This window comes from Symphalangus syndactylus, chromosome 7, assembly GCF_028878055.3.
Source record: "Symphalangus syndactylus isolate Jambi chromosome 7, NHGRI_mSymSyn1-v2.1_pri, whole genome shotgun sequence".
NCBI classification, from domain to species: domain Eukaryota; kingdom Metazoa; phylum Chordata; class Mammalia; order Primates; family Hylobatidae; genus Symphalangus; species Symphalangus syndactylus.
This window is the reverse complement of record NC_072429.2, coordinates 65,336,467-65,480,645: the sequence shown is the minus strand read 5'-3', so window position 1 is coordinate 65,480,645 and position 144,179 is coordinate 65,336,467. Positions and strand designations below refer to the sequence as shown.

Genomic DNA, 144,179 nt, shown 5'->3' with positions numbered 1-144,179 from the left:
TGAGCACACCAAGTTTAATAAATGACTTGAAGGAAAGCTCTTTTGGATTTCACACCAGGTAGGAACTGAGAAGCGCTAAGGACTAGGCCCAGCAAGGAAGAATAAAGGCAGGAGAACGGACCTTCAGTCATGGCTGTTATCAGCCTTGGGCCCGCTTCATGAGGAAATTTGAGACTAGCTCAAGCTTTGGTAAACCCTCGTATGAATTGTCCGGAGATGCCTGGGGAAAGAGAATGAAAGTGAGAGGATAAGAAACCCTGGGACAGGAACCCAGTTGGAAATTATTACAGGAGAATAATTAAAATGCCACGACAACCATCTGAAGTTGAAAGAGAACAGTGCACTGCTGTCTAAGGCTTTGTCTTTTCCCAGCTGTAATCATTGCTTTTCTGTCTCCTTCATAGACCTCAATCACGGAGATCCATGAAGGACAGTCATCACTGATACCTTGCTATTTTTTTGATTATTTTTAAAATGCTATTATACAGGTGTCTTTACTTTGCATTAACACATGATGCATCTCAGGTGAACATGTTGAGATAGTCTCCAGGTAAGTTGGTAGGGAGGGATGATGGGGAAGACACAAAAAGTGTCTGCCCCTTCTGAAATAGGATTGCCAAGGAGCTGGCTAATGAGAGAGGACAACAGTGTGCCTTCACCAGCACTCCCAAGGACATAAATAAAGGAGATAAATGAGCACCTGCTATATCCAAACAGGCAGTCTGTAGTGTGCAGAGGGAGCATGACAGGGTGCAGCTTCCCAAGAGTCTTATACCAGCCTCCATTCTGAACAGAAAAACCTAACTTCCTTCTGGAGGCTTCCAACTGCCCATCCAACTGATAAAGCAATAGCAAGAAAGAGACAATTGTGGCTGCTCACAGATTTGCAGGTGAGAAATGCAGAAAAACTCTGGTCCAGAGCAAAAATAGCTTCTCTTATGTGTCCCAATTCTTCTTCATCATCTCTACCACTGAGAACACCAGTAGGGGGCATGGTGGCTCATGCCTGCAATCCCAGTGCTTTGGGAGGCCAAGGCAGAAGGATCATGAGCCAAGGATTTTGAAACCAGCTTGGGCAACATAGTGAGACCCCATCTCTACAGAAAAAAAGGAAATAAGGAAAGAGAGCGAGAAAGAGAAAGAACGACAGAAGGAAGGAAGGAAGGAAGGAAGGAAGGAAGGAAGGAAGGAAGGAAGGAAGGAAGGAAGGAAGGGAGGGAGGGAGGGAGGGAAAAGAAAGAAAGAAAGAGAAAGAAAGGAGAAAGGAAAGAAAAGAAAAGATAGCCAAGTGTGTTGGCATGTGCTTGTTGTCCCAGCTACCCAGGAAGCTGAGGTGGAAAGACAGCTTGAATGGAGGAGTTTGAGGCTGCAGTGAGCTATGATTGTGAAAATGTACTCCAGCCTGGGTAATAGAGCAAGACCTTGTCTCAAACACGCACACACACACACGCACGCACGCACGCATATATCAGTATAATGTATATGACCAAGCATTTCTAGAGACCCTTTATAGGCATGATTGCTGTCACTTCCTCATGGAAATAGTCCTGTGAAGGTGGCAAGCTATGACTGATTTTAATTCTTGTGGCACTTTTAACTTTCTTACTAAATGAAAAGAGGGACCAGCCTATTGAACTTTTTTCAAATACAGAATGATTCCGTGCACAATGGCTCATCAGCTCTGTTACCCCGGGAAAAGTAATATGGGGTGCTGGGGACCTTAAACAGTCCTGTGCTTACACATTAGACTCTCAATCTGCCCTTCAAAAGAAGGTAGGGCTCAGAACTGGTTTGAACCTCTGGAAAAAAAAAGAATAAATCTCCCTAGCAGATGGCTTGAATAACTCCAGTAAGAAGGCTGAAGCTAATGTAAATCATATCTAAATGTTTAATACTTTTTAAAGTAGAGGATAAATGGATAATAGAAAACTTTGGCTAGCCTCAGTCTCTTATTCCTACATAATGAACACCTTGTTTGTTTTCAAAGAATCAATATTTAGTTTAGCTGAAATATTTGGGACATCATTAATTTTGACCAAAGGTTTCCAGGTATAGTATTTATTTCAAAACCAAGCTTGTGATAGTTGAATTAAAATATAAATATTACTTTTTCTCTCCACAAATAATGTCACAAAACAAACTTTTTACTCATGGTATACATCAGAATAAATTTACCATGTGTTAATGGTTCCCCATTCTAAAGTTAGAAAGTACCCACCTTTTAGGAATTTCAACGCATATTGTAATTTTTTTCTACTGTGAATTTGATATTCTAGCATAATCTGTCATCACTAGAATCATTTCCCTTAGGTCCTCTTAGGGAAGTGGCTGTAGAGTCTAGAAGAAAGATGTTGATTTGATCTGTTCATGCATAAATAAGCTTGCATGTGGCTCAGCCCCAAACAGAAAATTATATTAATGTGGAAATATTCGATTAAATGAGATTACTGGTTCCTGAACAATTCTCTTGATGGGCATAGAATTTCTTTTGTTTGTTGCAATACGTTTTTTAAAGCAAACTCTAACCTTCTTAATTTTGCTTTGATCTAACATCCATTGTAAACTGCAGCCTTGACCAGATGACTTTTGTTCTAAGAGTATTAGCTTCTATTATCAGTGCTTGTGTTAAAAAGGAGACTCAGAGGGAGATACAAGGAACAATAGGGAGGCAACAAAATGACTGCAGGAGTTGAAATTGTTTCACCAGGAGGATTTTAATAATATGTCCTTAGAAGAAAAAATACCTGAAAGATCATCTAATCCAACTTCTTATTGTATTATTGTGGAACATTGAGCCAGACGACATAAATGGCTTAACCAAAGTTAGAGGCAGGTAGAAAGCTAGAATATGTGTCAACTGAGTTTAGTTTAAGGTTCTTTCTACCTTGATGTCTCTATTCATCTATCCATCTATACATCCATCCATCTATCCATCCATCCACCCACTCTCCCACCCAACCATCTATTGATCTCTATACCAATATCTATGTAATCATGACTCTCTCTTCTGTGTGTGTGTGTGTGTAGTATTTTGTGTACAATTTTCTGAAGTATTTTTTTCTCAGAAAGTATTTAAATCTGAAAGAAAGTCTAGAACATTTCCTCCAGACTATGTGACCTTGATTCTTGAAGGAAACTCAGAATTTGAAATAATATAAATATGGCTTACTAAAGAATTTAATTGACTAATTCTGGATTGGGGATTTAAATTACATATTACTCACATTAACATTTTTTATCACCTCTATACAGCATAATTAATTTATTACTAATTTAATATATTGTTGCAAAGTCACCTAACCTGCCAAAGAAATGAGGTTGTGGCAGCGAAGCTTGACGAATATACTACTTGTAGGAAAAATGCTTCAGAAGGAAGATACACAAAAATATTTGGATTACAATAAAAAAAGATCAATAAATCTCTGCTTGGCCCATGTGTTTCTCCTGACCTAAGTAAAACTTTATTAATATATTTTTGCTTTAGATGTTGTAGATCAGAAATTTACTTCTCAGATTTAGTTCCTAATGACAATAATAATAATAAAATGTTAATAGCCAATGTGCCAAGCACTTTTTAATTACACAATCAATTATTTTAGAGATAAGAGAACCTACATTACCTCTAAGATTCTGACTCAGAGCCAAGACATTAACAAAGGTGAGGAGAGACTGATGGAGGAAGTGGTTACCTGGGAGAATCCAGATCCCTAATAATGCAGAACATCTGTTTCCTCAGTGTACAATGGCAGGAGGAAAAAGAAATATTTATTAATTAAAGAAGTAGAATATGACATTCCTCCACTACTCATCTGTGCATTATTTTCTTCACTTTGACAAAAACTGGGGACAAAAAAGTTCTACTGTTTGCCCAGAGAATGTGCTTAGCACTTTATGAAAGTTACCTCACATCAACCTTGAGAGTAAATAGAATTTTATCCTATTTCAAGAAAATGGACATCACCCAAAGTCTGTCCCTGTTAGCCAGTATGTCACTCTCCTATACCCATCTGCAGACCCACCCAGCTTGCTCTGTCTGCACCTCCCTCTTTCAGTCTCATACCCTCCTGGTTCTTATCTCTGTTTCCTTTTTATAACCCCACTCTCGTTCCTTTGTACTTTGCATTTGATCTTCCTAGCTGTCCTTGAAGCTCCTTAAGGTTTTTGCTTTATTTTTTTTCTGTGGGAAACTGGGCATGTCAGTTCTGTGTGATTCCTCTGGTCAGGATGTGAATTCTAGCAAAGACCCAAGCCTTTGGGAGGCCCAGCTAGTGGGTGGTTGACAAGACAGGATTCTTTTGGTTGAAGTGAGAGAATCCCAAATCAAATGAGCTCCCATAAGAATGGCAATTACTTGTTGAGAAGAAGGTTCTGGAAACACTGTGCCCTGACATTTCCTTTCCCCTCCATTTATCGCTGAATCATGCATCTCCTCATATCTGCGGCTGCTATCACCTGCAAAGCTCTGGGCTTGGGAGAGATCTCAGGTTCTGCTGAATGTCCCTGGGCACTTTGTTCTATGGTGATAGGCCAGGCAATTAACTCACAGGCAGCTTAGTGATAGCGACTGAAGAGCTGAAGATGCTAGGGCAATCTTGAAGGTAAGGGATCTGTGGACCCCAGGGGGAGAATATTAGTCTTGTGTGATGGGTCCCGACTGGCTGGATCTTTGAGACCAGGCAAATACAGGGACACTGGAAAGCAAGAAGTGTGGGCATGGCGAGGAACAGGAGGATAGTGTCAGTCTACTTTGCACTGAAAGTCCATAGCAAGAGTGGAGTGGAAAGAGACAGCAGGAGCCCAATTTGTCTTCCATTCCCTAATGAGCAATTGGTTCAAGGAAAGGCTGAAGAGGGGTGAGATGTCTGTAACAGATATTCCAGGAAATGAATCCTTGTTCCTAAGGGAGTGCCGTAGGAAAAAGGGGACTGTCTTCATCCTCTGTCTACATCAGCCTGAGCTGTGGGGAGTACAGGTGCTGCTCAAGAGAGTAGAGCACAGAAACGGGAGGACCCTGGAGTCTGGCTGAACTCACTGAGCCAATGAGCCAACCAGCCTCGAAGCTTCCCACATCTCTAGACACCCCATTGTGTGAGATGGCATGTGTCCTTGTTTAATCGAGTTGTAGCCAGGGTATGTTATGCGCTGCCCAATGCAACCTAACTGATGCAACTTGACAAGAGGTTACAAAGCAATTAAGTTAAATGGAATTATTTAACTACAGAAATGAAGGATGGGGGTGGAATGATAAAGAGAGGACAAGAAGAGACAGTTATATATAGAGAGAGGAGACAGAGATAGGGATAGAGAACCTACAGGTATATGTAAGGGGAAAAAAGTGTAAAGAGCAGCTGCTTAATAGAAATCATTACAAAGTATATACAGTAGTACCCTTTTATCTGTGGTTTTGCTTTTTCCGGAGTTTCAATTACTCATAGTCAACAATGGTTGGAAAATATTAAATAGAATATGCCAGAAAAAAAGTTTCAAGTTTTAAATTGCAGACCATTCTGTGTAGCATAATGAGATCTCAGGCTGTCATGCTCTGTCCTTCCGGGGATGTCGATCATCCCTTTGTCCAGCATCTCCACACTGTTCATGCTCCCCACCCAGTAACCACTTAGTAGCTGTCCCAAGCCATCAGAACAACAGATCACAAGCAGATGATATTTTGAGAGAGAGAGAGACCACATTCTCATAAATTTTATTACAGCATATTGTGATAATTGTTCTATTTTATTATTAGTTATTATTGTTAATCTCTTCCTGTGTCTAATTTATAAATTATTTATCAGAGGTAAAAATGTATGTATATAGGGCTCTGTATTATTTGTGGTTTCGGGCATCCACTGGAGGTCTTAGAATATATTCCCCAAAGAGAAGGGGGACTACCGTAATAGAACTTTGGAAAATGTGTAACACTAGACTCCAAAGTTGCAGGAATCTGACACTTCACCAAAGACAAGGAGTTAAGTTACTCCTTGAATTACCAGGGATGTTCTAATCTTTCTTTCTTTCTTTTTTTTTTTTTTTTGAGATGAGATAGAGTCTCACTCTGTTGCCCAGGTGGGAGTGCAGTGGCGTGATCTCGGCTCACTGCAACCTCCGCCTTCCAGGTTCAGGTGATTCTCCTGCCTCAGCCTCCCGAGTAGCTGGGACTACAGGCGCCTGCCACCACACCTGTCTAATTTTTGTATTTTAGTAGAGACAGGGTTTCACCACGTCAGGCAGGCTGGTCGTGAACTCCTGACCTCAAGTGATCTGCCCACCTTGGCCGCCCAGAGTGCTGGGATTACAGGCATGAGTCAGTGCGCCCGGCCTCTAATCTCAAAAAAACTCTTACATATGGCATCAATTAGTAATTTACTTAATTAAAAAATCCATTCAACATGAAGAATTGTATACTTTTAATAGTAAGGAAGTGTGATCACCCACATTTAGTATTATTATTTTAATCATTTGAAAATGTACTTCCACATTCTCACAGCAGTATTGCCAATTTATCCACCTACAGCACGAATCCCTCTCCCACCAGCAACCAGCCTTCATAAAAATGGAATTTGGAAAATCACAAAACTCCAACTCCGTAATGAGTGTTTGAGTATTTACTGAAATTTATCATATGGAGCATGTGAGAGAGAATACCATGAGTTGTAAAATGACAGAACTGTTATTTCACATTTTTAGCTAACAACAATTTTTAATGCCAGGATGGACTTTTGAAAGCTGAAACTTTTGTTTCCCACTAATTTTTAACAAGTTTATCAACTAGGTATTTTTTTTTTCTACCAAAAACTGTGTTTTTTTTATCAGGCAATTTTCCCGGATTTACTCAGAACAGGTCAAATGCTCCTTTACCTTGGATAAGAAACACTTCGTTTTTGTCTCTGAGTTTCAGACCTGCACACCAGCGCTGGTGCAGGGAAGGTAAACAGCACACGCTGACTGACTGCTTTTGTGGCTGAAACGAGCTACCTGAGCTACCCGGGAGCCCCAGTGGGGACGTTTGTCTGAGCGTCCCTCAGCTGCCCAGGGAGAAACTGCAGCTACCTAGTGTGAGCAGTTCCTCTCTTCCACACTTTTTTTGTTCTTTGTTTGTTTTGAACAAGATAGAAGAAGTAACAAGATAATTAGTTTGTCAGCCTGCTGCTTATATCTCAGTCAGGGAGGACTTCACATGACAGTCTTTAAGACTGGCTGAAAGGTTAAAATTTTTAAAAATCTAATATGGTATAAACAGAGTAAGTGATATATTTTAAAAGCATATGAGAGGCTGGGCACGGTGGCTCGTGCCTGTAATCCCAGCACTTTGGGAGGCCGAGGCAGGCAGATCACGAGGTCAGGAGTTCGAGACCAGCCTGGTCAATATGGTGAAACCCTGTCTTTACTAAAAATAAAAAAAATAGCCGGTCATGGTGGCAGGCACCTGTAGTCCCAGCTACTTGGGAGGCTGAGGCAGAAGAATTGCTTGAACCCAGGAGGCGGAGGTTTTGGTGCCACTGCACTCCAGCCTGGGCTACAGAGCAAGACTCTGTCTCAAAAACAAACAAACAAACAAACAAACAAAGTATATGAGAAAAAAAGAAAAATAAATAAAAGTTCGTTGGGGATTGTTTTAGTTTGCTAGGGCTGCCATATCAAAGTACCAAAAACTGCATAGCTTAAACAGGAAATATTTATCGTCTCACAGTTTTGTGGGCAAGAAGTTTGAGATCAAGGCATGGGCAGGGTTGGTTCCTTCTGTGGGTCCTGAAGGAAGGATTTCCTTGGCTTGTAGGTGGCTGTCTTCATGTTCACAGGGCATTCTTCCTGTATGGTCAGTGCCCTTATCTCATTTTCTTTTTTTCTTTTTCTTTTTCTTTTTTTCTTTTTTTTTTTTTTGAGACGGAGTCTCACTCTGTAACCCAAGCTGGAGTAAAGTAGTGTGATCTCTGCTCACTGCAACCTCCACCTCTGGGGCTTAAGCAATTCTCCTGCCTCAGCCTCCCGAATAGCTGGGACTACAGGTGTGCGCCACCATGCCCAGCTATTTTTTTTTTTTTTTTTGTATTTTAGTAGAGATAGGGTTTCACCGTGTTGCCCAGGGTGGTCTCGAACTCCTGAGCTCAGGCTGTCCATCTGCCTTGGCCCCCCTAAGTACTGAGATTACAGGTGTGAGCCACCGTGCCAGCCTCATTTTCTTATAAGGACACCAGTCATACTGGATTAGGACCTACCCTAATGACCGCATTTTAATTTAATTACTGCTTTAAAGATACTATCTCCAAATGCTGTAGTCACATTCTGAGGTGCTAGGGGTTAGGACTTCAACATATGAATTTTGGGGCACACAATTCAACCCATAACAGGAATAAAGTATTTTTGTTATAAGTAATTTGTATACAGAAGAGCAAAAGCAATGTGAACAGAATCACAATATGTGGACAATACCTAGGCCCCATTTCATAGATATAAATGAACTTAGATTTCATTTTAAAAATACTGCTGAAATAATCTGGATATATTTCAGACAAGATCAGGCACATTCAGAGTGGTATGGTCATACACAATCGGGATATATTTCAATGATTAAGAACTTAATGCAAAGTAACAGATGACTGTAGCAGTTTCTTACATAATTCAATACAGCAAAATTAAATACCACAATATGTTTCCACTTGAGGTGTGTGAAGGTAGTTTTCTTTCTTTCTTTTTTTTTTCTTTGAGATGGAGATTCACTTTTGTTGCCCAGGCTGCAGTGGCACAATCTTGGCTCACTGCAACCTCTGCCTCCTGGGTTCAAGTGATTCTCTCGCCCAAGCCTCCCGAGTAACGGGGATTACAGGCGTGTGCCACCACACCCAGCTAATTTTTGTATTTTTGGTAGAGATGGGGTTTCACCATGTTGGCCAGGCTGGTCTCGAACTGCTGGCCTCAGGTGATCCACCCGCCTCAGCCTTCCAAAGTGTTGGGATTACAAGCGTGAGCCACCGCGCCCAGCTGCAAAGGTGGTTTTCTAATATATTAAAGCAGAGTAGAATTGAACAAGACAGAAAAGTTGTTCTTTTATAATGATAATTGCTGACTTGAGGAAATAAACCTAAGTCAAATAATTGAATTTTAAGAGTTTCTAACAATGGTAGCAATTTATGACATCTAAGATAATTATATCTCCCAAATGATTATTAGTTTTGAAATATGGGATACAGTTTGGTACAAAGGCTCATTTTTTTTTTTTTTTTTTTTTTTTTTTGAGACGGAGTCTCGCTCTGTCGCCCAGGCTAGAGTGCAGTGGCGCAATCTCGGCTCACTGCAAGCTCCGCCTCCCGGGTTCACGCCATTCTCCTGCCTCAGCCTCTCCGAGTAGCTGGGACTACAGGCGCCCGCCACCGCGCCCGGCTAATTTTTTGTATTTTTAGTAGAGACGGGGTTTCACCGTGGTCTCGATCTCCTGACCTCGTGATCCGCCCGCCTCGGCCTCCCAAAGTGCTGGGATTACAAGCGTGAGCCACCGCGCCCAGCCCAAAGGCTCATTTTTTTTTGAACACATGAAATGTCTCTTGAATAGTAGTCAGACTTCCAAAATTTTGAACGTTATATAGTAATTTAGAAAATTAGCATATTTCCTCTGAAGAAATATTATGCCAGTGAGGCAAATCTATCAAGCAGGTTTTTTAACATCTTTCTTGAGGCTTCACTGATGTACAATAAACTGTACATATTTAAAATGTGCATTCTTTCACATTTCTGTAATGGGTGAAACCATCATCTCCATCAATGTAAGAGGGTGTACATTGCACCCTAGATTTCCTGGTCCTCCTTGGTAATCCTTCCCTCTTGCCTGTCCTTGACCTTATACTCCAAACCCAGCCAAACGCTTGACAACTTTGAACTTGACCTGAGCCCTGTGCTCCTGAAAAACGGTAATGGTGAAGAAACCCCCCTACAACCTTTTGTTTTCAAAAATCTTCCCATCATTTCCTAAAGAAAGAGCTAACCATAAACCCAAATATTCTGAGATAAGATCCTTCTCCATCTTTCCTCGTGACTCCCATTTGAAGACTCAATGAATCTCTTGTTTAGCTGCTTCCTTTTCTCGGAGATGTTCCTTATAAATGAACATTCTCCCTATGCCAATAACCTGAATAAAATCATCTCCAGAATTGTCCTGTGCTTTTGGTTTGTCACTGTGACTCCTTTGGTTTGTCACTGTGACTTGGTTTGTGCTGTGACTCCACAGGATTGGACCTCATCTGTGAAGCCCCATTCACTCTGCCCAGTAACGAGGCCTTCTTCACAGGGCCCTTTCCTGACCCACCTTCTGTGGACCAAGGGTATGTCCAACATTCGATGCTGTGCTCTGCCTCTTGTCCAAATCCTCCCCTTGTAAGATTTTGATTATGCTTCTTTTTGAGTATTCACTTGATATCTGGTGCCAGCTTCTTTTGATTTTATTGTCTAACCATTTGGGATGCTCTGTAAATGAAACGATGATTTATAGAAATCTTATGTCTGCTATGTGAAAAATGACAGAGAACCTGCTTTGTTTTTCTTTTTTTAAAATTCGAGACAGGGTCTTGCTGTGTCACCGAGGTTGGAGTGCAGTTGCACCATCATAGCTCACTGCAACCTCCCAAACTCAAATGTACCTCCTGCCTCAGCCTCCTAGGACTACAGATGGGCACCACCACACCCGGCTAATTTTTGTATTTTTTGTAGAGACAGGATTTTTCTTTTTTCCTTTTTTTTTTTTTTGAGACGAAGTCTTGCTCTTGTCCCCCAGGCTGGAGTGCGATGGCACGATCTCGGCTCACTGCAACCTCTGCCTCCTGGGTTCAGGCAATTCTCCTGCCTCAGCCTCCCAAGTAGCTGGGATTACAGGCACTTGCCACCACACCCAGCTAATTTTTGTATTTTTAGTAGAGACGGGGTTTCGCCATGTTGGCCAGGCTGGCCTCAAACTCCTGACCTCAGGTGATCCACCTGTCTCGGCCTCCCAAAGTGCTGGGATTACAGGTGTGAGCCACCGTGCCTGGCCGAGATAGGGGTTTCCTGTATTGACCAGGCTGGTCTTGAACTCCTAGGCTCAAGTGATCTGAATGCCACAACCTCCCAAAACGCTGGGATTACAGGTGTGAGCCACTTCACCTAGCCTGTTCATCTTTTCTGCTTGTCTATTTTGAGCTCAAATCAATTAAGGATTCATACTCTCTGGGAAGAGAACAGCTTGTCGATACAGCCTGGTGAGTTTTGTAATTCTGTGTTACTTTGACCCACGGCTGAAATTCTGAACTGAAGCTATAAGCTTTCTCTCTATGTCGTATTGTTTATGTTTCTATGTCTGTAATTTAGAAAGACATTTATCTCTCATTGTGTGAGTGTGTAATATTTTCCTACCTCCAGATGGTATTAATAACTTAAATTATAAAAATATTTTAAAGGGACACTACTCTGATTGACTTGCAGATAAATAAGCATTTATATCATTGAATTTTCCTAAAATTCCCAGAAATCAAGGAAATTTAACTTCCACTATTTACAGTGTTCTAAAAATTTTTATTCTTACAGAAACCAACTCAAACAAACATTTTCTCTGCTGCAATCAGCTGAAGACAATCACAAGTTCAACTGCCTGGCCCTGCCAGCCTTTTCCTCTTTTCCTTCTTCGTCTTCTGCCACAGCCCGTGCTGCCTCCACTGCCAATGTTAATGCTCGAGGAAGGTCCTAATGATCTTCAGAGGCTTTATCCAAAGAACACATTTCCATTATTATCTTATTGGACCTCTTTGCTGCATTTGATATTAATTTTCTTCCTACTTCAGAGCTTCTGCTTCCCTGAATTCCATGATACTGTCTTTTTCCCAGGGCTTCTCCATTTCTTTTTTTCTTTTCTTTTTTTTTGACAGAGTCTCACTCTGTTGCTAGGGCTGGAGTGCAGTGGTGTGATCCTGGCTCACTGCAACCTCTACCTCCCAGGATCAAGCGATTCTCTTGCCTCAGCCTCCCAAGTAGCTGGGATTACAGGCACATGCCACCATGCCTGGCTAATTTTTGTATTTTTAGTAGAGATGGCTTTTCGCTATGTTGGCCAAGCTGGTCTTGGACTCCTGACCTTGTGATCTGCCCGCCTCGGCCCCCCAAAGTGCTGGGATTACAGGCATGAGCCACCGTACCTGGCCTAGGCCTTCTACATTTCTGACTGGTACTTCTTGGTCTTTTTTTTTGGTAAGTCTCTCTCACCCACTGTAAACATCACACTCCTCACCGCTCTTCTCTTTTGTATACTCTTGTTTTAAGGCCACTGAGAGGGCAAAGACTTCCTTTGAGTGAATTACACACAGTGGTCCCCCTTATTTTTGTAGAGACGGGTCTTTCTCTCTTGCCCAGGTTGGACTCCAACTCCTGGGCTCCAGAGTTCCTCCTGCCTCAGCCTCCCAGGTAAGGAGCCCCTTTTAAGTAGATGAATTAGCAGAAGGCAGAGCCATTTCCTCTTGTGCCACAGCCTAGACCAGGACGTAAGTTTGGTTAGGACTAGATTTTACCCTCATTCATGTCTTAAAGGTACCATTGAGCCAGTGCAAAACCTATGCAGTTGTACAGGGATCTCGCTTCACGCTCGTGGTTTTTTGTTTGTTGTTTGTTTTTTGTTTTTTGGGTTCTTTTAATCCTTGCTGTTTGTGTTGTTTTGGTAAATGCAATTTAAAAAATGGCGGGGGGAGTAGGTGTAAAAATGTCTAGCTGCACCAGAGCTCTCCTACTTTAACACACCACCCCGTCATTGCACTCTGATGAATGAGACTGGCATGCATAATCAAAACAAGATTCACATCCAACTTTCATGTTTTCTGAATACAGCAGGACACACAAAAGCACCTGGTAATACGTTCTTTTCTGGATAAAATTACAGATTTTTTTCCTTCAGACTAGTTTTTCAAGAAGGTTCTTACTGACCAGGTTTTTCAACTCCTTTGTTTAATGATAAAAATTTTATAAAAATATATAGGTGTTAGGAAAATTCTTCAGGAACTATTGGAGGAAGGCAGGATAAAAAATTTGCTACAGAAGGAAATGGCTGCTGATAAAGAATGTGTATATTTAATGATTAACATTTTTAAAAACCTGTTTGTAGTATTTCTTTGTGTAATTTCTTTTCTATATTTACTTGCTAATGCACTTGCATGTCAGAGAAGAATTTGCAAGAAAAAAATGCAAACAGATATTAAATAACAGTGAAAACGATTATTGTTATTTCCACTAGAAGTCAGACAAGAGAAACATACGGAGATTTTTTTTTTCCTGAATCCTTCCTGAAATACGGTAAAGAAGAGCTGCTTGCAATATATATTAAACAGAGTCACAGACTTTGCACTCCTTTCAGCTTTTCCATTGAGGGAAAAGAGAATGAGTCTATTACTGTAAATTATATTGTTGAAATTGTAGCAATTTATTACCCTGATTTTTTTAAACAAAATGAAGAGTTTATGAACTAGTAACAAAATTGTAGGCTTTTATAATGTTATGTTATTTATCCAGCTGTTGCTAAAGTGACTCTCCTAAGGATATATTAAATTCCATATCTTTTATTAAAGGCAAACAATGTGAATCAGAGAAAGGAATTCATAATTCTATTATAATAACTAGATGGCCACACACATCTTTGTAGTGAATATATATTAGACATTATAATATGTCTTCTTTAAAAGTTACATTAAACATTAAAACAGTAAAATCTGTACATGGTACTGGGAGTTTTATTTTTCCCCCTTTGCATCCACTAATGTTGAAAGATTGAAAAGCTGGGCTTGGGGTCAGGGAGACCTGGTCTTAATTCTGGGCCAGCCTTAATCTTGGTGGCCCTGTGATCTTAGGCTAGACATCAACCTCTCTGGAGGGCACTGCTTGTGCTCATGATGGAAGACGTCTCGTGGAACAAGGCCAGCAGCTGTGACTGCTTTGAGCAGTGACCAGAAATTTTGTGGGGAAGGAATTTAGAGTGAGTGGCAACCAGAAGAACATACTCTCTCTGAAAACCCTAATATGTGTTGGAGAAGGTGCTGGAATGCCCATAGGATTTGTGATAGAGACTTGAGCTAAATCATAGTTTCCTTCAATAGCCAAATGACTCAGAAGCTAGAACTTGAGGGTGTTCCTAATACTTTTAAATAATGCTGCCCAGAGCTGTTGTTTTGTCTTGTGACAGACTGTGCACTAAAACAGACTTTACAGGTTAAATGTCCATCTTATTAGCTCACTGTACCTCACTGCTGAGTGTCACTGATATGTCACAATTCCTTATTGTAGGCCCCAGGCTTCCTCTCGTCTTCTCTCACCATTCTTTTGTGACACCTGGTTTCTTTTCCTTTATTGCCTTTACTCTAGTCAGTTTGCACCGCTCAATATTTACCTAAAAACTCCATCCTGCATGTTACATCTCTCCTCTTTTCATGCTGTTTCCTTCCCTTAGAATGCCCATCTTTTATCCTTTTTTCCAAAATTCCATTTATTCTTCAAATCCCAGCTCAAATGCTATTGCTTCCACCGGGCTTTCTTTGGTCTCATCAGAGTTACTCTTGTGTGCTCTCAGAGCATTATTTTGAGGATATTTTTTCCCTCTATCACACTGCTTGCTACATTCTGCTTTGCGATGTAGTGATGAGAAAGAAGGCTTCTTGGTGAATGGAGTGCAGTTGAGGTGCATGCTGTGTGCACCACCCAGGTCTCTAACTACCATGGTGAAGCACTGAGCTCCCAGCTGCTAGGAGTATGGGTGACTGGCCCCTGGCAGCTGAGTCCCTTTCTAGAACCGAGCTGACTTGGCCGGGTCGTATCCCCTTTCCTGGGCTGCTAGTCTAAGGAGTCATCTATCTGGGATGGGTGGGTTTACAAAGGGCAAGTCCCCTTGCCTCAAAGTGAAACAGCTCTGCAAGGCTGTCTCAGTTTCAGAGCCTCCCTTGGCTCAGCCAAGATCTTGGTGGTGACTACGTCATGGTTCAACTCTTCCTTCTGCCCTATCCTGCTTTCTTCTCACTCCTTACGACTTGATCCCAAGGGCATTCCCCATTAAGTTTCCTCCATGCAAATTTCACCTCAGCATCTCTTTCCTGGGATCCCACCTTTTCCTCATGGGCAGCACTTGGCATGTGTCTACGGAGGTACTGATACTGTGTTGATTCAGCAGAAGAGAGGTTCCTGGTCCTACCTTTTAAGCAAAGCCCAATATCAAAAAGGTATCCAGTCTAGCTCTTGTTCTCATGATGTCCTTGAGTTGTTTAAAGGACTTACCTGGGAGACTGGGTCTTTTATTCTTAGGTGAAAATGCAACAAATATTGAATTAAATTAAACCTATGTTTCCTACAGTGGGAGAAACAGTTAAAGAAAGGTAAGAAACACATCCGAGATCACAGATAAAAGAACTAGATCTGCAACTTTGTCCTTTCCACAGTAAGGACATCTTCCCATCCATATAGAGTCTGCGACTTACAGTCTCTGATAGTCTTTGTTCCAACTAAATCGTTATACAAATTAAAAAAAGAAAAGACTAAAAAGGAGTTTAGCTCTACATTGGTCTTCAAGTTTCAGGCCTAACTTTGTTGCTGAACTAAAATCCAGACATTCCTTGTCGCGCTGAAGCTTGGGCTCTTTTCTGGGTGTTCTCTAGCAATAGTTGGGAGAGTCAACTTGGACACAGAGTCATGAGTAATTCTGTATGTGCGTCCACAGTAGCTTTGCATTAAGAGCCCCCAGGTCTCCAGCAGGAATGTGCGCCCTCTGCCCTGCTAGGCGTCAACTGTCTTGGGCACCCCTTGGGGTTTCCATATCCAGCAGTGCAGTGCTGTGGTAAGGAGCTATGAGATGTTGGCAAAACTGGAGAGTGAACTGAATAGGGCTCAGGCTTCTGTCTCCAGCATTGTATCCTGTCTCAGTTCATTTGTGTTGCTATAACAGAATACCTGAGATGGGGATATTTAAAAAGAACAGAAACATATTTTCTCACAGTTCCAGAGGCTGGAAAGTCCAAGGTAAGGTGCTGACAGGTTCAGTTGTCAGTGGCAGCTGCTAAAGTCCTCAACAGCAGAAAAGCAGAAAAGCAAGCTAGCCAGCTGGTTAAATGCTGTGTGAAGCTTTTTTTAAAAAGGACCTTACTCCCATTAACTTGGTAGGAGTCTTCACCGTCTAATCACCCTTTAAAGGCCTCACCTCTTAATACTATCATATTGGCAACACCTGAATTTTGGAAGGGACACATTCAAACCGTAGCCTACCCCAAATCTATGGTTTGAATTCCTGATGGACCTGCCAAAGCCAGTAGAGTAAATGGCTGCAGCACACCCAAAGTGGGGGTTATGGGCTAAATTGTGTCCCTCCCCATTCATATGTTGGAGCCCTAACCCACAGTATCTCAGAATGTGACTGTGTTTAGAGATAGGGTCTTTAAAGAGGTAATTAAGGTAAATTGAGGTAATGAGGGTGGGCCCTAATCCCATAGGACTGGTGTCCTTATAAGAAGAAAAGATTAGGATGTAGACACACGAGAAGGAAGGCCATGTGAAGACATGGGGAAAAGATAACCATCCACAAATCTACAAGCCACGGAGAGAGACCTCAGAGTAAACCCAACCTGTTGACACCTTGATCTTGGACTTCCAGCCTCCAGACTGTGAAAAAAAGTAAATAAATTTCTGTTATTTAAGTCCCCCTGTGTGTGGTATTTGTTACGACAGCCCCAGCTGTCATACGGTGGGTTAGCGTTAGGTGTATGCCAAGGAAGTAGCTTCCTGGAACTCATCATCTGCATCTTCTTCTCTGATAAGGCAGGACCACGTGTTCTGAAGGGAGGAGGTTACATCCACTTGACAGTTTCATGGGCCAACTGTATGAGATGAGTTCTCTCTGTGGTTCTAGGTGGGAAATTACTGAGGGAAGATAATCTTTCCTTCTGGCTTTGGGGGGCTGCTCTGCAGATGACCCCTGAAAAAATTGCACACAGTGCAGTGATGTCTGCTTGGTAATCCTCGGGAGAAACAAGACATGCCACACTACAGCTATATGTTCTGCTTTTGCCTTATCACATCTTTGCATTCCATAAAGGTAATAAAAGTAAACTTAGTATGGGAATTTTTAGAAGAAGCCCAAACATTCTAGAGACAATTAAAGGACATTATAAAGAGAAATTTGTATTAATATCCACAAAATGGAAGAATGGAAATCAATAGACTATACATCTATTAACCAGGGCTTTTGAAAAATTAAATCAGAGAATATGTCAGACTAATTTTCAAACAGAATACTGCATAGGGTTGACTGAAAGAGAATTGTTAGAGCAAAAGAGATGGAAGAAGAGTTACAATGAGGTGCTAAAGGTGATGAAACAAGTTCATTGTTGTTACTGTCTGTGCAATACATGTAAATCCCCCCTTCTGATTTTAATGAATTACAATCCACACATCATATAAACCAATCCTTTCACTAAAGAGTTGAAAGTTTATTTATATGTGACATAAGCTTTCCTCCCACTCTGTGTCCTAACCAAATCAGGTGTTTGAGGAATTAGTTACAGAAACAGCCTCAAAATCATGGAAGGACATTCAGAAAAATGTTACCCACTCTGGTAGGAAATGAGTTTTAAAATTAAGAGCATCGTGGGAAATGTGTGTAATTCAGTCGTAGGAACAGGCTAAAAAAGGCTATTGAACAGCTGATTTACTCATTGTTTGGTGCCAGACCCAAATGTAATTGCAGTGGAAAAATTAGCACTAGATTATTGCATAGCAGTTTTGAAAAACTGCGTCTTGGCCAATTTGTTTTTCTAAATCAATATAACATTAGCTGACATGAGTCAGGCTGTAATATTTTTCAGGCTCTGCCTACTTAGTGCCAAAAATCTTTAGATGAGAAGTGAAAACTGTATTCATATAGATGCAGATGTTTTTGGCTCTAAGACACATATTTCGCCGAAGCACCGTACGGTTTTTGCTAATATGAATTATAGTTTTTCAGAAGTTTCGGGTGGGAACAACAACAACAACAACAACAACAACAACGATTAGCTCGCTCAGTAGGATTTTGTGAGGCTGCCTGTCCGCGCCTGGCCCTTCTGAAATCGGCCAGGCGCGGACAGGCAGCCTCAATCAAGACAACGGTCTCAAGTGGTTACCGGGAGGCGTATCCGCCAAGTGTTTGGCCACGCCCCTCCGCTGCCCCGGAGCTTCTCTCCTAACCCTTGTGGGGTCTCAGCCCGGATCCACCGGAAGTTTCTGAGACTAGGATTCTTGAGAATGTGAGAGTAGGAGGTGTTCTTAAGGAAAACTGGTCTGGGAAGAATGGTGAGGGAATGGGAATACGGACGGGCAGAGGGCCAGGCTAGGGGCTCACCCCACAGGGGAGCTCTGGGGGCCTTGTAGCTCCCGCTTCCAAGACTTGTGGGTCAGGGAGAGGGAGCTGGGGTAGAGAAGGGCATTGTTCGGGGAGCGGGTGCAAACCCCCGGGCCCTGCCACCCTGGCGACACCAGGGCAGCCTGACGGGTGCGTGCATCAGTGGGTGCATCAGTGGTGTGCACCCCAGGCAGGGGGCACACCACTGTTAAAGGAATCCAGGGCGCTGAGACCCCAAACCTCCAGGCAGGGCTGAGAGGACCTTCGCGTCCCCTTCCCGGAGCCACCTCTGCTGGGACTGCAGCTTCTTGCTCAGACTTCAGGACCGGCCCAGACCTCAGGGCCTCCTCTCCACTTCGCTCTTCTTATCCCTGATGATGTACTTGAGCTCCCAAGTCTCCATCCTCTCTGGCTTCCTTTCCTGTCCACACATGTAGATTTTCACACGATCGGGGGGTCGGGGGTGAGGAGTTTAGCGGTGGTTACTGCAAATAGGTGGGAGGGCGGCAGGGGGGGGAGACTCCCACGTGCCCCTCAGTGTGCCAGGCGAAGCATGTGTCACATTTCAAGCCTGAACTTATGTTTGAAACTATCCTGGATTATCTCCACTTTATGGTAGAAGCTGAGGCTACTTCTTAGCTCAGGGCTGCTGGGAAGTATCCGCCCAGACCGGACCCGACGGGGTGGGGGGAGTGCCTGCCAGGGCGCGGAGGGGAAGAGAGGTGGGCACAGACTTCAACCTGGGGCGAGTCCGACAGAGATAAAGGGGCAGGTTAAAGAGGCTGGGGCTGAGTGCGGTTCGGGGAGGTTCCTGGGCCGTGGGGAGGCTGCAGCCGGCTTCAGGGGGGCGCTGCAGACCGGGTGGCGGCGGCTGGGCGGCTCTGGCGTGGCCCCTGCGCTGTGTGCTCCGGGGAGAGTTGGGGCTGGGAACGCTGGAGGCCTCTCCCGGCCCTACCCAGCGAGAGGTTAAATACCTTTCTGCAGGCACCGTTGGCCAGCGGAGGGCTGGGGCTCAAACCCTATCCTTTTCAGCATACCCTGCCTAATAACTGAGTTCTCCACATTTTCTAGAACTTTATGTATTTCTGCACTTCATAGGAGAAAGAATTGGGGTCTAGACAAGTTCAGTGCTTTTTTTTTTTTTTTCCCTGAAAGATCATACGGTATTAAGAATGGTGGAGATGGAAAGAAACTCTAGAACTCGTGGTTATGTCACAGGAGTTATTGGGTAATTTTTCAGGACACCTCAAGTATTTCTAAAACTGAAAAGCAGTACTGCAGTGAAGATTAATAGTGATCGCAGTTGATATAGAGTATATGAGATAAATACTACACAACTCTACTCTTTAAAAGTTAACCCCGTGTTCTCACACCTGCTATCATTCAAGAATCTTGAGCAGAACTGGGTCATATATTATTTTACATTTGGGAAAACGGGAATAGGGAGCATCTGGTGGCCTTTTTAATGTCACCCGCTAAGTCCTTTCTTCACTGACTCATTCACTTAGTTATTCCAACTGTGTGCCGGGGCCTCTCCCCATTCTTGAAAACAGTGAGGACCAGGGTAGAGATCTCATCGTCCTGTAGCTCTTGTTTCAGCTCCACAGTCATATGCAAATTGTGAAGTGTTTGGTGTATCTGAAATCCCAAATACATGCCCATCCTGTCGGTGGGGATGTTAGGCTCAGTGGGAGTGGAACCCACTGGGATGGGTGTCCAGGAAAACTGGGCCTTTTAGCCCCTTCTAGTTGAATCAGATGGGTAAGTGCATATCAAACTTTGGGCATATTTAATCCATTAATGAGTGTCCAACAATTTCAAATGTCCATTTTTAGGAAGAAAAAAGACTGTTCACAATTTTTAAAATAATAAAACAAAAATAATACTTATAAAAATAATGAATTTTAAAATTGCAGTAAAAGGGATATCATGATTTGAAAAACTTTCATCCAATTCTACCCAGGATAAGTAAGCCACAGGTTCAAGCTCCACATGCACTTGGCTCACATCTCCTGGTGGAGAAAGTGAGATGTCTGCCCCCACATTCATTCTCTCTTCCTACTGAGGAACGGAACTCCCAACACCAATTCTTAGCTATGCACATTATTACCCAGAAGAAAAGACTTCCCTCGAGTTAGGTAAGGCCATATGACTAATTCCAGCCAATGAAATGTAAGTACAAGTGGAATATGTCATGTCTAGGGTGGCTGATTAAAGGGATCTGGCTGAGCTCTGGGGGTTCCATTTTTGCTCTTTGGTCTTTCCTCCTTCCATAGTGTAGGATGCAGGTGAAATGGCTGGAGTTCTATCAGCCATCTTAGATGAAGTGATAACTTTGAGGATCACAGGTTGATTGACTAGAAATGTAGATGAAACTAAAGCCTCATTGTATTGCTTACCAGCTGACTTCTTGTCAGAGAGAGAGAGAGAGAGAATTTCCTATTTTTTTAAAGTTACTCTTTCTGGGGCTTTAATGTTGTCCAGATGAACCAAATCTAATACAATTAAGTTTATTACTCTTTATTTCTATTAAATTGGGAAATCCTAACATAATTATAAGTCATTAAGATGATAGCAACTGTTCAGTGGTTCTGACAGAAAGTTCTGGATATTTGAATTGAAACTGGACCCAGAAATAATGCTGCAATTTCTCTCTCCTTACTAATTTCAATTCTTCAAATGTATTAAGGTGACAAACACCTCACATTCAAACACTGGGAGATTAAGTGTGGACTTGAACAATAGCTCTATGTGGAGGCCTAATTCATTCCTTGGTTGTATCTGTAGGGCTGGAAGCATTTTGGAAACTATTTGGTCTTAGTGTCATTTATAAATAAATAATCTAATAATGAGCCATTGATTTCTTTCTTCAGTGAGTGAAGAAATAATTGAGTAATCAAGTACTGTGAAACATTGAACTTCAGGTGATTGGACTGTTTGATTCATAGTTTGCTTTATTCAGGACACCCTACCATCTTGTTTCTCAACAGTAGAAATTGTGACATTTTGGCTTTAAAGTTCAGGTTGAGTGTAGGTAAGACATTGAATGTGTTTGAGATCCAAAATTGACAAAGCTCAATGAAATCTTAGAGATGGCTTTAAGTAGCATTATCAGGGTAATGAGAAAATATTTTTATCTCATTCTTTATTCAAGTTGGGGCCAGGCACAGTGCCTCACATCTGTTATTCCAGCACTTTGGGAGGCTGAGGGAAGATCTCTTGAGGTCAGGAGTTCAAGACCAGCCTGGTCAACAGAGCAAGACCCTGTCTCTACAAGTAAATGAATAACAAAAAATCTTGAATTGAACCTACACCTTCTCCTTTATTAGACAGCATACTAATATGTGAAAAAGTAAACTCACTTTCTAGTTCTTCACCAAGCATGTGCTCTCTCTCTTGATAGATAAATTTTCAGTGCCCCCTGTTTCCTCCAACACAGCATTAAGATCAAGAGACATATTGCAGTGCCAGCTGCTGTCTGTGAACGAAGCAGTTTCTGGATGGGCATTCAAGTTTAGCCAGTTTTATTCCAATATTAATGCCCTTCTTTTTTTCATACTTAGCAGATGCTCCAAATTAGTACTAACTAAGTGTAAATAATGGCTCAAAAGTAGTCATTAATTTAGCAAGAAATCTCACAGGCTTTGGGTAATAACAGCACAGGTCTCCTTCACTCACTCTGTGGCAGCATTTTATAGTGTGTGCAAGTGTGGGCTCCAGACCGACTATGGTAGAGTTAAAATCCAAGCTCTGCCGCTTAGGAGCTTTGTAATCCTATTTTAAGGAATCTCTGTGTGCCACTAAAATGTATGTGTGGAAAACCTAACCCTCAGGGCGATGATATTGGGAGGTGGGGCCTGTGGGAGGTGATCAGGTCATGAGGGTTGAGCCCTGAACTAATGAATGGGATTAGTTCCCTTACAAAAGACACCCCCGAAAATTACCTTGATTTATTCTGCTTTTTGAGGATGCAGCAAAAAGACAGCCATCTATGAGCTAGGAAGCAGGCCCTCACCTTGCCTTGATCTTGGTGTCCCCAGACTCAGAACCATGGGAAATAAATTTCTGTCATTTACAAGCCACCCAGCCTATGGCAGTTTGTTATAGCAGCTGACATGAAATAAAACCATGCCTCACTTTGCCTGTCTATCATTGGTGAGAGTGTTAGTATCTGCCTCATGGGAATATGCTGCTTTAAGTTTAAATTTTTATATTGGAATTCCCACCTCTCCTTTTCCTTCAATAAGTGTTTTGTGTGCTTGATTCATTTGCATGCATCAGAAATATAATACAACAAAACAAGACAATGAAATGAAAACATAATCAACTTAAGCAATACGGCACAAAGAATATGAAAATACACTTGCTAAGATGAACTGCACCCCATTCACTGAATGGTAGGTAGCCTGCATAAGCCAACCCAAGCCATCCTATAGCTCTTCTGTAATTCTCAAGAACCTAATGACAAATGGAATTTCTGTGAAAATGGTAATTAAATTCTCCTGAGTAGCTGGGACCACAGGTACATGCCACCATATCCAGCTAATGTTTGTAATTTTAGTAGAGATGGGGTTTCACCACATTGCCCAGGCTGGTCTTGAATTCCTGGTCTCAAGTGATCCACCTGCCTTGGCCTCCAAAAATGCTGGGATTACAGGCAAGAGCCACCATGCCCGCTCTATTCCAACTATTATGGTCATCTTGTGAGCCAGAATTTGGTTATGTAGATGGGTAATTGTTAAAAAAAAACAAAAACCAAAATGAGTAGGTTTTCAGGTTGTATCAAATCAGACACATTTGATACATTTGTGGATTTTAGAGTATGATTTAGCCACTTACTTTGTCTGATCATGTAAAAATTGTCATTCTTTTTAGATATTTTCTGTTTTGGGGTGTTTCTCCCTCACAAAAAGAGAAAAAAAATTGTGATTTCTGAGCTGTAGAAAAGATAAAAACCAGGTTATTTCCTTGGATTTTCTTTTTGAAGACCTTTTTTGTTTCTTGCAGAAAAAAAGGTAAAACAGCACTGTTTAATAGAAATTTGGTGAGAGCCACACATGTAATTATATATTTTCTAGCATTCCCTGGCATTCACACTGAAAATGAATAAAAAGAAAAGGGGAAATTCATTTTAAAACTAGACTTTATTTAACTCAATATATTCAACACCTGTTTATTTTAACTTGTGGTCTTGAGCCATAATTCAGTGCTCCACAGCTACTGTTTTAAGAAGCGCAGCCAGGCTGTGATGGAGGAGAAGCCAGTGGGGCAAGAGGCTAAGAGGAGAGATTGGAGGGATGGAGGGCAGAACTCCCTCCATGTGATGGGGAGAAGGTTCCACTCAGTGCCGAGAAGAAGACGCATACAGCCATGCCCATGCTATTGAGCCACTTTATGAATGCTTTAAAAAAATCTCCTGATTATCATAATTCATAATTTACAGAATTGTTGTGAGAACTAAATAATATGTGTAAAGCACTTGGGAAATTTCTGGTGAATATTAAATGCCTGATTAATGTTAAAACACACAAACACACCTTTATAAAAAACTTCAGGGTGACTTGCAGTGCCTGTGGGGACTTCGAACGTTTCCAAGCCCACATGTTAGTTTCTGCTGCTGCCCTTGAGGAATTTGTATTGACATTTGACTTACTTTTAAAAACCTCATGTTAGCAGGATGAATAAATTTTCTTATTTTTGTTTCTTCTGCTTTCCTCCATTCTTCCTTTCCTGATTTTGTTGATTACGTACAGTTTTCCTGCTGAGCTAGATGAATCTCTGGCGATGAAAAGGGTACATGGGAGAGATAAAAACAGTCCCTTTTTTTTTGTTCACAGAAATATCCAAGAATGTTGCTGAAAGCATTTACAGTTACACTTATAGCTTTTTGATGATTCAAAATTGAAGCATTAATGTACCTAATTACCAAAAAATCAGGGATATGGATGGGAGATATATTGTTGGGTGTATGTAGACATTACTTGGGTCTGTCAAATGCTGGCTGCCACAAAATACAACCAAAATAATCTATTGATAAAACAAAACTGAGTTTACCTTGACAGAATCTTAACAGCATGTGAGGAAAGGGGGCTAGCAAGCATAGGGTATTTATGTGATTTGAGGGGTCTGGCTTAACGAGGGCCCTTGAATGTGAGGGTGTGATTAGAATTGGGCAAGTTCACAACTTAACAATTTAGGAGAAAGATACACAGCAAAGCCAAGGTTTCAAAGTGAGTCTCAAAGAGTAAACAATCACTTGACATGAATGAGTGTCCCGAGAAGGGGTATTTATTCTGAGAGTACATTGAGTAGTTCTAGTTTTATCTGGTTCAGGTAAATGGATTGTTAGGAAGTTCTTGGAACAGGTAATGAAGATGTTTTCCATTTTTTATCCTGGGCAAGAATTTCCTGGAATAGTAAATTCATGTTAATGGAGCCAATCCCATAGCAGAGGCTTGTCCATGCAGACATTGACCCGTGGCCCAGGCACACAGCCAGCTGTGTGGGTGTGGATGTTTTTGGTCCTTGGGTCTTTGATGAGACACAGAACTTGAGCGTTCTCTCTCATATTTTTGAAATTCAAGTATACTAGTCTCAGGGATCACTATTTACAAAGATTTCTGATGGTTAAAAGTTTGATCCTTTAGGAGCATTATTAAAGTGTGTCTTCATACATTTTGTGTTGCTATAAAGGAATACGGGAGGCTGGATAATTTATGAAGACAAGAGATTTATTTGGCTCACGGCTCTGCAGGCTGTACATGAAGCCCCGTGCCGGCATCCACTCTGGTGAGGGTCTCAGGAAGCTTGCCTTCATGGGGAAAGTTGAAGGGGGTCTGGACTGTGCAGAGGTCACGTGGCGACAGAGGAAGCAGGGCGGAGTGAGGTGCCCAGCTCTCCTCAACAACCAGCTCTCTCAATGAATGGAATGATAACTCACTCACTCCCCACCCCCATAGGGGCATTAATCTATTCATGGGGAATTCATCTTCATGACCCAAACACCTCCCATTAGGCCCCACCTCCAACACTGGGGATTACATTTCCCCATAAGGTTTCTGGAGTCAAATATCCAAACCAGAGCAGCATGACATATCCCCAAAGTGCCACTCACACTTTCAAATATCTAACCCATAAATCTGACCCTGGATTTCATTTAAAACTGAACAAGGCCATCAGTTACAGAAGGAAAATGACTACATTTATATATGAGAATATACATCTGAGTGGAAAACTCTACTAAAACAGCAGCTGTTTCTGAAGAGCAGGGAACTTTACATTCTCTTTATGTTTTAAATATTTAATAGCTGGTAAAGGTCAGGACAAACTGTCTTTTTATTTATCGGAGGCCAATTCAAAACTGTCAAGCATGCACAAAGCAGCTAATGACAGAACAAAATAATTACATTGTTTTGCTCTAAAAACAATAAAAAAGGGCGATTTGCATTTTTCTTATTTTTGGCTATTTATTATAAGCAATATTAAGATTTTTCAATCCCAATTCATCAAATACATTATTAGGATGTCACATTTTGATGATATGCTTTTACAAGAAAAATACATCATAGAGTGTGGTATAAATGTGAAAATGATGCTTCTTTGAACAACTTTTACTGGAATGGGCCCTGGCATATATCTTAACTGTTTCTTGCTGAATGACTGTGCACAGAGGCTGGTAAGGTGCTGGCCAGCACAGCAAGTATGGCTAAATGCAGTCTTGGCGGCCTGCAGAAGGGACAGGAGCTTGCCTCTGGGTCAGAGTTGAGTTGAATACTGACCCTGCTACTTATCTCTGGGGCATCAAACAATGATTAGAGTTTACCCTCTCTAACCCTCGGTTGTCTCTTATTGCAATGCTGATCATAATAATTCTGTTGCAGCGTGGCCATGAAGCTTACAAGAGGGAATTCAGGGATGTACTTGTTATCATAGTGTTAAGATTGAGGAATATTGGAATATGTCTGGATCCTGGTATGTATGTATCTTAATCTTACCTCATTCTTATTTTCTTTCCTCCAGATGAAACTACATCTGACAGGTGATGAGACAGATCCTGTTGGTTAGAGCACCTAGGTTGAGAGGTCTACATGAGACTCAATTATTTCTAAATGTGTGAGTCAGTGAGTCCTGCTATTGTCCTCATTAGAGAAGGACTACCCACAATAGAATTGTTTTTGTAAAAATAGTGAGAAGGGGCTTGCCTTGCTTTAATCAAGCACATCTGGGGTGGAATCCTGGCTGCACTGTTTCCTAGTTTTACGGTCTTGAGCAAGTTACTAACTTTGCTAAACACCAGTTTCCTCATCAGTTTAATTGTGCATGGTGATATTTGCTTGATACATTTTGTGAGACGAAGTATACAAAACATCACTGATTGTGTCTGACAGCGTGGATAGTTATTAGCCAATTAAATCTGCTTACTTTATAATTATCTGCTGAATAATGAGAGGAAATAGCAGGGCACTTTTCCCAGACCACAATAAAATGAATGTAATGTGTGGAAAGAGATGTAGAAAACATTAGTTTTTACAAATATTAATAAAATATTTATGTACTATAACAAGTTAATTTTTAAAACTTTTTCTAATGGGGAAAATCAAATAATTATTCACCCCCTTCTTTTTATTCAGGTCCTTGGTTCCAGTAGAAGGGTTTTAGTCCTGTGTCTGAAGGCCCCAGGACTTTTCTTGGGATGGTAACGATAGTCTCTATACACTGGCCTGAAAATGATCACGGGAACACTCGTTACCAGTTTTTATTTGTACCATACCCCACATACACAGCACTGAACACAATTTTCTTGCCCTGATGTATGAAATGTTAATCATCTGAATTGCTGAAACAAATTATCTGCAGTGAAAATCTGATCTTGTCATTCTCTGATTTAAAATTTTTCTTTCACATGCTGAAGTCTGTGGAAATTAGAACTCTTTAGCATGCCAGTCTACTATATGACCTCCTCCTCTTCCCACTCACCTGGGCTTTGGCCTCTCATCTTCTCACTTCTCACCAATTTTTCAATGTTTTAAATACATTAGGCTGCTGCCTTGGTGATTGTCATACTTTTGCACATGCTGTTGTCACTGTCTGCAGCACCTTTTCTCAAACTTTCCCTGCTGAATCAGAAGCAGTATTCTTCCCGGAAACCCAGCTTTGTTAGGTAACCCTCACATGGTTTCCACAGGAGCCTGTGTGTACCCAAACCGAAATACCTATCACTTATTTCATTGTCTCCCACGTGGCTGAACTCTCACGGGAGTAAGGAAGTGGGCCCGGCATAAACGTGTTCCAAGTAAACATCTTTTTGATGAATGGATGACTCTTACTCACCATTTCCAGTAAGACTAGTGCTCTTCTTATGACACGTTGTTGACAGAGTTGTAGACACTACTCATTTGTATAAAATCCCAATCAGAGGCCAGGCGTGGTAGCTCACGCTTGTAATCCCAGCACTTTGGGAGGCTGAGGTGGGTGGATCACCTGAGGTCAGGAGTTCGAGACCAGCCTGACCAAGATGGTGCAACCCCATCTCTACTAAGTACAAAAAATTAGCCAGGCGTGGTGGCGCATGCCTGTAATCCCAGCTACCTGGGAGCCTGAGGCAGGAGAATTGCTTGAACCCGGGAGGTGGAGTTTGCAGTGAGCTGAGATTGTGCCATCAGACTCCAGTCCGGGCAACAAGAGCGAAACTCTATCTCAAAAAAAAATTAAAAAAATAAAGTCTCAATCAGGGCAAGATGGACATGCTTGGCTAAGGATAAGCTAAGAGCCTGACTGAGCAGATTTGCATTTTGTGATCCATTTTATGCGCATCTTCAACCCGTGAGTGTGGTGACTAAATGAAAGCTGTATTGTGCATTAATGGTTATGTTTTGGCTCCTGGTAAATGAAGGTCTCCCAAGTACAACTCTGACTTTCCTCTTTGGACCCAGACTTCCCTTCGGTCAATTTGGCTTCATTACATGGGTTAAATAGATTTTTTTTTAACCAGATCAAATGTAAGTGGAAATTTATTCTAGAGATGTATGCATCTGGGCAGAAACTGAAAAATTAAATTAGGCTAACTATTTGACATTAGATAGAAAGAACACAAAAGCAGAAGAGGTGCTATCAATAATTTATTATTATTTTTCTTTAATTCAAGTTTCTTTAATTTTAGCTTATATGAATCTAGAGATATACTCTGTATCCAAAGTAATTTTGGAATCAGGAGGGTGGGCCTTCTATCTTGCCACTTATTAGACTTGAGTAAATTTGCTGCTACTGCTAGCAAAGGTGTTCCTTATGTCAAAGCATTCCCTGTTCTGGAGGTGAATGCCACATCAAAGGCAGTGACAGCTTGTCAACTGGCTAAAAGTCCTGTCCACTTTAAGGCAAACAAACGGGCTGTCAGAACAGAAATGTCTCCGAATGACTGGCAGGCTCAAGTGCACTCTGGGGACCTCACCAGGGCTCGTTCTGGACAGTGGATTCCATGGGAAGGGGATACTAGTCTCTAGATAACAGCCTGAGAAAGATGACATCAAAACTCATTATCAATTTTTATTTCCTACCATACACCAAATGTACAGCACTGAACACAATTTTGTTGCTTTGATGTAAGAAATATTAAGTGTTCGGAGAAACAGTATACAAACAAACTACCTCAAATTAAAAAAATGCATACATCATTGCCTTTTTGTTGTTTACAAAAGACCCAATTTACAGTATTGATCATTAACATAGTTGAAAAGAAAACAAATTCAGTGCACGTTACAAAACACATCAAGTACAAAGTAGGCAAATAAATACAAACATACTTCACAAAACATCCTGCTCAAACTATGCAAACACAAATAAATTAACCTGAAGTCATAGTAAATTATAGTAATAAATATGTAGGTTGGTAAGAGATTTCTTTTAAATTAAATAAAATGTATAACAAACTTGTTAAAATATTTAGCAAATTAAACATTTGTCTTTGTAATAAGTGAGCTCATTTGTATGCATCTATGAAGTACTGTATAGCAAAATGTTTGCAAGTACATAACTGTAATAGAAAATTTTGTTTGGTGTCCCATTTATAATAGACAGTGCATATGGTAGCTCATTTTTTAAAATTGATTTTTAAATAAACACCGTTTCTACCTAAGAACAGACAGTTCATCTTCACTAAACTAAGATTCAAGAGTTCAAATGAACTCCAAACCAAAGATAAGCCCCACTGAATGCATAACAATGACCAAAGTTTCATGGGAGTGGAATTATTGTTGAGTATTGTTTTTCATTTGTGCAGGTAACAGTAATAACAGTGGAATATATCAAGCCTGTGAATGCCATCACTTTCCATCTAAATATCCATGAGGTTAATAAAAAATAAACACTTTTGTTTATAGCACAGAAAATTAAGCCCACACTAAGTTCATGTGTACATTTACACAGAGGCACGTCTGCACATGAAATGTGTGTGCACACCAAAAAGGCAGTTTAGCTGGTTGTCTATACCTTTTCCTTAAAAAAAATAAATATAAAAAAACTTTTGAAACAATGCTTAACTACTTTACAGTCCCTGAAATAGACATTGCCTTTACTATAGCAACTATGAAACTCTGATCCATTCAGAAATTCAAGATTGTGGGCTCAATTTGAAGTGTGGATGAGTCTCTGTGTGTGTGTGTGTCTGTGTGTAAGTATGCCTGTGTGTGTGAGTGTGTGTGTGTATGTTTTGTAGCACTTGAAGTTCTATGGCAAGATTTCTATCAAATTGAATGTTGTCTTGTTTCCTATGGAGGGTGAGACCCAAGTTGCCAGTGTTTGAAGTAATCATTCAGATTGGAGTAGCATTTTTTCATGTATTACTATATTTTCCATTCCTTTCCAGTCAACCCAGTAAGATAAATGCTATTTCAGGGGATATGGTATCTACAAAATTTTTCATTTGGATGTGTTTGTATTTGCTAAGTACAAATCTACACCAATATTGTCACTTGTATATTGTACCAACATATGGCAGGAAAGCCTGGCTGGTCACACCAAGTCTTATTTTTCATCTTGGGATACGAGTTGCCAACGATCTGATATGACTTGAAAAACAAACAGACAAATCTGCATCACTAAAAAAGCTTATGTTTCTTTAAAACATTTCAAATAAATAATTCATATTAACGAAAACCGTCCAGCCAAGTCGAATACTTTGCTGATTGCTATATTTAATTATTGCTAACAAATTCTGAGCAGGCTGTTTTCCAGCATCCTGTGCTTTTGTGAGTGCGGATTGCCCACTAGTGGGCGCCATTTGTCTTCTTATTCCTTCCGTGCAGCTCACCTTACCGCAAACTCATTTATAAATACAAAAACCAGTGAAAGGTGGGGGAAGAAGTGTGCAATAAAAATCAAACACAACTATAGTGCAGTCCTTAGACAAGGATTTCCTTCACCCTCTCCTGTTTCCTCATTAAAACCCAGCAAGAAAGATGACTTGAGACTAGCATTTCTATTTAAATCCTATTGGAAAATAAATTAATAAACACGCTTGTAAAAATATGGCAGACTTCAAAATGCAGTTAAAAGATAAAAAACTCTTTGATTAGTAATAAATAAATTATAAAAATGTCACATTTATTTTACATATACTTTACAAAAAAAGAGTACAATGAAGAAATAAAAGAAAAACATATGAAAATAAATAAGATCTAATAATTGACTGCATTGCTTTTAATCCAAGAAGTCTATCATAGTTTTTCTTTCCTTTTTATATCAGCTGGGGAAAACAAAATTAGTGCAATGTTGCAAATTGTAAATGCAGTACGGCAACCTCCACGCCTTAGCAGTACACGAACCTCTAACAGATCCATCTGGAGTTTACTGCTGTTGGTAATTTCTGTTGCCCAGCAGCGCTGTGATCCTACACATGGATACCCTTCACTGCCTGTTTGATACTTTCCAGTAGAGCTTTGCATTCCGGGGAATAGTCCCGTTCCAGATTGCTGTACATGTCTGTGAGTGTATTTACATATGCTTCAAAATTCTGCTCACTGATAGGTCCCTAAATGGAGACAAAACACATTGACCCAGTCACAGTGATTCAGGCTGAGGGAAAAGAAGGACCCAGTGACATTGAAGATCAGTGATCTGGGAGTCGGGAGGGAAGGCAAGGGTGCATATGGCTGCTGGAGTTGCAGGGGATGGAGAGAGACGGAGTGTGTGTGGGATTCATCTGTTCACCCTTAATTCAGGAGACGAATGTGACTGGCTTGTACAATATTTGGGGTTGATTTGGAGCACATAAAGTATATGTCTGGCTATGGACTTGGCCTCCACAAAACTTTTCTACTTCTCTTGGGAGGCAGCCTCAGCCCTGATAGCACATGCCTTGCACAACATATGCCTCCTGTTTGTGGAAGGTGAATATTTGTGAGGCTGGGAAGGAAGGGTTGCTTGTTCTAAGTGGTGCCTTTAACAGCACTGGGCAGAAACTTAAGGAATTCAAGATTTGAGCAAGTTGCTCGGTAACAGTTGTGATGGAAAATTTTCCTCCTCCATCCTCAGACCCTTTTAGCCTGTGTCTCTCCCGTGGCATCATTGTAATACACTTTTAAAAATTTCTGAGTCTCTGTAGGCAGAATATCAGTTTCACAAAGTTTAAATTTATTCATCCAGTTTTTTTTTTTTTTTTTTTTTTTTGGAGACAGAGTCTTGCTCTATTGTCCCAGCTGGAGTGCAGTGATGCAATCTCAGCTCACTGCAACTTCCACCTCCTGGGTTCAAGCGATTCTCCTGCCTCAGCCCCCCAAGTAGCTGGGATTACAGGAGTGCACCACCACTCCCAGTTAATTTTTGTATTTTTAGTAAAGATGTGATTTCACCATGTTGGCCAGGCTGGTCTCAAACACTTGACCTCAGGTGACCTACCCGCCTCCGCCTCCCAAAGTGCTGGGATTACAGGCGTGAGCCACCATGCTTGGCCTCCCTGTTCTTTTTGTATGTTTTGGTCTCTCCTTTACCCAGTGTGATGCTTCAAGGAGAGCACATGCTGGATACGTGTAAGTTTCACACAAATGTGAAACGGAATGACTGTCACAAGGGGAATGCTACTCAGTCATTTCTGTTGCCACCATTTTCCCTCCTTTTTAAAAACACGTGATATGAGACTTACTTCTCAAGGTGCTTGGAAGAAAGGACATTTAAATGGCAAAGTATTACCATTGTTGCTATTTAAGGAAACAAGCTTTCTAAATTTGAAGCTATTTGGTTGTGCTCTGCTCGGCAAAGCGCTGATCTAAATTATTAATATTGTCCAATCGTGATTCTCTGTCCCCTTCTCTTTCCTGCCTTTGCTGTGCCTTGTGTTTCTTGGAGAGTCAGGGAATTGGATGGGAACCCAGGTAGCACAGTGGATAAAGGCCACTCTGCAGGGCTGGGCCCACTTGCCTTGTGTTAGCTTTGGAAACTTGATCAAACTAAGTAAGCTCTCTGAGCCCTGATTTCCTCAACTATGGAATGGGAATACTAATGCTCGCTCTTTGGTGCTTTTGTAACATTTTGTGTGATCAGCACTAAAAATCACCACTAGAGTGCCCTGTGTGGTGAGTATACAAGGCACAAGATAACTTGTGTGGTACCTATTTTTTATGGCAGTGGTGAAGAAGAAAATACTAAGGGATGCATATTCAAAGTATGATTTATGCAACATTAATAAATAACATTACAATGATTTTTAATAATTATCTTAATCCTTACCATAGTGGTATCATTTATTTTGCTTTGCGTTCATTATTACATTATTGATTTTTTGACTGGTGGGAGTCAAGAAACATATTTGGAATTGGTTAACATAAGAACTCCATGCTAGGAACTTGGGTAAAATTAAGGGGCTTAATGTTTTAACCAAAGCCAATTATATTTCTTTATCACATTGCTGCTTCTATAAATAATTTCATACATAAAATTGGCATCTTTGGAAAAATTATTCTAAAAACTTAGGTTCTGAGGAAATTAAAAGCATTTAGCAATGTAGTCTCTCCTCCAAAGATTTGTCTGTATTTAAGAATATGTAAAAGAAGCTAATTTTCTATGAATTCCAAATACAGTCATGCAATGCATAACAACATCTCAGTTAATGGCAGACTGAATATATGATGATAGTCCCATAAGATAACAATAGCATATTTTTATGGTTTAGATATGTTTTTCCACGTTTAGATACACAAATACGAGTAATTACCTAAAGTATTCAGTACACTAACATGCTGTGCAGGTGGGTAACCTCAGAGCGGTAGGCTGTACCATATAGCCCGGGTGCACAGTAAGTAAAGTAGGGTCTGCCATCTAGGTTTGCGGAAGTTCACTGTATGATGTTCACACAACGTCAAAATTACCTAATGACACATTTCTTAGAACGTGTGCCCATTATTAAGTGATGGAGGACTATAGTTGCATACTTAAAAGACATGCTTAGATTTTGAAAATGAGGATTCCGTGTTCATTTTTTTTTTGCTTTTTATTTTATATGAGGAGAACTGAAGTAGGTTCTTCATACTTTCGTATGAAGAAAGCACCTAGTCCATTGGGAATTGAACATTTTTGGTTACAGTTCCTGATTTGGGTGGATGATGCAAATAATGGTCTCAGATTTTGTAAGACATGGAATCTTATACTTGGAAATACATTTTCACTGAGGGAGTTTTGCCCTTCAACTTTCACATGATATTATGAACCAAGCTTTAAAAAATCCTTTGTTTTTAAATGACTTTGGCCTCTAAAAACTTCTTGGCCTTAATATAATTTAAATAAATGTATCTACCACATTCCCAGAGAGGAAGATTACTCTAAGCCAGACTGTGATGAAGTGTGGTCACTCTCTGACTGCTCACAGGTCTCTTCAAAGCTCAGTCGTGGCAACCCCGTGGGTAAATGCATGATGACACTGCAAACGCTTGTAATGGAACAGCAAGGTTCTGGCCTTGAACTTACCATCTGTGGAAGCTGGATGTCGGCAAGGCTTGAAATGAGAGCTTGGCTCAGACCTGCCAGCTCTTTCAGCAGACTTTCATTGTTCTGTTCTATGAGTTTGTTCTCCTCCTCTATCGTCTTTAAGTTGCTCTCCATAGACGTGATCTACAAGAGAAATAACTTGGGAATGTGAGTAGTGGAGTTTGGAAGGAGCTCAAAAGGTTTCTCCCTGAAGGAAAACGCACCAAGTGCATCTGAACACTAAGAGACGCATGCGTGCAACTTCTCGGCATGAAGCTGCAGCCCCACTGGATTGTTTGAAGTGCTGGAATCACATCCCCAAATTTTTATCTTCAGCGCAGACTTCCTCATGAATTGTAGAACTTCTCCACATGGCTGTATGATGGATATCTCAAACTCAACATGCTTAAAGCAAACTTTGCTATTTTCCCCAAACCTGCTCCATCCACTGTCTCCCTTTTCCAGCCAGCAGCAACTGAACTGTAGTACAGATCCCCCATGGCTCTTTCTTTCATACCTCACCTCCACTGGCGCCTCCTTCAAAATATCCGGGATGGGACCACTGTCCCCTCCACACTGCTGCCCCCTGGGTGCAGCCACCAGTGTGACTGTGCTGCCTTCTCATGGGTGGCCCTGTGTTTGCCATTACCCCACCTAATCTCTTCTGGGCCTTTCCTCAACACAGCCACCAATATGAGCCTCTTAAAATGCAAGTCAGCATGTCAATCAGATGGGATTATGTTACACGTTGGCTCAAAACTGTGCTACAGTTCTGCACACATTCAGAATAAAACCCAAGGTCTTTAAAATGGCCTAAGATGCCTCATGTGAGCTGCCCTGTTGTCTCTGAGACTATTCTCCTGTGACCTGCCCCACCCACCTCACACACCTGCGGCCACACTTCCCTTTGCTAATTCTCAAATCCCCACACCTTCTCATGATGAGCACTTTTGCGCTTGCAGGGTTTCTTCTGTCTGAAACACTCCTTCTCCATACCTGTTTGGCTAACTCCCTCATTCCTCAAGTCTTTGCGATGGCTTTCTTCTCCCTGGGGGCTGGTGGTCCCATTTAGTATTGAAATACAGCCACTTGCCCAGCCTCCTGCCATTCTAGCATACAACACCATTGATCATTTATGACTTTTTTGTTTATTGTCTGCTTCCTCCTTCTAGACTCTAAGTCTCGGGAGGGCAGAGGGCTTTGTGTTTTTTGCTAATGGTTTTCTAGAGGAATTCCCATGATTTCTAGAAAAAAGTACCAATCTGTGGACCAGATGGCCATTAATTGATGATGGCAACACTGGTCACTCTGGGTAAGGAAACCAAAATTTCAGATGGTTTAAAACCCTTTGTCTTAAGCTGTTGTGTGAGGACTTCCAAGAGATCCAGTAACCATGGTGGTATAAAAAATCCTGCATTTCAGAAGAGGAGAGACGGGAAGGGGAGAAAGACAGTCCTATGCTCTGTCTCATTCTTTTGCTGCTAACTTGTTGCGAGAGTTATGATTCGTGTTTTAAAAATCTTGGACTGAACCGTTGATTTCCAGGAGATGAGGCAGACATCACAAAGAAGAATGCAGAATTGAGAAATTGCTTGGGCTTTTAGGTGAAGAATTTGCTCAAGAAAATGTTCAGTAGGATCTATTCCTAATAAATACTTACACATTCAGAGGTGTTCCAAAAACATTAAATGAAAAAGTTGCTATATTTTACTTGAATTTTGAATAAAACCAAGGATTTTTATCTTTCCATCACATTTTTTTTCTAATGTACCAGAGACTCCTTGGTTATAAGATGATCTGCCTTGTTTGCTTATGAAACCTTTGATGCGACCAGGGCAAAAACATGAGAAAGCTTGCCCACAGCTACTGAATAAATGGTAACCTGTGATGATCCACCTATTCAGAATTTTACAATAATTATGGAATCTAGAAACACTCAGCATATTGACTCTAAGATATTATATATTTTCACACAAGCTTTAAAAAGTTCAATGTTTTGTTTCCACCAAAGATTATGGTTACATTAAGGATCATGAATTACATTTTTTTTTTTTTTTTTTTTACCTGGGTCTGAAGTTTCATCATATCTGCTTCAATTTTAAGGTTGGATTCATTCAGTTCCTTTATTTCTTCATCCAAATGCCTAATTTCTTCATCACTCTCTATTCCTGTAAAGAGTAAGACTACCTTGGTTCGAAATGAAGACTGTTAACAAATGAGTCATTACATGTTTAATTTGTGATTTGCTACTTGAAAATGAGACTTTCATTTAAAGTGTTTTTACCAAAACAATACATAGCCAGGATTCTGAAAAAGTGGATAAGAGAAGTTACAGATTTAATTTATTGGTAAGAAAGAAAAGCGGGAGTAGAAAAGTGCCACCGTTGCATGTAGCTCAGTTATGTCCCCTGGTGCTGCCAGACGCATTTGTAAATATGTCTTCAATTACATCTCACCGCACCCTACAGCGGGACTCGCTCCATTATACCTTCCTCACATATGAAGACACCAAGCCCAGAGAGGTTAAATGAGGCCTCAGGAATCACTGACAGAAGTTAAATAACCTGCCCAAGTTCAAATTAAGAGGCAGAGCTGGGATTAAACATCAAAGCCCTTGCATTCTCTTATTCAAAATGCTGCAAGGACAGTTTTATGCTGAGTAATTAAATATCTGATTAGTTGAGTTAGACCTTAGGACCCATGATGGGTGGCAGAGCTGCAGGGATGCTGGCAGGTGAATTAGAGTCCAGAGACCCATTGGCAGAGTCTTCCACATGGACATGGATGAGGAAAATGTAATTTAGGGGGAAGGACATCAGCTTGGGAGTTTGACTCCTGTTCTGCAACTTGGGCAACTTACTTATCTTCTTTGTGCTTCAGTATCCTCTTCTGTAAAATAGGCATGATATCTACACTGTGAGAATGAATGCAATAAAATGTAGAGCGCTAAACATGCCACAGGCTCTCAATGAATGGGGGTTATTTCCCATGATTACTTTGTAGAAGGAGTATGACTACATTTGAAAGGTTTCAAGGACCTGGGGAAGGTAGTTAATATTAAGGGTGTGGGAAGCAGGATTGGAGGTAATTTACCTCCTAGAAGAATGAGTCTGAACAAGAGTGACAATGAAGAAGGACATGTGAACTTCCACATAGAGACTTCATAGGAGCCATTTCATGAGAGGAGGAAAAAGGGTACTTGGCCTGACAATTGGTTGGAAAGAGATCTGGGCTCTTATACTTCCCTAGGGTGACTACTTTGGGAAATAATCCATTGCCTCCTGAGGGCGGATGCTCACATTCTCTATGACCCTACAATTTCTTCCTTAGGTACACACCCAAAACAAATGGTTGTACACAGGAGGCATGCATAAGGTGTACACAGCAGTATTGCTCGCCAAAAGCACAACTTGAAAGGAAACCACATGCCCACCAAAAACAACACAGGTGACTTTTAGTAATTTAGTGCGAAGAGAAAAAAGTAAGCCGAAAGTTACATCACATACAGCATGATAAAACATCTGGCTATTCTGTGGGTACTTACTGCTTTATTAAAAGTAACTACTGAATAAAGTGAGCCATGCATGGATCAATGAAGAGAGTGTGTCATAAGATTGATATAACTCTGGGCTCTAAGATTTAATGAAAAAAGGAAAACAAACCAACATATAAGACTTAGGTACCTTAGTAGTTAGACCAGTTTGAATATGAGTCAACAGTATGACATGGCTACTAAGAAAACAACCAACAGTTACCCAGGACCATACTCATGGAACTATAGTATCTGGGACTCAGGATTCATTCTGCACTGGCCAGCTGTGTCTGGAGAATTGCACTGCATCTTGGAGCCCCATATTTTATTGGTTGGTGTGCTGGTACAGGGATCGCCTCTCAGACAATTGGTGGGTAAGAGCTGGGGCAGAAAGGACTGAAATATCTGGATTCTCAATGAAACAGGTATTTGGAGTGCTATCAGCACTTGAAATTTTTCTGATTTGAGCAATTGAAAACTTCCATTGCTATAAATTTCTTTGACATATTGTTTTTCTTTTCTGTCTTTTTACAGTAAAATTCTACCTCAAAGAATGCTATTTTCTTACATAACATCTGGTGAGGCAGACAAAAACCAAGGAGATGCTTGTAAAACATGAAGTGTTCTGAAGGAAGCACAAAGGGTTCTGGGAGGCCCTTCACTGGAGAAAATGCACTCCTTTCAAGACTTTCAAGATCGGAAGGAGGCAGGCCTGTGAAAAACCAGCCAGCAGCTGAGCATCCAAGAGGAGGGAGGAAGCCCAGAGCCCGGGCTGGGAAGGGAGTGAGTGCCCCGTGGACAGCAAGAAAGTGAATGATGGGAGCAGGCCATGGGGACATCCTAGGAGCTTAGGTTTATTCCAAGTGCAACAGGACCCAGGGAAGGGTTTTAGGTAGGGGAGCTGGGGTGATCGAGCTTAATTTTCACAAACATAATTTGGAGTTTTGAGTAGAGGATAGATTGGAGAAGAGACAGAGCAGAAGCGAGGAGACCCATGAGGAGATGATTGCTGGAGTCCTGGCTGGGTGTAGGCAAGAGAGGTCAAGAGAAGGAGACAGACTCAGGATCTAATCTGTAGGCAGAATTTGCAGGACTTGTGAGGGCTGGAGGTCGGGGGTGAGAGAAGAGAGGAATCGACCGAGAAGAGAGGAATCAACCCTGACTGCTTGTTTCTGCCAGAGCAGGTGAGTAACTGTAGAGCTGTCTCTGTGATAAGGCAGACTGGGAGGCTGAAACTTGTGGTAGGATAAGTAAAAGTTCAATTTTGGCTAAGTTATGAGTGCTTATGAGAAGACTGTTTAAGTGACAGCCTGGGTTCTTGGTTCTGAGATTTCGTTAGGATTATGTTTCGCTGAGGGCCAATGTTCCTGAAGACACCCCAGCCTCTTAATCAAGATGGGGCTGTTTAGAAGATGCCTAATAACAAAAGATGGCTGGAGCTTGTGTGGGAAGATCATAAGATGAGATCTCAAAAAAGAAACATTATCATGGGATCTAATATGTAACAGGCTCCCTATACATGCTCATAGAATTAATCAATGAAGGAACTAATGTTTTTATTATAATTTCTGGGATCTGGGGAGCTATTTTAGCCACAGGATCAAATTCCACTAATTCCTTGTAATGTTTCCTGTTAACATATCACTTTATCTGTTTCCACGGAGTCACTCATCTGCCAAACTTCTTTCCATGCACACAGTCTTTTAGAACCTTTGGATTTCACTCTGCACTTCCAAATATTAACTCGTATGATCCTCATTTAAAAACCATGAGGTAGAAACACGTATTACTTCAAAGTATGGATGGGAAACCAAGGTACAAAGTAAGTGGTACAGCGGGGATTCAAATATAAGCTCTCTGGTTCCAGAATACGTTATTTTAACCATGAAAATACTATCTTTATTCATAGATGTTTCATCTGTTTTGGAAGTATCAGTAAAAGGTGTGCCCTGATGTTTACAGACATAATTCTAGTAGAGTGTTGGAGTAGCTAGGTATTGCTGATTATCACGGAAACCACATACACTATCCACTAAATTATTATTATTATTATTATTTGAGTCAGAGTCTCACTCTGTCGCCAGGCTGCAGTGCAGTAGCGCGATCTCTGCTCACTGCAACCTCTGCCTCCCAGGTTCAAGCGATTCTCCTGCCTCAGCCTCCTTAGTAGCTGAGACTACAGGCATACGCCATCATGCCCAGCTAATTTTTTTATTTTTAGTAAAGACGGAGTTTCACCATGTTGGCCAGGACGGTCTCAATCTCTCGACCTGGTGATCCACGCGCCTTGCCTCCCAAAGTGCTGGGATTACAAGCGTGAGCCACTGTGCCTAGCCTCCGCTAAATATTTTACTTAACTGTTTAGCGACTTTGATTCTTTATATAATCCATTTATGTAAAAGCAATAGATGATGCTTTCTTTTCATTAAATAATTCTAATGTTTATTTGTTACTAATCTGTGCCTAATTTGCATATTTGGGGATTATATCATATATTATATTTTCTTTATATTCTGTATAATTATGCAAGCTATGTATATACCTGTATAGAGCAAGTATTCCCAACATATGAGGCTTTAAGTACTATAGTTATGTTTTTTCATATTATACAAATGAAGCAATTCTATTACATTTCAAACAAATTCTATTTCTTGAGTGAACTTCTATATTTATTTATTTATTTATTTTTTAGATGGAGTCTTACTCTGTCACCCAGGCTGGAGTGCAGTGGCATGATCTTGGCTCACTGCAACCTGTGCCCTCCGAATTCAAGCTGCCTCAGCCTCCTGAGTAGCTGGGATTACAGGCGCCTGCCACCACACCTAGCTAATGTTTTTTTTTTTGTATTTTTAGTAGAGACAGGGTTTCACCGTGTTGGCCAGGCTGGTCTTGAACTCCTGACCTTGTGATCCACCCTTCTCGGCCTCCCAAAGTTCTGGGATTAAGGCGTGAGCCACCGTGCCCGGCCAAACTTTTATTTTTAAATTGAGTTTACATACCAAAATTGTACTTTTTTTTTATTTAGGGGAAAATAAGTTAACGTAAATTTAGCTATTTAGTTACTAAAGGAGTGAGGAGAGTTAATATCCAGAAATAAATGATATATAACAATATTTAGGACACACTATTTTGTCACGTGAGAAGAGCTAGAAGGAGCTCCTAAATGCAAGACCATATACATAGATCAATTATCATAACTTCTGCTTGTTTCTACAAAGCACAGAAGGACGGGCATTCTTTCTTATACAGATGGCCTAATTTTATTATCAAGGGCTAGTAAAGGTCTTTAAAAATTAACGTCGCAATTTAATTATGGCAAGGATGGAGAACTAAGGATCAATTATTCTAAAATTAATGTACACATTTTTTGATATAGACCTTCCATGTTTGAAATGGTTTGTACATAATATTCCCCTAAAATATTATCTAATTCAACTAATTGCATGAATGATTTATACCTAGTTTAAATTAACATAGTATGCTAAAGGTAAAGCCATATGCACTTTGTATTTCATTGCAATTTGATTTGATGTTTTTAATGTCTGAAGGTGTGTTGGTTTACATCTACTTTAAAGATCATCCAGAAAACAATTATTGTGGCCACACTTTAAGGTAAGGGATCATGAAACACAGCATTGTTAGAGCAGACCACCAAATCACTTTAGGTCCTTCTTGGCCTTCAATGAACCACTGACCTGAATTCAGGTGGGCTTTTTCTCATGCAAAGTCATTGTAGGTTCTTAAGCTTTACAGAGCATCAGCTTCTACTTTCTTGGATTGTAAAACGTGTATTTTTCCAGTTAGTTACCTGTCCACATAGAATGACTGCACCCTGACACTTGTCAGTGGGTTCAACCCAGCTCGCTGCTGCTTTATGTTCTTTGAAAGCTCAGCTGAAGATGTTGGACATATAGGGACCCTTTGAAGTGTATGTGCTCAGCCCTGCTGCTCCTGGGTCTCTGTGCAAGTCTATTGCGGGTTCAGACAGACCACCTGCTGCTGGCCCCCTGCAAAGCTCTATCATAATTTGATGTAATGCCGCCAGATAACTGTTTTGTTTTTATCTTTCTTAGGAGTGGCCTTGTAATTTATATTCTGTTTACAGTATGGATGGTAGTGGTGTTCTCATAATGAGAACTCATAAGAAATATTTTCTTCATGCACTGGGTTCCAGAAGGAGTTTTGCTCTGAGTTTACTTACTACCATGTGATTCACATGGCGATTATAGCTTTCTTTTTTGTTGGCTTCTAAAAGGCAAGGTCAAATTTGCAATCCTTATTTACCCAGCAAGAAATGACACTTCACACACGTCTTAGTGTCCTCAGGCTTGCTCCGTCTTGCATTCTTTGACTTTCCTTTGTCTCATTTTTGAATTAATTTTTTTTTGAGACAGAGTCTCACTCAGTTGCCCAGGCTGGAGTGCAGTGGTGCTTTCTTGGCTCACTGCAACCTCTGCCTCCGGGGTTCAAGCAATTCCCTGCCTCAGCCTCCCGAGTAGCTGGGACTACAAGTGCACGCCACCACACTGGCTAATTTTTTTGTATTTTTAGTAGAGATAGGGTTTCACCATGTTGGCCAGTATGGTCTTGATCTCCTGATCTCGTGATCTGCCTGCCTCGGCCTCCCAAAGTGCTGGGATTACAGGCGTGAGCCACTGTTTCTGGCTGAATTAAATTTTTAACCAGCATTTAAAAAAAATGTCATGTAGCTTTGCAGTCCTTATCCTTTAAATACTATTTGAAATAGGGAGATAAATAAATACACATTAAATTGTCCCAATTTCACTGCATATGTACTGAGAGGTATTTAGGGAATGGGGAGTATTTCCAAGGAGCAGTCAGAACATCCAGTGAAAAGCTCTTTTACTGAGCATGTGAATGTTGGAAAGACTGGAGGAGGCAGGCCTGTCCCCAGCAGCCAGGGCTTTATTCCTCCTCTGCATGTACACTCCCCTCCTTCGGCGCTCAGGGGTGAGGACCCACGGAGGGAGAGCATCCCCCACAAGGACCGCTTTAAATAAGGCAGATGAAGGCCTCAGAAGGAAACAGTAGGAAGCTCGAGTGCTTTCCCTCCCTTGGATACTGCATATCTTCTTTTTGAAAATCACACATACAAATTAAAAAGATTGAGCAAAGCTTTCAGGGAAAGTAGCAACAGTGAAAGTCCTCAGCTCAGTTCGAGTCATGTGCCAAAGATACCATCAAATAAAGTCTCCAGAGCAAAATAATTGCTCTGTCATTGTTTCTCAAATGGTTTGGAAAGATCTTTGATGGAAAACAACACAGGCCCCAGATAATGCTCATTAGAAATCTCAAGAAAATGCATTCAAGAATCAAAGGAAAATTGGAGGATCCAAACAGAGAACTCAGAAACTGTATCTCTGAACTTGGAGAGGGGACTGACACTAAGGAAATATCTAGGGAAATGTAGACATAGGTAAAGATCTGGATGCTAAATCCAAACTTTCCAGAATCTCTATAAAAATATCATGTTGAGCACAGAAGAACACAATTGAAGGATTCAAATACAGATGCCAGAAACCGCTTCCTGAAATTTTATAGCAGATTTATACCAGAAAAACACGCACGTATACACACACACACGTACACACACACAAGAGAGAGAGAGAACACACACACGTGAGAGAGACTGAAGGACACAACTTCCACTAGTGTATCTTTGTTGTTGTTGTTTTGTTTAGAGATAGGGTTTCTTGCAGTTGCCCAGGCTGCAGTGCAGTGGCACTATCATATCTCACTACATCAGCCTCGATCCTGGGCTCCTGGTCTCTACAATCCTCCTATCTCAGCTTCCAGAGTAACTGGGACTACAGGTGTGCCCCACCACACTGGGCTAATTATTTTGTAGAGATGGGGTCTGGCTGTTTTGCCCAGGCTGGTCACAAACTCCTGACCTCAAACAATCCTCTATCCTTGGCCTCCCAAAGTGTTGGGATTACAGGCGTGAGCCAGCATGCCCTGCCAACCACAAGTGTGTCTTAATCCATCATACCCCATTGCCTGACTTTCTCTGTTGGAGATCACTCCGTATTTAAAAATAAGGAAGACACTAAAAAATTGGTTTTTAAACAAAGTTATAATTTTAGTTCAAATCTGAGGAAACCTTTCTTTTTGTACATTAAAACTGTGCTTCCCACCTAGAGAATACTTTGACACACGGAACGCTTTGGGGAGCCAGGGTCTACACCTGGAGGAGGTGGTGACAGCCAGCCCTGTGCTCTTACCCCCAGTTGCTTTGAGCTTGATGGTCATGAGTTCTTCAGAAACCTTGCCCTTTTTGATAGCTTGTGCATTGAGAGGACATCCAGATAAGCTGTGAAAATAGAAATTGTACTACTGTATGAAATGTGTATGATTTCTTATAAAAATTAAAATGTTTTATTCACAACCTACTATTTGTGTTTTTGCTGCTGATTAATTACATTATAACCCACAGTCTCTTTGTAGAGAGTAATGAATACATACCCATTAAAGCAAAGGCCAAAGGCCCTCAAATAATGTAAAATGTTTTGCTTTCTTTCCTTAAATCAAGGTACAAATAGTTACTGCTGATACACAATTATTATTTAATTTATTTTGTTAAATTGCTATTCATCTGCATTCAAGTAAGTTCTTTTGTTTAGTAGTGGTTACTTTATTTTCTGTAAATGTGAAATTGTACATATATATTATGAATAAGAATTGTTCCCAATTAGTCAAAATTCCATGAGTAATAAAGCAGAATCTAGTTCTTCCTGCCTTTACATAAAGTGTCCCTTGACCTTTATAGAATGACTCAAATTAATACAAGGCAAAATAAAGCCCTACCTCACGCCCCCCTGGCAAATTCAGTTTGGTTATGGGAATGTTTTTAATTTTTTTCTTTAACTTTTACAACATTTTTCATTAAAAAAAATTTCTACCCTGGAAGGAGAATAAGAGGAGGTGCCACAAGTGTATTCAGATGCAATCACTGCAGAGATACACCTAATGCTAAATGACGAGTTAATGGGTGCAGCACACCAACATGGCACATGTATACATATGCAAACACCATTGCAGTGGTGTTTATAACCCTTTCCATTTAGTAGTGGCACTCTTCAGCAGGGTTTCTTTCCCTTAATGTCATCTGTTTTATTTAAATTGCACCAGCATGATAAATGACAACATTGAAGAAAACTTGTTTTCACCGTTTATGATCAGATAATTTCGTTGTTCTATCCAGCCATTAATTCTTTTGCAATCTTGCTGTGTTTTCATAGAAACAATTTTTAGATCAAAATAGTGATGATCATAGTCAGTCATTTAAAGTCTTTTTTTCTGCAGAAAGTTAGTTACAACTCATCTATAAAGAAATCATTTCACCCTGAAGCTTGGGACATTTGGCAGAGTGAAAGAAAATATTTCTGAAGCAAAGCCCTTAATAAATGTGTGCTTAATTACTGTATTTTTTCAAGAATACTAATTATTCTACACTGAGTCTGTGAAATATAGAAAATAATAGACATATACTATTACATATAAAGAAAAGGTTAAGCAGGTTGCCTAATTTGATAAGCTATACATTTTTCTACACAGAAAAAGAAAATAATGAAAAGCACAAAATCAACTTGGAAACTGTGTCTTCTATTTTCAGAAGCTTCTCACTGTCAACTGTGGCCTATAAAAGTTTCATTATCAAAGACTTGGAACCAAACCAAATGTCCAGCAACGATAGACTGGATTAAGAAAATGTGGCACATATACACCATGGAATACTATGTAGCCATAAAAAATGATGAGTTCATGTCCTTTGTAGGGACATGGATGAAACTGGAAAACATCATTCTCAGTAAACTATCGCAAGGACAAAAAACCCAAACACCGCATGTTCTCACTCATAGGTGGGAATTGAACAATGGGAACACATGGACACAGGAAGGGGAACATCACACTCCGGGGACTGTTGTGGGGTGGGGGGGGGGGGAGGGATAGCATTAGGAGATACACCTAATGCTAAATGACGAGTTAATGGGTGCAGCACACCAACATGGCACATGTATACATATGTAACAAACCTGAACATTGTGCACATGTACCCTAAAACTTAAAGTACAATAAAAAAAAGTTTCATTATCTGTTTTATGGGGAGTTTGCACATCTGTCTTGTTTTATGTCACATGTTGTATTCTGAGAAAATAATCATGAATACTTATTTGGTAAACTGGATATTTAAAGGTGACCTTCAGTAAGTCCATTTGTAACATAATGGATATTAATACCTCATTAGAACTTCTCTGATCCTCACCCTTAAAGGATCTACTCTGTTCAGACACATGCCAGAAAACTTTCAGGGTGACACAGTGTTGTGGAAAAGTTAATGAAGCGTCCATCCGTAATTACATGACTTAGAAGCAAAGAATATAGTTATGACAGAGAGGCTTTGCTTCCAAAATGCCACTTGATTTTGTATCTTCCAATGTAGAGCTTTCATATCTTCCAGGATGTAAAATGAATCTTAAATTAAAAAAAAAAAAAAGGGCAGGAAAAACAGTTTAAAAGTCTTTTTTCCTTTTGAAGGCAGATTTTAAGAGGCTGAGGTATTTGGCTCCATATTGGAAAGGCAGAAAAAAACGTGGCTTATATGGTTTTGACCAAAATTACCATTCTATTATGACATATTAAAGGATTTTTTTTTTTTGAGGTAGGGTCTCACCAAGCCACCCAGGCTGAAGTGCACTGGCACAATTTGGGTCACTGCAACCTCCCCACTTCCTGGGCTCAAGAAATTCTCCTGCCTCAGCCTCCCGAGTAGCTGGGATTATAGGTGCACACCACCACATCTGGCTAATTTTTGTATTTTTGGTAGAGACGGGGTTTCACCATATTGGCCAGGCTGGACTCGAACTCCTGACAGCAAGACATCTGCCCGCCTTGGCCTCCCAAAGTGCTGGGATTACAGGCGCGATCCACAGTGCCCAGCTGCAATTTTAAATTATATCTTCATCTGCCTTCTTAAAGCAAAATGGCAGGTGATACAATGTATGTCGTGAACATAATTGCTTACAATATATTATTAATAAGTTTCAATAAAATCTCAAAGATATGGCATAGCACTAAATGAGTTCTGTCAATCACAGGATTTCTGATTTTAAAGCTACAACCATCCATAACTGTGTGTGTGTTTTAACATATCACTTGTCTTCTCAGATTGCTATCTTTTTCAAAGGGAAAATTTTGTCACATAGAGATTTAAAGCAAGGTTTGAAGGTAGTTATTATATAAATATAATACGGATATAGTGTGTGGGTCAAATTGTTCTTAAACGTCCTACAAAGTGTGTTTTGTAATTATTCCCATTTTGGTTGAGAAAAGTCTATGCACTAGCGCCTGTGACACCTCAGCTTGGTGCCTGGCCCATGGTGAGGACCCATCATTAAACCTTAGGGGAAGTGGGATGACACTGGCTCTCATGTGCCAACCTGTATTCAAAGCAATTCCATAACTTCTCTGCGCTTGTTTCATCTTCTGTCAACTGAGGATAATTATAATACCTATAGCTCACAGGGTTTTGCAAAGGTTTAAAGGAATAAATCATACAAGTTACTTATAAGGGTGCTGTCTGTGGGCAAGAACCTTGAATACGTGTCAGCTATCACCAGGTAACAAGTGATGGGAAAGAATATGAACAACCTCAGAGATTTCAGATTCAAAATACATAACATATAAAAGCCAGTTGTGAGTTATATTCCAAGTCATATAAGTCATCCTGCATATATACATATAGGCTTAATATTATCTTCACAAACAGGAAATGAGATCATCTGTGTTGAACCCCTACCGTGTGCCAGGCATAAGCGAGGCGTTTTGCCATATTATTCCATTAAATTCTACACATAGGCCGGGCACGGCGGCTCACACCTGTAATCCCAGCACTTTGGGAGGCTGAGGCGGGCAGATCATTTGAGTTCAGGGGTTTGAGAACAGCCTGACCAACATGGTGAAACCCCGTCTCTACCAAAAATACAACAAATTAGCTGGGTATGGTGGTCCCAGCTACTTGGGAGGCTGAGGCAGAAGAATCGCTTGAACCTGGGAGGCGGAGGTTGCAGTGAGCTGAGATCACACCACTGCACTCCAGCCTGGGTGACAGAGTGAGACTCCACAAAAAAAAAAAAAAAAAAAAAAAAAAAGAAATTCTACACACAGAAAAGAGAGAACATTTCACCTTAAAGAGAATACCCCACATTAAATACAGTCTCTTAAATATTTGAAATCACAAGAGAAATTCAATCCCATTAAATTCTACACATAGAAAAGAAAGAGTATTCCACCTTAAAGAGGATACCCCAAATTAAATCCAATTTCTTAAATATTTTAAATTGCAAGAGAACTTTTGAGTCAAGAATGCTGAAATCTGAATTACCTTTGTCTAAATTATTCACTGCTTTCCATCTCCTAGAAAATAATAACTTGGAGGCTGGGTGCGGTGGCTCATGCCTGTAATTCCAGCACTTTGGGAGGCCGAGGTGGGCAGAACACCTGAGGTCAGGAGTTTCAGACCAGCCTGACCAATATGGCAAAACTCTGTCTCTACTAAAAATTAGCCTGGTGTGGTGGCATGCACCTGTAGTCCCAGCCACTAAGGAGGCTGAGGCAGAAGCATCATTTGAACTGGGAAGGCAGAGGTTGCAGTGAGCCAAGATCGAGCCCACTGCACTCCAGCATGGGCAACAGAGTGAGACTCTATTGAAAGAAAGGAAAGAAAGGAAGAAAGGAAGAAAGGAAGAAAGGAAGAAAGGAAGAAAGAAAGAAAAGAAAGAAAGAAAGAAAGAAAGAAAGAAAGAAAGAAAGAAAGAAAAGAAAGAAGAAAGAAAAAGAAAGAAAAAAGAAAAAGAAAGAAAGAAAAAGAAAGAAAGAAAGAAAGAAAGAAAGAAAGAAAGAAAGAAAGAAAGAAAGAAAGAAAAAAACAGTACCTTGGCATTAATATTGCAACCTGTATTTTTGAAATCAGAATTTTCTTTTTCTTATTATGAAATACATAATATGTAAACAGGAACCTATGATGTGTATTTGCAGTTAAAAGAATATTCTTTTTTTTAGAGATGGAGTCTTGTTCTGTCACCAGGCTTGAGCGCAGTGGAGCAATCATAGTTCCTTGCAGCCTCAAACTCCCAGGCTCAAGCAATCGTCCTGCCTCAGCCTCCTGAGTAGCTGGGACCACAGGCATGTACCACCACCAATAAGCACTACTTATTTACCCACTCCACTGTTAGCGGGCACGAAGGTTGTTTCCAGTTTAGGGTTAGTAGAGCAACACTGCTCGGATGTGGTCAGACAGATCTCCGGGTTCTCATATGCAGAGATCCTCTGGGCATAAGTCTGGGTGTGTGCTGGGGCAAGTGCATTTGTTCAGTTTTCAACTTGATTCTTTAATTTGCTTCTTAAAGTGGCACTACCAGTTGCTCTGCCACCTACAGAGTATGGGAGTATCTGTTGCTCCACATCCTCACCAAGCCTTGGCACCATTTAAAACTTCTTCACAATTTTTAAAGATAACTTCATTATTGCTAACTGAGGGATGTGCTCACCACAGTACAGCATTAATATTTCATTGGCAGTATCAACATGGATATTACTGAGGTCATTACAAGGAAGTCAAGCTACTGTACAGTAAATGTGCCATTAGGCACACTTGATTTGTGACTGAAGTTCCTGAATATGAAATAATAATTCAAACTCAGAATAAAATAATGTGTGCTATTGTGGACTAGGTCTACATTTGAAAACCATCAAAAAATAAACCACTTGAAAAAGTCAAGTTTTCTCCATAAACAGGTTTTACTGAATATTTAAATATCTTTAAACAAGCATTTACTGGAAGGCTTTATTTTCCAATATCATCCATATATGTCTTTAGAACTGAGCAAAATCTCAAAAATCCCCAATTTTGCTCAATGTTTACACTGCTCATATACAAAACATCAATGGTTTCCTAAAGCTTCATTGGATTTTAAACCAGCATCATGTACAGTGGCCCAAAAGACAAGACAGGACCCCACTGATGGGAGAAATATGTAGGGAAGCTTCTAATCCTTTCCTTTAGGTGGAATGTGAACCAAAAAGCTGGACAAAGATCACTGTTGCCCAGCAAAGGGCTTGGTTGAATGCATGACACTCGGTGGTAAAGGAATTCAGTCATTGGGAAACTATAAAAGAGTTTCTAGATCTCCTGTATCCTGCTGCACACTTTGCAGTCACTGTGTCATTTTCTTTCTCGCTGCTGTGGATGAGTCACATCCTCCCAGTAGCAAAATAACTACAATTTTGCCCCCAAATTGAGCCAGTCCATAAGACAGAGGGAATGCTATAAATATGTAAAGTAAAAGTTTGCAATCACATAACACAATAGAATAGATATCACCACTTGGAACTGAAGTAAACCATTAAATGATTGAATGTTAAGAAATAGCAGCCTAAGCAATATTTTAGAATACAAATAAAACCAACTGTACATTTTCTAGAGCATTTCAAAACTGTGTAGTAATTTTAAGAAATAGAGAAAATAACATTTTTCGTTCTTCATGCTCATCCAATATCTATATAGCAAGACTTCATGTTATGACATCTCAACTGCTACAGTGAACAATCTTTAGGGGGTTGTTCACAAGCCTCTCCCCAAGGCAGCCTAGGTGACAACCGATCACAACACTACAGCAAAAAGACAGAAAACTCACGTTACCTTCGGTGGGTGACAAAAACATTATTTACATGGCCCAGCCCATTGCAGCCTGGCAAGGGACAATGTGGTAGCTCTTGCTTGTTCAGTTTCCAGGAGAGGGAGGCTCCGTTAAGAGGATTTTCCTTCTGTCTCTTGGCAGCCAGAGGACAGCCAGAAGCTGTGCGGTGTGATGTGTATTTACCTGATATGTGACCTTGGCCATCACACCCTATCACAGGACATCTAGAGAGAAAGCAGAGACGTCACCAGCTGGGAAGAAGGCAGTGATAGTCCTATGCTCTCCAGAGAACAAACCATGCAATTATAGAGTTTTAATAAAAGATAAGTTTTAATAAAAGATAACTAGCAAAACAGCATTGCATAAGCAGGCTCTGAACTACGCGATTTTCATGCATTATCTCACTTGATATTCGCTACAATCTACTGGGTAGAGAGTATTATTATCCCATTTCGTAGATGAGGAATAATGAGGCTTAGAGAGCTCAGGTAACTTGCCACCCATTTGGAGCCAAGTTCATGCCCACACTTTTTAGGTCTAGAGCCAACTACATAAGGACTATGTTATGTTGCTTCCAAAGGCCAAAGGTGTAACATGTTAACTGCCTTAACAGATGCTACATAGCACATTACTCATAGAATTGGAATTTGAGTTTCTAAATGTTTAAATATTGCATTTAGAACTGTTGTTGAGAAAACAAATTTCTACATCTATATCTGCATTTATCATCCATGACCTTTCTTAGAGGAAGGAATTCAATTTAGATATAATTTCACCTTAAGCAAAATTAAAGTTTCAGGGGAAAATGCTGCCATATTTATCATTGTATACCACTTCCACAATACTACTTTCCTTTAAAACAATTGAGAAACGTATGAAACTGTTACTTTTTAAAACAATCTTTTGCATTATCAAAGAGCTGTGGAAATGTAGCTATAGATTGGGAACTTTTCTCAAACCACCAAATAGCTTGACTCTTGCTTATATTTAATAGGGTACACCTTCCCTGAAACTCAATCCGTGTTCAATTGCATCCCGACCCAGGTCCCTCCCATTTTACCAAGAGACAGCTGACCCCCATGTCTCAACTATTGCACTTACTTCAGTTCAGGGTCTTCTTTTTCTTCCTTGGTAGGGGTCATTTTGACACCACCTTTCCTTGCACGAGGGCATCCGGACAAGCTGAAATAGGGACCCGACAAAGAACAAAACAAAATTATGTGATCTCTCTGACTGCTGCCGACAAGCTCATTTCCACATCTCAGAAATAAGATTAGTCCTACCTTCTGTGGGAAGCATAGTTTCCAGTCACGTGCCCCGAGCCATCGCAGCCTGGGGTTGGACACCTGGAAGGCACAGGAAGAGAGCATGGGCAGAGAGGTTGTAGTAGGGGGAGTGGGGGTCACACTCAAGTTATTTAGGTTCTTCGGTAATCACATTAATGTTCCAAGTCTCTGCAGTTCACATGGAGGGAGGCGTGGTCACACAGCCAAATACAACTAAAAACAATGTGCTGCTTTTGGTGTGAGACTGTTTCTGCTTAAATATAATTATCTTTTGGTTAATAATCAATTTAAATATTTTTTAAGGATATATGACTACTGAGTGACAATGGATTAGTTGTTATTTATTGTACATTCTTTATTTTTAACCTCATATAGAAGGGACTTGAAAATCAGTCCACAACCTATTGCTGGGCTTCTGTCTACATCATGCAAAGTTCTTACCTTTTATGTAAAAAGAAAAGTTTTCCAAATTATTATTATTATTGAGACAGAGTCTCGCTCTGTGGCCAGGCTGGAGTGCAATGCTGCGATCTCGGCTTACTGCAACCTCCAACTCCCGGGTTCAAGTGATTCTCCTGACTCAGCCTCCTGAGTAGCTGGGATTACAGGCACATGCCACCATGCCCAGCTAATTTTTGTATTTTTAGTAGAGGCAGGGTTTCACCATGTGGGCCAGGCTGATCTCAAACTCCTGACCTCAGGTGATCTGCCCGTCTCAGCCTCCCAAAGTGCTGGTATTACAGGCGTGGGCTACTGTGCCCCGCCTCCAAATGATTTTTATGAATAATTTATTTTCTCTGATATGCTGTGTGACTATGATAATCCATTGATTTCAGATGAACAACAGTGACATATGTGAACTGCAGAGACTTGGAACATTTATGGGATTATCAAAGAACCTCAATAATTTGCACCTGGTCTGTCCTGCTTCATGGCCCAAGTTAAACAGTCTTTGGGGGAAAATCCATCAATAACTATATCAACAATCAACCATTAAATTTGGAATGAGAAAAGTGAAAGATGACAGGGAATCCAATTTCTACTAGGAATGCTGATGAGGAATAGGTTTCAAAATATTCTTAAATATGAAAGTTTACGCAGACTTTCACCCTTTTGCTGTCTTTTTAGAAAATCCCCAGTGCAAACAAAAACTAGAGGGCATCACAAAATACTTAATTTTCTGAATGCACACTGTGGTTCAGATCAAATTTCCATTTGAGAAAAACAATAATCCAAAGAAAAATGTGTTTACTATCCCTTTCCTTAAATTCCATTCCCCTGAACTTTCACAGAATGCATTTATATTCAAGCCTGAGTCAGAAAATAGGGAACAAATGCCTTTTTTTTTTCGTTTTTCAAATGTAATATAAAATGAGCACACATCTCTTCAGGCTAACCAGAGCAACCTGCATTGAGTCTTTTATCACCATTTAAAGACATAATATGTATCTTCCATTATAAGAAAGTTTTACATGCTAGTCTTTTTCTAGTAACATTTCTTAGTAAAAAAGTGGTTTTATAGCATATTGATATGGAAATATCTGTGCTGAATAACCATTTTTGGGCATTCTCCATGAATATCTAAACAAGAGGTCAATAAAATGTCTCTTTGATTTTTCTTCCATGGAAGAAATTTTCTTGTACGGAAAAACATATCTATAGAAAAAACCAAAGACATTACTTATTAGATGGCTGTATAAAATATTAAATAATGAATATTGCTATAGGATCTCTCAATTTACATGTTTTCAGTGTATTACCAACATTTTTCTAGAAGCAAGTTTTTCAGAAAATATTTAAGAGACCCAATAGCTATAATTAAGATGTGGCAATGTAGAAGTTTACAGCAATTCAGTAAGATGTTTTGGTACATCTCACTTTTCAGTCTGTTAATTATTAGTCTCTACTTACTACTTATATTTTAGTGTAGAAAAATGCCAGTCAATAAAATGACTTCTAAAATCCACACTGACAAAGTAAATCATATTTTACACTGAAAATGAGAAAAGTGGCCAGGCACGGTGGCTCACATAATCCCAGCACTTTAGGAGGCCGAGGCGGGCAGATCACCTGGGGTCAGGAGTTTGAGACCAGCCTGGCCAACATGGTGAAACCGTGTCTCTACTAAAAATACAAAAAGTACTCGGGCATGGTGGTGCATGCCTGTAATCTCAGCTACTCAGGAGGCTGAGACAGGCAATCGCTTGAACCTGGGAGGCAGAGGTTGCAGTGAGCCGAGACTGTGCTGTTGCACTCCAGCCTGGGCACCTGGGCAACAAGACCAAAACTCCGTCTCCAAAAAAAAAAAAGAAAAAAAAAAGAAAGAAAATGAGAAAAGTATATTTCACAGTTTATTTTACTGTTTTTGGTACTAAGATTCCAAATTTTCATATCTGTCCATTATCACATCTTCTTTCATAAACTTAGTTTTTGGATAACAAAAATTTCAAACAACTTAAAAAAGTGAAAGACTAACAAAATGCTAAGAAAATATAATACGTGAAATGTTACATGTGTTTTGGACACCAAACGCTGATGCTGCTGTCTACGCATATTGTTTTACCAGTAGATGTAGTAATACTCATTTTTTCTAACACTTTATTATTTGCAAAAAAATTTAATTAGTTTTATTTAATCCTATTTCTTTATCTTTTAAAATTTGTGCCTATCATATTTTTAAGGAGGTAAAAGGTAGATTATAAATGTTTATTGTTCTATACGTAATATAATAAGACACGAAAATAAACAAATGAGAACTTTGTATTAAAAGAAGATGAGCAGGAAAAATGAAATCACAAAGTAAAAGTTAATATACATGTGACTTTGAGATCTTGTAGATGAGGCAGGAATGAGCCCAAACTGTTTTTGGCACCCAAGAGTGAAAGGCAGTTGTACGAATCAAAATACCCAGCAGGTTAAGGATTATGCATTTGTTTAAAATTAAATGGCAGGTATGCTTTGGGACTCCTTCACAGGTCTGATTTAATACATAGATTCTGAAATTTACAGAAAAAAGTATTGTGTTAACTATTACATCACTCTTTTAAAAATTATTATAAAATACAAGGCCCCCGAAGCAAGCAAATTAACTAAATTAAATTACAGTGATTTTGTTTCAGTCATCCCAGTGCTTTAGTAAGAAAGTGCCTTTGCTGTGATCCCGGCAGGCAGGACATACTGCTTGTTGCTGATCACTTGGGCAATGAATGGGCACTGAATGAGAGGGTCCTACCGTGTGGATGAAGGGCAAGCCGGCCACGCTTCCTGCACTTACTTAAGCTCCTGAGAGTTGGCAGCCATGAGGGATTTTAGAGTCTTATCTGCTAAAGGACATCCAGAAACACTAGAGAGGGATGAGGAAAAAAACACAACACAACACTGACATATACAAATCTGAGTCAAATGGCATCCTGAGTCGTGAACATACGTTAAATTATTGGTGACTGGGGATTGGGGAAAAAAAATAACTGGCTTTGAATCTGGCTTTTCTCTTCTCACCAGCCTGGGCTGGTGGCACTTCAACTATTTCTCATAGACTCAGATTTTCTGTTTATCAAATGAATGACTTTAGCCAAATGAGAACCCCCAACTCCAAAGCTCAGGGATGCAATGATCACCCCCACACAGAGTCCATTCCTGCTGCACAACCAGGTGATGGTGCTTTTCCAAAGGGAAGACAAATCCCATCAATGGAGATGGTGAGTGGAAAGATTAAAGCAACTCCTTTGCACTGTTTAATCTCTCAAATGCCTCAATTTGTTATTTGCCCAGGGTTGAGGGTATTACTTTTCCTGGGGCAAATGGTCGATTTGAGTCACTGTTGTATTTATTCCTCATTCCACATGAGTCCTCAAGCCACACAGAACCGAAGCCTGACATGAGCTCAACTTTTCACTTATAACCCAGACTACAGGATCAGAAAACCATTTTGACCAAGAATCATGATTTTTATATCACATAATTTTATTTCTGAAAAAGAAAATAAACCAAAAACCCAACCAACTCACTCTCCATTTCCTGCTTCAGATAATACATGGATAGAAAGGGTGAGAATAAGTATTTAAAATAGAACAAGACCATGAAAATCTGACTGCACATGAGGTCATTGGGTACCTGCGATGAGATGCATAGTTTCCTGTCACGTGGCCACTTCCATCACATCCTGGTGTTGGACAGCTGAGTTAACAGAAAATACATAATTAGAGTCAAGCTCATTTCTCAGGTTCATTTCCTCTGCCCAGTAGATTACGGAGGAGGTAGCTTCTCTGTGCAAGATAAGTTAACACAGTATAGGACATGCAGAAGCTAGTGTATCAAGGATTTATATTATATAAGAACCAGAGGACTACCTAAAAGAAAACTAAAAATCATAGCATGATGAGTTACTTCCTTAGGTATCTGTTTTAACATCACATTCTATTATTTGATTCCATTAATGTGGGAAAGTGATGTCCTAGTGATGTTGTGAGTTAGCAATCAAAGATGTTTTAATTCATTTGAAAAATGTATATGTTGCTGGGCATGGCGGCTCACGCCTGTAATCCCAGCACCTGGGAGGCCGAGGCAGGTGGATCACCTGAGGTCGGGAGATCGAGACCAGCCTGACCAACATGGAGAAACCCCGTCTCTTCTAAAAATACAAAATCAGCCAGGCATGGTGGTGCATGCCTGTGATCCCAGCTACTTGGAGGCTGAAGCAGGAGAATCAGCTGAACTCAGGAGGCGGACATTGTGGTGAGCCGAGATTGCGCCATTGCACTCCAGCCTGGGCAACAAGAGTAAAATTCTGTCTCCAAAAAAAAAAAAAAAGAAAAAGAAAAAGAAAAATACTTATGTTATAAAAAATAAATATTAGAAACCCAAGCTTTACTATGATAGCAGATCTTAGGAACACCAGCACCCATTATATGACATATTCCAGAAAGAAATTTTTGTAAGTTTTTAAGAGCAAGGCAACCTAGTAACTTTATAAACATTTTAGAAACCACTGAAAATCTTTGACTAAAATGTAAACTGATATTTTAGGTGGGAAAGTTGCTGATAGTATGAAGCAGGCAAGAAGTTTAGTCTGTAAAGCATTCAAGCAATTTCACCCAAAGCTTGAAGCCAGCGAAGACAATTGCTAATTCACCATTAGCCTAAGAATAGGCTCTCAGGTCATCTGCCAAGAATCTCACTGCATTAAGATGTGTGTCCCTGCATTTCATTTTGTCTCTGAACCTGGTCATGTCCTGTCCACCTTATATGTGTTGTAAAAATAATGTAATCAGCTACTTAGGAAACTGAGGCAGGAGGATTGCTTGAGCCCAGGAGTTCGAGCCTGCAGTGAGCTATGATTGTGCCACTGCACTCCAGCCTTGGTGACAAAGTGAGACCCCATCCCTAAAATAACAATAATCATGTAAGAAGGTAGTTAGTTATCCTCAGCAGTTTTCTTCCACAATTAATAGATTCCTTGGTTTCTCAGTCATTTAGTTTCCTCTGATGGTGTTTGAAAGTCACTCATTTGTAATAAGCAGGTGGACCCCAGCCTACTCAGTGTTATTTGCGGTGGTGTCAATAATCAGACGGGAACATCAACTACACCGGTCACGCATCTGATCTTTTTCTGACATCCTGCCTAAAGCGACGGCTTATCCAGATATACAGAATACATGTTTTAGCCTTTTGAAGGGACATTTTGGGATAGACTAACACTATTCCTATGTTTTCTGAGTTATCACTTTCTAAGTATTTTTCTTCCTGTGATCCACTTTCCAATCATTTTCAGGTATCTAAAGAAACTATAAGAGTTACAGCATTCCCATCTTTCAAAGGAATGTTTGATTTTCAGGGTCTGATCCAAGCTAAGTCATCTATCTCCTTTCCCCATCCCTTTTCCTGGATGAGATATCAGAAACAAAAACTATAAAAGCTATAAATATGTTAAAAAATAAAGACAAAAACCAGTTACTACATTTTGGCTGAGTTATCTTGCAAGTGCCATTCACTCACTAAACGTAAAAAAATCTTTTCTAAACGTTATACAACTGGAGTATTCAGAGTGAGAGGTGTTTCAATTGCCTGGGAATTCCCACATTAGAAATACATCGCCATCTAGTGTTAAAAACAGCATTGCATTTTATACATATATTTTATACATATAATTTTTTATTTTTTATTTTTTTTTGAGACAGAGTCTTGCTTTGTCACCCAGGCTGGAGTACAGTGGCGCGATCTCGGCTCACTGCAAACTTCACCTCCTGGGTTCAAGCGATTCTCCTGCCTCAGCCTCCTGAGTAGCTTGGATTACAGGCGTGTACCACCATGCCCGACTAATTTTTGTGTTTTTAATAGAGATGTTTCACCATGTTGGCCAGGCTGGTTTCGAACTCCTGACCTCAGGTGATCTGCCTGCTTCGGCCTCCCAAAGTGCTGGGATTACAGGCATGAGCCACCCCGCCTGGCCTATTTTTATATTATTAAATTACTCCCATTAATATTGCCAGGAGAAGCCAAGAAGTGTCAGAGGTTTTTAAACATCAGCCATAAATTACCTGTAAAATATAATAATGAAATATGCATTCAATTAGCTGATAATTTATTTTTAAGTTTGGTGGTATTAAAAGGTCAAGAAATAAAGAAAGAACTGGAGACAACATTATACAGGGGAAAGTTGCAGTTTAGAATTTTGATAGCTAGACTAAATTCCAAATCTACAGTGAAAAATTTTACATAATGACATGTGCCAGTATTAGTTGGGAGATATATTTTGGGAAGGTTTTCAGATGAAAATACAAAAATTGGAAGAAAGAAACTAGTTAGTTTTCTCAGTAAGTGGCACTGAAATCGTAAGGAAATTCTAAGATAATTAGTGACATCCAAAAAGTCCTAATCTAAACAAAGTTTTTGGTAAGCAGTCAAGGTACTGTTAGAAACACAAAGCAAAATATAATAAGGACAGGGTGACATGGAATGTAGTATGACTTTTACAGGACAAATATACCAACTCAGACACATGCAAATAAGTGATATCCATCAAAGCACTCACCCTGTCTAATATGCATGAATTAGGCTGGGCGCGGTGGCTCACGCCTGTAATTCCAGCATTTTGGGAGGCTGAGGTGGGTGGATCACCTGAGGTCAGGAGTTCGAGACCAGCCTGGCCAACATGGCGAAACCCTGTCTCTACTAAAAATACAAAAATTTGCCAGGTGTGTTGGTGGGCGCCTGTAATCCCAGCTACCTGGGAGGTTGAGGTGGGAGATTGAACATGGGAGGTGGAGCTTGCAGTGAGCCGAGAACGCACCACCGAACTCCAGCCTGGGCGACAGAGCAAGACTCCATCTCAAAATAAATAAATAAATAAATAAACAAACAAACAGACAAATAAATAGATAGATAAATAAAATGGAAGAACTATGAGGCTTCTGAGTGAGTAATTTCTTAAGAATTTTTGGAATGATTATATTCCAAAAATCATTCAGTATCTTTTTGAAATCCTTCCTTTTTTATATTTACCTTCATACCAGGGAGAAGTGCCCTTTGCAAAATAATCATGCTTCATTTTTCTGACCCAAAATGGTATTGTAGGTTAATTTTCAATCGTTTATACTACATTTAGTTTGGGATGACTTTTAGCAATTTCCAGCAATCTACCTTCAAAGGATAAAATTTTGCCATTTTTGAAGATATTAAAAATAACACATGAAAAAAATACATACAAAGATGAAAAGTTTCAAACAGCAGGTCCACTTGGGAAAAGGTGTCTGGCTGGCCTAAGTGGCTTCTAAGAAGTTTCTAAGAAGTTAGAAGTGACTTCTAAGGTCTCAAGTCACTGAACCTGAAACAGTGTTCAAGCAGATTTAAGTTCCAGCATGTTTGGAACCATCTGTTATATCGTCAACCACCAAGCCCCAGGTGGACATCAAGTTTACAAGGGAGAATGCTATTTCAGCCAGTAATGTTTGCCTACAAAATCCTTCGAGAATGCAAAGTCTAAGCTTATTTTAAAGTCACTCACATATCAATAGGGCAAACTGATGACAGACTCGGAATAATTTTTACTGAACACCTACTATGTGCAAGGCCCTGTTCTTGGCACCAGCATTTGAAATGCATTCCCTGCTCCCAAGTCACTGTCCATGTAGTTGGGGAAATAAGAGGCAGCACAGTGCATATTATGCACCAATGGTATGGACAAGGTAGAGAAGAGGAAATAAGGGGAAATAAGAGGTTGCGTAGTAAATATTATGCACCAATGATGCGGACAAGGTAGAGAGCAAAGACGGAGGAGAGAAGACCCCCCGCCCCCACTTTGTGTCCTCTGAGGCTTTGTTCTTGGTAAAGGAGGCAGAAAATAGAGAGTGGAGGGAAGTGAAGAAAAGATCTGGGAATGGGATCATCAGGGCTGAGGGTGGGGAAGCACAGTAGCCTGAAGGCCTCTCACATAAGTGATGTTTGAGAGAAAGGCTGCGCTGAGGGAGGAGAGGATGTGGGCCCTGCAGAAGCCTTGGGGACAGCATTCTGGGCAGAGGGAACAGCAACCCTAAGGCCCTGCCTCATTCCTAGAGTGCTTAGGGGAAGCAAGAAGCCCAGAGTGGGAGGCTGGGGGATGGGAGCACTCACTGCCCCTGTGGGGTGGTGGGTGGGCCTCTGGAGGTCACAGTGGGGTGGCAGCCAAGGAGTCCTCAGCAGGAGTGAGTGCAGATAGCAGGAAGGAAGGGTCCCAGGACAGAGCTCAGAGGCACCCCACTCTTTAGAGGGCTACACATGAGTCTAGAAGGGCTAGCAGTGAGATGAGGGAAGAGTCCAGAGTTGAGGCATCCTAGAGGCCAAGTGTAGACAATGGATTGTGGAGGAGGGAGATCAGCTCTGTGGCATCCTGCTGCCTGTCAAGTAGGAACAGGAGGCTCCAGGACCAAGATTCTGAGAGGGGAAGGGGATGCTGAGGGAAGGGAGGTCCCTGGAGATCTGTCTGGGAAAGATTCAGGAGGGAAACTGCATCACACAGGAGCAACAACTTTCTTGATACGTTCAGCTGGAAAAGGAAGGGGAGACAGAGAGTCCAGGTGGAAGCTGGGTCAGGAGAGGTTTTTACAGTTTTTTTTTGGAAAAGTTTAAACATATTTTTTGATAAGGGATACAGAAGAGAAGGTACAGGCCTGATTCCTAAGTGGACGCGTTACTCCTTGCTGTAAACTCTCATTAACTGGCAGCTTTAAATAGATTTATATATGAGTAGACTTGATTAATATTTAATCACTTACACATGGGAAACAGTTTCCTGCATTTGCTTCACTCATTCACCTGCTAGTACATAACTCATACTTGCTGCCTTCGGGTACCCTGCTCTTTAAACTCTTCTGGGCCTCAGAACCCCTTTGAAAATGTGAGGAAAACCAGTAACTCCCTTGCCCAAATAACAATTTGCATCAAGTGTTAGAAGGTTAGTAGAGTCCCCGAAGCCAACCCTTAGATCTGGGGGTAAACGGTTATCAGGTTAAGAAGCATTTCTAATTGTGTTATCTTATTTTGTTTTTTAATCAACAGGTTTTTAGTTCTGTTAGCATAAGATCATGTACACCCTCTTAGCTCAGGTTAGATGCGTGTTTAACGTTTAACTGCTGACTGGTAGCAATCACCCTAACATCAACTGTATAAGCCAGGATATTGTAACTCTAAGTCATGAACTTGAATCTTCATTCCAGAATCTTAGAGGGCATGGCATTGGGCACTACTTACGTGATTAGCTCCTTTTTGAGATCTCTTGCATGAAGTTTGGGTTTAGGGCTTGGTATAGAGGCCTCTCCAGGAAACTTTTTTTCCTCTAAATTTTCTAGACAGCTCACTGGGTCTTTCTGGAAAACAAACAAAAGAACAAACAAACAAAACACAGAAGCCATTAGGGAACCCTGGAAAGACAACTAGATTTAAAATCATTGAGGCCAGGTTTGAGTTTTGGTTTTGGACTTGGACTTGGCTGAAATACCTTAGAGGATTTGTATAAGAAACAAATAAGATAGGCCAGGCCAGGTGGCTGATGCCTGTAATCCTTGGCCTTTGGGAGGCCGAGGCAGGCGGATCACGAGGTCGAGAGATCGAGACCATCCTGGCCAACGTGGTGAAACCCCGTCTCTACCAAAAATACAAAAATTTGCTGGATGTGGTGGTGCGTGCCTGTAGTCCCAGCTACTCAGGAGGTTGAGGCAGGAGAATCGCTTGAACCCGGGAGGCAGGGGTTACAGTGAGCCGAGATGGCGCCATTGCACTCCAGTCTGGTGACAGAGCAAGACTCCGTCTCAAAATAAAATAAAAGAAAATAAATAAATGTGATAATAAGAATATGTCCTGGTTGTTACAGATCTTTATCCTAAGTGAAGAATGAAAAAGTGTAATTGATATAGAACACCTTTCAAAAGTTCACATTTTGGCAAATATGATTACAGAAGTAGATATTTCTTGAGCCATGTAGTTAATATTTTAGTATGTTTCAAGGTTTCTTGTATTAGGAATGCTCCCTAGAGAGCACAGGAATCGTTTATATGTCCAGCAGTCACAACAGCAGTAAAACCAAAGAAGTATTGCAAAAATGAATCACACAGACTTTTAAACAGAAAAGGGGGAAGTTTTGGTTAACTGAATGCCCCTTCTAATGTACAAATAATTAAGATCTAAATTATTTGTTTAAATATGTAATAACTGAGGCTACAGTATTTAGGCATTTAATTTGATCTTTCTGGGTAATTGCTTTTATTTTTATATTACTTCCTGTTTTTCTGAAATTACTTGTTTTGCTAAATGGGTATCTTGTAGCACTTTCCTTCCTGGATGGAATTTCTTGGTGTATATTCCTAATTTTCATGCTCTTCTCTTAAGTTTAATACCGACCTTGATTTCATAAGGAAGACTCACTAATCATTTCAAACAATTTATTTACCAAGTGATGTATTGTTTCACAGATAACAAATGATGGTTTTTCTCAATCACATAATTAGCTTACTTTCATCATTAATCTTGTATCCAGTAAATATAATACTTTCTGGATTTAATATTAAAGTCAGATGAACTAATATAAAAAACTGTCTTCTAAATCTCAAAAGTACTGATATATTTAATGTAAGTAAGCTATTTTGAATCGTTCAAAATAATTTTTTTAAATTAAATGAATATAAAAATACTATAGCAAAATATAATTTTAGTAATTCTGAGTCTATATTCAAAAGCAATGAGAAAAAAACAAAATTCCTGGATTTTCCCAGCCATAGAAAAATTCTAAATGCTGATCTCAGTCATCAAGGCAAATGTAATTTTTTTCACTAATTACTTGGCTAACAATTCGATCAATTATTTTACACAAGAGCATACTGTAGTAAATACATTGGTACACTGTCTCAAGTGACATTGTCTTCAGATTACATTAATGAAACCTGATTTAGTACAATTTATCCATATTATTGATGGTGTTAAGTGTTTCATTTTGTTTTACTGGTAAATGTTTGAAAATAGAAGCCGATAAAAAGAGGGGATTTAAAAATAAAGAGAAATGTATGCTTGATAATAATTCCACACTAGGATGCAAAGAGAGGTGCTAGTTTAATGCTGCCTCCATGGGATTCACAGCAAAATAGATGATTAACACTTACCTTTTAAAGTTTTATGCTGTAAATGGCTAAAATGAAAAAATTCCAAATTTTAAGGCCTTAAACCTGATAATTCCACCATCTACTTTATTTAGTCCTATCTGGATTTGGCCTGAGTAGTATTTTCCACTACAATTTAGAAATGTCTTGGCTTTTTGAAAGTAGATACAAATGCTAAATCCGATATTGTCTCAATGTGGAACAGCTTTTGTTTTTCTGTTTAGACGCCGATTTTTTTTTTTTAATGAAAATGGCATAAAGCAAAAAGAGCCATTTTATTATTTATGGTAAAGTTATGAACAAAGTCTTTCTAAGAAGACTTATATATTTACAGATTATTACAAGTTTCTAGCTGTTGTTTTAGGGCTGAATCTATAATTATGGAAGGCAAGAGAATGGGGAATTTTGAAAGAAATAATCCATTAAGAAAGTTTAAGTTATTTTACTAAATAATATAAACATAAAGCTTGCAGGATATATATTATTTATTTTGGTATAGTAATATGTGATAATGTTTCAACAGGATAATTTTATTGCATACGGCCTTTTAAATATTTCGTAACTTTAACACATAGACTCATATACATACAATCGTTTTATGAAATAATTGTCTTTTCCCCTTTTCTTTGCTCAACATTCTACCCTTAGAAACCTGCAGAGAGTATAAGTATTAAAATCCAGGTGGCTGTCGCTAAAATAATTAGTTTTGTTATGGAGGCATTTTATATCAAATGAATTCCTAAACAGCAGCCAGTGTAAATCAATAGCATTCGTAAAAATCTTTTTCCAAGATTTAACGTATAATTTTGAAAATAATAATTTTATTTTGTGGTTGTGTAAAAGAGGATGTGGTATATATATGTGTGTTTAGAGTGTACATGCATGGAATGAAATTCCTTTAACGTACAGATGGAAGTTTATACTGATTTCAGTAAAGACCAGGACATAATGGTAATATGAATAACAGATAATAGCATCTGGCACTCTTAACATTTTAAGCCCTGAAATCTTTGGAGAACTGACAGTTGAATGAAACTGACAGCCCTGGTTATTTCTCAACATTTTCCTTTCGAGATATTTTGAGTTTTTTCCAGATCCAGGAATTTTTTTTAGGGGGCATCTGGACAGGCTATTTCACTGAGAGAGACAGACAATATTTTCTGAAAATTACCACCAAAATTAAGCAACTGTTGTGCATATGAACTAGATAACAATGAATTAGAAATAATCACTCAATTTCTGGTTGTGTATGTGTCTTATGTGGTGGGGGGAGAGGGAAGTGGCAAAGGGAAAGATGTGGGTGGGAGCAGGGACATACCACATTCCAGTCTCCAAATGTGAACAATAGATTGTCTGGAACACACATAGCTATTCCAGGGAAGCTCACTGGAAAGTGACAAGAAAGGATAAGTCCCGGAACTGTTTTTTGTGGTCACATTGTGTGGACTTGCCCGGATCACAGGAGCTCCACTCCTGCACCCGCAGAAACACTTTAGACAACTGTTGCCACCAACACACCTTGCCACCTGCCATTTCTTCATTCTTCTCTTTTTTCTTTCTTATTAAATTTTTCTCAATATCCCCTAAGCAGTCTCCAGTTTTTGGTGATTTTTTTTTCTTTTCCTTTTTTTCCTTTTACCTTCTTCTTTTTCCTTTTTTCCTTTTCCTCATTTACCTTTTTCCTCATTTACCTTTTCCTCATTTACCTTCTTCTCTTTTTTTTCTTTGTTGTAGGGAATTGCAGGCCTATTACTTAATTTCATATGACCAGGAGCAAAACTTTACCCCCCTCACATTTCTCCTCTAAAAAATTTGACAATAATCCTGCTTTTCAAGATTGTTGGGATAATGAGACATTGTGTATAAAGGCTCCTTATCTTTATTTTATTGAATGTGGTATCCCTCTGATAGCTTGTCAATGAGCGCATTTAATACAATCTAATTTTTCAAAATAATACCTACCAAACATTACATTTTTCATTTTCAAGATCCAGAACAGGATGTGAAAAACACTGTTAGTAGATTACCTTGGCACGGATGAGGGAATAGAGAACAAGAGTGAGAAACCATATCAGGAGTTAGAGTGATTCAGAAGTACTTTTATGTGTGTGTCTCCACCAGCCTTAGCTTCCCCAACCAATGCATCACCCTGTTCAGATAGCTGGGACAATAAGCATTTAGCTTAAACAAATATTCTGTCAGCTGAAACCTAGGGCAATCGCATTGAGTCCAAGAGCTCACTTAGCATCTCCAAAGTCCTCTTTGATACTCTTAGTGACACTGAATTCCCACATAGCTTCTAAATTCCAGATGTCACAATACCTAGGTTGAAAATTGTAGCAGTCCAAGCCTGTGTTGTCAGACCTGGAGTAAGTAAGCCGTTCTGTAAAGACCATCAATCCACTCTGAAGAATCCCATTTTGTGTGTGTGAATTTGCTGGGAAATGAAACACTGTCCCAGATATATATGCATGAGATAAAAACATACTCAAGTTGAATCTATAAAGCTACCAAGATGAATCCAGATGATTTTTTGAAATTAAGCAAAAAACAAGATTAAAAAGTAACAAAATATTTCTTATGAAATCTCATTTTCTGGCTTTCTGGGTGATAAGAACTGTGGCTAAGGAAGTGATAGGAACGGGTTTCTGAAAATATGAAGAGTGCAATGTTGACATCGTTGCTGAGGGCACAAAAGTATAATCAGTGTCAAACAACGCAAGACACCCTAGATGAAGATGAGAACCTACTTGAAGCAAATGTGTTTTGTTACTACTCAGGATTGGAGGCTTATGCCTGACACTTTCTGGTGAATACATTCGCCATAATCACAAGGATGAGTGCAGAAAGCCCAAGTGCCACTCTGCATATGGCATTGAGATACTCCCAGAAATGAGAACATGTTGGGATTTTGAACCTGCATGAAGCAGTTATACTTAATTCATGAGACACTGTCCTTCCTGTAACATAAGGACTTCTACTGAACCCATACCCACACATACTGGGCCAACGGTCAGGTTTCTCTTTAGGGCTGTAGATGCATTGTGCCATGATCTGAGCAGCAGTGGCCTGGCTGGAGATTAAGCAGTCATGTGAATTGAAGCACATTCCCTTACCCAAAGCTAACTCTTATGTAGTAGGACTGCATCAACAATTTTGATCTCATCACAATTGTGCCTCTTAACCTGCCCACTTCGTGGCTTGCTGCTTACTTCCATTTCAGACAAGATGTGCAGGATACTCGAGGGATGTGAACACTGACAGACTTTTAGATGATACACATAGACAGAATTAGGTGTAACCTCTGTTTTTTGGCACAAGCCTGAGATGGCAGTGGGCACAGTGGTCGGGGGAAAGATGAACACTTGCCAGTTTGTGGTCATCATTTGAGGCAAATGAGCTTCTTATACTTTGCAGGCATCAGTTTCACATTCGTTATCATCAAATATGTATTATTTTAATAAATGATTTTTCTAAAATAGTACTATGATAGATTGGTTAAGGCTGTCCTTGGATGCTTTGGGTGAATTTTGAAAAGCCAAGCAGAACAAAATGACTAAGGCCAGTATGACAGAATCTAAACAAAACCTGCAGTGTGTTAATCCCCTCATCCTTCCATGTGATGGCTTGAGTGCTGGAGACACACAGGCTGCCTCAGATGCTGAGGGTGTCTCCCAAGGGTCCACACCCAGCCACCTGATGCAGTTAGCCATTCCTCCCTCTCCACGTTGTGTGCCTGCGCGTGCTACTCTGTTTATCAGTGTATTTGGCTATAGGTCAGTCTTCTGAGCACATGCGTGACTGTGACACACATGCATGGTGGAAGTGTGTCCTATTCATTGCTGTATCTCCAGGTCCCATGTCACTGACTGGACTTGGAGATGTTGGCAAAACTGTGCTGAAGGAAAGAAGGAAGAAAGAAAGGAAGGAAGGAAGGAAGGAAGGGAGAGGGGGAAGGAGGGGAGGGGAGGGGAGGGGAGGGAAGGGGAGGGGAGGGAAGGGGAGGGAAGGGGAGGGGAGGGAAGGGGAGGGAAGCGACGGGAAGGGAAGGGAAGGGAAGGGGGAAAGAAAAACAGCCCAATCTTGTGATCAAAACTGTGTATGTTGACATATACTTTGAGATGTTAAGCATGTGCAAAAATCAAATTAGATCAACTTCAAAAAGCTATAAAAGGCGTTGCACACTGCTGCAGAGAATGGCTATTTCAGTTCTTTACACATATCAACTGGCAAGCCCATCAACAACTGCCCTGACAAATAGCAAAATAGGATTACCTACTGTAATAATTAAGTTCACATCTGCAATTACATAGAGTCTAAACAATTGAGTGTTCTGGCTATCAGTTCTTTTGAATGACACTGAGTAGTCCATGGCTAATCAGGCCTAGTCAGGTGGCTCAAGCCATAAGGCGAAGGTTAGATGAATTCCTGCACTGTCGCACCCTCTGGCTTTCAGGGCCAAAACCACCTCCAAGATAATCAAATACACAAATAGGTATCCTTGACTTCAAGATTAATTCAATTTAGACATCCAACATTTCGATCCAATGCCTTAAACAATGAGTCTATACACAGGTATGCTAACACAGTTCCTTCACAAAACCATGGAAAGAAATTTGACATGACTCAAAGATTCTTACTTGACCCTGATTTGATTTCATCTTCAACCCTCTGGTTCAGAAAGAATTAGTAAGCTGGCATTTCAATGTTAAGCAATACATTGCCCCTTATGGCTGCTATATGAAGGGATAGATAATATAATCTCTTGTGCAGGGCACAAAATTTCAGCCTTAATAGGAATAAAATTTACTATAGTGACCTTATTTTAGGCAAGTGATAATAAAAGTTGGATTTGTTAATGAATTTCCTCTGACATTAAAAATCATCACTTTATCAAAATCTAAAACAAGGTACAGAATTATGTATTATCTGAACAGGAGTGTGAAATATAATTTAGGAGGGAAAAGCTAGTGATACCCTGCAATCATGCTGTCTTCGACTTATTGATTGACATATGGAAACAATACCTCTTTCTCCTCCTCTGTCTTCCCGTGAGTTTTGCTATAGTTGATAGGAGTGTCCCAGCCCTCTCGGTCACAAAGAGCCTGATAGAATGCTGCATTGACCAGAATGCTGCTTGTTTTGAATGGGGAAGAGGAAGGAGTTGGAATAGAAGTGTTAGAGGAAGTTAGAGGTGCAGACTTGTCCAGGATTCGATTTTTTTTCATGCTTAAGTCCAATGTGCCATTTTCATCCACTTCTATTTCGGCTCCCTGGTATACAATAGGAAACAGAAAAACATTTAAGCAGTTTGCAGTTACAGCCTAGCCATGTGGGGCTTTTAAGGGATCATTTTAAATGTAAGCTTTTATGTAAGTATATCTGCTTTTAAATCTAGCTTTCTGATTTGCGTTGGGTAATGTTCAATTCTTAGGCAGACTTTAAGAACAGCCCCATTAGTGAGCTTTGTGTTTCTGGGTTTAAACAAAGTAAGCTTAATGTAAATAAGATGCTCCAAATACTAAATATATTGGCTAAAATGGTTTTATGAAAATGTGTGTGTGTGTATATACGTATACACACATATATACACACACACACATTTACAAATTTAGCTTTAAATCTTCTTTTCTAGTTTACAGAATTATCACTCTCAATTCATCATTTAAAGCATTCACATTTGTGTTTATCAAAAGGCATGTATAACTTTCCAACCCTTCAAATCATAATATTAATCTCACATGAGAAATATGCAAAAATAACCCACTGGAAGAGAATTTTTATTGGAATATTAAACTAATATAAAAGTAACATTTTACCCTAGGCTACGTGAGCCGGAAAAGCTTTGCTAAATTGTGGGGGGCAGGGAGAGGGAGGCAGACAGTGCAAACCATGCTTCACCCTGGTGGTGGTCGGGGGGTGCTTTGGGTAGCAGCTGACAGCCTGACTGAGGTTGAAGCCCTATAGTGCAAACTTAAGAATACTATAAAACAGCTTATTTTCTCCACATTTAGTGTGAGACTTAAAACTAAATCCACCGCACAGTATTTCTTCTTGAGATACCTTCTACCTTTGCCATGTGTTATTTCTTGGTTTTGTTTTTTCTGTGTCGGGAGGAACAGTACCCCATTCTGTATTTGGTTCAAGCTCCAGCAAACTGCTCACGTGCCTTGTATGTTCTACAAGATTCTCACACTGGGATGGCTCATGTGGTGTCATGAATTGTGAACATTACTGTGCAGTCATTCTCAGAAGGTATGAGGAAGGTGCCTGTCATTTTTCTAAATAGGTCGAATAGCACCTTTCTGGTATTTTCGCCATCATCCATCAATTTAAAATTAACTTCTTGACAATTTGGCTACTCTCTTTTTTTCTCTTGGCTGGCCACTCTTCTTTGAATATTTAGCAAGATCCTTAACTCTTGTGGTAACGAGCTACTTCCCAGAGGATTTGTTTTAACTCTTCCCTTTAAACAACCCCCACTCCCAACCCCCAAACAGGCGCCACTGGGCTGCATCAGCTGGGCTTGCTGCTTGTGCCTGACTTAGAAAATAAAAGCCTTTCTTTTATTTGCTTATTTTACCTGCAAAGTTTGTATTTTCAATCTCTCAGCCTACGAGATAGATATGCTTTACTATATTTGTGGGAGGTAAATACACTTCTAATATGTTGTACTAAGATGCTTTGGCCGTATCTTTCTGTCCCTTTTTAGTAAATAGTTTAATCTCTCGTGATAGTTTTAAGCCCCGAATTTGGCAGTACAGCTTATCCGGGATAATAACTTAGTAACCACAACATCTTATGCCATCTGTATAATATCAAATACATTTTTATACCAGCATTAATAAACCTTAGTTACAAAAATCCAAGATATTAACCATATCAGTGCCACGTGTGCTCTCTCTCCATGATCTCACAATGTATTCTGCCAGGAGCGCATCAAAACAATTTTTGGCTTCTTAGCTGATATGTAAATAGCAATGAAACAGAGCTATAGTAATCAAGTTTAATGGCCAACGTAAAGTAAAATGCTAAATATTGTAGTTGCTGACATTTTTCATAAAAAAATAAAAAAAAACTTGGGTTAAGACTGCACAACCAACATTCACATAAAATTCCAGACCTCTGTGACAGATGGCTTAGGAAAAAGAAGCCATGTGACTGGGCTGCAGAGTTTTATAGTGCAAAACCCATAAATAGTGCAGATTCGATTTCTCTGAAAAATATCAACTCTTCCAAGACAAGACTAATATATATTTTAATTTTTACAGGCAAAAATTCTAAATAGTCCATTAAGACAATGATAGATTCTAGGAGTTGTTGCGATTATACATTTCGAGTCAATTACTCCTAATGTTTAAAAGAGGCGCTTTCCTACATCCTGCGCCCAGCCTGCTGCTCTGAGCACCTGACTTCACTGGGAGAGAGCGGGCGGCTCACTGGGGAGCAGGGTACAGATGGGCTTTAAGTGAGCGCACAGATGCCTTCAACAATTACATGCAGTACCAGAGAAGGGTCCCTTTCTGCCCATAGATGGGCGATCACACGTTTACAGCATGGGCTTTTATTCAGAGCAGTATCAATGTGCATCACTTCTCTCTGTGCTTGAAACTCCAAATGGCAGCACAAAAAGGAGGGAGGGGCTGGGGGAGTTGTGGCAGATATGCATCCCCCACCCCCTCAAACTTCTAATATTCTGATTTCTTCAAGTGCTATTCTGGATCTTTAGTTTAAGTATTTAAATTTAAAGTTCTCTTGGGGCTAGGTATAGAATTACTAGTATTCATGTTCTTTCTGACTTAGAGGAGACATCCCAGGCCATCGATTTCAGCCACTTTTGAGCTACTGATGCTACCCACATTTTATTTATTCATTAAGTTATTGAGAAAGCACTTCATATTTTTAAGACATTATATTCTAGGGAAAATAAAATTGGAAAATAGGTTGTTTCTGCCTTCAATAAACTTATTTTTTACGCGTATGGATTTTTAGTGAAGGTAATTTTATAAATTTAATGTAAATTATAATTAAACTGAAGGTTGAACTAATTACTCATTATAATCCTTACCTTTACTATAAAATAAGAAGTGACCTAGATGGCCACCAACAGAGAAATACTTAACGAAAATATACTACCCCTATTTAATGGCACATTATGTGGTCAGGAAAGTGATAATTATGAACACTGTTTCTACATGGAAAATACTTGTATTACTGACAGCAGAGAACAATGTGGCATTCCTACTATGTTTACAACTAGGGAAAAAAGAGAGAAATGTGTTTTCTGAAAAAGAACAAAAAGGAAAACACAAAAGCGATTTTAGGTCCTTGTATGTAGAAGGTAGGCTTGTGGCTATTTTCTTCTATTATTTTTCAGGCAAATGACAACATTATATTGTTTTAGCAATTTTAAGTGGTCACACATTCAAAGTTTGTGATGAAGTAAAAATAAAATTGGCATTTTAATTTAAATGTTATCTTGTGAAAATTATTAATTTTCCAAACATTGATAAAACAAGAAAGCACTGTTTTCCTGACTTGGCAAGCTGTCTTATGAATACAGGATGGGTCACCTGCCATCTTTTCCCTGTTGACTTGGCTGAGAGGAAGTGCAAAACTAAGTGTCCTTCTGATTAGGTTTCTGCCATAATTAGCCCCTGGCTTTCATCTAGCAGCTGATGTTTTTTATTCTTGCTTCAAGGTTTTTTGTTTTGGGCGTATCTTTTCCATACTGAAAGCTATCTTAAATATGTTTTCAAAGTAGGCAGGGTATTAACACTAAACAGATGAAATGAAAATATCTTACTAAACGGTAATTATTAAAGCTGTTTAGATTATAAATTTCTGAAATATACTCAATATAAATAGAGGAGAAATTATCAGAGGAGAAATAACTAATGTAAGGTGTAAAATTTAAGTGAAATTTAAAACAGCTTCCCCAAGATCTTTGGGATTGGAATCGTGGTCCATGCTGGTTGGCCAGCAGCTTAGCTACTCTAAGATCTTAAGAAGAGAAGTTAGACAGGCATGAGTTCAAATTTCTATTCCAACAATTACAGTTGTGCCACTCGGAGAAAGTAATTTAGTATCTCTGTACTACTGTTTCTTCATCTGCAAAATGGGATAATAATATCTGCTTTACAGAAATTCTAGAGGGATTAAAAGGGATTAATGTGAGCCACATGCTTACTTACAATACCTGGCACATAATATGTCTTCCATAAATGACAGCTGATAATCATAATCATTTGACTGAGTTTGTTTTTTCAACTTCTACTTTAGATTCAGGGGATTGGACTAGGTTTTTGAATACGAAAGGAGACATGTTCTTAGGCTACTGTGCACAGGGCTAAAAGGCCAATTATTAAATAGCTGGTTTCCTTGCACCTGTATCAACCAGTGCCTTGTGATCCCTGACCCGAGACCCTCATAACATTTCACTCAGAATGTGTGGCAAATCTGCCCTGCTCTTAAAGTTACCAGAAAAGGCGGCATCAGGGTTCTCACCGCCCAGAGGGCCACCAGACTTCCTGATACCAGGCAGCAAGAATGGCGGTGCCACATCATGTTATTTCTAGGCCTTGTTCAAGCACAAAACAGACTTTGAACTTTAAACACTTCAAGCAAGTGTCAATTTTTTGTTTTCTTTTAAGGCACACTCTGCATATGCCATTTTGTCTAAACAGGTGGGGAAAACACCAAAACAAACAACAGAATGCCTGGCAAGCAGCAGAGATGAGGATAAAGATAGACTGCAAGGACTGTTCCTACCTCTGGTGATCAGGGTGGGAGGAAGGAAGAAAACGGGAGTGCATCTGCCTGGGGCCTGTACCGGAGGAAGATGCTCAGGAGGCCCAGCAGACCCAGGACTCTCTCCCACCTGTGGCCCCGTAGCAAGACCAAAGGGGAGCTCTTTGGAGCTGTGGCCCCTTTGTGTCTTCCAAATCATATTAATTCCAAATTAAAATGAAGGACATTATATGCATCTTACAACCAAGTTCTAGAATCAGGCCGGGTACGGTGGTTCATGCCTGTAATCCTAGAATTCTGGGAGGCTGAGGCAGGAGAATCTCACTTGAGCCCAGGAGTTGAAGGCTGCAACGAGCTATGATCACACCACTGCACTCCAGCCTAGGTGACAGAGCAGATCCTCTCAAAAAAAAAAAAAAAAAGAAAAAAAAGTTTTAGAATAAAAATAAAGCTGATATTGTGGCTCACGCCTGTAATCCCAGCACTTTGGAAGGCCGAGACAGGCGGATCACCTGAGGTCAGGAGTTCAAGACCAGCCTGGCCAACATGGTGAAACCCTGTCTCTACTAGAAATACAAAAATTAGCCAGGTGTGGTGGCGCACGCCGGTAGTCCCAGCTGCTCGGGAGGCTGAGACAGGAGAATTGCTTGAACCCAGGAAGCAGAGGTTGCAGTGAGTGAAGATAACACCAATGCACTCCAGCCTGGGCGACAGAGTGAGACTCTGTCTCAAAAAAAAAAAAAAAAAATTAAATTAAATAAATAAAGGTAATACTTCAGACAAATTTACCTTTAACCATTATGTCATCCACTAAGCATTGATAGTGGTAATTGTTTTCCCTTGATTTAATTTCTCAAAGAGATACTTAAAACATATGTAGGCAATATTGGTGGTACAAATATGTTGTATATATGCTGGATTGTATTTTAACAAATAAATAATTCCTTTGAAAATCTTCTGCCTCTGGGACATAATGGGCTCTGGTTTGGGCAGTGATTGGCAATGTCACAAGCACTGGTGCCTTCAGACTGGGGTGTGATGGGAGCCTGCACTTGAGGGATGCTGGTTGAGTGAATGAACAGCAGCATGAGCCTTCTGTGTTGGGAAGGGTGGATCAGTGACATCTTCCAGTTTTGGGGGCCAAGAGACTTGCCAAGGAGGATAACATTTTGGAATGTCCATATCACCCTTCATTATATTTTTAGAGTGTGTAGGAAATCAAAGTTTTTTTGCCCCTCTGAAAACAACCTCTGCTCCTATGATCTTCTATAAGATCATTTGCAATTTTACAAAGCACCAATTCAGATTGCCCATTAAGCTTGGAGTCCGTTGTAAGATTGCATACAGACAGTTAATATGTATTAGACCCAATATATGGGCATGAAGGCAATTTCAAAGTTAGTGTTCTTTGGCTTGATGTCAAAAAGGCTGTGCCCATGGGTGACAGTAAGATCTGTAATTCATACTCCTATGGGGTGCCTTATGCAAATGAGAAATGCTCATTATGTAAAGGAAAGAACTGGATGCAAGCAGAGGGGAATTGAGAAATCAGCCCTCACCCAAGTTCTGGTCAAATTCCCTACAAAGCCACCATGCCTGCCCTGGATGAAAGGAAGCTCACCTCTTCAAGCTTAGCTCTCTACCCAGAGCCATGCGAGGCAGGGACAGCTCCCAGAAGGTCACTTCTTTTCTCCTGCTTCATTGGTAAATTCCTCAAGGGCAAAGTCTATGATTGACCCTAACCTGTGGCCGGGGCAGTCCAGCACTTAGAGACCTTTGGTTGGTTCAGCTGTGAGTCCATCTACCAGGATGTCTTGCTAATATATCCAAAGTGCTCCATCGTGAAAGTTTGGAGTAAGGAGAAGCTGTACATTTCAAGACGCTTATTTCTACACATGAAACTCAAGAGATCTATGGATTTGAGCTATGAGAACTAAGCGTACTAATTGCCTGCCGTGGTGGAAGAATCAAATAATAGTGGAGAGATAATCAGGCTAGCATTCAATGTGGAGGCAAAGTCTGTCTCTGATTAATCCTACATTAAGTAAAAGGCAGCACTGACAACAGAAAAGGCCTACATCAGGCATGGTTTCATCAGAGGCTCAGTTTCAGGGTGAATTACCTTGGCTTTCTCTCACTTTTGCTAAAATAATTATCTTGTTAATTCAGGAATAAATGAGATTCTCTTCAACATTAAGAAAATAAGGTCCAACCAGGACAGAATTCTAGAAATTGTTACAGTTGTGTGCAAATGTGTGCATGTGCATGTGTGCACGTGTGCATGTGTGTGTGTGTGCGCGTGCACTGGCAGAAGGATTCTGCACAAAGTGACAATCTAGGGCGCCATGTTTATCTCATTTTAGCAACTACTATGCAAAGGAGACGATTTTCATGGGAAAACGGTTTTTAGAACTCCCAGCATAACAAACTCCTTTGGGAAGTCAATCTGTGTGCTCTCTGTCTCTTCCACCCTCGTCACCACATCAATTGTTTGGCTCCTGCGGTTAAGACTTGGTTGGCACTGAAAGGCTGAGGCGTGTGGCGAGCTCCTGTCACCTGGGCATGCAGGATGAGCTCCGTGGAGCAGTCTGGCACGGAGCGCTCCCACCAGGAGCCCAAGAACACACACTGAAAGTCGACTATTTGATTTTTTGAAACGTGTCCATTTAGCAATTGCTTTTCTAACCAAAAATATGTTTTTAAAATAGAACACATATTGATAAGGGAAAAAGCCCTGTAATTTTAGTCATCTTTGTTTGATATGTTGCTTGGTGTCATTGTCATAGAAGATGGAGAATCTAAAGGTGAGAGGCAGAATTCTGAGGAACAGGAACACATCTACAGGCACAGATGGACAGCATTCATTCTAGAACCACTTACCGTAGTCATTTCAGTAACATCAATAATTATAATATTGGTTCCTGTATTCTCATAGGACAGCCTGAACAACCAAATGATAAGGCACTAAGAAGGAAGCGATTTTAGTATTTCTCCAAGTAGACGGCTATTTGAATATATACCTTTTAAAAGGAGGAATTTATTCAGATTAAAAAAATGAATTTAAAAATAAAGTTGCATTTAAAAATTCCCTAAATCACCTATGTAAATAATTTGTGACTAGGAATCTTTTGAATTTGGATCGCCTGGTGTACATATGTATATATTTTTTATTTTTAGAGGATGTGTTTCTCTTTGTTTAAGAACCTCATTTGTTTAAAAATTGTTTTTGAGTGGTTTTTGGCCACCAACTCTTCCTGGGGTTTACTTGGCTCAGCTTTGTCCAGAAGCTAATTCTGATTCTTCTGTCAAATGCTCGGTGGCACCGTGTTACCTGCTCTCCTGAAGGCCTGGCACAGCACAGGCAGCAGCTGACCATGCCGGGGACCGGCACACTTAAAGGGGAAAAGAGGAGCCATGGTCTTCAAGTGCCCAGGTTTCAGGGTTAGCATTTAACTCAGAAAATCTTCCACATAAAGCAGGGTAACATTTATTCTCAAGTAAGTCTGGGCAACTTATTTCAGTGGCTTCAGCCATCTAGGTAGTGAAATCGTTTCTTTGAACTGAAGCCCTTTCTGTAAATAGGAGTTTCTGCTCCAGCTGACAGCAGGGGCAAATGGCTGAGCCACTTTTACAAGCTCTGTGGATCGCTGTGACTGTGGCATCAGAAGCCCTTCGCTGTCAAAGGGCATGAAGGATCTTTGTTTTTTTGTTTTCATCAAATTACTTCTCATTGTCAATTGGGAAGGAAAGGAGAGGGTATTGGAGAAATGTGATTAATTAAATGGGCTTCAGAAATGGGGTGTTTTTAAAACTTCACAGCATGTGATTTTGTATTTGAATGCCCTGAGTTCTCAACCCTCCCTGAATCATCTCCTGTTGATTTCATGTATTCAGGTTCTACCATGTGTCTCTGGAGAATACTGTGGCAACTTAGACTATCTTATGTTACACAATAGTAACATATGCAATGACAAAATTTCATGGGTCAATTTTGCAAATGTTTTACAAGTCACCGTTTGATCACACATTTCTTACCATCTTTGATTTGCAGACACTGAAAAGCTTCCATTGTTGAGACTTATTTTAATAGCAATCCTCTTTTCTTGTGTGCCAAATTCCCCATAGCAAAAACAGCTTTGAAACGTGTAAATTCTCCCCAACCCATCTCTGTAACTCACTTCTCCTCAAACTTTGGTACCCCAACTTCAAGAGGAGCCACAGAGCAGGATGTGCACACTTTCATCCTTCTTTGACCCCACCAAGCTCATCCCTGCCTGCGTTCCTCTGAGCCTCTTCCTGAGACAGGGAGGGGATCGCTTCAGAGGTTGGGGAGCAGAGTGGTAGTGAAAGTGGTTAGGAACATGAAAGGCAGTTTATTCTCACGGTTCAGTCGCTGGCCCACCCTCCAGGCTCTTGGACTGGCCTACCTTGGCATGCAGACTCTGTGGCTTGTTGGAGAGGATGTCTGTGGCTTCCCTGCAGCGGGTGGAAAGGTTCAGGATGGCAGCAGCTGCTGCTATGTGGGTGTCTTCACTACATTGACCGTAGCTATAAGAGCTGGCACAGCCAGGGCTCTGGGTGTGGGCGCCTGCACTAGGCAGTCGATTAGGAAATTTCACTGGATTTGAAAAATGCTTTGCTGTTGAAGAGAGATTTGATTAGCAATTGCATGTACATGGTTTTAGTCATTAAATAGATTTGTTTTTTTCAAGATATAACTTCTTGCATTAAAATATGTGAAGAATAAATTAAAACACGTGCCATTATCCATGGGAACATTAAATGAAGGTTATCCAGACGGTTTTCACAGAGATTCACAGAACAAATGACATAATTGCTGGGAGGGAATGCCTATTCTCTTAATATTTTTATATTTACACTTCTTATGACAAAAACTCCATAACTAATGTTATGGGGCAGGTGCACTGGTAACATTTGTGGCAAAAATTGTAGATAAAAAAACACACTAGCAAAACCTACCAGGGACTACAGAGAGTTTAAGGCATGCCCACTGGAAAACTGCATATATGTGAGGACCAGTGATTCCAGTGGCGCAAAAAAAAAAAAAAAAAAAAAATGTGTCCTTTCAATATTTGTTTTCACAATAACAATTTCTACTTAGACATGGAATTGTATTTTTATTATTTGATACGCAGGCTTGTTTTGTCCTTAAACCAGTAGAAGTTGTTCTTTACCCAACTAGATGGAACTAAATAGATGGTGGAGTCTTTAATGAGCTGGCATTTTGCATATTTAGGGAGAGAGAGATAAATAAAGGGCAGGAAGAAAATGTTCTCAAGGTGAACAGAAAGGCAATTTAGTTATCAAGGCTGAGTTTCCATTTTATGTTTCTGTTGTGGGTACCAAGGCATTACTGAGAGAATTAAACATATTTCTCTTCATTCTTGAGTATTTGTAAACATCACTCAAGGTTATAGGAGAAACACTCAAGATTTAATGTGAGCTAATATAAAAGCATTTAGCTTTTTATTTTATATTAAATTTTTTTATTTTAAATATTTGATTCTTACTTTTCATAAAACAAAACTTAAAACACTGGCAAATGTTATATTTCTACAATTACAAGAATATGAAAATGTCACTGAATGTTTTGCACTTTTAAAAATCAATGTCCATACTCTATGAGTACATTGAATGCTCTTATTAACTAGCTTCGCTGGAATTAAACATATATGTATGTATGTATATTGTGTGTATATATAATAAAATTGTATGTCTGTATAGGCACACACCAAATTGCATGGATAGATAGATACAAAACTGTGTGTATAACTTTTCCCCTAAATCTAACAGGTTGTTAGTGGTTATTTATGTTAGTTGGAACCTATTTTTGGTAAGATTAGGTAAAATATCTTTTAGAGTGTAATGTACCTCTCCCTGATAGGCAAATTCCTTTCAAGTCTGTTTACTACTGGGTTTTACACGAAATTCTAGTTGTCTGAAAGAATTCATCAACATCACACAATGAGGTAAACATTCTGTGCTCTTAAGAGCACTCAGTTTCTGTAGCCTGGTGTAAGTTCAAAGGGATTCTATGGCTATGCAGAACGTTGTAAAAAATTCATTGTCTAGGAGAACTCAAGTGCACATTATTTAGCTCCTTCCTTTGTGGAAGTTAAGTGACCATAATGAAGAAATCATGACCTCTATTGGTTCCCAGTATTTACTTTCATACCTTTTCATTAGAATGTTTAAGGACTCCCAACAACTTGGAGAAATGTGTAAGAAGAAAAAACACCAGGTTTCATATATTATACCATATTTGAGTTATGGTCTTCTATATGGATGTGTTAGCATTAAAGAATATTAATGTATTTTAAGTGTTTCCATATTCATGCTTCAGTTTGGGAGTAAAGATTTCCACAGCCACACAATTTTTTCTATTATAGTAAAATCCTGACTTTCAAATTGTTTCTTAGACTCCTCAACTTCCCTTCCACCTTTAGTTTGAATGCTTTTGCTGAGTTAAGTAATATTTTAAACAGCATTTCAACATTTTACCTATTAGATTTCCATAATTTCAATAAAAATAAATATTACTGCATTACAACAGTCATCACATTTTTCAATATAGTAATCCAAACTCCAGCTAACTGTGAGTTAAATATTTCTTTAGAATTATTGTACTTAGATTCAACAATAGCATCATATTTGTAGAATAATTAATTCATTAACTATTCACTATATTATATGTAACTTCAGTATAAAATCAATAACATTGATCAACTTATTATTGTTTTCTTTATTGTATTTTACTCGAATATATTTTCTCTCCTGCCAGTTGTATTTAGTATATCATATATTTAAGTACAGCCCCCTGGCCCCCGATACACACATACACCCACACACAAGAAGCATTTTGGGGAAATGAGCATTAGAGCTCAAAGCTTACATTCAGGAAATGGTGGTGTTTTTTGTCCTTGCACTGTTTGTATGAGAGGGCGTTTACCAAAAACTTGGGCATCAAAACTGGCATAATCAAATGGTGCTTTTCCAAACTTCTCTTGTTCTTTTGACATTGTGGCTCTGGGAGAGGTGATGGCTTGTGACGGGAAATTGAATTCAATTTGCTTCACCAAGCTTGTCCTGGAGAGGGGGGCGAAGCAGTTCAAAAGAAATACAATGAAACTACTGGTGAGCACATTAGTGTCAGAATTTACAGTAGATACATGCGTCACTCCTGAAGGTATCCACAGAGACACTGAACAATAAGAGAGACGGGGCCACGGCAGGACAGAGGAGTGTGCTCTGGACCCATACGGGGAGATGGAAAGATGCTCTGGGCTCTACGTCACTACATGATGCTGCGTACTCTGGGTCCTAGTCCTCCCATCAGCAAATTAAGAATATGCAATCCTCCATTCATCTTATGAAGATATCATGAGCAAATATTTGATGCTTATTAGCATTTTGAGTTCTTAAAGTTCTTAAAGGTGGGTGCGGTGGCTTACGCCTATAATCCCAGCCCTTTGGGAGGCCAAGGTGGGTTGATCATCTGAGCTCAGGAGTTTGAGACCAGCCTGGCCAACATGTTGAAACCCCCGTCTCTACTAAAAATACAAAAATTAGCCAGGTGTGGTGGCACACACCTGTAATCCCAGCTACTCAGGAGGCTGAGGCAGGAAAATCACTTGAACCCAGGAGGCAGAGGTTGCAGTGAGCTGAGATCATGTCACTGCACTCCAGCCTGGGAGACAGAGCAAGACTCCATCTCAAAAAAAAAAAAAAAAAAAAGCCATGTTACCATCAGTAAATACAGGTTAAGGCACTGACAAAGTGTGCACGTTCTGCTTGTTAGAATTGTTCATTAGATTGGCAATGAATAGTCACAATTATGACCAGCAAGCAAGTGTTATCATATTCCGTTCAGAAGTGATGCGAGGCTCTGCTCAGTCCTGCAGAGCTGGCAGAAATCTGATGCCTAAGAGGGGCAGTGCAGACACCAGAGATTTGATTCCTGAATTGGGAGTTTCTTCCTGGGCTTTTCACCTTTTTTCCTTGCCTTCAGTCAGAATGTTTTTGCTGATTTAAGTAATACTTTAAATGGCACTTCAATATTTTATCAATTGAATTGCCATCATTCAATATGAATCAAAATTACTGTATTATAATATCTATCACATTTTCTACATACTTATCACAATCTAAGCTAAATGTGAATTATATATTTTAGGATTGTTGTATTTGGATTAAACAAGGGCATCATATTTGTGTAGCACTGATTCCAGTCAAATAAAACACAAATCATTTTCTGCTGTGGTCTAATGGTAAGAGAACATAAACAAATATACCTTTCAAAATTTAGCAATATTAAAAGATATATTTTTCTCTTTTTTCCACCAAAACTGTCAAACTCATCAGAATGCCAAAATTTCCAATGAGTTTTTTTTGGATTAGGTTTTACAAAAACTTTTCAGCTGCTATATAAAAATATCTGAGCAACTAGTTGATCTTATTGCCTATATAAATTGGTTTAGAGCCTTAAAGCTGCATATATATTCTAATCTAAAACAATATTAATCTTTTAAGAAATGAGCAAAATGAAATTCAATATTCTTTCTATATTTGCTAACTAACTTACTTGGGGAGAAACTAGAGTGTACAGTCATACCAACCAAGAATCTTACTTTAAGATTTCTAATTGCTACTTATTCAGTAATTCATCATTTTCACTTGACATATGTTCTTCACACATGTGATTTAAATGCCGATTTTGACTCTTTTCATCAAACCTATAGAAGCAAAATATTAAGGGAAGCCGTATCTTGAAAATGTTGAAATGTCTAATAACTGGTTTTATATTTCAGTGACTCAGTAACAATAGTTATCTGATCATCTAGCTTAATCATGAAATCATTTTCCCTACAAAAATGATTCTATGGCAATAAACATATAACTTCACATTAAATATCATCATATATACTTTAGTATTTAGATACAAGATCTTCCAAATTTCTAGATATCACCAAGAGCCTGGGAGCTACCAGGACCAATAGGAGATATTTTATTAATAGCTCTCAATCATGGAATGAATTTTTGTTTTAAGTATATTATATGTGTTTGTGGAACTGAAGGATGAATATATAACATCACATATTTAGGAAAGGCAGGAGTGACTTCTGATGGCATTTTCTCCAGGCAGAAAGGTGAAGTCAGTGATGAAGGGGTGCTCATCTGACTTGTGGGTATACCTAGTAACCCACAATTCTGATTAATGTAGGCTATGGTATATTAATTCTTTTAGATTCACCCCTATTATGTTACCTTTGCAAAGAGATGACTTTCAAGTTAAACTTCTGGAGAGTTTAGTAGTTCATTCCAGCAACGATGTCATTAACTAGACCAGCCTCTGGTCTAGTGGGGTGGGCTGCATACACAGGTCTACTGGGGCTGACAGGTGAGGTCAAGCCGCAGGGAACTGACTCATGAAGGACCAGAGGCCCCGCTGTGCAGGAGCCTGGATGAAGAGAGCACCAAGAACATCGTTGGGAGTTCATACCTGTGGGCCTGGTCAGGACACTGCCCAGTTTGGGGAGAATCAAGCTGATTTTTATCCTGGGACATTGCCAATTTTTCAGCTGCAGCAATTGGACAACCAGAAAGACTGTTTAAAAAAAGAAACACAGGAGGATTTTAGTTAAAATGATAATATGATTTGTTTTGGCATGTGCCTCACAGCACACTTGGCACACACTAAATGTTAAGTCATATTAATAGTTCACTTAGCACCACGCACACACTGAAAGATCCCAAAGGGTTTTGCAAACTACAGTGTCAACACTTGCTCCCATCCCCATCTCAGAGGTGAAAGGTAACCAACTCATTTTTAAACATAAAAACATTATGTAAGGGATAAATAACTAAAGCATTTGGAAACTTCTTAATATTGTAAGTGAATGTGCTCATTCCAATTGCAGTGTGTCCAACTCTAGAAGTTAGCATGATAACTCCTTGACTTATCTTAGCATCTTTAGAAAAATTTTAGGAACTCAGTTTTTCATCTTAGTTGAAATTCAAAGTGCAGAATGTGAAGTTTGCTGGCATAGTGCATATAAGTCAAATAGTACCTCATCGCCACATAATCGACTTGTAATATAAAATGTGAATATCAAACAATCAGCATTTTCACCCCAAATATTTATAGATACACAATACATTTTCATGTAAATGCACATATGTGTGTCTTATGCTACTTGCAATTTCAGTGAAGTGATGTCTACCCTATACCTGGTTTATAGTTACAACAATTGAAGCCCTGTTGGTACCTTTTTAATGTCTATTGGACAGGATCCAGGATAACCTAGAAGCAACTCTTTGCAATGTCAAAACAGCAACGGTGAGGTTCTGGAGCAAAAGACAGCACATTCTATTTGTATGATTATATGAATAGGTAACCCCAGCAACTCCAAATATAATATTTTTTCATTATCATAACTGGCTGCTAATATACAAATTTCTAAGAAAGGAAATGATGAGGTCCTTTCTTTTTGACAATGCACATGCTGAGAATATTTCTTCTCTATTTCAAGTGTCACATACTGGATAGTGATGCAGCAATTTTCATTACACATTGGTAACCCATCATTTTATTGGTGGAATGTTTCTAGCACATTTTTTTAAAATGCAAAATGATTATCGTCTAATGAGAATTACCTCCTGTGGGTGTTGCGGTTGCTGTTCACATGACCCCTTCCTGTGCATCCTGGCGTGGGACACTTGAGCACATTTTCATGCATGGCAAGAACTAAGCACAAAACAACACATAAAGGAAAGGATACTTTACCATAAATACAAAGCACAGTAACACATGTATCTCTCAACTTTGCATTTAAATGACTTTAGTTCCAGCATCCACCATGCTCTCTCTATTCAGACACAAACAAGTGAGCATGGAAGAACTTCAGAAATTAAATCCAGCAAGCTTGATCAAGTTTTAATTTCTCTAAACTCCACGTTATGTTTACACTAGACTTCAGTGAGATGATTCCGCTTATATTTAACGTAAACTGAAAAGCTTGTAACCTTCCCTTCACATGAATGTGATTTTCCCTGGGGGATGGATGGAGCACACCGTTTGTCATATAGTTCTATCATTTCCCTGCAGTTTGAAGTTCTGCGTATGGTCTTCTTTATTTTCTAAGTGACATTATTTTGATTCTTTGTCCATCCACCCCCTACTCCCCACACCCCATAGCCATTAGGTTACTGGGAGAAAAGTATGGTTGACCGAAGAGCCGGAGAACCAGTCTGAGGAACTGCTAATCTGGCAGGACAGCACTGAGCTGATTAGACTTAGTGACTTGCAAAATCTCACTTTTGAGAAGAGTGATGTTGAGCACTTCCATTTTTGCAATTTGTTTTGGCCCAAAAGAGTCTCAATAAGTAGGTTCACAAAGTGGAAGATGTAACAGGTCGATAATGTACAATGTAGAAGGTGGCAGCCCTCTGCTTCACTGTCAGTGGATAGCTCACCGCGGGGCTGAGGGTGGAGAGGGGGCCAAGGCTCGCTCCTACTCAGGGCCCTCCACTGCTGCAGGATGTCCTGAGACAACACCAAGGAATATGTTCCCACTGCGAGAGGAGGCCAGGAGGACAATGGTGACTGCTTTGTGATGCGTCGATGCTGACTGGTCCTGAGCTTAAGGAATCCATGCCTCCAGGTGAAACAGAACTGTGTAGTCACAGTTTCATAACCATGACTTATTTTTGTATTCTGGTGATTTAACATCTGGGGCCTTGCTAACTCTGGAGGGACTGCCCCTCCCAGGCTAGTCAATTCCCAGAGAGAATGAACAACTTTCCCACAAGCACACTTTAAAAATGCAACCCAGCCAATCTGGAACCCACAGCCCAACTACCTCCTTTACTGGGCGCTCACCCTCTGGGGCACTGTTCTTCTGCTCTGATCACTCCAGAGGCAGGTACCAGACAACTAGGGACAGCCCCTATGCCCCCGAGCCTGCTGAAATCAGTCAAACTGGCCAGTCCTAAGGCTGCTTACCCTGCCCCATCAGAAACCACCATAAAGACTCTGGCCCACTGTCTGCACTCCCTCTACCCCTGAATTCCCTGGTGCTTTCCTGTGTGGCCCTCTGTGCTGTGGCCTGGCCCTTACTCTGGGCACTGTGAGGAACTAGCTGTCTTTCCTATGGCAATTGTCTCTTGATCTGTTGGCTTTCTTGCACCTTGAATTTTCTATAAATACACTATATTTTAAAACCCACAGCTAGATGGAATTGTCTTGACATAGTTTAAAAAAGTTTGTTTCCATTCCTAATTCCAAATTGGGAGACAAAGAGGATAACATCTTGACGATCTGGCGTGCATAAGCAGAAGCTTTGAGGGACAAGCGGTACTCACTTTCCAGGGGAACCCGCACTTTGTGGGGGCACCCCGAAAGGCTGCGGTGGTGGGGGTAGAGCCCCGTCACATGTCCCGTGCCATCACACCCAGGGATCGGGCACTTGGTCTCCCTCTTTTCAGGCCTTGGTGAATCTATGTAGAAATTAAATTGAGAAATGCATTTGGTTATTCTTGCTTTTCTTCCCATTCAATAGAATGGCCTTGCAGGGTGACATTCTCACTTTATTCAGTTTTACTGTTATAAACATTCTTCTCACATTGCCTTGAATAAGACCCTCAACTAAGACCTGTGGAAATAGAAAACACGTTTTCAATTTTCTTGGTTTCCTAAGTAAAGGCTGACACAGGGCAAGGGAGTGTTAAAATATAGAGATGGTTTTAAGTTGTCATGTCACATATTGTAGTTAGAGCCTCATTATGAAAAATCAACCCTGTGCTAGGGGATGAACAGGCTCCCTAAAAGAAAAAATAGTGAGAAAGAATTTATTTAAACCAAAACCATTTCTTATTGAAAGTCTAGAAAAAGCCAGACTCAAAATGACAAAAACAAAGAAACCACCATATCTGAGAAAGACCTGTCCAGCCTTGGCCCTGCAGGTCCTTGGGCTTGGGGGTGGAGAGCAGAGCCTGCTCCCTCCAGAGCAGCTGGCAGAGTTGGACAGGGCAAGGACACTGGCTTGTGTCCTGTCTGTCCAGTGCTAGTGATTCACGGTCTCGAGATTCCAACACCCCCACGGGTTGCTACTTGGGATCAGCATGCAGTGAGTACGGGGAAGAAGCTGCTGATCTCACTCTAAATGCAGAATCCAAAAACTGAGGCAGCAGGAAGACTTGGAAGGGAAATGTTCTTGCAGGAGACTTACAGAAAATAGAAGTGCAAAGAGTGCAGGCCACTGAGCAGAGGTCCAGAGAGCACCCCCAGGAACACCAGCGTGGGTGGGGCCCACGGGAGCAGCCAGGCATGGCAAGGGACACCTGCTCACGCATTTTCTGGGAGCCTGGGGAGGGTGAGGCTCCAGACAAGCTTGCGGTTTGATTTTCTGGCACACACTTTGCCACAACTTAAAAGGTTATATAAATATATGCAATAAATGAGGACCAAACATGAATACTGGTGAGCTTAGAACTAACACAGATGAGGCCTTATTCAGAAACGTTCACATTCATGACTGAGATGGCAGATAAAGTTGAAACAGAGATGCACTCTTAGAGCCCAAACTGCCCCCCTAAATTGTGCCGGGAATAACACCAACCATAGGGAGAGCCTGTCCCACGGCACTTGGGGCACGGAGAAGAAAGAGCATGAGAAGATGCACAGGAGCCCTCAGAGAGGCGCAATGCAGGAGGAAAGGAGGCTACCGGGGTCTGCGACGTGAAGCCTCAGGAATAATGAGCACACTAGATGCTAAGAGTGGAAACAGGCAGTGTGGTCCTGCCCGAGAAGATACTGAGGATGGAACACGGGGCCTGCGTGCAAGGGTGCGGAGCCTCGTGTGCTCCTGTGCAACGGGGCACGAAGTCTGGCCACTGTCATGGGATGCGACAGATATTTCCGGGGTGCTGTATTGTGAGAGCAGACGTGCCTCTGCCATACCATGGCACCCCAGTTGCTGGATGATAAACAGTCCTGGGCAGATGGGGCACAGCAGGTTGTATGTAATGCAATTATATGGGGGCATGAATTCAGCAGAAGGAGAAGAGCCAAGGATCCTTCGAGTCGTTCTGCGCTGAGGGTCAGGGAGGTCAGAAGACAAGGCAGGAAGTCTTAAATGAGCAAGGAACAGCCAGATGATGGGGCTGCGGCCAGCAGCGGACATTTACGTTAAGGAAACACAGGACTTAAATGTGCCAGTGTCGACACTATTCTGTCTGCATTTCGTAATAGACAAATTAAGAGTTTTGCGATGCTCTATGATTTGTGGATATATGTTTTATTTAATCCAAAAATAGTGCCAAATTTCAAGTTGATGTGAAATCTGTAGACCGCTAGGTCCAAATTCTTAAAGTCTGATTAGGGGAACTGAGGGGGGCTGACACCATAGGAGAGTAAGTTAGAAAAACAGGAGAAGAGCAATAATGTGTATTTCGATGCTCTTCCTCTCTTGGACCTTGCCCAGGTAAGGTCGCGTTTCTAAACCACATTGAAAGGATTGGCGTCGCACACTTCCCCTCCTCGCCACACTGTTTGCGGGAAGCCAGAGAGGGTGCTGGAGATAAGGCAGCCTGGCTCCTGCCCAGGTGCAGCCCACTGACAGTCCACCGTGCCCCTTTGTCTGCACGTCCCTCCTCTGCTGGGCGGAACAAAGATGCAGGGAAATGCTCTGGAGGGCAGAACCTGTCTGCATGATAAGAAGCCAGAGCTTGAGCTTGGGGCGACTCTCAGGCTTGGCTCTTCCTCTATTTTCTTTGTACAATGTTGCATAATGAGGGTGACCTTATACTCTGGTGATGTTACACCTTGGTTTTCCTGGGACTGTCCTCATTCACACCTGATGTACTCATGTAATTGTTCGTAGTGTTCCCCGTTTCATAGGCAGGACAGTCAATGACATGGTGACTGTACTTACATTGCAACCTAAATCTCACTAAATGCTTAGTGGCAAGAGTCTAACCAAACTAATTTTAGAATTGCTGACTCATCTGAAAGCTGGGGTAAAATGAGATTTTAAAACTCTTGAGTTTTCTCCTTAACAGTGAAGTTGCATGGGCAAGGTGTCTGGGAGGTTAGGCTGGTATTTTGGAGAATATGGCTGTCAGTGGGGATGAGCATTGACTTAACAGCATGGAGTGCACGTCAGAGAGAAAAAACATCCTTCTTTTGCCATTGGATCCCACATCGGGAACAAGGAATAGGAAAGGGAATACTCAGTTTGGACTCTGCAGGCCTCCTCTAGACTAAGCCTATGGCTCTTCTTCAATGTGGGCTTCACCTTCTTCACCTGTTTTCCTGACTAGCCTGCCTGGTCTTGATCTTGCAGAGGCTGCCCCCATGCCTCAGGCACTAGGATATACCGCTGACTCATCCAGCCCTAGTAGGAATTCGGTAAGCCTCCAATTGGCCCAAATGTTTACAAACACAAATTATATGCCCTGAATTTTTGAAAACAAAACGTTTTAAAACCTCTATAAAATTATCCAAAGGATCATCAAATACTTTAAGATGTGGCTCAAATAATGTTCTCTAAATACTAGGCTTCATTGCCTGTAAGTTATCATCAATTGTTTAACAAAACAAAAGAAATCATCATTTTGTGTGCTACTTAGAAAGAAAAAAAATGATTGGTAATTAAACTATTGCATACTCCTCTGAGTTCAGAGATGGTAAAATGGAAAAATGATCACACCTGTAATCCCAGCACTTTGGGAGGCCGAGGCGGGTGGATCATGTTTGAGACCAGCCTGGCCAACATAGGGAAACCCCATCTCTCCTGAAAATACAAAAATTAGCTGGCTGTGGTGGGGAGCACCTGTAATCCCAGCTACTCGGGAGGCTGAGGCAGGAGAATGGAACCTGGGAGGCGGAGCTAGCAGTGAGCCGAGATGGCGCCACTGCACTCCAGCCTGGGTAACAGAGCGAAACTAAAAAATCAATCAATCAATCAATCAATCAATCAATAAAAATGGAGAAATGATATCTCTTAGGATCAATAAAATATAGTATATCAGAAATTGTGGATTTGGGGAATTTTGAGTAAATTTCATTTTTTTTCTGATTTTGTAGTTTACTTAAAAAGTTAAATATAATAAGTTGCACATTAGTGGGAGTGCACAGAGCTAGATACAGTGTCCTGCCCTGAACCAAGGCTAGTCATTAATATTCTGTCCCTACTCCAACCCTTGCAGGATGTTTGCATGGCATTATCTTGCTCATCACTACATGACACCATTTTATCCTTTTTTGTTTCCTCAGCTCTGAGATGCAAGACATTATTTGTCAAGATTACAGGAGAGTGCTAAAATGGATTTAAAATGACAAAATGTACAATTTGTTTCTGGATAACTCAGCAATCAGAACTTCTCAACCACACTAACATGTTATTCTTGTAAGCTCCTTGGGTCCACTGCCCTGATTTTTTCTAAGGTACTCCTCTCCCTAATTTCGTGGCTCTCAGGTTTCAGAGAGACCACTAATCACCTGGAAACTTAGAGAAAAAAAATGCAAATTCTGGAGCACTGATGATGATGGGATCTGAAAATACTCATCTTAAACAAGCATTCTAGGCACTAAGGACTGCTCTTGGGAAGCTCCATAAAACTGCTAGAACTAGCATCAGGCTCATCTGGTGCAAGACTCCGCAGAGAAAGAGCAGGGGGAATGCTCCAGGGAAGCAGGAACACACTTTTCTCAAGGTCTGAAGAACAGTTCTAAAGCCTCCTCAAAGCACACCTACTCTCTCATTCAAGTTTGTCCCAGAGATGTATGAGCCCCGAGTCAGAGAGCCAGTGAAAGTGTAGGCTCATAAACGCATTAACATCCAGGTTTATCCCAAAAAGGACCAGAGCATCCTACCTGGCTGGCAAGTTAAATAATCCAAGAATGAGGGTGGGAAAAAAAAATTAAGTTTCTGGAATTGATTTAATATCCAGTAAATACTGATGTACTTCCAACAATGTCAAATAAAGTTATTTCTAAAGGTATCATGCATTTTTAAAAAAACAGTTAAATTAAAAGAAATAGATTCAATGAACCTTTTTTCATGTGTGAAAATACTCCAAAACTAACACAGCTTGATTGGAGGATAATCTAGAGAGTGGGGGAAAAGAAAGAAATTGTTTATTTTATAATTATAAATTGATTTTTAAGTTGCATTGAACTGTTAAAAAGCAACCTGAAAAAAATAATCAAATCTGACTTTTTTTTCAAACCCTAAAGCACTTTTATTCCTAAAATAAATGCAAAAATGTGTCTTACGTTTATTGTTAAAGATTTGTCTTCCACCCATGTCGATAACTTTGGTTTGCCTCCTTTCCCCTGCTAGGTGCTCCAGCAGGAACCTATCCAGCTCTTTGTAGGTGTTATGGAAAACACAACCTCGCTCAGCCTGCAGAGCAATTGCCTGCTCCAGCAAACTTAAGTTCCCCTTGGCCTTTTCCAGGTCACTACACTCTTCTGTCATTACTGCCAGGCTCTCGCTATCTTCCTCCTCAACGTCAGGGAATGAGGGCTGGGCATTGCCATCCGGGGGTTCTGCGAGAGCATTCTGTGGATCTTTCCTCTCTGTTCCAGAATCACACCTGTTCTCACAAGGGATAAATTTGTCACCTTCAGTTTTTATTTCGGGAACTTCCAATAGGTCTTTTTTATGATCTGTTAAAACATACTTTGGGACTCTAGGTTGTTTGGTTTCTTCTGAGAAGTTGGAGCCACTGTCCCAGCCATTTTCTGCACTTTCAGAGTTACTTTCATTGTCATCAGAGGAGCAGAAGGGTGGCTGAGAATCATCAATCTTGTCTCTTCCATCATCAGAATGAATCAGAAAGCACTCGTCTGCTTCATCACTCTCTGCTTTTAGCGACTGGATGCCACTGTCATTTAAGTTTTCACTTATAGTCTGAACAGATACATTTTTTTCAAATTTCCCCAAGTGCATTAAAGACTTGACCACGAGCTCTTGATAACAAGAGTATCTGTCTTCCTTCCTATTGGAGTTTTCTTGTGCAGTTGGAAGAAGACTTTCATCCATAGGTTTTATCATGATTTCCTCTATGGAAGAAGAAAACCAATATTTGAAGAGCAAGAACAAAAAATATTTTAGGACAATTGCAACAAGTTATATGTATATAAACATATGCATTCACATACATGTGTACATACACATACATATATGTACACATATACATAATATGAGTAATATATCATCTCTATTAATTTTATAAACATTGGTGAGAAAAACATATATCCTCTTAAGAGAAAACTTAGACCTTAATATTCTAAGAACTGTGTTAAAAGAAATGAGCTATTATAATTTCCATCATGTTAAGGGGTAAGTACTTCTGGGGTATTGACCAAGACAAGAAGTAGATACTTAACAATAATAGTATTTACTGAATGTGAAATTATTGTTACTGTACTTATATTTCCAACTCTTAGCCAACCAGAAGAAAATCAAATATATATGAACATATACATTGTCAAGGAGATATTAATCAGTTCTTCTGTTAGCATGGCAATGCATTTTCAAAGCCATTTGGTTTATGTTCTCTACTCTCTAGTCTTTCTCAGACATACCTTCAGATTTTATGGAATGTTAGCTAAGATACAAAATACATCTTTCTGAGGCTTTCAAGACTTCCTGTTTACCTTTGTAATTGTCACCCTAAAATTCCATATTGAAGGAAACACAAACAGGGAAATTAGCATGATCAAATCGTATCTTGAATAGTAACACATTTTCTGGTCCATTACTTGCATGCACTTGTGTAAGAAGGAAATGAGACAAGGTGAGGCACTGGAGGGTGCTGAATGGTAACTAGCTGTTCTCAGTACAAGGCTGCTTTGGGTCCTGAACGTGAAGGCACCCCGTGAGGAGCCCCCCGTGCCTGTCCATCCAGGACAGTCTATGTGGTGGCTGTTGTCCCAGGCAGCCATTGTTGTCAGTGTCACCCCCTCTTGCTCTGGGAGTGGCCAGGTTGGGGTGATGGAGTGTATAGACGACAATCAGCCTACCCAAGCCTGTCCCAGTGCAAGACACAGCAAGTGAGGGTGGATTCACAGGTGACTCCAGCCCAGGCCCAGGCACGTGGGGTGTGCCCAGCGCACACCAGGCTGTGAAGTGCCTGCAACAGTGCCCAGACATCCAAAAAATAGGAGGACTGTTTCTGTGTCTCAAAGGCAGGGTGGGGGGATGGGAAGCACCCAGTAATAAGCCCCATTAAAAACTGTTAAAGACACCAAGAGCAGTGCATTCTGTGCTAATAAACATCTTTGGAGGGAAGAAAAGCACAGCCATCCGGTGTGAGCGCTGAGGGAGAGAGTGTCTGTGCGGAAGACAATGTGTCTTTTTGGTCTCATTTAATTTTTTATAAACATTGTCTCTGACAAGGACACTCAAAAATACATCTCCATCATCTTCCTTTCTGGTAATTATCTCCCTAAATCAACAGTGGACTGCCAGGATCAAGTAAATATTGCCATAGTAACTAAAAGCATTTTTGGATGAAGGGAAGAATTCAGTCACAACACTAGCCCCCGTAAATAATGCTGATTATAGGGTGCAGTCTTTTGTTGGGATCTATTCAACATAAACTGAAAAATTTAACATTTTAGTTCCTAGAAAAGAGGCTGGATAAACAGGCACATAATATTTGATAGGATGGCCTATCCTCTCCTGAATTCATATCAGAGGAACTCCTGGTTTAAATAATATATTAAACATAGTCTAAAATGCAAATGAAGTTTTTCTCAATATCACAGTTGGCTATTAAGAGAAAGTGTAAAGGGTTATGATAATTTTAAAGTATTATGAACTACAGAAAACAAATAAAAAGCATTTTCAGTGAATATGCTCAATTCATTGAACTATTCTCTCACTCCACTTAACTACCCACATGTGTACGATAATGATTTATAGACATTATACCTAATTATGCATATTTGGGCTGTGTTAGAGTGCTAACAAAAGCTCTAGAAAGCAACAATTACCTCTGTTGCTTAGCTACATAGTTTAAAATATTCCTATTAAGTGCAGATCACCAGAGAGGCGGGAGTGACAAAAATGCACATGTGCACGACAATGCATTTCACTGTGCTGCTGCCAACTGCTCGCATTTTGGGTCATTTCCAGTTTACATAATTGTTTGGTTCAACTGTTTGTTATATGCTAAAAGAAAATATTTATTAATTATTCCTCAGAAAAAGAGGAGCCCCACCGACAGAGGTGCCTGCACAGCACACACGGGTTTCTAGGGATGGTCTGCAAATCTGCAAACCAACTTTTTACATTCCACCCCGCTCCCAGGCTTTCACTGGAGTCATAAGAAAAAAGGTTGGGTTTGCTTTGGAAGCTGAGGGATCTGTGATGGGGTGCTTGTTTCTCCCAGCTTTGCAATGGGTTGCCTTCGTTTTCTCAGGCTGTGTGTGTTTATTTTCTCTGGGGGCCTGGTGGCTTATTTTGTGCCTCTGCCACTGAACCAACCTAAAAAGCCCTGTTGTTAGCATCAGGTGGACCTAGACTTGAGTTCTGATCCTGGCGCCCTCTCCTGCAAGCTCGGTGGGGCTGCATCACCTGCCTGAGCTTGGCACCACCGTTGGCACATTGAGGACAATAGTTATCACCCTGTGCACCCTGTGGAGGCCACACAGGAATACCCAATAGGTATCTAGTCAAGGGTGGCTCTCTTGCCCCTGCCCCAGCTACTATTTTAGAAGGTGGTCATGGCAGGGATTCTATGCAACGTTTATCATAAATAAGATGGGCTCATTTTTTTACCTAGGATAATTATTAACATTGACCCCCAAGGACGGGCAGGTTCCCACTATTGAGAAGGCTCAACTCAGTTCATCCCCACTCCCAGCACACTATGCCATGTTCACCAACTGCCTTTGGAAACTGTGAGTGAGTGCACGATGTGCGATGTGGAGGGAGAAACCTCTAGGGGTATGAGGTGGTGTGGCTGGCCTGGCACTACCTGCTATGTGACCTTGGACAGGCCCTTGGTTGCCTGAGACTGGGTCCTCATCTTCAAAACAAGGAAGATCCAATGATCTGATGACTGGATGAATAGTTCAAGGATCCACCCTAAGACAACAAACTGTTATGTTCCTGGCATGGTGTTCAGTTGTTTATTTCATTTAATTGTCACAATAAGCACAAGAAAGGCATTTTCTACTCCAGTTCACAGAAGGGAAACTACAATTCTACAGAGCGCCGGGCTTGCTCGAGACCACATGGCCAGCCAGTGCAAGACTGAAACACATAACCAGGGCTATGTGGCTCCCACTCCATGCTCTGCCCTCTGAAACATACTACTCCAGGTCCCACAGCCATGGAAGGCCATATGTCCTGGTTGGTGTTTTGGAAACACAGCGACCCTTAGGAGAAACAGCTAAGAACACTAGTAGCTCATTATTTTCCCAAATTCGGATATTTTCGAGAGTGAATTCATATGAAGATACTAGAATGCAATAGTCAGCTAACTTTTTTTTTTTCTGAGACGGAGTCTCCCTCTGTCGCCGAGGCTGGAGTGCAGTGGCTCAATCTCTGCTCACTGCAACCTCTGCCTCCCAGGTACAAGTGATTCTCTTGCTTCAGCATCCTGAGTAGCTGGGATTACAGGCAAGCACCACCACACCTGGTTAATTTTTTTTGTATTTTTAGTAGAGATGGAGTTTCAGCATGTTGGTCAGGCTGGTCTCGAACTCCTGACCTCATGATCTGCCTGCCTCGGCCTCCCAAAGTGCTGGGTTATAGGCGTGAGCCACCGCGCCCGGCCAACTGTCAGGTAACTTTCAATGAGAAGAATGATCATGATCAATTATAAATAAAATAAACAACACGACCAAACAAAAACTAAAAGGGATCCAACCTCAACTTTCTTAACAATAAAACTCTAATAGGTCAGAAAATTTCTAGGGTCAGCTCTTGGGAGGGCATAACCAGAGGGTTACAGCCAGCGAGCAGACTGTTCACTGGTCCAGGGTTTTCTCCATCCTGAGCGCATTCACAGTGTGGGGAGGGAGCAGGGGCTGGAGCTGGGATGCTTTTCTAGAGTAAAAAGTAAATGTTTCTGCCTGATACATACAAGTTCACAGTTGTTTATTTACTTTAACCAAGACCTCTACTGGGAGTTTTATGGTAATCCTACAGATACATACTAATGAATCCTGGCATAGATGTTGGCTGTTCCGCAACGATACAACTTTAAAACATCCTTTGAAAGTCACAACATATTTTGAGTTTGTCTCCTTTAGTAACACTGGATGTTATTATAATTGGATTTCAGATCTGTTTCTGTAACTAGCTAGGTTACTTTTATAGGTAAACTGGTTTTCCAGGCCTCTTGAATATGTACATTTTGCTGGGAATAAAAGCCTTGGAAAAATGAATTCATCTTTCAAAGTTCCAAAAGCAGAGTGGTTTATCCCTTATTTACTATTAGTTGGAAGATAATATGTGTTAAAAGTGTCCTCCCAGCCCCTAGAACTTCTATGACTGTGACACATTTCCCCATGAGCTTGTGGTTATGCTGCTAGGGACCCCACACCTGGGCTTGGTTAATCTTCCTTCCGGAGACTCTCGTTCACCCTGTCTGTGTCAGGAAAGCCTGTGCTTATCACTCTTCCTCCCTTCTCGTAGTACTTTGCAAGCTTGTCTCCTCAGGAAGGAAGAGGTAACTGCATGGTTTGTCCACGTTCTCTTCTATCCCCTTAATGGCAACCTGTATCTTTTTGAAAGACAGCAGGTTGAGGATATGGATGCAAAGTCTGTGCCATAAAGTGGAATAAAACTTTAGCATTCAAGCTCCTGACCTCAGTCTCTTCCTGAGCACTATCCCTTCTCTCATCATCTCAGCTTCCCAGCTGCAGATGATATAATTGGGCACACACCAGGCCGGGTAAATACCCTGGGGTAACTAGGGTACATGAGAGGCTGGATGAAAAGCCCTATGCTGACTTGGGCACTAACTCAGCTCTCTTTCCTCCTAGCGGGGTGGGGGGTAACTTATTCAGAGGGCTGAAGGCAAGTTAGAATCTTTGTTCTTTTGACCAGGCATGGGGCCTGCCATTACTGGAAACTGTTACTTCATGATTTGACATTGTAGGAAATTTGACCATTCTGCATTCTGAAGGTAGTAAGTGCTTGAGGACAACTGAATTACAGAGTATAGTTAGCTGGGAAATAATTGTTTTGCTTGTCCTTCCAATTGTTTCCTAATTATCTTCTTTCTAACACCTATAAGATCCATTACCTTCAGCGTCAAATCTCTTTGGTCCCCAATGATTTCATCTGTAAAACTGTGCCCATAATCACACACACTCGTGGCATTATGTGGACTAATCAATATCATTTACGTGTCTGGAATATATTAAGAACTCAAAAACAATAGTCACCACTGCTGTAATTTTAGCATATTCATTATTATTATTAGTGGTTCTAATATGAAATATAAAATAGTTAACCTATTTTTGTGAACCTGCAAATAGATGTCCATCAGTGCTTGTAACTGTGTGTTTAACTGGAGGACATCTGGACAATATATTCACCTGGTTCATATTAAACATGTACAGTGGTCAACAAACTACAATAGAAGGTGACAAGTCAGCGAGCCAGATATAGTCTGTCTTCACAACACTTACAAGAATGTGCTAATGCAAAAGCACACACATTTTCTTAAACACTTGGCTAATTAATGTTAGCTAGATGGATTATACTGCAAGTCTAACCACAAATGATTCAAAGACTTTCCCTAATACTAGATTCAACCCGCAAATTTTCATGAATCAACAAATAAAACTGAGCCAGGCACGGTGGCTCACACCTGTAATCCCAGCACTTTGGGAGGCTGAGGCAGGAGATCACTTCAGGTCAGGAGTTTAAGATCAGCTTAGCCAACATAGTGAAACCCTGTCTCTACCAAAAATACAAAAATTAGCTGGGTGTGGCTGTAATCCCAGCTACTCAGGAGGCTGAGGCAGGAGAATTGCTTGAACCTGGGAGGTGGAGGTTGCAGTGAGCTGAGATCCCACTATTGCACTCCAGCCTGGGTGACAAAGTGGCGACAAAGTGAGACTCCATCAAAAACAAAACAAAACAAAACAAAAACACCAAAACAACAACAACAACAACAAAACAAATAAAATTGATCAGTTCAAGGAAACAAGAAAAAGTCAAGGGTGATTATAATTTACAGATGAGCTATGAGGCTTTAAATCACATGCTAAATACAGAAAAGCCAAAGAATTTACTTAAATACCTTCAAATCAGAATACAACTTTGTTTTAACCACAGAACTGCAAACTCTACTTTCAAGCCAATATTCCTGGATCTAGGATGATTCTCAACTGAGATTTGTGCTCACTCTTAAGTATGCCCTTAAATCTTTTCTATTAGTTCTTATTGCTAACTATAATTCTACATGCCATTAAAATTTATTACATAAGAATCTCATTGCCTTTTGTTTGCATAATTGGTACTTATTTTTAAGTAACAAATTATTTAGTATATTTTGATTCCTTTAAAATTCATATTCAGAAAAAAAATTATGTTTAGTAGAATATACACCTAGTTTCATTTTCTACTAAGTCAAGTTTTAGATCTTAATTGTTTTCCATAATTTTTGAGAGTTTTTGCATGTCCCTCAGCTTTGCCTCATGCACAAAGTGAGAAGTGATATTCCAACTCCTAGAGGCATGTGACTACCAGGAACTAATGTGAATAACATTCAACGGCAAAAAAAGAAATCCTAAAGTTTTGAAATAGTAACTACATTTCACTTAGCACACAAAAGGTGTTTGATGAGTAAGTGAAGAAGCGAATCAATTAACTAAAATGTGCACCTAAAGGGAAACTTAAATAACTTATTTTTGAAATAATGGGCACAGTGATATCTTTTCTACAATACATCATTTTCCTTCAGTCCCCTTCTGAAGAAGACTCTAGTCTGCCAACTTGAGGTTGCTTCTATACTTGATTGCTATAAGCATTTATTCAAAAATATTAAAATTATTAAGGCCACAGACCACTTGCATTGGTTCATGTTGTTATTACCAATTATATTTTGGAGTAAAAACCATACATGTTGATAAAAAAATTAAAAAAAAATTTTAACTGTAATATATACATATATATCATAATCACTAATGAACATTATGCATGACTTGATCATTGCAAAGGTGTCTTAAAGTTTAAATATGCCCTTGAATTTAAAGGATTCTTTCAGGAATCCTTCCTATTAGGAAGAAAAAGTACTCTTCAACTCTAAGACTTAGTATCTCGTATTTTCTTCAAAAAGAGGCATAGTTCAATCATCTGCTTTTGAAAACGGATAGGGCAAGACTCTCTGTTGCTTATTTATGGACCCTCTACAGTTACTGATTAAAAACTGGGTCCTCAATAAATGAATGTCAAGTAAAATAAATGTTTGATTTTGCTTCCAAATCTGAATACACTTTTACAACCATACAAACCATACAAACCACACACTCTACATGAATTAGCACAGAGTCCTTGGAGCCAGGGAGCAGGTAAAATTTGGGCTCTCCTCCTTGCTACCTGCGGTAGAGTGATCATGTGTTTCCAAGGGGCCATCGTCCTCTGTCCTGTCACTGCGGTCTTCTTGGCAGTCTGCGTTTGGGCTGTAGTGTCGGGGCTTCATTAGCAGGGATTTCCTTTTGTTGACTGGAACCCCCAAAGCCTGATCGTCAGCTCTTCTCTTCTTTGCCATGGAGCAATCATAGGCAACACTGTAGTGATTGAGGAAAATTAAGAATATGGTAAACTAGCATTTACTGCTGTTTGGCATTTAACTTTCATGAAGTCTAACCTAAAGCCTTTGGAAACTTGGGACTACAAGTTTAGGGTTGGTTATTGGCACCAACAAAAACATCCCATCTGTGGACTCCACTGAACTGTGTGGATTCTATTTTACTGCCTATCAGAAGAGTTTTTTTTTTTTTTTTAAATCATCCTTAATCCTGAGTAAGCATATGTTAATCTGTGCTTTGCTTGGCACTACACTAAATACCCAGGGAGGGATGAAACAAGATTTGCACTGGTTTGCTAATCCTAAGAAACAGCTAATGTGAAAAATATACCAACAGATACAAAAAAAAAATGTGTCCAGTATGGATAAATCACAAGGTTTTTCAAATAGTTGTTTGCTACTGAAACTGCTTATCTCTGCCACAGTTGTGGCTTAAACTTGAAATGTCACGTATCTTGGACTTTCACTTAAAAGAAAGGAGCACAGAACAAGGGGGCTAGCTATGAACATCCTGTCTCCCATCTCCAGTCATCAAACACAAAAAAAGTAGAAAGATGCTACATGGCATTCTGCCTTCTGATTCTCACTCACTTGGCACACAGAACAAATAAAAGGAGGAGAAATAAGATTGGATTTCACAAAAATGGACAACAGTTTATCCTCACTCCTGTTCTCATATGGTTTTATTTGGAAATGCTCTTGAGGGTGGCCCTTTCAAAATAGATTTCCTACATATAGCTCACTCAGAATTAATGCAGCTCACTCTACGTGTGAAGTTAAGACAAACATTCTCTTGGCAAGATCCATGAAAATCAGAAGATTTAGCCAACTGCAAGTCTATAAGAGATATTTATTAAATGTACTTTGAAGAAAAATGTGGAGCTTTAGATGAAAAGATTCAGAGAAGAGAATCCTAGACTCAGAGTAAAAAGATATGACTTACTCCATCTCTAAAAGATGACTAAATCCTCAGGAATATTACCAAATAAAGAAAGCCCTTAAACCATTATTTTACAAACATCAACGCAAAAGATGGTGGCCTATTCATGAAAATGAATCGGTTATAGTCACACAAGAACTCTTGGCTTTAGAAGAGTAGATTCAAAAACTTCCAACGGGGGAAAAAGTGTCATTTCTTCTAAGAAAGAAGAAAAAAGATCCTGGAAGAAGAGATAATTAGAGAGCTGGAAACGTCTTTAAGAAGATTAAAAAGTACAGAATTAAAAATCATCCTGAAAGGTAAAAGAAGAGTGTAGTTTCTAAATCAAGCAATGTGCTTTCACAAAACTTCTCTGATGAACCTAAATGTAAAGTGACCATGTACAGAATATGGAGCAAAATAGAATATAACCAGATCACCGTGGGAGCAAACACCGCCGTGATAAGAAGGTGGGTCACGAAGTGAGGACCAATGGACTGCCTCTGCTCATTTGTCAAGGAAAATACAAGTCTACACCGTAGATTATGATGTAATGACAGCCAGCACAAAGAAGCGGAAACAACCTTATGCTTGCCTTCTTTGTCAAAGGAGACTGGCTTTGAGGGGCTGAACAGGGAGGCAGAAGAAACAGATCAAAGAGGCATAGAGTTCCTAGAGAAACTCTAGGAACCTCTTGAACCTCCTGAAGAGAGTATAATAACTGTGTGAGTGTAGGATGAAGAGGATAGTTAAAGTATCCTGAGTCAAATGAATTTCCACCAAAAAAATCCTTGCAAAATATAAAACTAAGATCATTAAGCCATTATCATGAGCCAAGATTTGTAGCAAATGGGAGAGGCTCCTATGTCATTCAGATATTACAGCAGGGAAAGGAAGTGGATTCTAAAAGTCACAGTAATTTAAGCATAACATTAGTATTGGGAAAACAGCTAACAAAGGGTATTAAAGTGAAGATGTTTCAGGATCCTGATTTCAATTCTTTTACATAAATACCCAGGAGTGGGGCTGCTGGATCATATGGTAGTTGTATTTTTGAGGAACATTCACCCAGTTTTCTATGTTCATTGCATTTCTATGTTCATTGCAACTATCCCCAATAGCCAAGATGTGGAAATGTCCATGAATATTTGACAAATTGATATGTGGTGCATACATACAATGAAATATTCTTCATTCTTTAAAGAGAAGGAAATATTGTAATATGCAACAACATAGATGCAGCTTGAGGACGTTATTCTCAGTAAAATAAGCCAGACAAATGAAAGACAAATGTTGTGTGACTACATTATAAGTATCTACAATAGTCAAAATTATAAAATCAGAGTGGGATTGTGGTTGCCAGGGGATGGGGGAGGGGGAAATGAGAGTTACTAATCAAACAGGTGTAAAGTTTCAGTCAAGCAAGATGAATTAGCTCTAGAGATCTGCTGTTCAACACTGTACCCAGAGTCAACAATAGTGTAATGCACACTTGAAAATGAGATCTCATGCTGCATGTTCCATAATAGAACTGAGGAAGGAGGAGAAGGAGAAAGAGGAGATTATTTGTTGGCATCAGGAAGCATTGATCAATGAGACCTTAGGTGGCAGGGATGATTAATAAAAAATTGGTCATTAAAAAAAGTCATTTCTGACTTTGACGACTGGGGTGATGAATGGGCCTGAACTCATATTACCTTTAAGATCCTTACAAACTGTATCTTGTTAATATCATCATCCAAATTTACTTATAAAAACAAGTAACATTCCCAGAATCACATTAACTGCTAATAGTGGGGCCAATATTTGAATCCAAGTCTGTAGGGCCCCAAAGCTCACGCCCTCTCCTCCATTTTACTACATCAGGACATAAATGTGGGTAATTTCTGTATGCATTTGACAATTGGTTAGAGTAGAACCTGGATGAAGCAGCAACCTCTCTAACTAGAAAAAAGGTGCCTGCCACAGGACCTTTCCCACTGATTTGAATGAGGATATACACAACAGTCCTTCAGCCTGAAGAAGTTGCTGAGTTGCAGCAATGAGAAACACCTTGCAAAATAATAAACTAAGACACTCCCAAAATGTCCATAGCCTGGGGCAGGAGAATGAACCTAATGAGATGGCAGTTGATGACTATAAAAATCAACTTCGGCCGGGCGCGGTGGCTCACGCTTGTAATCCCAGCACTTTGGGAGGCCGAGGCGGGCGGATCACGAGGTCAGGAGATCGAGACCACAGTGAAACCCCGTCTCTACTAAAAATACAAAAAATTAGCCGGGCGTGGTGGCGGGCGCCTGTAGTCCCAGCTACTCGGAGAGGCTGAGGCAGGAGAATGGCGTGAACCCGGGAGGCGGAGATTGCAGTGAGCCGAGATCACGCCATCGCACTCCAGCCTGGGTGACAGAGCGAGACTCCGTCTCAAAAAAAAAAAAAAAAAAAAAAAATCAACTTCAACATTTGGGTCCAAATAATAACTGTGTGAGTGTAGGATGCAGAGGATATGTAAGGTTTTTATCAGAACTAAAAGTTTAGCTTATAACAAACTATTGTATTTGATAATAAGAGTAGTGAAATCACTTAATACGAGCTGTGTAATCTGCAACAGATAGTTAAATTTTTGGAATATCAAATTCTTCATCTACCAAATGGAAATAATAACTTCTATATCACAGGTTTTGTGGATAAAAGAGATAACATCTGTGCTAGTAGTAATAAAAATAGGTAAAGATGGAACTGTCCTGGCTCCCAGCTCAGGGCTCTCTGGACTCCATCAACACTGGCTAATGCAGCATCACAAGCTTTCTCCCTGGCACGCTACAGAGATTTATGCATGCGTGTATGTCCATAAATGCATTCTACTTTTTAACATATTATTTATATTTACATAAATTGCATTAGATTTACACATAACATTTGCTTTAAATCTCACATTCTGTGCATTTCTCCACTGGAAAATACCCACGGCCCAGGCAGCATTTGGAGCTGAAATGAAAGGCTTTATAATAAATATTACTCTTTGTGTGTACATGGAAAATGGTCCCTTTTCCTAGTTTTCCCTGAGGGCACACTATTTTGGCTTTATTGTGACACTTCACTGTGACACTGCAATGAGGGAAAGCCATGCTTTACATGTCACTGAGAGAAATGCCACAAAATGCTAACATATCTTCTCAAGGTTGCCAGAAATCATTTCCACTGGGTTGTGTTTTCCCATCTGCGGAGCTCTGAAATGTTAAGGAAATAAATGAGCTCTATTATCTATATTTTTCTAGTAGATGAGAAAGAAAGAGAAAAAATACACTCAGCCCTGCATTTATTGTTCTATTCAATCAAACTGTTGCTTTAAACATCCAGCGTCCCGCAGGAAACTTTATCAATGTACCAAATATCTTTCAACTCTATACTTTTCAGGTTTTGACTGTATTAAAATATTTTTAAAAGATCTGTATTTTTTACCTGAAACTTTTTGATTACATATTTGAGAAATATACCTTTTACTTAGAAACTTGAATTCTCATTTGAAATGATATTCCCTTTGATACAACAGTTGAATGAAAATTTTTTTGAAAAATCATTGAAGCAAACCATAATTAGATAACACTAGTGATCAATTCTGCACTGAAAGTATGTTTAGAAGTCAAATGTGTTGACCTTTCAGGTTTCAGAAAAGATACATTAGGAAACTGTGAATCCTCCACATCTAGAGTTTTCAACTTATCTACTATAGTAATAAATTCTCAATGAAGTTTTCAGAAGGTATGTAACATATTTTTAAAATGTAGGTTCAGCAATAGATACATTCTGTGCACACATCTCCAAAAGAATAAAATACAAAAATAAACGAGATTGTGAATCTCTGAGTCCAAGGAAAACGCTTACATGCTTCAACATTTTCATGGAAAATTCATAACAGGTATTCCTACTGATTTCTTCTAATTAGACAGAACACCACAGATTCACTGAAAGGGGCCAAGAAGTATGAATCTGAATTAAGACTAAGAAGATTGACAGAAAAGAAACAAAAGTAACAAAGGTATGATGATTGAAAAAGAAAAAATTAAACTATTATTATTTGCAGAGGCATGATCGTGTTTCAGGAAAATCCAAAGGAATCTACAGATACAATTTAAAAATAAGTAAATTTAGTGAGTTCACCATTCAAAAATTCATTGTTCTTCTATAAACCAGCCACAAACAATTAGAAAATAGAAATTAAAGACATTACAATAGCATAGAAATATGAAATACCTAGGAATAAATCTAACAGATGTACAAACCTATACACAATAAAGAACATAGTGAGAAAACTAGTGAAGGCCTAAATAAATAGAGAGATACAAAGTGTTCATGAATGAAAAGACTCTGTATAGCAATTTCAACTCTCCCTTTCTTTATCTATTAGATTCAGTGCAATTCCTACCAATACCTCCAGAGGATATTTCTTAGAAGTTTACAAGTTAATTCTACAATTTCTGTGGAAATGAAAAGAAGCAAGAAGAGCAAAGACAATGTTGGAAAAGAACAACAAAGTTGGAAGCCTTACAATGTTGGATGTCAAAATTTATCATAAAACTGTGGTAGCTGAGATGAGATATTATTGGTGCAAACATAAAAAAAACAGACCAATGGAACAGCATAGATGTTCCATTTATTGGGTCCAGAAATAGACCCACACATATACGGTCAATTGATGACAAAGGCATCATTGGGCAAAGGGTTGTTTCTTCAGTGAACAGTGCTCGATTAATTGGATATCTATCTGAAAAAGAGATCCCTCTACTTGTACCTCACAGTGTATACAATAAACTCCAGAAGGATTGTGAATTCGCACTGTAAAATAATAAAACTTCTAGAAGAAAATGTAAGATATTATCTTCAAAATGTGAGATAATATCTTCACAACCTTGGGGTAGGCAAAATTTTCTCAAGCAGTTTACGAACAGCATTAATTTAAAGGAAAACGCTGACAAATCAGAACACATTAAAATGAAAAACTTTTATTTATCAGAAGTTGCCAACCAGTAAGGGGAGCCTCCTATTAACATTCCATTTCTCCATCCATTTACACAAGCACTGTCAGGTTGTGAAGAGCCATGAGCCCCACTTCTTGATATGCACACTCTTCTGTATGTATGTCATGCTATATGGTTTTCCAAAGACCATTAAGAAAGAAGCCAGCCAAAGAGTGGGAGAAGGTATTTGCAGTACCTACATCAAAAAATAACTTCTGTACAGAATATATAAAGAATTCTTCCAAATAAATAAGAAAAGACAGACTGCCAATTTTAAACCTAGGCAAAGTACACGGGCAGTCACTTCACAAAAGAACTTTTGGCTGATACACAAATGCAAATGTGCTCAGATTCTTTCTTCTCCAGGGAAATGCAAACACCTACACTTAGGTACTGCTCATGCCAACTGGGATGGCTAAAATGAAAAGACCGACAAACCCCAAATGTCGGTGAGGATCTCAGGCAACTGGAACACTCATACACTGTTGGCATAGGTGAATCGGTATGGCTGCTTTGGAAACTGCTCGGCAGTATCTACTAAAGGTGAACAGATGTCTACCCATGGCCCAGAAATTCCATTCCTAAGTGCACACCTGAAAGAGCCATGTCCAAATACGCATAAAAAGGAATGTTCAATAATATTCACAGCAGTAGTCTCTCCCAAACTGGAAACATCGCATAGTCCTTTGACTGCAGAATGAATAAAAGACGGTAGAATATTCATGCCCCTGAATATGCTACCCACGAGGAAAAGGCAACTGTTGATACAAATTACACTGATGAATCCCATACACATATGGCTGAGTCAAAGAATCTAGGCAATGAAAGTGCATACATAATGTCCAAAACTAGCACAATTAATCGATGAAGGCGGAGTCAGGGGTGATGACTTTTGTGAGGGTCACGGCTGTGGGAGGTATGAAGGAAATGGTTGGGATGCTGATAAAGTCCTGTTTCTTGTTCTGGTGGTGGTTTCATGGGTATGTTCATCTAGCGAAAACTCATAAGGCTATACATACATAAGTTGTGAATTTTTTGGATATGTGTTATACTTCAGTAGTGTTACTTAAAAAAAAAAAGAGTCTTAGCAGGTCCATTTGCAGCCTGGTATAATGTTCAGCCAATGTGAGCTGCAAATTTCTTTGATTACCAAAAGTATTTATAGACTAAAGTCAAAGGTCCTGACTTTAATTGTAGGTTCTAAACCCAGTGGAGCCAGTGATAATAGGTAAGATTTAGTGAGTACTTGCAACGTGCCAGGGAGTGCTCTAAATTATTTACATGTATCAGCCCAATGGATTCTTGCAATAATATCCTGAGGTTGGTGCTATTATATCTCTAAAGCTCAGAGAGGTTGATTTGTCAAATATAAAACAGCCATTAATGAAAGAGCCCACATTTGAACTCAGGCAGTCTGGACCGAAATCATACCTACAATTATTTAATACTGTCCTTAAAACTATCCATATAACACTGTTCAATGATTTAATGAGCAGACTTGCTCCAGTGAGTGAACACAGCCAATGATGGAAGAATATAAAAAGCTTTCCAAATTAAGAGTCTTACTTTGTAGAGGCCAATTGTTGAACTTTATTTGGTTTAGAATTACAGTCCTCAACTTTTTCTTAAAGGATAATAGATCACTTTTTTGAGATACTGACCGGGAAAATTTTCCTTGACCTAGGAAAGGACACGCATTTTTCATTTACTAAATCTAAGATGAGCTGTGATTAAAGAGAGGTGATCCTTTTTGCTTTTTGGTTGAGAGTTTGTCTTGCAGATGTTCTCAATGGTATCCGTGTGTACATTTGGCCTAATTACCCAATACATAAATTACTTAAAGAACCATGTCTGAGTTGATTTGCATTTCTATACCACATTTCTAAAACAAATGCAATCTATACTTAAAATAATGATTATTAATTAATGCAATTGATTTTTAATTCCATTTGCATACTTCTAGTTAAAACAAAACTCAACAATTATTCAGAAAATCAATGTATATGGACAGTACTATATTTGCAGCTTACATTACTTTGGAAATATTCACTTATTCAATAAATATGTAATAAGTGCTAAATAAACATTTATTTATCAATGTCCTAAGTTTTAAGGATATAGCATTGAATAAAATTGAAAAATTGTCTCTCTTCCCAGAGTTTTATTATGGAGAAAGGAGATAGAAAATCATAAAATTGAGTAAAATACATAATATGTTTGAAGATGTTTGCTTTGGAAAAAATACAGCAGAGAAGGGAAATAGGAAATATATGCTAGCAAAGGATCAGAGTTTGAGATCATGTGGTCAGGAAAAGCCCCATTGAGAAGACTGAATTTTAGTAAAGATCTGAAGGAGGTTAGATAAGGGAGAAAATGCTGAAACAGTGGGGGCACAGGATTGCAGGCAGCAGAAACAGCAGGTGCAAAGGCCCTGAGACAGCACTGTGCAAGGCACATTTGAAGGCGAACATGAAGGCTCAGGCACAGTGAAGGAGGAGGAATAATAGGAGATGAGGTCAGAGAAATAATGGATTCAGATTATGCTGAGAACTACAGACCATTTTAGGAACTTTGACTCTTAGTGAGATTTGAATACGCTGTAGTGTTTTGACAGAGTGACAGGGGCTGATTTGTATTTCAGGAGGACTATTCTGGCTTCCATGTTAAGAACAGGTTGTAGATAGAAGGTTAGAAACAAGGAGCATGGTCAGGGGTTATGGCAATAAACCAGATGAGAGATGTAAGTGATTTGGATTGTGGCTGTGCTAGCAGTGGTGGTGAGAACTGGTGAGATTCTGAATACATTTGCAAGAGAAAGCAAATGGAATTATGAGAGATTAGATGATGGATGTAAAAGAGAGTAAAGGGTCAAGAACGCCTACAAGGTTTTTCTCTTAAGAACTGGAATCAGGTAGTTACCATTTCTGAGACGGGTAGGACTTGCAGAAGCAGGGTTCGCAAGGGTTGGAGATTGGGAGTTCAAACTGGAGCACGTTAAACTTGCAATGCCTACTGCATATGGTGACAGAATCTGGATCTTTTGGTTGACACACTAAAAAATATAAAATCCTAAGAGTGCCCTGCGTCCTCTGAGACATACAATTAGTCCCCTTCTCCCTGCATCACACTGGAGATGATGAATACATACTTCCATCTCCCCTCCTTGCCCCCGAACAATAACCAACATCAACCCACCACAGCATCTGGCTTTCTAAGAGTAGAAAGGGTGCACGGGCCAAAAGGAGCTGCAGGATCTAGCTCATGTGCATGGCAGGAGCTAGAGGTGTACAGACAGGCTGGATCCTGAAGGTGCTGGATCAAAGGTATGGAATATCAACTTGGATAAGGGAAAGTTGATGGCAAGCCAACTCCTATGCTGGATTGGCATTTGAAAGCCTAGAAAAACAATGGCCCACACTAATCAGCGATTCCAGAACTGCCATTGCAAAGGATAAAGAAGGGATCAAAAGATTCAGAGAAGTGTACATTCTAGGAAAGATACCTTCCATAGGCCAGGAAACCCATCACAATGAAAATCAATGATCCTTGGCTTTTTGTCTCTGGGCCTGAAGCAGTTCTCAAACTCAGAACCCAATGATTGAAAGAGAAGAGCCACGTCCTTTCAAGGAAGTTCCCAATGGTGAAGGTCTCCCTAATCTCTTTTCTTAAGGACCTATGGTCATTTACTTGGAGAACAATTACCCTGGGGAAAAAAGACTGCACAAGCATTCAAGGACTATTGCACTTATTGTCCGAGTTGACACCTAGGGACCGAAGCTTCATCATGGCCCTTTGATAGAGTGGGAGAATATGGGGGCAGATCACAAATGAAAACCTGTCCCGGGGGTGTCCTGGCTTCACAGATCTTTCTCATGGGTGTACTACTGGTCTCTGCATGTATAATTGGTGCAGATACATATTGGCTTCTTGGCTAGTGTGGTAGGAGCTAATAAAGTGAGACCCACAAATGAAATCCTCTAAAACTTCTCCCATTCTGTTACCAGATAGTAGATTTAAACATTATATTCTAGATGGAATGGCAAACATTAGTACAGGTTGGGTATCTCAAATCCAAAGATCCGAAATGCTCCAAAATTTGAATTTTGGGGGCACTGACATGATGTCACACGTGGAAAATTCCACACCTGACCTCATGTGACAGGTGCAGTCAAAACTTTGTTTCATGCACAAAATTTTAAAAAATATTGTATGGAATTAACTTCAGCCCATGTGTAAAACATGTATATAAAACAGAAATGAATTTCTTGTGTAGACTTGGGTCCTATTCCCAAGATATCTCATTATGTATATGCAAATATTCCAAATTCTGAAAAATCCAAAATCCAATACACTTCTATGTCCCAAGCATTTCGGATAAGGGAGATTCAAGCTGCACCACCCTTAAAACTTATAGGATGCATGGCTGATGGTCCCTATCATTTTTTTTCCATTTAATTAACCAGTGTGGACCCTACAAGACTGATCCTGGGGGCTGACAGTGGACTGCCATCAAGTCAAACAAGTACTATTTCCAACTGCAGCTGCTATGCCAAAATATGAGATCTTTGCTTTTGTGGATTAACATAGACTCAAATGCATGTTTTGCAGTCCCTGACATGGTAAATGTGTTCTTTTCCATCTCTATCAGGAAGCAGAACCAAGAGAAGTTAGCATTCTAATGATGAGATCATGCAGAGCTGTGATCTTGCTGAAGGCCGTGCTAACTGCTATCCTTTGTTAGGATATAGTTGGAAGGGACCCGGAGAATCTGGATAACCCACAAACCAGCCAATTAGTAAATTTTGTTGATGATACCATGCTAAGGAGAACAGAGAAGCAAGAGGTGGCAAGTATTTTGGAGCCTTTGACAAGACATCTGTGTTTGATAGATGGAAGGTAAGTCGAACGAAGATTTGGGGCACACCGTATCAGTGAAGTGCTTAGGGGCTCAGTGGTCTGGGGCATTCTGGCATATGCCCACTTGTAACAAAGGACAAATTATTGCATCTCACACTTCCCACCACTGGGAAGGAAGCATAATATCATATTGGCTGTTTTAGGTTCTGGGGATAGCATATTCCACGCTTGGGACTGCTGCTCTGAATCACACATTGAGAGACAAGGCCAGTTTTGGCTGCATAGCAAGTCCAGGCTACAGTGTGAGACCATACAGCCTGGTAAAGCCAATGGTTTGTTGCTTGGACCATACAACCTGGTAAAGCCAATGCTTTGTTTAGAGGTATCTGTGGTCAGAAAAGAGGCCGATGGAATTCATAGCAAGGTCTAATAGACAAATCAAAATGCAGACCCACAGGGGACCAGAGCAAGGCCATGTCATGTGAGGCAGAGAATTATGCACTGCTAGAAAAACAGCCCTAGCAGAGACAAAATCTCTGACCATGATGTCAGAGCCAACCATCATGAACTGAATTCCGTCAGACTCACAAGTCATAATGTCAAGCAGGCCCAGAAACAAGCCATCATGAGATGGAAGGTCCAAGATTTGGCTGAAACAAGTCTAGTGGGAACAAGCAAGCCACATGAGCAGGCAGCCCAGACCTGTGATATCCACCACAGTGGCGGGAGTACCTCACCCTCAACTACCACATTCAGGGCATGTGCAGGCTTCTGAATAATAGCTATGAAGAAATGAAAAGGAAGAGTTAGTTTGTACATGGGTCACCTCAGCATCTGAGTGCAGTGTGAAGACGGTCAGCAGGTCACAACTTAAGGGTGAGTCTGAGAGGAGCAGAGAGAAGAAATCTTCCCAATGGGCAGAGTTTTGGGGCAGGGCTCAGGTGCAGATGGTTCTCCACTTTGTGTGGAGAGAAAAGTGGCTGAGGTAAGAAAATATGTGGACCCATGGGCAAAGCGAAGAGCTTAGCTAGTCAGGCAGGGACAAGGAGATGAATGGTTTAACTGGAATATCCAGGGAAAAGGAGGTCTGAGGAAGTGGCATGTGGGTGAACTTAGGAGACTAGGGGTGAAATGGGAAGGTCTTAATTTTGCATGACAACAGCCACTGAAGGGCATTTACCAGAGGAGGCATTAATCCACCCAGACAGAACAACCTGGCCAGGTGGAGTTGCCTAGTCTGTTTTCAAGCTTCCCAGGGCTGGCACAGTGGGGTCATTGATGGAGTAGCATTAGTGGCAGGGATTGGGGCATTGAACAGGCCCAACAGCATAGGCTGTCACTAAGACCGATGTAGCTATGCCACAGCCCAATGTCCAATCGGCCTCAAAAAGAAATCAATGCTGACAATGAATCCTCCCAACGTGGCACCATTCCTGGAAGAAACCAACCAACCACTGGACTTTTCCACCTAGAAGGGGCAGTAACTGAACTTTATTGGAACTGACACAAATTCTGGGCATGGATTTGCCTTCTCTGCCTTCAGAGCCTCAGCCAGGACCATATCTACCTGAGGTCATGCAGAGTGTCTGCTCTATCAACAGGAAATCCTCATGCATCTCCCTGGACCAAGGAACCCACTTAGGAAAATAACCGTGGAAATACAATCATAAGACTCACTGATACTATCACACACCACACAGCCCAGAAATTGCTAGCCTGATGGAGCAGGAAAATGGCCTCATGGAGGCATAGCCGAGAGGCTAGCTTGGAGGCGACACCTACCAGGTTGAGTGTCTTCCTGAGAGGCATCATGCCGAATAAAAAATCATTAGAGAATGTGATGTCTTCAACAGTTTAGATACAAGGATCCAAGAACAAAAAAGATACAGTTAGGAGGAGCTTGGTTTACCAAAATTCCCAGTGACTACTTAAAGGATTTGTACATTTATTACGCCAAATCTAGGTCCTGTGGGTCTGAGGATCTTGGTTTCCAAGGGGAGAATGCTTTCACTAGGGTACACAGCAAGAGTCCTATTCAACTTTGAGCTCAGATTCCTTCTCTGTCACCTGGGTTCTTGTGCTGGAGATAACAGGCAAGGAAAATAGATACCATCCTGGCAGGAGTCACTGACCCTGGTCACTGGAAGTTGTAGGGCTGGGGGCTTATTACATATTGGCACAGGATATATATAGCACCCAAGTGATCCACTTGGGTATCTCTTTACTGTTTCTGGCCCAAACTTGTCAGCAAGTCAACAGGTTAGCAGGCAGAGAATCTGAAGGTCATGGGGACCAAGGGCTCAAAGGATCTGAGTCGTGCAACCAAGTAAACTGTCTAGATCAGCAGAGGAACTTGGCAAGGATGAAGGGAATGGGTAGAAGTATAGGTAGATAATGAAGTTAATATACAAAGCAAGTATAAAAGGATTCAAGCTGGAAAGGTGTAGATGTTCGTGGATACCATGGTATGCACCTCCTCCTCCCTGCAGGACTAAAGTACCCATCTTCCCCACCGGCTGAAAATGTGCGGAGCTGATGGACCTTAGCTGAATTCACTTCTGAAAATTGCCCTCAACCAGAGAGCCATTTAAACCCAAAGTCATATCTCCCTGGGACAGCACATATTCACACTTGCCTCAAGGCAGGACCAACTCTGAAGAAGAACAATCTATCACCAAAGCTCTTGGCAGAGTTGGCTAAGCCTTCCATAGAAACTGCACTGCAATTCACCTTCTTTCTGCCCAGTCCCGCTTCCCTCACATCTGACAGTTACTGCTCCCTGGTAGGCTGTGCTGCAAGATACACAAACAATCTGTACATGGCTAACTGGACTGCATTTTTAGGAAATCAGGAGACAGGACCCTGGGGAAAAGTTACAGTCTTGTGCATTCATCTGAAATAGGCCTTGTGATTCCTAAGAGAGTTAACGGGCCACTGTAAATGACAAATTCACTTTTACCCAGTGAGGACTGTGAAGCTATTCCTCATTCTGTAAGGATAATCCCTGAACTTCATGAGCCAACTCTCTCACCTATGTCTTAGAAACTCTGTGACCATACTCATGTTTACAGAGCTACAGTGTGTCCAATAGTAAACCTATAATTGAAGCCTTCTCCTATTACTCATGCCATGAATTCAGCTACTAATAAGTTGTTGCTTTTTAATGATGGTTGGTTTGCTGTCATGGAACACTGATTCCATTGACAAGGTTATCTGATAATATCAGGTTTATAAAAGGGGAGAATTTTTTTTCCATAAGGCCAAAGCTAATACATGCTTTTTTTCTCATTTAGTTGGGACGACGTTTTGTAAATGACAAATTAATTGCGTGTCGTCTATCACAGAATTTTTTTCATAAAATAACCAAGCAATTAAAAGATACAATTTAATAACAATAAGAGGAGTAACAGGAAATTTCCTCTGAATCGTGAGGTAATAGTAGGTAAGTGGGGTTCCCCAGCTGCCACTTCACACTGGGTGAATAGACCTTCCTTTGTGATGTAATTCCAGTGACAGCATCACCATACATTGCTTCTATGCCAGCAAGGCATTTGGCATTCACCCTGATTATAAACCTTATCTCTCTACACTATAATCATCTTCCCCAGTTACCTGGAAACATCTACAAGAGAACAGAAACTGTTTCTTGCTCGTTTTTATATCTCCTGCATAATATACGGTCTCTGTGTTAGGAGCATGCTCAGTGAATGACCACTGAAGTTGAGCCCCACCCAGATGTGAGCATATGAAGATGAGTGTTGGTGAAAGCATGCGTCTTGCATCTGGAGAACTGCCTTCCTCCGGGAGAGCCATCAACAGCCACCCATTACTGTGCGGATGATGGGACTGACTTCCCTTATCCATGTGAGCTTCTCTGCCCAGCTCCCCGCCACTGAGGATATGTTTTGGCAAGACAGGTAAAGAAGAGACAGGAAGTAAGTCAGCAGAAGCCAGTGAGCCAAGTAACCCTAACTGGTCCACACAAAGACTGACAGAATGACCCCGACATCATGAACTGATCAGTTCCAAAGTCTACTCTTGAAGAACATGAAAAATCGTATAGTTTTAAAGATAATTTAATCCTCACATGGACCAAAGTTTTTAAAGAAACAACTATTCAATCATTGGCTAAAACACAAAATTATACACCAACATTTGAAACACCATTCAATATAAATAAATGTCTTTCAATTTATACTCAAAGACAATATGTCTTAGTTAAATGATTTGGGCACTCCCAAAGTCCTTTTAAGTGCCCAGAGATTGACTGAGCAGTTCAGCTACTGCATAGCCATGGATTAGCTACACAATATAGAAACAGGATCTGGCTTCTTCAAAAATGTAATATGATGGATCACAGGGATGTACCCGAAAGAGTAGAAGTTGAATATAATAAGATAAAATTAGAAAATTGAAGATACTAAGAGATGAACATTATGTGGATTTTAGAAGCAAGATACTGAAAGAATTCAGATACAAAGAGACATTTATTACTATTTTTGTTTGCTAGTAAATTTGGCTTCATTAAAGCCCACACTGTTATTTTAATTTGAGTAATACTTCAAAACACTTTCTTTCGAGTATATAATATAATAAAATATATGTGACTTTATATTTATTTTTCAAACAGTGTTATAAAACTTAAAAAGTATTAGGAAGAATTAAACACAAATTACCTTATTTTGATCATAAAGAAAGATAAAAATAAAATTCACTTAGTTTATGAATATTTGTCTTACCAAAATCATCACTACATTTGAGGAAGGAATATTTAAAATAATCTTAAAAAACTTTTAAAGATTATTGCAGCATCTTAATTAATCTTGGATAAGTACTGGGTTTTATTATAGATTGTATCTGCTAAAAAATATTAAATGTGGTTGAGTAACAGAAGCACCTTAATCATCTAAGGTAATCATATGACAGTTAAATGAATTTATAGAATTGAGTTCAAAGTGCCTCAATTTTACCTTAACTAACTTGGTGAATAATCTAAATTCTCTTTTTTTTTTGCTTGAAGTTTGTATTTCTAACCAAAAAATAAAGTAAAACAACAAGAGCTGTGAAATGCCACAATAATGGGGGATAAAAGTATTGTACTTTATTTGTATATATCATCTTAGCATGTGATCAGACCACATAGATTCCACATTTTGTAAATTCACAAACATCTAGTTTTAGAAGAAAATAAAATGTTCCCTCATTTAGTATTTCATCTAATTTGAAATAGCAATCACGTTACCAAGCAGAAATTTTATTAGCAGAATATGCTTGCGAAAAATGGTTAATTAAAAGCAAAAATGACTTGGGTGCTGCTTAAGCACAGAAGTAGAGGTTTGGGGGCAGAGGATAGGATTGGGAGGTGCCCTTGCGTCTCCCCTTCTTTCCTCCCACCTGCCTAGGCTGGGTCTACAAGGCTGCTCCTGGGTCAGTGGAGGAGCCAACCGTGCCAGCTCAGTTTTTCCCTGGGAGAAAGTTTGATAAGCCCTAAACCTCATACTTAAAAGAAAAAGAAACCTTAAATACAAGTATCTTCATATTCTTGTCAAATCACCCCCAGGAATGATGCAGAAGCTTCATTCACCCCACTACATAATTCACATCCTCTGTTTTTATTTGGCGAATGCCTGCATTCGTCCTGTGAGGACTGATGTCCCGTGTCTCTTCTCCCTGATTTCATACAGTAGTCCCCCCTTGCCCGTGCTTTCATTTTCCATGGTTTCAGCTGACTGTAGTCAACCGAGGTCTGAAAATAGGTGAGTATAGGACAATAGGTATTTTGAGAGAGACCTCATTCATATAACTTTTATTGCAGCGTATTTTTATAACTGTTCTATTTTATTATTAGTTACGTTGTTGATGTCTTTATGTGCCTACGTTATAAATTAAACTTTATCATAGGTATGTAGGTATAGGAAGAAACATAGTGTATATAGGGTTTGGTACTATCTGAGGTTTCAGGCAGCCACCGGGGTCTTGGAATTAACCCTCTAGGAGAAGGGAGCCAACTGTCACTCATGCATAGCACAGGTCCCAGGGCCTCCTGGCGATAAGGGCTATTTGCTATGTGTCTTCTAGGCACTGTGGAAACACCTTTTGCAGTTTGATGAGAAATGGAACCCTTGCATGCATACTTCCAAGAAAAGGAGAAACAGTTAACTTTGTCATAAAAGTTGGAGTTCAAAGTAAATTGCAGTTATTTTATAAACAAAATAAGAATTTTACATTTTAATGGAGGTTGTTGAATAGAATGCAATACCAGGAGCCAGGTCCTAGCAAAGTCCATTTCAAAATTCTACTTCGGCTCTCAGTGTTGAATGGGGACGTTGGAACATAGTAAGTGACAGTGATTGTAAAATACTTAGAAAAATATCTGCTGCACAGTTACTCTTAAACAAAAGTAACAAAGGCAATTAATATTTTATTCATGTAGCTAAACTTAAGTTCATGTGAATTATCCAGACAACTCGGGGTGTGTTGGGGAGGTTATTGTGGACAACTTAAAAAAATTATCTCTGTAGCACATCATGTCCAAATCCATCAAATACTAAGTTCCTATTTATGTTTGTGAAGCAGGCACAGCCTTACTAATGAAAACGATCTCATTTATTCACAAAGTAAACATCATTAGCTGATGACAGGGTTTGGAGCTTCTTTGTTACTCTGGGTCAGTCACCCCCAGAAGCACTCAAACCAGGGCCACATATGTAAAATTGAGTTAATTTAGGAGGGCTTTAAGTGAAGACCAGGAAACATAAAGGTCTAATTAGTACGGTAATGAATAAAGTACAGATGTCCTTCTGTTCTCTAGCACGAACACTTATAGTAGAAATCTGAAGAAGGAAAGATAAAATAAAAAGAAGGAACAGTGAGAAAGAGTGGATAAGATGGAAGAAAACAGAAGGAATGAAGGCAGGGAGGCCAGAAAGAAGGAAGGAAACTAAGTGTGAACATGTCACAGTTACATAGTCATAGGCTAGCAGAAATACAGACACAGTACAACCCTCAGAGAGACAGCCTAGAGGGCAGACACGAGAATAGAAGATAGAGACCCACAAAGGGAAAACAGCAAAACAAAACAAGCACACACGCACACACATACACACACACAAATACAGAACTTCTTCAGTAATATGAGCAATATAGTAATTTTCTGGCTTTTTAAGTTACTAAGACAAAAGGCTTTTTAAAGACCATGTGGCTGTTTTGTTTGTTTGTTTGTTTTTGAGACGGAGTCTTGCTCTGTCACCCAGGCTAGAGTGCAATGTGCAGTGGCGCGATCTCGGCTCACTGCAACCTTCGTGATTCTCCTGCCTCAGCCTCCTGAGTAGCTGGGACTACAGGCACCCACCACCACACCCGGCTAATTTTTGTATTTTCGGTAGAGATGGGGTTTCACCATACTGACCAGGCTGGTCTCGAACTCCTGACCTTGTGATCTGCCTGCCTCGACCTCCCAAAGTACTGGGATTACAGGCATGAGCCACTGCACCTGGCCGTGGCTGTTTTATAACTACTATCATACATGTCAATTTCACTTCTTGACATTTACCCAAATACAGAGGTTTGGCTCATAAATATAGGCTCCTTTTTTAGTTTTCTGCACACAAAAAACTAAAAACCTATAGATATACACAGGTTTTGCTAAATATGAATAAGACTTGTTTGATATTTGGAATGCTTCCATTTATCCTTCTCCACTTCACTGGAACATTGCATGAATCATTTAACAGAACTCGCTAACATACTGGAGTAATATTTAAAAGGAAGACTATGTGTTACAGTAGTCACTTGCATACTGAGTTAGCAGGGATCATCTACTTTGATATATTATTATAATTATGTGTATATAAATGTATGTGTAATATCTCTATGTGTGAGTGTGTATATGTATATATATGTACACATACAAATCTGTGAAATGTTTCCGCAGCCAAGTGTCCTATTGAACTACAAATAACTTGAAACAGAAATAACCTGATAGAGAAGCACTCAACTGAAAATGAAGCCTGCAAGCTCCACATATCACTTCCTGTAGCCCTAACCCCTTCCACATGTACCTGTGCCTTCCTCCACATGCAACACCAGAGCTACTGACAAATGACACTTCCCCAGGCCCACCTCCTTCCAGCCCCACCGAGGAGCTGTGGGCACCTGGTAGTCAGACAGGCTTAGCCCCAACACTGCTTTTGCCATGGCCTCATTGGTACTCATGGGGTGCCCTGATGTTTCCATTCACCAGTGGAGGTGGAAGTGGCCATTTTGCCAGTGCTTACAACCTAGTTTAAGATTCCATCACATAACCTTTTTTTTAACATTTCATATTCTCATTCAGGTTATTATACAACTGCTCTTTCTGGAGAATGCCAAAGCCACCCGTGACACGGTTCTGAGCCAGAGTCTGTTCATCTAGACAACGTGGACAGTAGCACCCACCTCCTGGTACTACAGATCAAGCAAGACAAGGCATTTAAAGGGGTCTGCACAGTTTCTGAGACACAGGCAGTACTTCAGGGCATGGAAGGGCTCAGGATGCTCAGTTTATCATTTGGCCCTCATGCTGGCTGGCTGGACTTCTGGGAGCTATCCTGCAAATGTAAATCATTACTTATAGGGCTGTTCCCGTGGTACACAGGGATTGTGGGGTTAAAAACCTGTTTGCAGCCTTGGTCTATTGTGTTGCCAAGAAATTGCCCTGCATCTGTTATAAATATAGAAATAAACAGAACATCAAAGCTTTATTCATGAAGGCAAAAATTATAAAAATTGAAGGCATTTGGATCGTGAACTATAAGCTTTATTTTGATATATGATTTTCTGTTGTTTTTAAAAGATGGGGATATCTTGTTAAACATAGGCAAGTAAAAGTAAGTTCAAAGTAATGGAGCGAACTATGCTTCATGTGTACTCAAGGAGCAGTCTCTAGTCCTATATATCCTTGCTCCTTTGACCCATGGCCACCTAAACCCATAGCAAGCCAAGAACCAGGCTTCTGGAAGCCACGCACTGTCGTTTAGCTCATTTGCAAGGAGTGCCTGCTCTGTGACAGCATAAGTTCCCTGGGCAATTTCTCTTCCTTCAAACTCAGGTCAAACCCCCATCCAGAAGGAGCTGCTCATTCCACTGTGCTCCCTTACGTAAATCTGTCATATAGGAATTACCGCAATGTGTTTTCATGACTTGTAGGCTGTTAGCTTTCAAAAACTGTGAGTTCCTGTGTCTCACTCCAGTGCCTTCTACAGTACTCAGAACACATTTATTCAGTTTTTTTTTCATTAGCTCCTATTAGCTTTGCGGGGAACAACATTCCAGACAGCGGGAACAGCATGCCAAGGCCTGAGGCTTCGGCAGGTCTGGGGGACCCAGCACGGATTCTAGTTGGGCAGGGGGCAATGAACAGGGCAGGGAGACCAGGCCAGAGTAAAGATGTGGTCTTTTCCTTTAAGAAAGGGGAAACTCATTGAAGGGCTTCTGACTGTCTCGTGGAGTGAATCTTACATGAGGAAGAACAGAGGCAGGAAAGCCTGTGAGAAGGTGCTGACAGTGATTGGAGTGAGCCGCGATGGCTTAGGGGCTTGGCGACAGCAGCAGAGGTGCTGAGAAATGGTCAGATGGTAGATTTATTTTGAAGTTAGAGCCATCAGGATATTTGGACAGATCGGACACAGAGTCTGAAGAGAAGAGTCAAGGATGCCTCCAAGACTTTTGAACGTCCCCATTTACTGACATGGGAAGCAGGTAGGTATATCAATTTATGGCAGAAGATAATGATTTTAATTTTGAATACTCCTCAGGGATCCATTTGCAGATGCTGTCTACACAGTTGGTTATATGAGTCCAAAATTCAGGAAAGAGAGGAGTGCTGGGGATGTAAAATTATGGACATACAAATGTATTGAAAGCCCCAATGAGAGCATCAAAAGATCACCCCCAAGGAGGATCAAGGATGCACTTTGGGGAATCCATGTCAGAGACTTGGGTGTTGAGAAACCAGCAAGGGACCTGAGAAGATGCCGTCTGAGAGATAGAGGAAACCAGGGAGGCTGCAGTGTTGGGAAGCCAAGTTTCTTTGACAATGGCCAGGGTTGTGTGAGCCTTCCAGCTCTTCCTTCAAGAACACAGAGCTTGCTCATCCTCCAGGACAGACTGTAGGCTCTGGGTCAGCTTCCAAAGACCAGGAGGATGGTCCTTAGGGGCTCGGGAGAATTACCTTGAGCACTTTGTGGAGTCTAGGAGTCTACTTCGCTCTATTCTCACAGGGGCAATCTGGAAGAACAGAATTTCCCCTGAGCCTCAACACTGGGGCAAAGGCAAAGAGAATGCCCCCAGGGGCATGTTCCAACATTTCCCTATGCAGGGTTCACTCCCCTGCCCTGATTTTCAGGAGTCCCTAGAAGAATATTCCCCACCCCACCTCTGAGAACCACTCCCAGGCGAGCCTCCCAGAGTAGTCCTGTAACTCAGGCAGAGAACCACAGTAAGAATCCTTAAAACAACAACAACAACAACAAAAAAAAAACTGCTGTTCAGATGCGACTCTTCGTCCCAATCTACACTGTCCATGCCTGGCTGCCCAGCCTTCAATTTCATCTAAGAGTTCCTGGGTCCTAGCAGTCACTTTGCTTTCTGGCCCTGCAGTCTGAGACCATGCCCATCCTCAGACTCCCTGGGCTGACCCCTTCCTACAAGCAGCTCAGGGATGGGCGGTGGGCTCATTGATACCAGTTTTGTTTTCTCTTCCCAACTGAAAATGACCAAATGAGACCAAGCAAGACATTGGCAGAATTAAGACCATCTCCCTTGTATGTCTGATACTTTGATAAAATATACTTATAAAGGAAGACCCTTATTGATTGTAGAAAAATGAATTAGAAACGATTAAACAGAATAGGCTGATTTGTAGTTGAGGAGCCAATGGAAACTGCTGGCTAAACAGCCTTGGTTTTAAAGGGGCCAGAACTAGATTGTTATGCGGGTAGGACTCAGGTGTTCTTACCACAATAAAATAAAATTTTCTTAAAAATACAAGTAAAGGGATAGAATTAGGGAAATAACTTAAGAACTTGGAAGGAAAGAAGTAGCAGTCACTTTAAAGACAGTTGTAGAGAATCAACATGCTAAATAGCAATGCCTTTATCATGAATTACAAGCTACATTATTTATTCTCAAAACAAACAGGGGTAGATAATGTAAAATAAAATATTTCTCTAGTAACATCATGTACGAGGCCTACACTGGTAAATAAAATAAATTTTTGTCTTCAAAAAGTAGTCAGCATATTAAAAAGGCAGAATTATATATGATAAAGTTTTCTTTTTTGAAAAAAATTATAGGTTTTTCCTTTTTTTATTGTCTCCCCAGTGAAATTGTAAAGCCAAAGGCAGAGAATCTGCTTTCTTCTTCTGAATGGGTGGACAGATGGATGAGTGAATGACAAAATAGCTACAATTCAAAGTAATAAGTGTTTTGAAACAGACAAGTAAAGAAGTGCTTGGGGAACACAATGGGAAAAAATCTTAGTCTGGGAGGTCATGGGGACACCTCATGGAGGAGGTGATGTCAGTCCTGAGCCTGAAAGAATGAGTACAAATTCCATATGTCAAAAGACAAAGGAAAGAATTATGCCAGGCATGGCCTAGAACAGAGTTGAGATGGAAAGAACGTTTTATAACATGAAAAATCAGAAGTAGCGTTAGGTGTAGGATTTTCTCAGAAAATAGGATGGCGATGATATTGATAAAACAAAATTTGTTGGTGGGAAGGGGGATAAAAGTGATTTTCTCCTACAGGGAGAAGAAACTAAACGAGAAGAAAAATTACGCAAGCAAAAAACCCAAATGAAAAGGTAGCAAAGGAGAGTATCGAAGATAAAGATGAGCTCACAAGATATAGCTGAATACTTCAAGAGGTTAAACATACAGGGGTAGATAACGTAAAATAAAATATTTCTCAAGTAACATCATGTACGAGGCCTACACTGGTAAATAAAATAGATTCCTTGTCTTCAAAAAGTAGGCAGTATATTAAAAAGTCAGAATTATGTATGATAAATTAAAAATTTTTTTAAGGTAGGTTTTGAGATGGAGGGGGTAGGGGGAACCATGACACCAGGGCTCAAAGTGCTATACGCAAAAAGTTTCATTAGTCAAGAAGGCAGCAAGGCTTGATCTTTGAACACTTTTCCAAGGTCACACAGCTAATTAGGGAAACAGCCCCGGAACACAGGGCTGCTATTAACCCAGTGTTCTTTCTACCACACAAACTCTCAGCTTTTCTGCCAACCTTTGCACCATAGAATTTGGCAAACCAGTCAAATTCTAGGCGAGGGTTTGCAGTAGAGTTTTGAGCATTTACCATTGTGAGGAAATATTGGAAACCAGAGCATATGAGATTTGGATTGAAGGGCGTCCATTTGTCAACATTATGGGACACATTTTATTTCAATTCACATTTTAAGCAGGAAAAAAATTTACAAGGTGTCAGAAACATTATGTTTGCAAGCATATAATATAATTAAAATGAGACCTCAAATAGGTATAGTTTACTTAAAAGGTAGCAAGAAAGGAAGTATTCTGCCTGATGATTAAAGTTCGTGCATTTCTTCAAGTAGGACTGGGGAGAAACGAGATATGCAGTCAAATAATTTTGTTTGCATTGGAGGTGCTGAAGAGTGCATGAGGGTGAGAAGATTTGGACCAAAGGGAGCCAACGACCGGTGCAGTGCCTGAGCAAGTCCAAAGGAGCCTTAGCAATTTAGTTCCCAAATTACCAAAGCTGCAAGGGAGCTGTGTGACAGGCATATGGAATTTGACGGAGACTTCAGATTTTGTCGGAGACATGTAATTAAATACTCTCAGAACACAATTTAGGTGGTTATAGAGTCATCTCTGGAAGCATATAAAATAGCATCTTAAAAGTTTCCTTCCTTAAACTCTCATTTCAGATACATGATGAATGTTAAAGGAAGAGCTGGTTGATTTCAAACACTTCTAAGAGGTAAAAACAAAGACTTACAGACCAAGGTTCGTGCATTTTGCCACACTACTGTCAAGATTTGGACATTTGTTCTGTATTCTGCTGCTTTACTTCAAGTAGAAATGCAAACAATGATTAACATTCCCCAAGAATTCATAGATCAAGAAAATACCAAAGAAACCCAGACTCTTGACTTTTCAGCCAACCTTCTACCACTGAATATTAGCAATGGTGAGAAGAGTTTTTTTAACTAATTAGTAAAGTCCAACCTATGGTCTCTGTGATGTGTGCCTCTCAAACTTCCAAAGGCCCGTTAATTTCTTATAAATCCTGTTAAAAGACGAGAGGGAGCCTTGGAGTCTGCATTTCTAGTGAGCCCCCAGGGGATGCCATGGTTCTGAGCCGGCGGGCTCCAGGTGCACCTCTGAGTCCCAAGCTGGACATGATCTATTCTCACCCACATCAATGCTGTTACATAATACCCTGGGTTTGTTACCGATGCTGTGAATTGAGTATCCACTGCAACATCTAATACTATGCTAGGGCACAAGAAAAAATATCAAAGGAAATATTCATCCCTCAGTCAAGAGTGGCAAATTCTGCTGTGTAAAAATATTTATATTACAAGAAAAGAAAAGCCAAATGGATGAAAAAATTATCTCTGTAGGTAAGCTCTGACAATGCAAAAGCAACAATGCAAGTCAATCCTCACATGCAGCCTGCAGTGGGGATATTTTGCCACAGTTTTAGAAGATATCTGATTTTTAGAGATGTTAGTGCCTTAGACTCTCAACTCCTGTAATCTATTGGTTGACAGAGCCCACCAATATCCTTGTGATAATATTTGAATGAAGAGAAAAACAGGCAAAGAAAATAAAGCGTGTTTTCCTGCTCTTATTTTGTTTCTGAGTCTCTTAACTCTATGGACATTTATTCATTAGCGCCGTAGTATTTTTCTAAAATACAGATACTAAGATTTAAAGTAGATCTTAGACAAGCTGGAGAGTACTCTGTCCTGTGTAATCACCATTTTGTATATACATACATATATATGTATATATATATATATATATATATACACACACACACACACACTATGCTTTATTACACTGTGTTGGTTGGTATAATCATAGTTATATATATTATGTACCATGTAACTTATATAATAATATATATATATTTTATTACATACATGCAATAAAAACTGGAAAAACATAACTATTTAGTCCTTTGTGGTTAGGGTACTATGAAGGAAGAGGATTCCACTTTTAGTCCATTTGTAAATGACTATTACAGGCCTCAGGTGTAGGTTAAATGACTCACACATCCCATACTGCAAAATCAGCCTTGGAAATACAAGGCCCTTGATAGGTCATCACTTGGGATATGGCATTTCAAAAGAAAAAACAAATAAAATGGATGTATATTTGAGTCTTTCCTAGATATTTTAACATTTGGTTAAAATCACATGATTAGCTCCTAGGAAACAATTTAGAAGGAAATGGTAGTGGTCTGTTTTTTTAAAATTTTTTTTTTAAATTTTAATTTTATTTGTATTTTATTTTTGATGGAGTCTCACTCTGTTGCCCAGGCTGCTGGAGTGCAGTGGTGCAATCTAGGCTTACTGCAACCTCCACCTTCTGGGTTCAAGCAATTCTCCTGCTTCAGCCTCCTGAGTAGATGGGATTACAGGTGCGTGCCACCACCCCGGCTAATTTTCATATTTTTAGTAGAGAAAGGGTTTCACCATGTTGGCCAAGCTGGTCTGAAACTCTAACCTCAAGTGTTCCACCTTCCTTAGCCTCCCAAAGTGCTGGGATTACAGGGATGAGCCACTACACCCGGCCAGCGGTCTCTTTATAATTGGCAGTGCAGAGAATTATGAAGATGTGGCAGGATTTGTCTGAAGGTTAGGATACTTTTCAGCTTGATTTATTAATTTATTGATAAAATATAATTAATAGTCCCCCCAAGTGTGGATGGTAAAGTGGCATGCAGCAGCCTGCAGTCGCAGCAGACAATATGGTGCAGCTGCAGGAGGTGCGGGGTCTGGACTGGAGATGGGACCTGAGTCCTGTCTCTGATTCAGTGGCTTCCCTGTCACAGGCCAGGTATAAAGCACTTAACTTCCATGAACTCAGCACATGAGTAAATGCAGGTAATGTCATTTGTCCCGACAATCTTATGGGCTTTCTCTATGGCTCCAACCAGATGCTGTGCACATTGTTCCCACAAATCACTCAGTGCGCACCTGTTGAGGCCCACTCAATACACCTTCAGTGCTAAATGCTAGAATAGGCTATGCAAATACATAAACATACAAGACCATTAGAGTTCATTGGCTTTTCTTGTTAAATTACGAAGTCTTTTTTTGTTTTTATTCTTATTGAAAGCTTCCCCAATATATTTTAAGACACTTTTCTGCCCTAGTTAGAACAGTACAGTAAACATAAAATAATCTCTGGAATGCTTCTGTTGGTGTGAGGCCTCCAGCTGAGCTCATGTTTCACACGGAGCCCCTCCATCACACAGAGGCATGGACAAGGCTGATGCTGGGGTGGCTGAACCCTACAGATGCCTCCCCCACACCTTGGAGGGACACTTCTCTTCTAAATTAATCCTTATTATCAGCTTCTTGGGTGATCAGTCTTGAGTCCCTCTCAAAGTGGTTTATAGGTAAAAAGTTTTTTTGAAGGTGTCAGTTTCTTGGATTCTAATGTTCATGTCTGGCCTATTGTTGAAAAAGATACATTGCCAACATGATATAGTAGTTATGCTACTAAATCTCTAAAACAGGCATTGAGCCCCACATTTGGAAATGATACCAACAAAAGGAAAGAAGAGAGTTTCTCCCTTCTTTTCTCTAACCTGGTGATTAAAATGATTAATTTCCTTTTACCTGGCTGATGGACTTACGGAAGACTTACTATTAGAAATCAGTATCAGTTCACTTTTTTCTTTAGTTATCACCTCCAGAAATCTTTATGTGATAAGTTCCAATAAAATCGTGACCACTAAAGGAAACTGAATTCTAAAAAAATTCCAAAATATTAAAGTATCTATTACTGATATAAAGAGTATAGTGAATGAAATAAGATAAAAGAAAAACGAGAAAGCCATCTAGATGTGTAATTCATAACAATTTTCACATACTCATGAAATGTTATTGTTAAATCTATAACTAGGCCAGGCATGGTGGCTCACACCTATAATCCAGCACTTTGGGAGGCCAAGGCAAGAAGATTGCTTGAGCTCAAGAGTTTGATGGAGACCAGTCAGAGCAACATAGTGAGAACCTCATCTGCACAGAAAATAAACAAAATTAGCTGAGTGTGGTGGCGTGTGCCTGTAGTTCCAGCTATTCCAAAGGCTGAGGTCGGAGGATTGCCTAAGCCCAGGAGGTTGAGGCTCCAGTGAGCCAAGGTCACACTACTGTACTCCAGCCTGGGTGACAGAGTGAGACCCTGTCTCAAAAAATAAATAAATAAATAAATAAATAAATAAATAAATAAATAGATAAATAAAATAAAATAAAATAAATCTGTAATTGATTAGAGAGCTCATAAAATATTTAACATTTTAAAACTTACATTAAATTGCCAAATGATAGGATTTTATATAAAGTAAGAAATTATGTAAAATAAAACAAAGAGAGAAACTTAAATTAAAACTTTCATTACCAAACTTAAGCTGACAAATTGGTACATGGCAAAAAGACCATGAACGGACAGAGAGATTTGACTCTAATATACTTAAGAGGCCTGAATTCATTTGTCTCTCTAAGTAGTCACATAGGAAAGTCATTTCAGGGGCTAGAATATATTTTCCTAATTAGAAGAAGGGGGCTGGATTGGTGTAAAACACTTTGCCAATGCAAGAGACAATTACCAATATTAGTAGATGCAATAGCATGAGGTTCAGAATCAGGATAATAGTAATAAAAGAAAAGAGCAGAGCTAATGCAATGGTCATGATTTAGAAAGACACAGGAGAGGCTTCTCCACACCACCTGTAACCTGAATTGTGTTGGAGGAAAGACTGGAAATGCTAATAAGGAATATGATTAAAGGTGGGCCTGTGGTTATAAATTGCTTTTTTAATGGTGATGATAGTAGCTGACATCGAGTATAATAAGATGAGAATGTCAGTATCAATTTTATTAGTGCCATGAACAATATACAGTATATTTAAATTAGTTTCATTTCTATTAGTATTTTTGTAAGTAGTCGCTCTAGAAGCAATAACATGTCCAATGCATTCTAAAAAGAAGAACCAAATAAAGTTGCCAGTGTTCTCTACAAAATAGCCATAACTTTTACACTGGGGAAAACAGGCCACATTTCCTAAGATACTCAGAATTTAGGCACACAGTTGTGCTGGATCACAACAAACCTGTGGAAAAAATTGGAAGAGGAATTGCAAGAAATGGACAAAAATTTAAAAGATGCTAAAAATATAAGCTTCCATATGAATCAGCACTTTTCTCCCAAGATTATATAGAATAACAATTAAGGTCTATGTCTAGGTCAACTTAAACTACTTAAGAAACAGCTTGGGCTGGGCGCAGTGGCTCACGCCTGTAATCCCAGCACTTTGGGAGGCCGAGGCGGGCTGATCACGAGGTCAGGAGATTGAGACCATCCTGGCTAACACAGTGAAACCCCGTTTCTACTAAAAATACAAAAAATTAGCCGAGCGTGGTGGTGTAGTCCCAGCTGCTCGGGAGGCTGAGGCAGGAGAATGGCGTGAACCCGGGAGGCGGAGCTTGCAGTGAGCCCAGATCGCGCCACCATACTCCAGCCTGGGAGACACAGTGAGGCTTCGCCAAACAACAACAAAAACAACAACAACAACAACAACAACAACAACAACAACAACAACAGCAACTTGGGACCTTGCCTGTCTAAGCATGGTCATTCTGTTGAACAGAAATGATTATAAAATTTCAAATGATCACTTAGTGATTTTTATAAGCTGGGTCTCATTAAAGAAAAATAGGTGGATTAATGATGTTTATAAATTTTCCCGGCAATTATCATCAGCTTTCTGAGTTACTCTAATAACAAATTAGTTAAAATGAAATATCTGACAAAAAATAATCTTTAGAGAATTAGGAAAATAGAAAACATTATTATCTTAAAGTATATTATTTGTCCAAATTTAAGAAAACTAGGTTGTTTGAAAGATAAACCATAAGAGTTAAAAATACAGACTGAGAAATCTGTTGCTTAAATCACTTTTTGGTTTCTGCTCTAAACAGTATTAATTGTGTGTGAGAGAAAGACTAGTCTGGTGGATGAGAAGTTGGTCTTTGAGTCAGAAGTCTGGATTGCCTACCAGCTGTGTAGCCTTGGGCTATTTCCATAAATTATTTATTTTCACTTTATTCATCTGAAAATTGAAATACCATAGTTTCTGCCTAATAAGGCTATCGGGAGGATTAAGTGAAATAATAGAGGTTAAGAAAGCTCAAGAGTGTCTGGCACATAGGACCCCAATAAATATTAGTTTATTGGCTGGGTGCAGTGGCTCACGCCTGTAATCCCAGCACTTTGGGAGGCCGAGGTGGGGGGATCACCTGAGATTAGGAGTTCGAGACCAGCCTGACCAACATGGAGAAACCCCGTCTCTACCAAAAATACAAAATTAGCCCAGCATGGTGGCTCACGCCTGTAATCCCAGCTACTCGAGAGGCTGAGGCAAGAGTATCACTTGAACCCAGGAGACGGAGGTTGCAGTGAACCGAGATTGTGCCATTGCACTCCAGCTTGGGCAACAAGAGTGAAACTCCATCTCAAAAAAAAAAATATATATATATATTATAATTATTAATGCTACTGACATGCTCAAATAGTAATTTCTATTTCTCCACATACAGCACAGTAAACATTTCTTCCCACAAATTTGCTTCTCTCTGCTAATACCTAACTTTTTCTCTATGAATTATATTTTTCTTAGGCCAGTGTACACACATTAATTCCTTAAAGATTCTCTTGTGTAAAAGTTGTTTTCAAGAAACGTCACTAGAATTAAGGCCTTTTTTTCTCTGAATGGCTTGATTCCTTTAAAAGACTCTGGTGTCCCTCACCAGGTAAGTGGCCTCGTGTCCATGGGCACACTGATTCTGCAACAAGAACCAAGAAACCACTCCAGGGACTGCAAACACGTCCCCCACTTGGAGCACTGGGTCATTTTAAACTTCTCTTGACCATTCTACAGGGGACATAAATAAAGCCTCCAGAAATATAAGAACTTTAAATAAGAGCAAATTTTATAGGCAATAACTTAAATGAGCAAGGTTATTCAACAGTTTAATCCTGTCCAAACGCAGGGGTATACTACATGTCTTGTTCTTATCAAAATACTTTCAAAATTAAGATTCTTAAGCCAGGTGCAGTGGCTCACTCCTGTTAATCCCAAAGCTCTGGCCGAGGTAGGAGGAACGCTTGAGCCCAGGAGTTTCAGACCGGCCTAGGCAACATAGCAAGACTCTGTCTCTACTAAAAATATAAAAATTAGCTGGGTGTGGTGGCACACACCTGTACTCCCAGCTACTCAAGAGGCTGAGGCAGGAGGATTTCCTGAGCCCAGGAGTTTGAGGCTGCAGTGAACCGTGATTGTACCACTGCACTCCAGCCTGGGAGACAGAGTGAGACCCTGTTTGAGACCATGTCTCAAAAAAAAAATAAATAAAAATAAAATAAAATTCTTAAGACAAAATTGATTACACAGGTAAGGCCATGGATTCCCTACTGACAAATTCCACAGAGAAGAGCATCTGCATGAATTCTAACAGATAATTGTTTCACTACATAAATGAACCAAGGCTATGACAGAGATCATAAGCCACATGGAAGCAACGGTGACAGCCTGTTTTAGAGGAATCACAAGCTCAGTTGCCTGGAGAAAGAACTGTGTAAATTGCATACCTTACAAAGTTCAAGTGTATTAGACACTGTTACACATCCTCCATTTTTCAAACACTTCCCTGAGGAACAAATACAGACCATGGCTGTTTCTGGAAAGGTGGACTAAATAGTGGATTTGGGACTTCCTAGGTTGTCAATAGCACATGCAGAGAAATGTACAGACCAATTATCTTGTTCCTGACAGAAAATATGTCATCTGCATGTGTTTCTTCTTAAAAAAAAGTACTTTCTTTTAACTATACCTTGACAAAGACTCTGAAAGAAAATCTAATTAGAATTTATCCTAGAAAACCTGTTAAGGTTGAATTTTCACAATATTGCCTGAGGTGTAGTAGCAACAATATCTATGATGAAAATGCATGAATCCACTAAAAAAAACTATTGGTCACATTATGTTCCCATGTTTAGGTTAAAAAGTTAGTTACCTGATGGAATCATCTAATTATTATTATTATTATTATTATTATTTTGAGATGGAGTCTCAGTCATCCAGGCTGGAGTGCAGTGGTGTGATCTCGGCTCACTGCAACCTCTGCTTCCGGGTTCAAGCAATTCTCCTGCCTCAGCCTCCTGAGTAGCTGGGACTATAGGCACACGCCACCATGGCTGGCTAATTTTTTATATTTTAGTAGATGGAGTTTCGCCGTGTTGCCCAGGCTGGTCTCGAACTCCTGAGCTCAGGAAATCTGCTCACCTCGGCCTGGAATCATCTAATTATTTAATGCTAGAAGTGGATAACTTAGGATCTGGGTTGTCCATCAGTCAGGTTCATGGATAACAGCTCAGCTCTTCCCTGACCATCAGTGTGAAATCCAACAGCATGCAAGGTGTGCACAAAGGGAGCACACGCTTGATGAAGAAAAGTGGGCTACCACTCACATCACAGCAAAACATTGTTTCGTTATTTCATTAATACAATAGATTGAGTTGTTCAGGATCAAGTATCAGTACAATCATTCTCCTCCGCCGTCTTGGTGCATACAGAGCGTCTGGATGGAAAGCCCGTTAGCCAATTCCTTCTGCTAAAAATTGTATTCTGAGGCTTGAGAAGTACAAATCATTCGAATAATCAAAGCCCATTAATGTGAAAAAAAAAAGTAACATAGGGTAAATCTTACCTGAGCTCCTGGATTAGCGAATCCATTGGCACTGTTGACAAAAAAAGAAAAAAAAAGAAGACTCAATCAGTTGATAATTTTCAAAACTGTAAAATGGAAACTTTTCACCCACCTAGAAGTAACGACCAATAAGTTTCTCACTGGGTGGGTTCACCTTTTCTTGTTCTGGTTCTTTGGAGATGAGAGGACAGATGGATATGGCCCAGAATAGACCGACTGTGGGTTTAGTACCTTGGGTGAACCTGGGGCCTGGTGATCATAGATTGGATTTTCCAGGTACCTGTCCTTAGAGATTCATTGAAAATTCACAGGAGCACAAATGACTCAGATTATTTTTAAAATACATTTTATTTTTAGTACAAAATTATTCAAAAGGAATCCCAAGATTATATCTTTATTAATATTAAGCACATATTCAAAAAAAACTGGTAAAGCTTTACTAAATAAATATGTCCCTTGCTTTTACTCATAAACTTCCTCCATATAGAAAGGGGAGGATGAGCTTCAGCCATGTTAATATCACCAACCTTTTAAAAATGAACTTACAGGAAAAACAGCTTTGATTTTTCTGACTTAAATGATGGGAACTAAAGAAGTTCATGTTTATAAATACCTGCCTACACAAGGATAAGCAGCATATTGAGAGAGACAACAGGTGGTTTTAAAGATTACTCATGCCTCACGAGAAACAGTTGTTTCATTTCTAGAAGAACATTTTGGCTCTATTAAGGGTGTTCATGCCTGTGCCAGAGGAATTTAAAGTCCAAAAGGAATTGCAAATTTTAAAAAAACCCACATTTTAAAAGTATGACAGAGTAGTGTGCTTTTAGAAGTCAAAATAAGAAATTCAAATAATCCAAATACACACTCTAGCATGCTGATATTTATAGCAGGCATAAGCTTATTCCAAATAGTGGGACAAACTGCTTTTCTTAAGCTGGTATCCTATTGAGAAGTTTGCTCCATAAAAAAGCTATTGTTTAGAAATACTACATTCCAAATATTAGGATATATAACGTGGTTACTTTAAAAGTAATATAAAATAAGACTGGAAAATAATACAGTATAAAATTTCTGTTTAGGTAGAAAAAAGTCTCATATGAGCATAGCATTATTCTGCACTTTGGTTACCATGGTTAATGATAACCATGGTTATATTGTAACTGAAAAAAAATTTTCCTTGAATTTGTTAAAAACGTTGGGATTCTGGACTTTGCTCAAACAGGAATTAACTGTCTTGACTACATATACAAATATACAGATAATGAAAGCATTCCATTTGATCAGCCGCTGTCAACTGTACATCTGAACACCCTCCTAAAGGGCTGCAGGGTCACGGCTTTGCCGCAGCTTTTCCTCTGTGCGGTGGACTCCGAGGAGGGTGGGTTGGGGTGGGTGGGGAACAGCTATCCAGAGTGTTTTCAGAGGCTGTGGTGAACCTAGAGTTTTCCACTTAGAATTAAGGGTCACAAAAATATAGCCAATTATAATAAAATTTATTTTCCTTAAGGGGTATTATTGCCAGTCAATCCTGTTTTCCAGATGTTTAGATCATCAAGGGCCTGTTTATATTTCAATATTACATTACCATCTGTTGGTTACAAAAAGAGAGGGATAACCAGCAAGTTAAACCTTCCAAACATCAGAGCTGCTGGAAATTCCCAGCAGAGACAGTCAAAAAACAAACACCATCAGTTTACTTAAACTAAGTTTAGGTTGGGAGCCACTAAACCAGATAACATAAAATTCAAAACCTGCTTTGGCAATAAACTAACAATTCTGTCTTTTCCCTTGGCCATTAAAGATCACTTCCATAATTTGAAGGTTTCCATGGAACATCCTTCACTTGCTGAACCTTATGCTGTTTTGCGTGATGTTCAAATCCACTCATGATTGCATTTTGTAAAAAGTAGCATCATATATCATTTGGACTTTTCTGAGTTCTTTAACTCCTAATTCATAATATTTTGCCTCTCTGTGCCAAGAGCCAGTGTCCTGGCTTGATTTGAAAAAAGAAGCTCCGAAGAAGTTTTAATCATTCTGACTGCACGTGAGGGACTGAGCACTGGAACTCTCATATTTCATTGTGTGGTGGGCATAGTGTCATAGAACCTGCTTGCTAACTCACCCTCGGTTCCTTTAGAGCGAGTACGCAGTGTTTTATCTTCAGCCTCTGCATCCATCTATAACATGAACACAAAGTCCTGAGGTCATTCCTTTGACATTGACCAAAATATGAAAACATGTAATTAGAAGTTCTGAAGGTCATTATGAAAAACAGTAGCCTTCCACGCTCTTGACTCACAGCCCAGCTCTATAGTACATAACTGTGACTCCCCCCACATACCACCAGCTTTGGAAATACATCTACAGTTGCTGGAAACCAGAGAGAACAGTGACAAGAGGGCAGATGTCCTTGTCCACAAGTGTTTGAAGTGACTCAAACACTTCTGGCATTACAAAGATAGAAAAAGCCTCATCTCATTAACAGTGGCTGTGAAGGAGATGAAACCTCACATGTCAAACCAAAAGATTTCAGATCAATTTACTAAAACCTAAGTCCTTTTACATTTCCAGACTCTTCCTGATACATATCTCTTTCTAAGCTTGGAAAAAAATGATTCCTTGTGTAAAAAAGCACCATGAAGACAAATCCCTGAAATGCCCCCAGAAAATACCATTAGAAATTTTGATTATCAACAATGACATATGTTTACTCTCAGAATTTCAGAATAAATATCAGTTATAATCATTCAAATGTATAAGGAAGGTGAAATTTGAGTGATATATGTGTCAGTATCAAATTCTCCAAAACATCATTACTAAATATTTTAAATGTCACCAAATCAATTATCAAAGGGATGCAAAGACTTCAAAAGCCTGTTGTTTTCAGACTCTGACCTTGATACACCCATCAATTTCACTAGAATCCGCGAATCATATCTTAGTTTAATTCACTTCTGCACATTATCAGAAGGAATTCTTAAATATAAATAAGTTGCTTTGCTTGTTGAAAATCAGAGGCAGGCAGAAGGTGCGCTCAGTTGCTCCCATCCTTAAATCCTGACACTAGCTCCGATGCAGTGTGACTGCAATGGTAATGGGAGCCGCATTTCTGCTCTCAGAGGCTGAGTTGTGATTGAAGGCACTGACCTGCCATAGACTTATAATAGGGGAGCAGGTGTGGCAATGATGGACTTTAATTTCCTTTAATAAACCTTTTATGTGCCACACTTTTACTGCCATTCGACGCTCTCCAAGGTCCTGCACATAATAGGTTCATTACTTTTGATTACTATAGTCTATTGAGACAAACAACTCCAGAACACACTATATATTATGTTCAGTTAAACCAATATAGACTATTTATCCATTGTGAATTTTTTCACCTGCAACACTACAGACAAAATTAATGACAGCTCTCATAAGCTAAAACTATTAAAACCACCAGAACTCTTTTGTCATCATTTCATAATAAACACCACACCAATCGTTGAACTGCTTTTTAAACTAGCAAACAAAAAGTGTTCACTGCCTTTGCTGAACAGCAGTTGCTATGGTCTAAATAAAATGGTCCATTGTTATGAATACTTTAAAACTACACAATAAGAGAAAACAACAATAAAACCGGGGTGATTTTTTTCCTGTCGATTTTCCTTCTTTTCAAACCACATGAGTTTATGACAGATGTGACACTGCCTAAGATGAAAATGGCTTGGTTTACTCAGGATAGTAAGCACTGTGTTGTGAAATCCCCCTCCTCCCGTGAGTATCTCTGTTGCATACAAAGTGGCTCCACTCTAGCAAAAGCCCCTCCATGTGCTAAATGAATAACTAGATTATGAGAGATCAGTAGCATGGGAGGGTGAAAATGATGAAAACCAACACATATTTCTCAGGAAGCCACTTTTATGTGTGAGCCTCCACAAAGCAACACCAACCCGTTGTTATCTTGCCACACGGATGCTATTAACTCACCCTAACCACTCTGAAGAATTGCCCAAAAGGCAAAGATGAACTCCATGAGTTTCTTTAGCAAAACTGAAACACAACCTGCAACGAGTGCCAGTGGATACAAATCAAAATTTCAGAAGCATGCTTAAGTGCAATCTTCTTTACACCGGCTTTAAGCTGAATTCTATTTTGCAATTCAGCTACCCAAGGGCCTGGTTGCCTTGTCACCACTCCAGGCAGCCGCTCCCCACTAAAGTCATTGGAAGGGATACATAAATATTCATGGACCTCCCTTTGACTGTGCTTGGAATGCTGGTCTCATAATTGTGTTCTGTTTGAGCTATTGTCCTCTTGTTGGTATAGGATATAGATATCCTATACAAACATATTTAAAAACTGAGAACTCATTCATAGAACTAAGTTTTCAAATTTAACTTGTGGGTCAAGTTGCAGGAATGAAATGGATCAAGGCCATAATATACAACTCAACTGTTTCACTTGCTTTCTCTTCTTCACATGTAGAAAACAGAAGTTACTACATTGTATCTACTCAAGTCTGGGGCTCACTGGGGAATAAGAACATAAGAAACCGAAGGCATATGTGTTTTTCAGTGTGGAGACTTTATCGTTCGTGAGATGGTTCTTTCTTCTCATAGATCTCAATTTTAAAAATAGGTTTTGGTTTCTAGAACCTTGTCTATAGGAGTAGATATTTTAAGTATTCTTCATTTGGATTATTCTCACTGACCTCAATAAATTGTCAATGGGTAGGCTTAATTTTTGTAAAATCAGTCCTCATATTCAATGAGTACCTTGTCCAAGTAATGGATCATTAGAAGTGGAAAAAGATTTCTACGTCAGTGTGTGTGTTCAGGCCCCTGGGGTGGGGTGGAGGTAGATTATCATTCTTTCAAAGTCTTCTGGAATTAGAGATGAGGCACATGATTATGGTATGATTCAAGAAATCAACCTAACTTGTACTGCAGTCTTGAAAATTACACTTCTTATTGGGAACCTTGTTTTCTTTCCCCTGGAAAAGAAGACTTGTTCGTCTTTACTGCTTAAGTCCCGAATACTATTGACAAGCTTGCAATTATGTCTGTAAAACCTAATGAGTCACTTGTTTTCTCAAAACAGAGGTTTTATTTTTTAAAAAGCTGTCCCTTTCCAGATTTCTTAGGGCATTTATATACTTCATTCTCATATACCTCATTATAGATGAAAACTGACAGAAGATATATTCTGAAATTCCTATAATGGGTTCCTCCTGGCTTTGAGAATGTACTTCTCCATAGGAGTGAAAACAGTAATGGTAAACTCTGCCACTCTTATTTTCCCTAACTTGAAACTACTTTAAGAAAAAAGTTCAGTTTAAATGATAAGTACCAACTTATTATCTATAATATTTATATAAAAAGGAGAAAAATGTGGTTCTTGCTCAGTCTGTAATTCTTAATAATGTCATGAAAAAAACTTTGAAAAGGGCTTAATGTCCCAGTTTTCTGGGGAGAGGGGTGAATGCAAGGTGAAATGGCAAGAGGAAAAGACATGTATAAAATAAAGAAGGCCAAAAAAGCAAAACTTGGAGGAAAACATGCAAGAGCTAACGATGGAAATAAGCAGGTATACAACGAGGAAGAAAAATGACCAGAAAATGAAATTGAACTCTTGGGTTGAATTTGGAAAGCTCTCATTTAATATCTTTATGTACTTACAAACCTATAAACAGATGTATACAGTGATTTCCTAGTACTTGTACTTGACGTCTTTTCTTACTGGAGCTTACATCAGGGGCAATAAGCAGGTCTCTTCCACATCGCCCCAGTGCACAGATCTGGTACCTTCTTTTAGGCTGAAGAGGAAGTCCTGGAATTGCTGTTTTGTGGGAGGGAAGAGATTCAAGGAGCAGGACACAGAATTCATAAACTCAATTTTGCTTTCATTCACACAAGCCAATTACTGACATGTGGGGAGGTTTTATTTCCCTTAGATTTTATTTTTCACTTAAAATTCTATTTTAACCTAATGGCAAATAAAACAAAAACAAAAACACAAAACAAAACCCAGCTGTCCAAGTAAAAATTTAATTACTTATGACAAAACTGAACATAAGAAATCCCTTGGTTATGTTGAGGTTTTGTTTCTATCAACAGGGCTCTAGACATTAATATATATTTATAATATACCTCAATATATATTTATAATATACATTTATAAGTAGTCTTGAGTTTCTTAATAATTGCAGAAAATGTCATGGTGACCACAATGTTTTGAGGGCACTTTCTGAAAACCCTTATAAAATTAATTGTTAACACTGTCTAGTTAGATAGATATATCATGCAGGTAGCTACTCTTTTTTTTTTTTTTTTTTTTGAGATGAGGTTTTGCTCTTGTTGCCCAGGCTGGAGTGCAATGGCATGATCTCGGCTCACTGCAACCTCACCTCTGCCTCCCGGGTTCAAGTGATTCTCCTGCCTCAGCCTCTCGAGTAGCTGGGATTAAAGGTGTGTGTCACCATGCCTGGCTAATTTTTTTTTTTTTTTTTTTTAGTAGAGACTGGGTTTCACCATGTTGGTCAGGCTGGTCTTGAACTCCTGACCTCAGGTGATCCACCCGCCTAGGCCTCCCAAAGTGCTGGGATTACAGGTGTGAGCCACTGCGCCCAGCTGCCACTCTTAATTTGAGAAGTCCATCACACACATTCAACTTGCAGTAAGCTCCCTTTTGAGCAAGATTTTGCTGTGCTCATCGCCTGAGATTTTTGACCTGGCAGTGCGGTTCTGTCGCTGTGTCACATTGCTCTTGTGAGATGTCGTTTCAGTCCTGGGGACTCACAGCATTGGTGGGAGGAAGATCTGTGGCTGCTGAGAAGAGCTGCTGGGGTCCTCTCCATGAGGAATGCTTTATCTACAGTGGACGCTTCCTTTTCAAAAATCATATTTTTAAAAAAAATGATGAAGAAAATCTGAGGAAGTTGGAAATGGCTAGGCCCAGAAAACCAAACAACTAGATGATGCCAGCATCTTGGACTGAAATTTGGCCAGATTGAAGAACAAAGAATCTTACACTGAGTGCCCTTTCTTTTGATGATTCTTGCATCACTTTGTTTTAAACATAGCTTTGGGGCAGCTCACAATGGGAGCAAAGATGTTTACCCGTCACACAAGGAGAAATCACGGGAAAAATGAGCTGCAGTACTAAAAGGATGCCAGTTGACTTGTGGAGAGGAGTACTAAGAATGTTTAAGTATGTTTTTTCTCTGTTCTTCCTTTCCTCTTATTTTTCTAGTTTTGTTTTCATACATTTATTAATAACTCAGGAAGAATAGGAGCGAATTCAGAAAGTAAACTTAAAAAAAACTAAACTCTAACAAAACCATGTCTTTTTTACACCATCTGTGACAACATATTTATAATTTCCAGAACTTTTCATCTTTTATTTGCACACTATTCTTGATTTCAATGCTCTGTTCTTGTATGCCTCTGATTGTACTGTCTTTGGCTCTATATAGAGAGCTGAAGAATCGAAGGATGTGTGCACTTTGGATTTATGATCCTTCTCCTTGTCTCCCCTAATCCCTCCTACACCTGTAAATACCAAACTCAAAGGAAAAAATAGATTCAGTCCACTGTCATTTTAAGTACAGTTTTCTGGGAAGCAGATCTTCCTAAGGGCCATGTGTAGGCACATTCCCCCCAGAAGAGATGATTTTCAAAGGAAATTTCCTAGAGCTTCTTAGAAATGCACTGCCATAAAAGAAACCTGAGACCTGAAACAAGCTTGGGTAGCATTATAAGGTGAATCATTGGTTTTGATTCTCTCTGATCTCTGAGTTGTCACTGCTGGTGTAGCCTTCATCCTGCAACTTTGTGCAACTGGCAATGCTGAATATAAATCAAAGCCATGTGTTGGTGTCTTTTTGCCAAACGACTCCAGCAAATAGTCCTATTATTCCCTTAGGTAACCAACTTGTGCCAGGGATTTCTATTAGTCACTGTACCACGGCCTCAGAGTCACAGCTTTGTGACATTAGGGGGCAATCTCCAGCTTTATGTTTTAGAAGACGGTTTGTTTTTTGATGTATATTTTTAATATGTCCAGTTTAAAGAAAACTCAGGGCAAGTAACACACTAAAAGGGCCTTTACGATTTTTTTCTTGCTGATATTTTGAGATGCATCTGTTGCAAAATATGTCAATGTTAGAAATCAAGCTCCTTCATATAGGGATAGATCATTTGAAATACATTTCTCTCAAGAATAATCCAATTATTACTTTTTAGTGTTTGCATAAATTCACTCCAGAAGTCATCCACAGTACTTTTTAAAACATTGTGCTTTTAAAATCTTGCTTATTTACTCTTAATCCATAAACAAACTAATTTCTAACACAAATGAATGTAAACTGGATTTTGAAAACCATTTTAACAATGAAACTTTCTTTAAAGGCAAACATGTGTGAACAAATAATACATACCAATCAATATGCAAAAGTGTTCGTAGGCTCAGAGGACTTGGCCTATTTAATATTTTAAAATATTAAATGGCTGTGTTTCTGACAAAAATCACAATTCTAAATTCAGCACTAACAATAAATTTGTAAGCGAATCCACAGAGAAAGAGCTGTTGTACAGGAGAGCTTTCATATAAATTCTTTGATTGAATTCATTTTCTTTCAACGTGTTCTACTTTTTAATAAATAAAAATGTCGCCTTACCTCTCTTTTTCTCCAGGTAACTTGTATGCCAACTCAGTTTGCCCTGCTGTGTCAGGGGGACTAAATAAATGACTTTGTCTGATTTAGTGATAAATCCTGAAATTCATTCTATTGAGATAAGAAATCAAACAAGAAAAGCATATCAGGCTGGACAAATAAATAGAAGAGCAGCAATAAACACTTAAGTGAACAATCAACAAAGTGTTGACACTTATCTATAGTTTGATTGTACTACAGTAGAAATAGAATGACAATTTTTATACTATGTATCAATGGGAAAAATAGTTTTTTATTTTTTAAGGTAAGCCAAATTTATTTTTGTCTTTATCACCAAACTACCTATCTCGATCTATCTATCTATCATCTATCTATCTATCTATCTATCTATCTATCTATCTATCTATCTATCATCTATCATCTATCATCTATCTATCTTCTATCTATCTATCTATCATCTATCTATCTATCATCTATCTATCATCTATCTATCTATCATCTATCTATCTATCTATCTATCTATCTATCTATCTATCTATCTATCATCTATCTCTCTATTACTTCTTCAGTTTAGTTGGGAAATTAGATAAGAGGGACTCTTAATGATCATTACTATTATTTTTACTTTTAACTACCAAAACAAAAAGTTGAGACAAGATTTGGAATGTACTATACTCAAGCGGTCACAAAAGGCAGATCCAAAATGTATTCTTTTGTTACTTAGGGTTCTTTTTAATGGGACCATCATAACATGATACTAATCCTTTTGCTAATGTTTTAACTTGTCGTCCAATGAAATGATTTGCCCTTGGTTTACTCTGTGTTCAGTCATCATACACAGAGGTGCCTCACCTCTATTTGGTCCCAGGGATGAGCACAGAATCAGTTTTCATCAGGCTATTTGGCCCTTGAGAGAAAACTTTGAAATTCAGTGTCGTGCACTCAACATACTAGAGGAACCAATTTATACAAATATCACATGTATCCATGCACATTTAAAATGTTTATGTCTGGCAGTTCTGATGTTTTAAAACACAAGCCACCAACCTTCCTTGAAGAAGATTTCTACCGTCCTGCCTTCTCTACTGTTTGCAGTATATCAAAGTGCTCAGCTTTTTAACCATAGGTTTCTGTATTTCTTGTAGGATTTGACCAGACATTAAGTAGATGCTTCTTCAACTCAAGTCGGCAACTGTGGTTCCTGGGGAAAAATGGAGATAAAACTCTCAAGTGATAGAGCAGATTACTGCACATGATGTAAGAATTGAAAAGTAGCACAGGAGCTTGAGAATTCTTAGTTTGCGTTTGATTGCAACTTAAAAAAAAAAAAAACGGCTTTCTCTCCAAATGTTTTTGGCTTATTCTATTGCGCCCTCAGTTCAGAAAGAGTTCTGAAGCTTTCCACCTGCCTATTCCCCTTTGTTTGCCATACACTAACCTAAAACAAAAGATCCTGGAAAACAGTCACACTGGCAAACAAAGCTCTTTCTAAATCCTGAAAATAATGGCTTTTTGTCTAATACCCTATCGTGTTATGTATTTATTAGCAATACATTTTCCATTTATTTTCTCAAAGATTGCCAATAAAGAACTGAATCACATAAGGGAGTAGCTGTAAAGCCTCTGAGTTCCCTAATGTCAAACTCATTAGCATTCGAATAAGCACACAGCAGCACATCATCTGCACAATTGCAATTTTTTACTACTTTTAATAGCATTTCTCAAAGGGCTCATTTTCAACTTTCTTCAGTGGTTAGTTGGTTCTCAGGGGAAAAGTAGCTTCCTGACGCTCACAGCTTCCACTCAACAGCCCGGCCGTTTGCTGTCAGATGCATCAGCCCTCTGCCCTAACCCCATCTGCCGTGGCTCCCCTCCCTGGGGAAGAGAGTGAAGGCAGCACAGCTGAGATTGGCTTGGAGAAGTGCACAGAGGGCACTGACAAAATATAACTTTAGAAATATGATTTGACACAATAGAGTTCAGGAAGTCTAAGCACACCAAAATACAAATGGGAACGAGGAGCCCTGCAGAGGCTCTCCATCCATGTGTCTATCATTAATAACTCCACCCACCTGCTGTTTGGAAGCACACCCTTGGCAGATATCAAAAGGAATCTGCAACTGACATCGGATCACTCTAGTCCCTGCATGTGTACTATTAGATCAAGGAGATACCTTTAAAAAACCATTTTTCTTAACTGCCATACTTTTTTGAGTTTGATCTTAAATATGTTATGAAGGCTAAGGACTTAGCAAAATATTCATGCAGTATACATATTTTTGAAGGCAGTTAACCTAAGACTTAGAATCTTGATCAAGCTCCCAGAACTTGTAACAGAATTAGTTTTAGCCCCCGCCTACTTAGATGAATACTTTTGCATTGAAACTCATTTTTTAATGAAAAAGGAACCTTAAAACAGGAAATGATGTGACAAGTGAGGTGTTAGTAACCTAATGGGCTACCAATTCTTAAGCGTGCTCTCTGATGATGACATGGCTTTGCTTGTTAAATGAAGTCATCATGAATGACTACATTTGTCCACTTCACTATGTGCCAATAATTAAGGACTCTCAGTCCTTTATGGCTGCTTCGTGGATGAGTACTGCTCCTGAGAAAGACAGTTCTTTAAACCTGTGCTACAAAGTAATGAGTCTGGTATGTTATTTTTTTCAAAAATAGAGTATATCAGATTATATTTTATCAGTTAGAATGAATGACCTAAACTGATAATGATATACTTGTTAATTGTATCCCCAAAGTAGAGAATCATAGATTTATTTATGGGTCCTTGGCCAGGTGTGGTGGCTCACGCCTGTAATCCCAGCACTTTGGGAGGCTGAGGCGGGTGGATCACATGAGGCCAGGAGTTCGAGACCAGCCTGGCCAACATGGTGAAACGCTGTCTCTACTAAAAATACAAAAATTAGCCAAGTGTGGTGGTATGTGCCTGTAATCCCAGCTACTTGGGAGGCTGAGGCACAAGAATCACTTGAGCCCAGGAAGTAGAGGTTGCAGTGAGCCAAGATCACACCGCTGCACTCCAGCCTGAGCAACAGAGTGAGACTCTGTCTCAAAAAAAAAAAAAAAAGAAAAGAAAAAAAATTACTTATGGTTCCAAAGGATGTAATTTTTTTTAAGTCCTCAAAACTAAACTCAAAGTGAAAAATTTATTGAAAGGGCAAATAAGTTTAACATGAAATGTATGTAGCACTCATAGCCCCGTACTACAGTAACTAATATGAGGTCATCACCATCACCAATTTCATTTTGGAACTTGCATACCAAGGGAACCAGACCATTCTGTGGTTCTGATATAAACCACAGCATCTTCTCAGAAGTTCAGAATGTTGATACAGACTCCAAAGACCACTCTGAGATTTGTTTTCTTTAATAAGTAAACATAAAAATTTTAGCACATTTACCTTAGTATTGCTATCCCTTGAGAACCCATCTCCACAATTTACAACAGATTGAGCTCTTAATCGCTCTTCTAATGCTAATATCTTCACCAATTATTTGTTAGTTAGAATGATGAAAAAGAGGGGATTATCCTCACCTGGCTCAGTTTTCTGAACTATAAGAAAAGTTCTTTACACTCCCAAGTTTCTAGCTTTATTTTTATATTAGTCAGTATGATACTTTAAGTTATAGTCAAGTTTGTATAACCCCTTTTGCTCCATTAAATTTCTAATGAAAACTTAAACCCTTTATTTTGGAGTTCCTAATCAATCAGCTGTAGAACTGGTATTTTCAACATGGCAAGAGATTATATATTTAGAAGTTGATGAACAAAAATTATGTAAGCCTTTTGCCACTTTATATTTATGCTATCAAAAATGACTTTCTTCTGCCTAGCTTTCCAGGTTGATATTAGGGCACATACTTCGTTGGCAAAGACAAACACTCTTCATTGGCTATAAACTTCACTTTTACCACCAGCCCATAATTAGGCCTCTGATCACAGCAGGAGTAGAAACAAGAGCTTCAGCAAAACTGGAACCACTCTGCAGGAAAAACAGCTCCCATTGCAAAGTGGGTCAATGGTATCTCGCTTACTTTTAGGGTGGATGTTTCAGATTTTAAATCATTGCATATTCAACAAGATGAATTCTTTGATATTAGCAAACAGACTACTTTTCTTGATTACCTTTTAACATTTTTTGCTTCCCCAAGTGATTGTTGTAAATATACACACAAAACTTATTTTTATTCGTATAGCTTGTCATTTTAAAAGAATAAAATTTGTCAATGCACACAATTTCCATGGACGAATTTAAGTGATTTTTACTAGCTTGCCCAGTTTTTTGAAATCTCTGCCTTATAGAACCTTTCAAAGAATTTTCAGTACAGGGAATGCTATAGCAACTCTCATAGGCTCCCAGAAAAATGCAATTTTTGCTTTTGCAGATTGTTGAAGTCATCCAGAGCATCACAATAACTTCTGGTTTTCACTGTGATAGATATGAAGTAATTGTACTTACACTAGTAGGCATAACAGTATTTGTATGTGTCCTTCCAGTCCCTGTAAAAATAAAACATAGATCTCTTCTCCTTAAGCTCTGAAGCAATTCCAATAACTTATGCAAGACCTATATTTCTCTCTGCAAGATGATTTAACTTTCACCTGATTTAAGTAACAAAATAGCCCTCAAAGATACTTAAAGCCTTGCTGTAATTAACATAACTG

The 144,179-nt window shown here is 39.8% G+C and overlaps 1 protein-coding gene across 8 annotated transcripts; it reads right to left on the bottom strand.

Annotated features, from left to right (window-relative positions):
- Positions 1-28,878: 28,878 nt before the first annotated feature.
- Positions 28,879-139,563, bottom strand: ST18 (ST18 C2H2C-type zinc finger transcription factor). Of its 8 annotated transcripts, XM_055286445.2 has the most exons (22): positions 136,501-136,590; positions 132,956-133,010; positions 130,828-130,858; positions 98,804-98,994; positions 90,915-91,296; positions 90,505-90,827; positions 85,590-85,724; positions 83,883-83,973; positions 82,729-82,833; positions 80,122-80,315; positions 77,636-77,847; positions 68,486-68,731; positions 61,561-61,676; positions 55,951-56,013; positions 55,112-55,180; positions 51,835-51,897; positions 51,653-51,733; positions 50,554-50,775; positions 44,078-44,166; positions 36,365-36,468; positions 34,301-34,444; positions 28,879-31,373 (listed from the first exon to the last, which is right to left on the bottom strand). In XM_055286445.2, the coding sequence occupies exons 2-22, from the start codon at positions 133,008-133,010 to the stop codon at positions 31,233-31,235; spliced, it is 3,057 nt and encodes a 1,018-aa protein (XP_055142420.1). In that variant the 5' UTR covers positions 136,501-136,590; the 3' UTR covers positions 28,879-31,232. The 8 variants fall into 8 exon arrangements, with proteins under 8 accessions (XP_055142420.1, XP_063498883.1, XP_055142413.1 ...); XM_063642813.1 differs by lacking the exon at positions 136,501-136,590 and adding an exon at positions 139,496-139,563 and having other exon boundaries at positions 90,505-91,296; XM_055286438.2 differs by having other exon boundaries at positions 90,505-91,296.
- Between the last annotated feature and the right edge of the window lie 4,616 nt (positions 139,564-144,179).

Coding starts and splice junctions, on each gene's coding strand:
- ST18 (XM_063642813.1), bottom strand. CDS start 133,010: ATGGATGCAGAGGCTGAAGATAAAACACTGCGTACTCGCTCTAAAGGA. Junction 98,995..130,827: donor TCGCTAATCCAGGAGCTCAG/GTAAGATTTACC, acceptor CAATCACTACAG/TGTTGCCTATGATTGCTCCA. Junction 51,898..55,111: donor GCCAACTCTCAGGAGCTTAA/GTAAGTGCAGGA, acceptor TGTGCCTTCCAG/GTGTCCAACCCCAGGCTGCG.